This window comes from Eleutherodactylus coqui, chromosome 7 (assembly GCF_035609145.1).
Source record: "Eleutherodactylus coqui strain aEleCoq1 chromosome 7, aEleCoq1.hap1, whole genome shotgun sequence".
NCBI lineage: Eukaryota > Metazoa > Chordata > Amphibia > Anura > Eleutherodactylidae > Eleutherodactylus > Eleutherodactylus coqui.
Window position 1 is genome coordinate 15,829,109 of NC_089843.1, and position 144,179 is coordinate 15,973,287.

The following is a 144,179-nucleotide window of genomic DNA, read 5'->3' on the forward strand; positions in this document are numbered from 1 at the left end:
AAACTGAGATGGAAAAAGACCTGGGAGTACTAAAGGATTGTAGATTTACATGGGGTACATTAAAAGAGGTATAGGGGCGAGGGACGAGAACATTATTCTACCACTATATAAGGCACTTGTCAGGCCTCACATGGAATACTGTGTACAGTTCTGGTCACCGGTGCTCAGGAAAGATGTTACAGTGCTTGACGGGATTCAAAGAAGGGCAACTAAATTAATAAATAGAATGAGATGACTGGAATACCCAGAGAGGCTATTAAAATTGGGATTATTTACCCTGGAAAAAAGACATTTAAGGGGCAGCCAAATAACTATGTATAAATACAAGAAAGGGGACAATATAAGGATCTCTACTTGAGATGAGCGAACGTACTCGTCCGAGCTTGATATTCGTTCGAGTATTAGCGTGTTCGAGATGCTCGTTACTCGAGACGAGTACCACGCGATGTTCGAGTTACTTTCACTTTCATCTCTGAGACGTTAGCGCGCTTTTCTGGCCAATAGAAAGACAGGGAAGGCATTACAACTTCCCCCTGCGACGTTCAAGCCCTATACCACCCCCCTGCAGTGAGTGGCTGGCGAGATCAGGTGTCACCCGAGTATATAAATCGGCCCCTCCCGCGGCTCGCCACAGATGCATACTGACAGATCAGGGACAGTGCTGCTGGTGCCGGAGCTGCTATAGGGAGAGCGTTAGGAGTTATTTTAGGCTTCAAGAACCCCAACGGTCCTTCTTAGGGCCACATCTAACCGTGTGCAGTAGTGTGGAGGCTGCTTTTTGCAGTGTTGCACTTTTTTTTTTTTGTATATCGGCCGTGCAGAGCATTGCGTCCTGCAGTAATTTTACATTGTCCAGGGCCAGTAGTGGTGAGGCAGGGACAGAAGACATATTTAGTGTATATAGGCAGTGGGCCTTTCCAAAAACATTTGGGAAAAAAAATCTATTTGGGCTGCCTGTGACCCTCCTCAGTGTACTGGGTCTCTGCTGGGGGTAGTTGTCCTAATTCATAGACAGCCAGCTAAGTGTTACAGCAGGCTTGCACAAAATTCTTTCCTGCCTCTGTGTTGCCTCTTACATCACCGCTGTATTCCTGTCCACAAGTGTACTGGGTCTCTGCTGGGGGTAGTTGTCCTAATTCATACGCAGCCAGCTAAGTGTTACAGCAGGCTTGCGCAAAATTCTTTCCTGCCTCTGCAGTGCGTTACGTAAGCGAAGTCAGCCTCCAACCACAGGCCAATAATCGGCACATTTAATTACAGCGTTCTGTTTCTGCACTACTGGTAATACACCATGCTGGGGGGTAGGGGTAGGCCTAGAGGACGTGGACACGGGCGAGGACGCGGAGTCCCAAGTCAGGGTGTGGGCACAGGCCGAGCTCCTGATCCAGGTGTATCGCAGCCGACTGCTGTGGGATTAGGAGAGAGGCACGTTTCTGGCGTCCCCACATTCATCTCACAATTAATGGGTCCACGTGGTAGACCTTTATTAGAAAATGAGCAGTGTGAGCAGGTCCTGTCGTGGATGGCAGAAAGTGCATCCAGCAGTCTATCGACCACCCAGAGTTCTGCGCCGTCCACTGCTGCAACTCAGAATCCTCTGGCTGCTGCTCCTCCTTCCTCCCAGCCTCCTCACTCCATTACAATGACACATTCTGAGGAGCAGGCAGACTCCCAGGAACTGTTCTCGGGCCCCTGCCCAGAATGGCCAGCAATGGTCCCTCTCCCACCGGAAGAGTTTGTCGTGACCGATGCCCAACCATTGGAAAGTTCCCGGGGTCCGGGGGATGAGGCTGGGGACTTGCGGCAACTGTCTCAAGAGCTTTCAGTGGGTGAGGAGGACGATGACGATGAGACACAGTTGTCTATAACTCAGGTAGTAGTAATTGGAGTAAGTCCGAGGGAGGAGCGCACAGAGGATTCGGAGGAAGAGCAGCAGGACGATGAGGTGACTGACCCCACCTGGTTTGCTACGCCTACTGAGGACAGGTCTTCAGAGGGGGAGGCAAGTGCAGCAGCAGAGCAGGTTGGAAGAGGCAGTGCGGTGGCCAGGGGTAGAGGCAGGGCCAGACCGAATAATCCACCAACTGTTTCCCAAAGCGCCCCCTCGCGCCATGCCACCCTGCAGAGGCCGAGGTGCTCTAAGGTCTGGCAGTTTTTCACCGAGACGCCTGACGACCGACGAACAGTGGTGTGCAACCTTTGTCGCGCCAAGATCAGTCGGGGAGCCACCACCACCAGCCTCACCACCACCAGCATGCGCAGACATATGATGGCCAAGCACCCCACAAGGTCGGACGAAGGCCGTTCACCGCCTCCGGTTTGCACCGCTGCCTCTCCCCCTGTGCCCCAACCTGCCACTGAGATCCAACCCCCCTCTCAGGACACAGGCACTACCGTCTCCTGGCCTGCACCCACACCCTCACCTCCGCTGTCCTCGGCCCAATCCACCAATGTCTCTCAGCGCACCATCCAGCCGACGCTAGCGCAAGTGTTGGAGTGCAAGTACGCCGCCACGCACCCGCACGCTCAAGCGTTAAACGTGCACATAGCCAAATTTATCAGCCTGGAGATGCTGCCGTATAGGGTTGTGGAAACGGAGGCTTTCAAAGGTATGATGGCGGCGGCGGCCCCGCGCTACTCAGTTCCCAGTCGCCACTACTTTTCCCGATGTGCCGTCCCAGGCCTGCACGACCACGTCTCCTGCAACATTGTACGCGCCCTCACCAACGCGGTTACTGCCAAGGTCCACTTAACAACGGACACGTGGACAAGCACAGGCGGGCAGGGCCACTATATCTCCCTGACGGCACATTGGGTGAATTTAGTGGAGGCTGGGACAGAGTCAGAGCCTGGGACCGCTCACGTCCTACCCACCCCCAGAATTGCGGGCCCCAGCTCGGTGGTGGTATCTGCGGCGGTGTATGCTTCCTCCACTAAACCACCCTCCTCCTCCTCCTACGCAACCTCTGTCTCGCAATCAAGATGTGTCAGCAGCAGCACGTCGCCAGCAGTCGGTGTCGCGCGGCGTGGCAGCACAGCGGTGGGCAAGCGTCAGCAGGCCGTGCTGAAACTACTCAGCTTAGGAGAGAAGAGGCACACGGCGCACGAACTGCTGCAGGGTCTGACAGAGCAGACCGACCGCTGGCTTGCGCCGCTGAGCCTCCAACCAGGCATGGTCGTGTGTGACAACAGCCGTAACCTGGTGGCGGCTCTGCAGCTCGGCAGCCTCACGCACGTGCCATGCCTGGCCCATGTCTTTAATTTGGTGGTTCAGCGCTTTCTGAAAAGCTACCCACGCTTGTCAGACCTGTTCGGAAAGGTGCGCCGGCTCTGCGCACATTTCTGCAAGTCCCACACGGACGCTGCCACCCTGCGCACGCTGCAACATCGGTTTCATCTGCCAGTGCACCGACTGCTGTGCGACGTGCCCACACGGTGGAACTCTACGCTCCACATGTTGGCCAGGCTCTATGAGCAGCGTAGAGCTATAGTGGAATACCAACTCCAACATGGGTGGCGCAGTGGGAGTCAGCCTCCTCAATTCTTTACAGAAGATTGGGCCTGGTTGGCAGACATCTGCCAGGTCCTTGGAAACTTTGAGGAGTCTACCCAGATGGTGAGTGGCGATGCTGCAATCATTAGCGTCACCATTCCTCTGCTATGCCTCTTGAGAAGTTCCCTGCAAAGCATAAAGGCAGACGCTTTGCGCTCGGAAACAGAGGCGGGGGAAGACAGTATGTTGCTGGATAGTCAGAGCACCCTCCTGTCTATATCTCAGCGCGTTGAGGAGGAGGAGGAGGAGCATGAGGAGGAGGGGGAAGAGACAGTTTGGCCCAATGCTGAGCGTACCCATGCTGCTTGCCTGTCATCCTTTCAGCGTGTATGGCCTGAGGAGGAGGAGGAGGATCCTGAAAGTGATCTTCCTAGTGCGGACAGCCATGTGTTGCGTACAGGTACCCTGGCACACATGGCTGACTTCATGTTAGGATGCCTTTCTCGTGACCCTCGCGTTACACGCATTCTGGCCACTACGGATTACTGGGTGTACACACTGCTCGACCCACGGTATAAGGAGAACCTTTCCACTCTCATACCCGAAGAGGAAAGGGGTTTGAGAGTGATGCTATACCACATGACCCTGCCGGACAAGCTGATGGTAAAATTCCCATCCGACAGCGCTAGTGGCCGAAGGCGCAGTTCCGAGGGCCAGGTAGCAGGGAAGGTGCAGAGATCAGGCAGCATGTACAGCACAGGCAGGGGAACACTCTCTAAGGCCTTTGACAGCTTTCTGGCTCCCCAGCAAGACTGTGTCACCGCTCCCCAGTCAAGGCTGAGTCGGCGGGAGCACTGTAAAAGGATGGTGAGGGAGTACGCCTCTGCCCCCTACAACTACTGGGTGTCGAAGCTGGACACGTGGCCTGAACTCGCGCTGTATGCCCTGGAGGTGCTTGCTTGTCCTGCGGCTAGCGTCTTGTCAGAGAGGGTGTTTAGTGCGGCTGGGGGAATCATCACGGATAAGCGTACCCGCCTGTCAACCGACAGTGCCGAAAGGCTTACACTCATCAAGATGAACAAAGCCTGGATTTCCCCAGACTTCTCTTCTCCACCAGCGGACAGCAGCGATACCTAAACAATACGTAGGCTGCACCTGCGGATGGAAGCATTGTTCTCTATCACCATCAAAAACGTGAATCTTTTAGCTTCATCAATCTGTGTATAATATTCATCCTCCTCCTCCTGCTCCTCCTCCTGAAACCTGACGTAATCACGCCGAACGGGCAATTTTTCTTAGGCCCACAAGGCTCAGTCATATAATTTTTGTAAACAATTTTTATACGTTTCAATGCTCATTAAAGCGTTGAAACTTTCACCTGAACCAATTTTTATTTTAACTGGGCTGCCTCCAGGCCTAGTTACAAATTAAGCCACATTAACCAAAGCGATTAATGGGTTTCACCTGCCCTCTTGGTTGGGCATGGGCAATTTTTCTGACGTACATTAGTACTGTTGGTACACCAATTTTTTGGGGCCCTCGCCTACAGTGTAATCCAATTAATTTTTTGCCCATCTGCATTAAAGCTGACATTACATCAGCTGTGCTGGGCACTGCAATGGGATATATTTATGTACCGCCGGTGGGTTCCAGGGAGCCACCCATGCTGTGGGTCCACAGGGAGTTGTAACTGCATGTGTCTACTTCTAAAGAACCCCAGTCTGACTGGGGCATGCAGTGTGGGCCGAAGCCCACCTGCATTAAACATGACATCCGCTGTGATGGGCAATGCAATGGGATTTACTTTTGTACCGCCGGTTGCTTCCTTGCACCCACCCATGCTGTGGGTCCACAGGGAGTTGTACCTGCCTGTGTCTATGAATTAAAAACCCCGGTCAGGTTGGGGCATGCAGTGTGGGCCGAAGCCCGCCTGCATTTAATCTGACGTTAGCTCTGCTGTCCAGGGCACTGCAATGGGATACATTTATGTACAGCCGGTGGGTTCCAGGGAGCCACCCATGCTGTGGGTGCACATGGAATTCCCATTGCAGAGTTGTACCTGCCTGTGACTATTTATAAAAAAAACGCGGTCTGACTGGGGCATGCAGACACCTTGACAGAATGAATAGTGTGTGGCACATAGGTTCCCCATTGCTATGCCCACGTGTGCAGCTCCTGATGGCGGTGGTACAGGATTATATTTCTCATTGCTTCTGTACAGCATTGGGGGCTATCGCCCTACCCCTTTTAAAGAGGGTCACTGCCTAGCTGTGCCAACCCTCTGCAGTGTGTGCCTGCGGTTCCTCCTCATGGCAGACGCACTTATAAATAGACATGAGGGTGGTGTGGCATGAGTGCAGCTCATGTGCGCTGTGGACACTGCGTCGTGCGTGGGGGGGGGGGGGGGGGGTTGGGCAGCATGTAACCCAGGAGAAATGGCAGCGGAGTGTCATGCAGGCAGTGATTGTGCTTTGTTGGAGGTAGTGTGGTGCTTAGCTAAGGTATGCATTGCTAATGAGGGCTTTTCAGAAGTAACAGTTGTTGGGAGGGGGGGGGGCAGTCTTGCCGCTATTGTGGCTTAATAGTGGGACCTGGGAACTTGAGATGCAGCCCAACATGTAGCCCCTCGCCTGCCCTATCCGTTGCTGTGTCGTTCCCATCACTTTGTAGAATTGCCCAGATTTTCACAAATGAAAACCTTAGCGAGCATCGGCGATATACAAAAATGCTCGGGTCGCCATTGACTTCAATGGGGTTCGTTACTCAAAACGAACCCTCGAGCATCGCGATAATTTCGTCCCGAGTAACGAGCACCCGAGCATTTTGGTGCTCGCTCATCTCTAATCTCTACCATGATCTGTTTATACCCAGGACTGTGTCGGTAACAAGAGGGCATCCGCTACGCCTAGAAGAAAGCAGGTTTCAGTACCAACACAGAAGGGGGTTCTTTACTGTAAGAGCAGTGAGACTGTGGAACTCTCTGCCTGAGGACATGGTGATGGCAAAATCTATAGAGGAGTTTAAGAGGGGACTAAATGTCTTTCTAGAGTGCTATGATATTACAGGATATAGACATTAGCTGACCAGCGGGTTGTTGATCCGGGTCTTACAGACAGGTAGGAATTATCAGAGGTTCATCCAGGGATTATTCTGACTGCCATTATGGAGTCGGGAAGGATTTTTTTCCTCAAAAGGGCTAATTGGCTTCTGCCTGCTGGGGTTTTTGCCTTCCTCTGGAACAGGGAGGTTGAAACAGGCTGAACTAGATGGACATAGTATGTTAGGCCAAATAAAGACAATGTTACTATTTTACTATATTGGTAGAAGTTGCAGCCCCCGCATAACAAACTGTAAGTAAGACTGGTCTCAACACAAACACTAGGTGTGCACACTGGTAGGAACACGAACAGTTAGTTGACAGGTCTGTTTTAAAAGAGAAGAGCTGCTCCAAGGACATTAGACTGGCTAATAATTCATGCTACAACTGTAGGACTGAGGTAATATTGCAAGAGGGCAGGGTGTGAGCAGTAGGTAAAATACACTTCTGGGGAATTTCACACGTTGTATTTTTAATAGACCTTATTAATAACAATGGAGTGATAGGGTCTATTTACACAGGACGATTGTCGGGCAAACGATGCCCGACACTCGTCCCCGATTGTCCTTGCTCCCGTGCTGTCACAAGAGAGCTAGTATTGCTGGCTCGCTCACAGAGTGGCCAGCAGGGGGGCGGGAAAGTGTAGGAGATTTCTCCTCTCGCTCTTTGACCCTCTCCATTGACTTAATACAGCAGACGTTCAGTACTGAATAGCTGCTATTTACACTGAACAATGAGCAATGAGCGTATTGCTCATCACGCAGTGTAAATAGCGGCCATTCAGTACAGAACGGCCACTATATTAAGTTAATGAAGAGCGGTGGGGGAGCGAGAGGAGAGAAATCTCCTGCACTGCCCCGCCACCCTGCTGGGTGCTCTGTGAGTAAGCCAGCTCTGCTTGCTCCCAACAGTATGGGAGCAAGGAAACAAAGGGACATGTATCGGGCATCGTTTGCCCGACATTCTTCCTGTTTAAATGGGGCTTTAACACTCAAAGAGGATCTATTTGCCATAACCTGTACTTCTATGAAATGGAACTCATATTTGCAAATTATTATTGACATTGTTCTGAAAGGATATTGCGGTTACTTCATATTGTGCACAAAGTATCATTATTCCTAAATTCCAGTTAGCAGTAACGGCCGCCTAGGAGGGGGGGGGGGGGTGAGGATTAAGTAACTTTATAATTTTAATTAAATTGCATTAGACCCATCCAAAGTACATATAAAACTTACTTCGTGAACCTGAGGTCAAGATCCTTATTGTATCAGTTGAATCTGTCAAGGTTATTTTCTTGGGTTTATCCAGGGGCCGGATTCCCTATCTTGAAGAATTTCTGCCAGGGACTCCATGTCTGCATAAACTGACTTATTCGTTCATTCCTAAATGCAAATACGTTCTCATACACATAATGTTCCAAGAAAAGTTGTGTTATTTCATTGAAGGAAGGGGTCTGTGGTGATCTCCATTTTCTCACTAGGAGTAATTGGATCGGAAGGAGGCTATGAGATACCAACTCTCTATATTTGATGGGAATGTTATCTATCCGTATCAGAAGAATGGCTAATTCTGGCTTTGAGGGGATAACTATTCCAGCTATTTTGCTAAGAGAGAAGAATTCTTGCCATACATGTTGAATGTGAGGGTAGCTCCAGTAAATATTTAAAAAGCAGCCCTGTTTTCCCACAGTCTCGCCAGCACTTGGTCTTCCTGGAGGAGTGATTTTTGTTGAAATTTGTATTATTGGTGTCCAAATTGTTTTGGCATTATTGATCATGGGGCTTTCTGGACTCTCAAGATTAGTATCTACGCTTGACACTAGTAGCAGGTTCCTAAGGAATTTCTTTTATATTGCACACTGTATAATATTTGGCCAACTAATCCCTTCCTGGGGTATACACAAACCCCTCAACTAAGAGATTACATTTGCCTTGTAGTAAGCTTCTAAATTAGGGACCCCCATTCCTCTGTCTTTCCTGGGACTATACATAATGGCTGCGGCTGCTCTAGGTTTTTTTTTTATTTCCCCACACTAATGTCATCAGTTGTTTTTGCAGACTTTTAAGTAGTTTAGTGGGGCATTTAAGTGCAATTGCTCAAAAAAAATGTTAAGAATTTTTGGGAGAACCATCATCTTATAAATAACTATTTTCCCTAAGCAGGAAAATTATGCTTTTGTTGTAGTCTTTAAGATTCCTCTGTATCCCTTCAAGGAATTCATCAAAGAAACTACATTTAAATCCATTTTATTTTTTATTGGGGAGGTAATTGCTGTGCCCAAGTACTGGGTACCCTTCAGGTCCCATCAATAGGGGAATTCTTTGTTGATTTGATGCATGAGCTTTTGGGGGACATTAACCCTTTCCAATCCACTGTCTGATGTCTAAAGACATTCTGATTGAAGGCTGTACAGCTCTGATGTCGGAAGACGTCCTGCAGGGTATTCTTACTGTATATTACTGGCTGCTCTGTTGTTAGGGGCCTCTCCAGCATGTCCGATACCACATTACTGGCTGTAGTCAGTAGATGGCGCCATTGTATAATTGGAGAAAGAGAAAACCCCCTAGGAAACCCTGAATCCAAAATTGGATTGCAAAGGGTTAATGCCTAATATTCTTGACTTTGATGGGTTGATTTTATTATAAGATATTTTCCCAAAAGAGTAGTGGAGTTCAGATACTGCTCTAAGGGACTTTAAGGGGGAAGTTAACAATAAAAACGATATCATCCGCCAAGATGTCACTCCAATTTTTGCATCTAACATTTTCCCAAGGACAGGGCAGTCCACCAGAAACAGGTCGATTCTGGAGAAGGTTTTATGACAAAATGAGTACTCTCTTAAGTTCACATTTAGACATCTGAAAAGTATCAAACAATTTTGCTTTGTGGATCCAGGAGGATAAAGTTGGGACTCTACTTCTGCTAGCATGGCTAGAATCTAGAGTAGCATCTGCTATGAGATTTAAGTCCCCCCACATTATCACATTTCCTTGTTGTACTTTCGTTATTTTCCTCATCACTCTGGCCAGGAAACAAAATTGTCTCAAGTTAGAGTGTATATATTGACCAGAGTTATGAGGAAGCCTTCTATCTTGCAAACTAAGCTCAAGAATCTACCCTCTCCTTCTGTCATCTCCTTTAATAGCGGAAAGTCTACTAAGGCATTTATAATGATTAAAACACCCACTTTCTTCTTAGGAGCATTAGTTGTGAATATCCTAGAGAACTTGGGGTGTGAAATAGTGAGTGCTCTGTCTTGGGTGAAGTGAGTTTCCTGAGTGCAAAGAATGTCCATTTTGGACCAAATAGCTTCTCTCCACAGAGCAGATCTCTTAAAAGGTGAATGAAGCCCCTTAACATTTAGAGACAGCAGGATCAACTCCATTTTATGTTGAAGATTTATCGCTTGTGGGAACAGTAAAAGGATCTTATTTGTGCTTCTGAAGTGATCAGATTTATTTTGGAAGACCAGCATATCAGTATTAAGAATATTTTGCAGACACATCCAAAAATCGTTTATCAGAAAAAGTAGGTAAAAAACTTTCCAGAACAGAGTAATCAACCTCTTTAAAATAGAGTAATTACTAGAGATGAGCGAGCACCAAAATGCTCGGGTGCTTGTTACTCGGGACGAAAATTTCGCGATGCTCGAGGGATTCGTTTCGAATAACGAACCCCATTGAAGTCAATGGGCGACCCGAGCATTTTTGTATATCGCCGATGCTCGCTAAGGTTTCCATTTGTGACAATCTGGGCAATTCAAGAAAGTGATGGGAACGACACAGCAACGGATAGGGCAGGCGAGGGGCTACATGTTGGGCTGCATCTCAAGTTCCCAGGTCCCACTATTAAGCCACAATAGCGGAAAGAGTGGGCCCCCCCTCCCAACAATTTTTACTTCTGAAAAGCCCTCATTAGCAATGCATACCTTAGCTAAGCACCACACTACCTCCAACAAAGCACAATCACTGCCTGCATGACACTCCGCTGCCACTTCTCCTGGGTTACATGCTGCCCAGCCCCCCCCCCCCCCCCCCCCGCACGACCCAGTGTCCACAGCACACACCAAAGTGTCCCTGCGCAGCCTTCAGCTACCCTCATGCCACTCCACCCTCATGTCTATTTATAAGTGCGTCTGCCATGAGGAGGAACCACAGGCACACACTGCAGAGGGTTGGCACGGCTAGGCAGCGACCATCTTTAAAAGGGGCAGGACGATAGCCCACAATGCTGTACAGAAGCAATGAGAAATATAATCCTGTGCCACCGCCATCAGGAGCTGCACACGTGGGCATAGCAATGGGGAACCTATGTGCCACACACTACTCATTCTGTCAAGGTGTCTGCATGCCCCAGTCAGACCGCGGTTTTTTATAAATAGTCACAGGCAGGTACAACTCCGCAATGGGAATTCTGTGTGCACCCACAGCATGGGTGGCTCCCTGGAACCCACCGGCTGTACATAAATGTATCCCATTGCAGTGCCCTGGACAGCAGAGCTAACGTCAGATTAAATGCAGGTGGGCTTCGGCCCACACTGCATGCCCCAACCTGACCGGGGTTTTTAATTCATAGACACAGGCAGGTAGAACTCCCTGTAGACCGACAGCATGGGTGGGTGCCAGGAAGCCACCGGCGGCACATAAATATATCCCATTGCATTGCCCATCACAGCTCAGGTAGTGTCATGTTTAATGCAGGTGGGCTTCGGCCCACACTGCATGCCCCAGTCAGACTGGGGTTCTTTAGAAGTGGACACATGCAGTTACAACTCCGTGTGTACCGACAGCATGGGTGGCTCCCTGGAACCCACCGGCGGTACATAAATATATCCCATTGCAGTGCCCAGCACAGCTGAGGTAACGTCAGCTTTAATGCAGGTGGGCAAAAAATTTATTGGATTACACTGTAGGCGAGGGCCCCAAAAAATTGGTGCACCAACAGTACTAATGTACCTCAGAAAAATTGCCCATGCCCAACCAAGAGGGCAGGTGAAACCCATTAATCGCTTTGGTTAATGTGGCTTAATTTGTAACTAGGCCTGGAGGCAGCCCAGTTAAAATAAAAATTGGTTCAGGTGCAAGTTTCAACGCTTTAATGAGCATTGAAACGTATAAAAATTGTTTACAAAAATTATATGACTGAGCCTTGTGGGCCTAAGAAAAATTGCCCGTTCGGCGTGATTACGTCAGGTTTCAGGAGGAGGAGCAGGAGGATGAATATTATACACAGATTGATGAAGCAAAAATGTCCCCGTTTTTTATGGTGATAGAGAACGATGCTTCCATCCGCGGGTGCAGCCTACGTATTGCTTAGGTATCGCTGCTGTCTGCTGGTGGAGAAGTCTGGGGAAATCCAGGCTTTGTTCATCTTGATGATTGTAAGCCTGTCGGCACTGTCGGTTGACAGGCGGGTACGCTTATCTGTGATGATTCCCCCAGTAAACACCCTCTCTGACAAGACGCTAGCCGCAGGACAAGCAAGCACCTCCAGGGCATACAGCGCGAGTTCAGGCCCCGTGTCCAGCTTCGACACCCAGTAGTTGTAGGGGACAGAGGCGTCACGGAGGACAGTCGTGCGATCGGCTACGTACTCCCTCACCATCCTTTTACAGTGCTCCCGCCGACTCAGCCTAGACTGGGGAGCGGTGATACAGTCTTGCTGGGGAGCCAGAAAGCTGTCAGAGGCCTTAGAGAGTGTTCCCCTGCCTGTGCTGTACATGCTGCCTGATCTCCGCGCCTTCCCTGCTACCTGGCCCTCGGAACTGCGCCTTCTGCCACTAGCGCTGTCGGATGGGAATTTTACCATCAGCTTGTCCACCAGGGTCCTGTGGTATAGCATCACTCTCGAACCCCTTTCCTCTTCAGGTATCAGAGTGGAAAGGTTCTCCTTATACCGTGGGTCGAGCAGTGTGTACACCCAGTAATCCGTAGTGGCCAGAATGCGTGTAACGCGAGGGGCACAAGAAAGGCATCCTAACATGAAGTCAGCCATGTGTGCCAGGGTACCTGTACGCAACACATGGCTGTCCTCACTAGGAAGATCACTTTCAGGATCCTCCTCCTCCTCCGGCCATACACGCTGAAAGGATGACAGGCAAGCAGCATGGGTACCCTCAGCAGTGGGCCAAGCTGTCTCTTCCCCCTCCTCCTCATCCTCCTCATGCTCCTCCTCCTCCTCCTCCTCAACACGCTGAGATATAGACAGGAGGGTGCTCTGACTATCCAGCGACATACTGTCTTCCCCCGGCTCTGTTTTCGAGCGCAAAGCGTCTGCCTTTATGCTTTGCAGGGAACTTCTCAAGAGGCATAGCAGAGAAATGGTGACGCTAATGATTGCAGCATCCCCGCTCACCATCTGGGTAGACTCCTCAAAGTTTCCAAGGACCTGGCAGATGTCTGCCAACCAGGCCCACTCTTCTGTAAAGAATTGAGGAGGCTGACTCCCACTGTGCCGCCCATGTTGGAGTTGGTATTCCCCTATAGCTCTACGCTGCTCATAGAGCCTGGCCAACATGTGGAGCGTAGAGTTCCACCGTGTGGGCACGTCGCACAGCAGTTGGTGCACTGGCAGATTAAACCGATGTTGCAGGGTGCGCAGGGTGGCAGCGTCCGTGTGGGACTTGCGGAAATGTGCGCAGAGCCGGCGCACCTTTCCGAGCAGGTCTGACAAGCGTGGGTAGCTTTTCAGAAAGCGTTGAACCACCAAATTAAAGACGTGGGCCAGGCATGGCACGTGAGTGAGGCTGCCGGCCTGCAGAGCCGCCACCAGGTTACGGCCGTTGTCACACACGACCATGCCCGGTTGGAGGCTCAGCGGCGCAAGCCAGCGGTCGGTCTGCTCTGTCAGACCCTGCAGCAGTTCGTGGGCCGTGTGCCTCTTATCTCCTAAGCTGAGTCGTTTCAGCACGGCCTGCTGACGCTTGCCCACCGCTGTGCTGCCACGCCGCGTGACACCAACTGCTGCCGACGTGCTGCTGCTGACACATCTTGATTGCGAGACAGAGGTTGCGGAGGAGGAGGAGGAGGGTGGTTTAGTGGAGGAAGCATACACCACCGCAGATACCACCACCGAGCTGGGGCCCGCAATTCTGGGGGTGGGTAGGACGTGAGCGGTCCCAGGCTCTGACTCTGTCCCAGCCTCCACTAAATTCACCCAATGTGCCGTCAGGGAGATATAGTGGCCCTGCCCGCCTGTGCTTGTCCACGTGTCCGTTGTTAAGTGGACCTTGGCAGTAACCGCGTTGGCGAGGGCGCGTACAATGTTGCGGGAGACGTGGTTATGCAGGGCTGGGACGGCACATCGGGAAAAGTAGTGGCGACTGGGAACTGAGTAGCGCGGGGCCGCCGCCGCCATCATACCTTTGAAAGCCTCCGTATACACAACCCTATACGGCAGCATCTCCAGGCTGATAAATTTGGCTATGTGCACGTTTAACGCTTGAGCGTGCGGGTGCGTGGGGGCGTACTTGCGCTTTCGCTCCAACACTTGCGCTAGCGACGGCTGGACGGTGCGCTGACAGACATTGGTGGATGGGGCCGAGGACAGCGGAGGTGAGGGTGTGGGTGCAGGCCAGGAGACGGTAGTGCCTGTGTCCTTAGAGGGGGGTTGGATCTCAGTGGCAGGTTGGGGCACAGGGGGAGAGGCAGCGGTGCAAACCGGAGGTGGTGAACGGCCTTCGTCCCACCTTGTGCGCATGCTGGTGGTGGTGAGGCTGGTGGTGGTGGCTCTCCGGCTGATCTTGGCGCGAAACTGGTTGCACACCGCTGTTCGTCGGTCGTCTGCACTCTCAGTGAAAAACTGCCAGACCTTTGAGCACCTCGGCCTCTACAGGGTGGCATGGCGCGAGGGGGCGCTTTGGGAAACAGTTGGTGGATTATTCGGTCTGGCCCTGCCTCTACCCCTGGCCACCGCACTGCCCCTTCCAACCTGCCCTGCTGCTGCCCTTGCCTCCCCCTCTGAAGACCTGTCCTCAGTAGGCGTAGCACACCAGGTGGGGTCAGTCACCTCATCGTCCTGCTGCTCTTCCTCCGAATCTTCTGTGCGCTCCTCCCTCGGACTTACTGCCCTTACTACTACCTCACTGATAGACAACTGTGTCTCATCGTCATCGTCCTCCTCACCCACTGAAAGCTCGTGAGACAGTTGCCGGAAGGCCCCAGCCTCATCCCCCAGACCCCGGGAACTTTCCAAAGGTTGGGCAATGGTCACGACAAACTCCTCCAGTGGGAGAGGATTCGGAACCATTGCTGCCCATTCTGGGCAGGGGCCCGAGAACTGTTCCTGGGAGTCTGCCTGCTCCTCAGAATGTGTCATTGTAATGGAGTGAGGAGGCTGGGAGGAAGGAGGAGCAGCAGCCAGAGGATTCAGAGTTGCAGCAGTGGACGGCGCAGAAGTCTGGGTGTTCGAGAGATTGCTGGATGCACTTTCTGCCATCCACGACAGGACCTGCTCACACTGCTCATTTTCTAATAAAGGTCTACCGCGTGGACCCATTAATTGTGAGATGAATGTGGGGATGCCAGAAACGTGCCTCTCTCCTAATCCCGCAGCAGTCGGCTGCGATACACCTGGATCAGGAGCTCGGCCTGTGCCCACACCCTGACTTGGGCCTCCGCGTCCTCGCCTGCGTCCACGTCCTCTAGGCCTGCCCCTACCCCTCAGCATGGTGTATTACCAGTAGTGCAGAAACAGAACGCTGTAATTAAATGTGCCGCTTATTGGCCTGTGGTTGGAGGCTGACTTCGCTTACGGAACGCACAGCAAAGCCAGGAAAGAATTTTGCGCAAGCCTGCTGTAACACTTAGCTGGCTGCGTATGAATTAGGACAACTACCCCCAGCAGAGACCCAGTACACTGAGGACGGTCACAGGCAGCCCAAATAGATTTTTTTTCCCAAATGTTTTTGGAAAGGCCCACTGCCTATATACACTAAATATGTCTTCTGTCCCTGCCTCACCACTACTGGCCCTGGACAATGTAAAATTACTGCAGGACGCAATGCTCTGCATGGCCGATATACCGAAAAAAAAAAAAAAAGTGCAACACTGCAAAAAGCAGCCTCCACACTACTGCACACGGTTAGATGTGGCCCTAAGAAGGACCGTTGGGGTTCTTGAAGCCTAAAATAACTCCTAACACTCTCCCTATAGCAACTCCAGCAAGACAGCACTTTCCCTGAACTATGTCAGAATGCATCTGTGGCGAGCCGCGGGAGGGGCCGATTTATATACTCGGGTGACACCTGATCTCGCCAGCCACTCACTGCAGGGGGGTGGTATAGGGCTTGAATGTCGCAGGGGGAAGTTGTAATGTCTTCCCTGTCTTTCTATTGGCCAGAAAAGCGCGCTAACGTCTCAGAGATGAAAGTGAAAGTGACTCGAACATCGCGTGGTGCTCGTTTCGAATAACGAGCATCTCGAACACGCTAATACTCGAACGAGCATCAAACTCGGACGAGTACGTTCGCTCATATCTAGTAATTACAACAAAAATTGACTCTTTCAGATTTGGCCCTAACAAAGACCCAATAATGAAAAGTAGAGATGAGCGAGCACAATCATCCGAGCTTGATGCTCGTTCGAGTATTAGGGTACTCGAGATGCTCATTACTCGAGACAAACACCATGCGACATTGGGGTCCATTGCATTTCCTTCCCCGCATGTTTAGCGCCATTTTCAAGCCAATAGACATGCGGGGAAGGCATTACCACTTGCTGCTGTGATGTGCCAGCCCCCACCCCACCCCCCCCAAAAGTGAGTGGCTGGGCCGATCAGGTGACCGCCGAGTACTTAAAATGGTCCCACCCGCGGCTCGCCTCAGACGCATGCTGGCAGAGGTTAGGGAAAGTGCTGCTGCTTATACAGGGATAGTGTTAGCGTAGGATTCTGTCTTCAAGAACCTCAACGGTCCTTCTTAGGGCTACTCTTTATAGTGTGCATTACTGTTGTGGCTGGTTGGGAGCAGTAGTGCGCCAATTTTTTTTTTTTTTAAGTGTCTTGGGCTGTGCAGGACATTTCAGTTGTACTGTTCTGTGTGTGCAGTGCATAAGGCAGAGCGTAGGGACACAGCTACTTATATAGGGAAAGTTAAACAGTCCTCCTGATCCTCTGTACAAGAAACCCAACTGTCCGGCAACTGTCTCAAGAGCTTTTTGTGGATGAGAATGATGAGAAACAGTTGTTTGTCAGTGAGGTAGTAGTAGGGGCAGTAAGTCCGAGGGAGGAGCGCACAGAGGATTCGGAGGTAGAGCAGCTGGACGATGAGGTGACTGACCCCACCTGGTTTGCTAAGCCTACTGAGGACAGGGCTTCAGAGGGGGAGGCAAGTGCAACAGCAGGATGGGTTTGAAGAGGCAGTGGAGTGGCCGGAGGTAGATGCAGGTCCAGAGCGAGGAATCCCCTAACTGTTTCCCAAAGCACCCCCTCGCAGCAAGCCTCCATGCAGAGGGCTAGATGTTCAAAGGTGTGGATGTTTATAAGTGAGAGCGCGGACGACCGCACTACCAGCCTCACCACCACCAGCATGCATAGGCATATGATGGCCAAGCACCCCACAAGGTGGGAAGGAGGCCATTCACTGCCTCCGGGTCACACCACTGCCTTTTCCTCTGTGCCCCAACCTGCCACACAGATCCAATCCCCCTCCCAAAACACAGGCACGAGTGCCTCCCGGCCTGCACCCACACCGTCACCTCCACAGTCCTCCACTCCATCCAGCAATGTTTCTCAGCACAGAGTTCAGCAGTCGCTAACACAAGCGTTGGAGCGAAAGCGCAACTACACTGCCACCCACCCGCATGCACAAGCTTTAAACGTTCACATTACCAAATTAATCAGCCTGAAGATGCTGCCGTACTGGCTTGTGGAAACAGAGGCTTCCAAAAACATGATGGCGGCGGCGGTCTCACGCTACTCGGTCCCCAGTCGCCACTATTTTTCCTGGTGTGCCGTCCCAGCGCTACACCAGCACGTCTCCCGCAACATAAATCGTGCCCTCACCAACGCGGTCACTGGGAAGGTCCACTTAACCACTGACACGTGGACAAGTACTGGCGGGCAGGGCCGCTATATCTGCTTGATGGCACATTGGGTAAACTTGGTGGAGCCTGGGACCACTGACGTCCTACCCACACCCAGAATTACGGGTCCTACCTCGGGGCTGGTATCTGTGACATTTTATTCCACCTCCTCCAAACCCTCCCCCTCCTCCTCATCCTCTGCCACCTCTACCTCTCAACTAAGAAGTGTGAGCACGTCGCCAGCAGTCGGTAGCACGCAGCGCGGCAGCACAGCGGTGGGCAAGCGTCAGCAAGCCATGCTGAAACTAATCAGCTTAGGTGACCAGAGGCACACGGCCCTCGAGCTGCTGCAGGGTCTGACAGAGCAGACCGAGCTCTGGCTTTCACCACAGAGCCTCCAACCGGGCATGGTCATGTGTGACAACGGCTGTAACCTGATGGTGTTTCTGCAGCTTGGCAGCCTCACACACAGGCCATGCCTGGCCCACATCTTTAATTTGGTGGTTCAGGGGTTTCTGAAAAACTACCCCCACTTGCCTGACCTGCTCGGCAAGGTGCGCTGCGTCTGCGCACATTTTCGCAAGTCCACCACGGACGCTACCACCCTGAGGACCGTGGAACGTCAGTTTCAGCTGCCAGAGCACCGACTGCTGTGCGACGTGCCCACATGGTGGAATTCTACGCTGCACATGTTGGCCAGGCTGTATGAGCAGCGTAGAGCAATAGTGGAATACTAGCTGCAACATGGGTGGCGGAGTGGTAGTCAGCCTCTGCAATTTTTTACTGAGTAGTGGGCATGGATAGCCGATATCTGCCAGGTCCTCGGAAACTTTGAGGAGTCTACACAGATGGTGAGCGGCGATGCGGCAATCATTAGCGTTACCATCCCGCTGCTTTGCCTGCTGAGAAGTTTGCTGCAAAGCATAAAGGCCGACGCTTTGCGGTCGGAACAGTAGATGGGGGATGACAGTATGTCACTTGATAGCCAGACCACCCTCATGTCTATATCTCAGCGCGTTTTGGAGGAGGAGGAGGAGGGGGAGGGGGAGGAAGAGTCAGCTGGCCACACTGCATAGGGTACCCATGCTGCTTGCCTCTCATCTGTTCAGCGTGTATGGGCTGTAGAGGAGGAGGAGGACCCTGAAAGTCATCTTCCTAGTGAGGACAGCGATGTGTTGCGTACTGGTACCCTGGCACACATGGCTGATTTCATGTTAGGCTGCCTTTCCCGTGACCCTCACGTTAGACGAATTCTCGCCAATACGGATTGCTGAGTGCACACCCATCTCGACCCACGGTATAAAGAGAACCTTTCCACTCTGGTACGAGAGTGATGCAATACCACAGGGCCCTGGTGGAAAAAGTGATGCTAAAGTTCCCATCTGACAGCGTTAGTGGCAGAAGACGCAGTTCAGAGGGCCAAGTAGTAGGGAAGGAGCAGGGATCAGGCATCATGTCCAGCGCAGGCAGGGGAACACTCTTCAAGGCCTTTGCCAGCTTTATGGCTCACCAGCAAGACTGTGTCACCACTCCCCAGTCAAGGCTGAGTCAGAGGGAGCACTGTAAAAAGATGGTGACGGAGTATGTAGCCGATCATACCACCATCCTCCGTGATACCTCGGCTCCATACAACTATTGGGTTTCAAAGCTGGACACGTGGCACAAACTTGCGCTGTATGCCCTGGAGGTGCTTGCCTGCCCTGCCGCTAGCGTCTTGTCACAGAGGGTGTTTAGTGCAGCTAGGGGAATCATCACAGATAAGCGTACCCGCCTGTCAACTGCCAGTGCCGACATGCTTACACTCATAAAGATGAATAAAGGCTGGATTTCCCCAGACTTCTCTTCTCTACCGGCGGAAAGCAGCGTAACCTAATGATTCTTTCGCTGCAACAGGAGAAAAATGCATCCTCTATCACCACAAAAAAGGGGGATCTAGCTTTGTCAATCACTCTTGGATATTATTACTCCCCCTCCTCCTAAAATAGCATGTCATCACGCTGAACTGTCAATTTTTCTGGCGCCCAAAATGCTCTGCTTAAAAGTTGTTTTTTTTCCTTTATTAGATTTTTTTATTGATTCAAAATTGCAGATTTACACAATATTTAGCAGTACACCACAAACGATATTTGAACAATGCTTTTTCTTGAATATTTTTGTTGTTACAGTTAGTTAACATGTCATATGATTACATTTGCTTCACATTTATTGGGTTAACAACATTTTTCCCAGTCTTATGTTTATGGTATAATCTAACAAAATAGTCGGTTTTCATAGTGGATTGTTCTGACTCTGCACATGCTGTGTTAATTTTGTTGTTATTTTGAAAACAGAAATAGGAAAAACTTCTAACAGTATAACATGGCATCTCTAGGTAACTGACGAGTAACGTGATTTAATCAGTTTTCTCCACAATTCCCACGTCACATCAAATTGTTCAATAGAGTTGCTGCGAAACGCTAACCAGTTTTCGAATGCATATTGATCCGCCATACGGTTTCTGAATTCATTTATCTCTGGGGGGGGTCTAATTTTCTCCAATATTTTGCTATGATGGTCTTTGCCGTCATAAGGGAGTGAGCCAAAAGTGGTCCTATTTGTTTCGGCATTTTTTCTATACCTATCAGCAACAAGACCATTTTTGCTTCTCTAGGTATGTAGGATCTTAATTAGAGATGAGCGAGCACCAAAATGCTTGGGTGCTCGTTACTTGAGTCGAACTTTTCACGATGCTCGAGGGTTCGTTTCGAGTAACGAACCCCATTGAAGTCAATGGGCGACCCGAGCATTTTTGCATATCGCCGATGCTCGCTAAGGTTTTCATTTGTGAAAATCTGCAAAACCCAAGAAAGTGCTGGAATCAACACAGAAATGGATAGGGCAGGCGAGGGCCAACATGCTGGGCTGCATTTCAGGTTCCCAGGTCCCACTATTCAGCCACAATAGCGGCAAGAGTGGGCCCCCCCCCTACCAATTTTTACTTCGGACAAACCCTCATTAGGAAGGCACACCTTAGCTAAGCACCACACTACCTCCAACAAAGCACAAGCACTGCCTGTGGGACACACCCCTGCCTCTTCTCTTGGGTTACATGCTGCGCGGTGCATAAATAAAAACCCATTGCAGTGCCCTGCTCAGCAGAGCTAACGTCAGATACAATACAGGTGTGCTTCGGCCCACAGTGCATGCCCCAATCAGACTTGTAATATGTACCTTAACAGTAACCGCGTTGGTGGGAATGTGGTGGCGACTGCGGATCTAGTAGCGCGGTTTTATTTAGTTGGTTTTCGAAATGTGGCCAGGATTAAGTGGGCCGTGGCGGGAGGATGGTGGGGGGGCTCTCTTGTTGTGTCGGTAAAGGTGAAATTCTTGGACTGCCACCAGACGGACCAATGCAAAGGTATTTGCCAAGAATGTTTTCATTGTTGGAGGAGGAGGGGGATGTTTTTGATGCACTACGTGTCCTCTCCACGTGTCCGTGGTTATATGCACCTTACCAATAACGCGTTGGTGGGAAATGGCCTCCGTTTCCACACCCCAGTGACATAGCATTAGCAGCGGTATAGGCAGATCACAGAATTAGTAACATTTCAGTGGTAGCATTAGGGACAGGCCCCAATAACATATCACTAGCAGCATTATAGGGGGAGCACAGTCCTAGTTCCATTTCAGTAATAGTAGCAGTCAAGACAGGCCCCAGTAACAATTCCGAAGCAGCAGTATAGGGGGAGCACAGTATTAGTTCCATTTCAGTCGTAGTAGCAGTCAAGACAGGCCACAGTTTCATTCCCGTTGCAGCAGTTTAGGGAGATAACAGTCTCTTTCACATTTCAGTAGTTGCAGTATAGACAAAGCCCCAGTTACATTTATGTAGCAAAATAGTAGGCCAACCCCACACACCTTGCTGTAGCATGAGTGCAGGCAAAGCCCATAAAAAATACTAGTATTACACTGTAGGCGAGGGCCCAAAAAAATTGGTGTACCAACAGTACTAATGTACCTCAGAAAAATTGCCCATGCCCAACCAAGAGGGCAGGTGAAACCCATTAATCGCTTTGGTTAATGTGGCTTAATTTGTAACTAGGCCTGGAGGCAGCCCAGTTAAAATAAAAATTGGTTCAGGTGCAAGTTTCAACTCTTTAATGAGAATTGAAATGTAAAAACATTGTTTACAAAAGTAATATGACTGAGCCTTGTGGGCCTAAGAAAAATTGCCCGTTCGGCGTGATTACGTCAGGTTTCAGGAGGAGGAGCAGGAGGAGGAAGATGAATATAATACACAGATTGATGTAGCTAAAAGGTCCCTGATTTTTATGGTGATAGAGAACGATGCTTCCATCTGCGGGTGCAGCCTACGTATTGTTTAGGTACCGCTGCTGTCCGCTGGTGGAGAAGAGAAGTCTGTCCAGTAGTTGTAGGGAGCAGAGGCGTCACAGAGGACGGTCGTGCGATCGGCTACGTACTCCCTCACCATCCTTTTACAGTGCTCCCGCCGACTCAGCCTTGACTGGGGAGCGGTGACACAGTCTTGCTGGGGAGCCAGAAAGCTGGCAAAGGCCTTGGAGAGTGTTCCCCTTCCTGCGCTGTACATGCTGCCTGATCTACGCGTCTCCCCTGCTACCTGGCCCTCGGAACTGCGCCTTCTGCCACTAGCGCTGTCGGATGGGAATTTTACCATCAGTTTGTCCGCCAGGGTCCTGTGGTATAGCATCACTCTCGAACCCCTTTCCTCTTCGGGTATGAGAGTGGAAAGGTTCTCCTTATACCGTGAGTCGAGCAGTGTGTACACCCAGTAATCCGTAGTGGCCAGAATGCGTGTAACACGAGGTTCACGAGAAAGGCATCCTAACATGAAGTCCGCCATGTGTGCCAGGGTACCTGTATGCAACACATGGCTGTCCTCACTAGGAAGATCACTTTCAGGATCCTCCTCCTCCTCCTCCTCCTCAGGCCATACACGCTGAAAGGATGACAGGCAAGCAGCATGGGTACCCTCAGCAGTGGGCCAAGCTCTCTCTTCCCCCTCCTCCTCATGCTCCTCCCCCTCCTCCAAAACACGCTGAGATATAGACAGGAGGGTGCTCTGACTATCCAGCGACATACTGTCTTCCCCCGCCTCCATTTCCGAGCGCAAAGCGTCTGCTTTTATGCTTTGCAGGGAACTTTTCAAGAGGCATAGCAGAGGAATTGTGACGCTAATGATTGCAGCATCGCCGCTCACCATCTGGGTAGACTCCTCAAAGTTTCCAAGGACCTGGCAGATGTCTGCCAACCAGGCCCACTCTTCTGTAAAGAATTGAGGAGGCTGACTCCCACTACGCCGCCCATGCTGGAGTTGGTATTCCACTATAGCTCTACGCTGCTCATAGAGCCTGGCCAACATGTGGAGCGTAGAGTTCCACCGTGTGGGCACGTCGCACAGCAGTCGGTGCACTGGCAGCTTAAACCGATGTTGCAGGGTCCGCAGGGTGGCAGCGTCCGTGTTGGACTTGCGGAAATGTGCGCTGAGCCGGCGCACCTTTCCGAGCAGGTCTGACAAGCGTGGGTAGCTTTTCAGAAACCACTGAACCACCAAATTGAAGACGTGGGCTAGGCATGGCACGTGCGTGAGGCTGCCGAGCTGCAGAGCCGCCACCAGGTTACGGCCGTTGTCACACACGACCATGCCCGGTTGGAGGCTCAGCGGCGAAAGCCAGCGGTCGGTCTGCTCTATCAGACCCTGCAGCAGTTCGTGGGCCGTGTGCCTCTTCTCTCCTAAGCTGAGTAGTTTTAGCACGGCCTGCTGGCGCTTGCCCACCGCTGTGCTGCCACCCCGCGCGACACCGACTTGTGGCGACCTGCTGCTGCTGACACATCTTGATTGCGAGACAGAGGTTGCGTAGGAGGAGGAGGAGGAGGGTGGTATAGTGGAGGAAGCATACACCGCCGCAGATACCACCACCGAGCTGGGGCCCGCAATTCTGGGGGTGGATAGGACGTGAGCGGTCCCAGGCTCTGACTCGGTCCCAGCCTCCACTAAATTCACCCAATGTGCTGTCAGGGAGATATAGTGGCCCTGCCTGCTTGTGCTTGTCCACGTGTCCGTTGTTAAGTGGACCTTGGCAGTAACCGCGTTGGTGAGGGCGCGTACAATGTTGCGGGAGACATGGTCGTGCAGGGCTGGGACGGTACATGGGGAAAAGTAGTGGCGACTGGGAACCGAGTAGCGCGGGGCCGCCGCCGCCATCATGTTTTTGAAAGCCTTTGTTTCCACAAGCCTATACGGCAGCATCTCCAGGCTGATCAATTTGGCTATGTGCACGTTTAACGCTTGAGCATGCGGGTGCGTGGCGGAGTACTTGCGCTCAAACAGTTGCGCTAGCGACGGCTGGACGCTGCGCTCAGAGACATTGCTGGATGGGGCCGAGCACAGCGGAGGTGAGCGTGTGGGTGCAGGCCGGGAGACGGTCGTGCCTGTGTCCTGAGAGGGGGGTCGGATCTCAGTGGCAGGTTGGGGCACAGGGGGAGAGGCAGTGGTGCAAACCGTAGGCGGTAAACGGCCTTCGTCCCACCTTGTGGGGTGCTTGACCATCATATGCCACCGCATGCCCGTGGTGGTGAGGCTGGTGGTGGTGGCTCCCCGGCTGATCTTGGCGCGACAAACCTTGCACACCACAGTTCGTCGGTCGTCTGCACTCTCAGTGAAAAACTGCCACACCTTTGAGCACCTCGGCCTCTGCAGGGTGGCATGGCGCGAGGGGGCGCTTTGGGAAACAGTTGGTGGATTATTCGGTCTGGCCCTGCCTCTACCCCTGGCCACCGCACTGCCTCTTCCAACCTGCCCTGCTGCTGCACTTGCCTCCCCCTCTGAAGACCTGTCCTCAGTAGGCTTAGCAAACCAGGTGGGGTCAGTCACCTCATCGTCCTGCTGCTCTTCCTCCGAATCCTCTGTGCGCTCCTCCCTCGGACTTACTGCCCTTACTACTACCTCACTGATAGACAACTGTGTCTCATCGTCATCGTCCTCCTCACCCACTGAAAGCTCTTGAGACAGTTGCCGAAAGGCCCCAGCCTCATCCCCCAGACCCCGGGAACTTTCCAAAGGTTGGGCATCGGTCACGATAAACTCCTTTGGTGGGAGAGGAACCATTGCTGCCCAATCTGGGCAGGGGCCCGAGAACAGTTCCTGGGAGTCTGCCTGCTCCTCAGAATGTGTCATTTTCATGGAGTGAGGAGGCTGGGAGGAAGGAGGAGCAGCAGCCAGAGGATTCAGAGTTGCAGCTGTGGACGGCGTAGAAGACTGGGTGGTCGATAGATTGCTGGATGCACTTTCTGCCATCCACGACAGGACCTGCTCACACTGCTCATTTTCTAATAAAGGTCTACCGCGTGGACCAATTAATTGTGAGATGAATCTGGGGACCCCTGAAACTTGCCTCTCTCCTAATCCCGCAGCAGTCGGCTGCGATACACCTGGACCAGGAGCTCAGCCTGTGCCCACACCCTGACTTGGGCCTCCGCGTCCTCGCCCCCGTCCACGTCCTCTAAGCCTACCCCTACCCCTCAGCATGGTGTATTACGAGATTAGCAGAAACAGAATGCTGTAATTAAATGTGCCGCTTATTGGCCTGTGATTGGAGGCTGACTTCGCGTACGTAACGCACTGCAGAGGCAGGAAACAATTATGCGCAAGGCTGGGTATTAATTCAACAACTACTACACCCAGCAGAGACGCAATAAACGGAAGGCAGTGACAGGCGGGCCAAAACTTGTATATTTTTAAACTTTGTGGGAACAACCACACTACCTGTGATACACACTATATTTCGATTTCCCTGTTGGAGGCTGACTTCGCGTACGCAACGCACTGCAGAGGCAGGCAACAATTATGCGCAAGGCTGGGTATTAATTCAACAACTAGTACACCCAGCAGAGACGCTGTAAACGGAAGGCACTGACAGGCAGGCCAAATTTTGTATATTTTTTTAACTTGGTGGGAACAACCACACTGCCTGTGATATGCACTGTATTTCGATTGCCCGGTTGGAGGCTGACTTCGCGTACGTAACACACTGCAGAGGCAGGCAACAATTATGCGCAAGGCTGGTTATTAATTCAACAACTACTACCCCCAGCGGAGATGCAGTAAACTGAAGGCAGTGACAGGCAGGCCTAATATTGTATTTTTTTGAACTTTTTGGGAAAACGCCCACTGCCTATGATATACACTGTATTTCGATTTCCCTGTTGGAGGCTGACTTCGCGTACGTAACGCACAGCAGAGACAGGAAACAATTATGCGCAAGGCTGGGTATTAATTCACCAACTACTACCTCCAGCAGAGACGCTGTTAACTGAAGGCAGTGACAGGCAGGCCAAATCTTGTATATTTTTTTCTAAACTTTGTGGGAACAACCATACTGCCTGTGATATACACTGTATTTCGATTTCCCTGTTGGAGGCTGACTTCGCGTACGTAACGCACTGCAGGGGCAGGAAACAATTATACGCAAGGCTGGGTATTAATTCAACAACTACTACCCCCAGCAGAGACGCAGTAAACTGAAGGCAGGGACAGGCAGGCCTAATATTGTATTTTTTTGAACTTTCCCTGAGCTCTTTCCCTGCCTCACCAGTACTGCCCCTATACTGAGTAAAATGACTGCAGACTAAGTACGCTATGGTCTGCACGCCCGATATACAAAAAAAAAAAAAAATTGTGCAACACTGCTAAAAGCAGCCTTAACAGTACTGCACACGGTCAGATGTGGCCCTAAGAAGGACCGTTGGGGTTCTTGAAGACTAAAATAACACCTAACACTCTCCCTATAGCAGCTACAGCAAGACAGCACTGTCCCTGATCTATGTCAGCATGCATCTGTGCCGAGCCGCGGGCGGGGCAGATTTTAGTACTCAGGTGACACCTGATCTCCCCAGCCACTCACTGCAGGGGGGTGGTATAGGGCTGGAACATCACAGGAGGAAGTTGTAATGCCTCCATGTCTTTCTATTGGCCAGAAAAGCGCGCACATTTCTCAGAGATGAAAGTGAAAGTAACTCGAACAACGTGTGGTGCTCGTCTCGAGTAACGAGCATCTTGAACACCCTAATACTCGAACGATTATCAAGCTCGGACGAGTATGCTCGCTCATCCCTAATCTTAATGTATCTTGTAAAAGTTTTAAAACATTCTCCCAATACATTTTTATTTTAGGGCATGACCAAAAAATGTGTCCGCAGTCCCTCCAACACAGACCATCTCCTTTGTTTGATCTGTTAAATATTTGAGCGGGGGTGTAGTACCATCTTAAATTTAGTTTTGTTTGGTTCTCTAATATGCCCAGGCCTTTGGTAGATTTTGATGCTATGTTAAATGCTCTAGACCATGAGATTTCCGTTATTTCTTCTTGTAGTTCCTTTTCCCAGCTTAACATGTATGATTTTTTTGTCAGAGTTGTATTATTGGTCAGGGTATCATAGAAGGATCTAGTTTCAGATTTGTTTCCGGGAGATGGGGGGGTCTATCTTATATATTAGTACCAAAGGGAGCTCTATTCTGTGTATGGGTATGTCTTTTAGTAGAGAGCTAATTCTTAAATATTTAAATTTTTCATTTGGTGGTAAGTTGTAATTTAGTTGTAGTTCATCAAATTCACCCATTTCACCCCTTTATTTTTCCATATTCTAAGATCTAGGTCCGGTAGGATCAGGTTTAGTGTTTCAATAGGCAATGAGGGTTTTTTCTTTACCCCTGATAAACCCACTTTCTTTGGAGTATTCACTCCATGAGTCCACTGAAGCACGTAATGTGGGGGACATGTCTGGTAAATGCGGTGTTATAATTTTTGGATACAATAGACTCTCAATAGATATTGCATATAGCAATGCTTGTCCAGAGATGTCTTTCAGGCAATTTTTTTCCATGGTAGGCCAACCCAGGGCATTCTCATTCGGTATTAATTGCTTGGTTTGGTTTAATATTATGGCTTTATGATATGCCCTTAGGTTGGGTACATTAGCTGCTCCAGTCTTGCGATGCAACGCAAGAATCGACAGTGCCAGTCGTGGTTTTTTTCCTCCCCATATTTAGGAGTTCATTTGTTTTTGTAGTTTAAGGGTGGAGTTAGAGATTGATTGTGGTAGAACTCTGAAGCAGTAGAGAATTATTGGCAATATTTTCATTTTGAGGACATTATTCTTCCAAACCATGTTAAATTTAATCTGGATAGGTGGTCTATCTCTTTTTGTGTTGTGTTTAGTAGTTTCACGTAATTTTCGCTTTCCATGTTTTTTATTAACGGAGTTAAAGCTATTCCCAGATATGGAACACTTTTTACTCTCCATTCGAATGGGAATTCTAATCGGATTGCGTCTTCCAAACTTTTTGAGATATTTACACCAAGAATAAGCGATTTGTCTACATTTAATTTGTACTTGCTGAAGTGCTCCAGTATCGCACAGGCAGACCTCACTCCAATGGATGTGCCAACGTAAGAATTACGTCGTCTGCAAATAACCCTATTTTATACTGCCTGTGGTTCACTGGAACACCACTCACATCAGGAACAGTATGAATAAGCTCCGCCAGTGGTTCTATAGCCAAGACATATAATATCGGCGACAGTGGACACCCTTGTCTTGTACCATTCGTAATTGTTAGTGAATCAGATAATCTTCCGTCCACCAGCACTCTGGCAGTAGGTGAAGAGTACAAGGCTCGCACAGCACGGATTAACCTTTCCCCAAATCCGAATTTTTCTAATGTTTTTTAAAAAATAGCCCCAGTGGACCCTATCAAATGCTTTTTCAGCATCTAAAGTTAGCATAATTGTTGGTATCCGGGATTTTTCTACAAAATGTAGTAAGTTTAAAATTATTCGCGTGCTGTCCGAGGCTTGCCTCCCCCTCACAAAACCCATTTGGTCCGAGTGTATTATATTTGGAAGATATTTTAGAATTCTTTGGGCAGCTGAGAGCTGCCCCTGATTGGTCCCTGCGCTGAGCCAATCAGAGGCAGCACTCACTCACCCATTCATGAATGCATGAATGGGTGTGAGTGAGAGCTGCCTCTGATTGGTCAGGCTGTGACCAATCAGAGACAGCTCATTCAGCAGGTGGGGATTTTAAATCCCCGGCTGCTGAATACTACTCTGAGCCGGCCGCGGCTGAACTCCGTCTGCCGGGACCGGGTGAGTGTATATATATTTTTTTTGTTTTTACACATTTCTGGATGAATTTCAGGGAACGGCTTATATTTTTAAGCCCTTCCTGAAAATTCATCCCGCGATCGCCGGCAGCCCATTGCTTTCAATGGAGCCGGCTGTATTGCCGGCTCCATTGAATTCAATGGTCAGTGCTTGTTTAATCGAGACGAGTACCGCGTGGTGCTCGTCTCGAGTAACGAGCATCTCGAGCACCCTAATACTCGAACGAGCATCAAGCTCAGATGAGTATGCTCACTCATCTCTAATCTTGATCCTAATTTTATGAGAATGCCTCATGTACGCTTCGTGTGCGTTCCATAAAATTACCGGGTCTATCTGAGGGGTATCATTGAATTTGACATAGCCTCCTGAATCTCTTCTTTGTATTGTGGAAGACTCATTAATAGAGATGAGCGAGCGTACTCGGCCACACCCCTTTTTCGCCCGAGTACCGCGATTTACGAGTACTTCCGTACTCGGGTGAAAAGATTCGGGGGGCGCCGTGGGTGAGTGGGGGGTTGCAGCGGGGAGTGGGGGGGAGAGGGAGAGAAAGGGGGCTCCCCCTGTTCCCTGCTGCTACCCCCCGTGCCACCACGCCTCCTACCGCCCCCCGGCGCCCCCCAAATCTTTTCACCCGAGTACTGAAGTACTCGAAAATCGCGGTGCTCGATCGAGTAATTACTCGAAACGAGTACGTTCGCTCATCTCTACTCATTAAGTATGTATTGTTTCTCCATGTTTTATTGTGTCCACTAGGGCTTCCTATATTTAGTGATGTGGTTATTGGGGCATGATCTGACCACTTGGCCGTACCGATTTCTGCCTTTGAGACTGAAGTCAGGAGCGATTTTTCCATTAAGCATAAGTCTATGCGCGAGAATGTCCTATGCCTTGGGGAATAGTACGAATACTCCTTCGAAGAGGCGTTGATGCATCTGAAGACATCATATAATGCATTTTTATGCAACCATTCCCCCAGGGTGGCATTCCTTTTAATTGTGTGGTTGGTAGTATCCATGTTTTTATCAGGGACTAAGTTGAAATCACCACATATTAATATTGGTCCCTGTGCTACTCGAATAATTTTTTTCATCAATTTATTTAGGAAGTTTATTTGTCATGTGTTAGGCACATATGCGTTGACTACAGTAATTTTTTGGTTTTTTAGGGACTCCATTAAAATTATGAATCGACCCCTGGGGTCACAAATTTGTTGGTCTATTGTAAACGATGTGTTCTCTTTAAATGCAATCATTACACCTGCATGTTTCTTCTTTGCGCATGCAAATGTAATTTGTGGATACCTTTTGTGAGACATTTTAATACAGTCTGATTCTATCAGGTGTGTCTCTTGCATACATACTATGTCCGCATTCTGGAGTAGTGCTTCTTTCCATGCTGATCTTCGTTTGAAGGGCGAATTCAGTCTGTTGGCATTGATTGACAGGAGTTTCACAGCCATGTCGATGGTTCTTGTGGGTGTTGCCCTAGGTATGGGAGAACTTGATACGAGACGATGCCTGTAAAAACAAAACAAGAAAACCGAACAAAGTCCTCTCTTCTTGGTACTTTGCTGAGCAGCCATAAGTTGCGCTCAAGAAATGGTGTGTGGAGGACAAGAATAAAGAACATTTTAAACAAACTTGAGCAAGGCTGAGCTTGCATATCCAATGGGGGTGAAATGTCCAGCTACAGTGGGCAGGCACTACTTTAGTAGCTGTTAGTAATTCACAAAGGATCTCTTTTTTCTTTTGGTCTTCATTTTAGGGAGCAGGAATCTTGTTTTTCGGTTTGTTGGCGTTTTTTTGTGCTGGATTTTGACTGCGGTTGTGATGTTGCTTGACTTGCTATTCCCCAATTTTTTAGGGTTGCAGCAGCGGCTTCGGGGTTTAAGAAGATGTGATGTTTGCCGTCTTTAGTGGCTATAATTTTTGTTGGGATACCCCATTTATAGGGTATGTTTGCTTTTCTCAAAGCCATAGTTGTTTCTGCATAGCTTCTTCGTGCCTCTAAGGTAGCCTGAGATAAGTCAGTGAAGAGGCGTAGGTCAGAGTATGGGTTTGGAAATGGTTGTATTTTTCTTGTGGCTTGCATAAGAGCTTCTTTTGTTCGGAAATAATAGATGCGAGCTATAGTATCTCTAGGATTGTCTTCCTTGAGGAATTTTGGACGCGGCAGTCTGTGTGCTTAGTCTATTTTTAGCTCTTGGTCTGGAATGTCAGGAAGGAGGATCTGCATGAAGCGTATAATGTAGTTTGATAGTTCAGCATTTGGTATTTTTTCTGGTATTCCTCTTATCTTAATATTATTGCGCCTATTTCTATCCTCCAGATCAGTCAGTTTAAGCTGTAGTTTGGTGACTTTTTCCTCAAGCTCATAGTGTGCATCAATTAATGAATTATGCGAAGTGACTATTTCTTCCATTTTCTTTTAATTTTTTACGATTTTATTGTTTGTCTAGCACTGAAGAGTTAACTTTGGAAGTTAACAGCTTGTATGGTTTCTCTGAGAGCCATTACTGCCTCTTTAATATACAGTTCAGTTACTGGTCTGTTTGTGGCTACAAGACTGTTTAGTCCTCCCTCCGATGCATTGTCATTTGTGTGGTTTATGTCTTCCTCCCCCTCTCTGTCTGCAGACATCTTTTGTTTTTGTTTTTCAGGGCTACTGGTAGGTGACCTGCCCTCTGAATGTAGTGTGGCCGGTGCCATTTTAGATGAGTAGTGCTTGGGGTTAATTTTTCCCTTCTGCACTGACCTTGTACTTTCTGTTGATGTCTGGTCCTGCTGTGTGTCAGCGCTGGGTCTGCCTGCATTCCTCAGCGTTCTCTCCTTTATCTCTCGGTCTGCAGCGGTCCCGCTGTCATCCCTGCGCTCCGTCTCTGGGGGATTAGCTGTCAGAGTTTCTCCGGCGGCCATTTCTGATGGAGTCCCGCGCGCTGTGAAAAAGGACTCCAGTCTGTACGGAACAGACTTGGACGTTCTTCTCCTGGATGTCATTGGATTCCTGGAGTTCTCCTGCAGGATTTAATGGTTGTGGGATCCTCGGTGAGTGCTGTGGGTTGCTGTAGGTGCCTTTGCCGAGCGGAGCTCAGGGAATCACAGCCTTCTCGGAGCCTCTCCAAGCCACGCCCCCTCCTGTTTAAAAGTTTTTTACAAGTTTTCAAAGTTTTAAAAGTATTGATACTTTAACAGAAACCAATTTTTTTCACAGGGCTGCCTCAAGGCTCTGTTACAAATTAAGCAACAGCGAGCTGTATCTTTAAAAAAAAGTTTATGGGTTTCACCTGCCCTCGCGGTTGAGCAATTTTTCTGGGGTGCACTTGTACTCTTGGTACTTGTACACAATTTTTCTGGCCCTTGCCTATAATATTATCTAACTAATTTTTCCGGCCTTCGCCTACACTCTTGGTAACCAAATTTTTTCAGGTTGTCGCCTATACTCTTGGTACACCAATGTAACAGGGGTCTGCCTATACTTTTGCTATAGAAATGTTTCTGGGGTCCGCCTATACTCTTGCTATAGAAATGTTACTGGGGCCCGCCTATACTTTTGCTACAGAAATGTTACAGGGGTCCGCCCATGCAGTTTTTTATTGAATGGTTTGCCTATACTTTTGCTACAGAAATGTTACTGGGGTCCGCCTATAATCTTGCTATAGAGATGTTACTGGGGTCTACCTATACTTTTTCTACTGAATGGTTTGAGGGGTCGGCCTATACTCTTACTACAGAAATGTTACTGTGGTCTACTTATGCTGTGGGTGCACAAAGACTTCCCATTGCGGTGTTTTATTTATCTGGCACAAATATACAAACTGACTTGGGCAGAAATGTGGGCCAGGACCGAGATCCTTGGTGGGGTGTAACTCTGCCATGTTTGGGCACTTTGATTTCTTCCTGTGTAATACCATCTTTGTGTACCGACAGCATAGGTGAGCCCAAGGAACTCAAAAACTTCCCATTGCGGTGTTGAGCTATCTGACACCTACACAGAATGAATTGTGTGGGGACACATGGATTTCCCATTGCTATGTAACTCATGGCACCCTGGGTCACACAAGGTGGAGGCTGGGACCGAGCCTGACCCTGGGCTGGCTCATGTGCTTCCCACACAGAGTATTGCTGCATTGTGGAGATGTGTAGAAGTGCTTGCACCTGAGTCCCCTTTATGCCCATGTTTGCGGCTCCTGACAATTTTGTGACGGAGGTGGCACTGGATTTGAATGATGATCGTACGTCAATTTATCATCCATTCTCAACACCATTGTGGGCTATCGCCCACACTTTCAAAGAGGGTCGCTGCCTGGCCCTGCCAACCCTCTGCAGTGTGTGCCTCCGCTTTCTCCTCATCCAGTACGCACTTATAAACAGACATGAGGGTGGTGTGGCTATGAAGCGAGCGTGTGTCATGAGGGCAGCTGAACGCTGCGAAAGGAAACTTTTGTGTGCGCTGTAGCCGCAGGGTCGTGCGGGGGGGTTGGACAGCAATGCCAGCATGTAACCCCGGAGAAGAGGCAGCGTTGTCACCCGCAGGCAGTGATTGTCAATGGTTGCAGGTAGTGTGGTGCTTAGCTAAGATGTGCCAGAGCATGTGCCTTGCTAATGAGGGTTTGTCCAAAGTAAATTGTTAGGGGAGTGACGCCAGACTCTTGCCCCCATTTTGGCTTAATAGTGGGACCTGGGAGCCTGAGATGCAGCCATGGATGCTGCCCCTGCCCTTCCCTGTCCATTTCTGTGGTGTTTCCATGACTTTCTGATGTTTTCTGGTGTTTGACAAGTCATGACCTATGCGGAGCATCGGTCCCATACAAAAATGCTCGAGTCGCCCATTGACTTTAATGGGGTTCGTTAATCGAAACGAGCTCTTGAGCATTACGAAAAATTTGACTCGAGCAAAGAGCACCCGAACATTTTGGTGCTCGCTCATCTCTAATAAAAAGTCATGCCCAGGGGTGTACAAATTTCAGCCTGCTGTGGATGAATTAGCATCGTTTTGCACGAGCAATACAGGGGAAAAACTGTTTTTTTCTGAAAGGCTGTCGGTTTCTTGTTTGGTTTGTTAGACTGCTAGTGGGCCCAATCTTTGGTTATGCAGGTTATATCTTCCTTAGGTAGGGGGAGGTTCCATTTCTCCAGTAAGGATTTATTTTCATCAAAGGAAGTCATGACACTGACATTACCTTCCCTGTTAATGAAGATCTTGATTGGAAAGCTATGTCTCTATAGAATTTTATGCTCTCTCAGAATAGCTGTGATTGTGGGAAGTTTGTGAATGCAGCCATAGTGGATTGTGAGAAATCGGAGATAAGTTTAAGGTTATCAAAAGGAGGAGGGAGATCTTTACGATTCCCGGGGATTTTCATCGATTCCTCCTTAATATGGTAGCAATGTAATCTGGTAATAACATCTCTAGGGGCGCTTTCTGGAACATTTCGGGGTTTTAGAAGCCTGTGAATTTGACCAGAATAGCTTCCTCTGGTTTAGCGTTTGGGAGTAGAACTTCCATGAGGTCTTGAGCATATTTGTTAAGGTCTTCTGGCCTCACTGACTCTGCTATGCCCCTGAACTTGATGTTATTACGTTGGTTACAGTCCTCTAGGTCCGCCATTTTATGTTTCAAGGCTTCAAAATCTTTCTCCAATTTGTAATGAGCATCAATCAGCTCGTTGTGAGAGCTTGTTATTTCACAGGTTTTGCTTTGAAGATGGTCAACTCTATCTCCCAGATCTGATGTAGCAGAGCTGACTTTGGTAACATAGTAGTATAGTATGTTAGGCTGAATGAATGTCCATCTAGTGCTTCATCCAGGGCATGTTTGAGAGTGGTGTTGTAGTGAGCGGCAGCCAGGTTTGGGCAGGAGAGGTGAGAGATAGGGGACAGAGAGGACTGTAGGGATTCAGCAAAGTCCTGCGTGTGAATGGCCTTAAGGTTCCTGTAGGTACGGTAGGTAGATGGGTCTGGAGAGATGTTAGGGAGCATGACAGAGAAAGAAAGGAGGTTATGATCCGAGAGCGGGAGAGGGGAGTTAGTGAAGTTGGAACCAGAGCAGAGATGGAGGAAGACCAGATCAAGAGTGTTTCCATCCCTGTGAGTGGGAAAAAGACCAAGGGAGGAGGTAAGCGAAAGAAGCTGAGAGGCAGATGGAGAGATAAGGTCATTAGTGGGGATGTTAAAATCACCTAAGATGAGGGTTGGAATTTCGCAAGATAGGAAGTGGGGAAGCCAGGCAGCAAAGTGGTCCAAAAACAGGCGAGGAGCACCTGGGGGGCGGTAGATAACTGCTACTCGCATGGACAGCGGACGGAAAAGCCGTTGTCAGGACAGTGTCCGGGATATGGGGGTCCCTGATATATCCCGCAACCCCTGTCCCTGCCTACTTGCCCCCCTGGGCTAACCCCCAGGGCGACAACTGGGCGGCGGTCCCTACCCTCACTAGGGAAGCGGGACACGGGAAGACAAACAGACACTGAAGACAAACAACGGTAGAACGGTCAGACAATCCGGGTCGGCAACAGGAGGGTACGCAGTACAGGGGGGTCAGGCAAAAACGTAGTCAAGGTCCAAAAGCAGAGGTCAAGAAAGCCGGGGTCACAAACAGGAGTCAAAAGAATACGCGGGTGCAGCTGGAAGACCAAACTAACACTGGCAAGGCCTGAGAGGAAAACACACCTATTTAAATGCTGTCAGCGCTCCCGCCCCAGAAGCTGATTGGGGCGGGGAGCCTGACAGCAGCAGGGCTAATCAGGGCGGTGCTGGGGGCACGCCCCCAGTCTCACTGCACAGACAGTTACCAGGGAAGCCAGCCTGGTAGTCAAGCGACTAGAAGCACCAGCTGCCTCCCTAGCAACCCGGCGGCGACCAGTCTTACAGCGGCCCGGGGAGATCACAAGAACCGGGGTACCTCTGCGCCGTGCTCCTGTACCCCGGGTGGCCGGACCGGTGGTGCGGGCACGGCGGCCCCGAGAGTTGCCGGTTCTGACAGTACCCCCCCTTCTACGGGGGGACACCGGACCCCCATGGCCAGGTGCGGGCTTAAGCGGGAAAGCCCTGTGGAATGCCTGGACTAGGCGTGGCGCATGAACGTCCCTGGCAGGGACCCACGTCCTATCCTCAGGGCCAAATCCTCTCCAGTGGACCAGGTACTGCAGCACACCTCTAACCCGTCGGGCATCCACCAGCCTTTCCACTTCATACTCCAGTTCCCCCTGTACCAGAGAAGGAGGAGGCGGGTTCTGGGTGGGTAGAACTGGAGTCACATACTTCTTAAGTAAGCTTTTGTGAAACACCTTGTGGACCTTCCAGGGGTCAGGAAGTGCCAACTTATATGACACCGGGTTGATGACCTGAGAAACAGTAAATGGGCCAATGAACCGAGGAGCAAGTTTCAGGGAGGGAACCTTGAGTCTCAGATTCTTGGAGGACAACAGAACTTGCTCCCCGACTACAAAAGGTGCAGAGATGGTACATCTTTTATTTGCGTATTTACGCAGTTTCTCTTGGGAACCCTGAAGGTTCTTACGAACCTGGGCCCAAACTGTGCACAGTTCCTCAGAGGATATGTCGGCGGCCGGATTGTTCGAGACCACAGGAGTGGAAAGCGAGAACCGGGGATGAAACCCATAGTTACAAAAAAAAGGTGACAATTGGGTCGACGAGTTAACATGGTTGTTGATAGCAAATTCGGCGAGAGGTAAGTAGTTGGCCCACTGATACTGGTTATCAGAGACAAACAGTCGCAGATACTGGATAAGTTCTTGGTTCATTCGTTCCGTTTGTCCGTTACTCTCGGGATGGAAAGCGGAGGAGAAGGACAAATTTACGTTTAGATTTTTACAGAAGGCTCGCCAGAAGCGAGCGACGAACTGAACCCCTCTATCTGACACAATGTCCTCGGGGATCCCATGTAACCGAACAATCTCCTTGATGAACATTTCAGACAGAAGTTTGGCGTTAGGCAACTTGCAAAGCGGAACAAAATGTGACATTTTAGAGAAACGGTCTACTATTACCCAGATGACCGTATTCCCCAGCGAGGATGGCAGATCAGTAATAAAATCCATGGACAAATGGGACCATGGCCTGGACGGAATGGGCAAGGGAAGAAGAGGACCCTCAGGACGTCTCCTGAGATTCTTCCCCCTTGCGCAAACCGGGCACGCGGACACAAATACCCGTACCTCCTTGGCCATGTGCGGCCACCAATAGAGTCTGGATACTAACTCCAGCGTACCCCTGATGCCGGGGTGTCCAGCTAGGACAGAAGCGTGTGTCTCCTCTAACACTTTCAATCTCAGTGACGATGGGACAAATAATTTGCCTTCCGGAAGGGCTTCAGGAGCAGATTGTTGAGCGGCGTGAATGAGAGGTGAAAGGTCGGAGGAGACAGCAGCGAGGACCACCCCAGGGGAGAGAATGCTCTCAGGCTCCGGCTCGGCAGGTTCCGGAGAACCAAAGCTCCTAGACAGGGCATCAGCCTTGACATTCTTAGAACCGGGTCTATAGGTAACCACAAAATTGAACCGAGAGAAGAACAAGGCCCAGCGGGCTTGCCGAGCATTTAACCTCTTAGCGGAATCTAGATAGGTGAGGTTTTTATGGTCTGTGAGTACCGTGATCTGGTGATGGGCTCCTTCCAAAAAATGCCTCCACTCTTCGAAAGCCCACTTAATCGCCAGCAATTCCCGGTTGCCTATATCATAGTTCCGTTCGGTGGAAGAAAACTTCCTAGAAAAATAGGCACACGGTCTAAGGTTGGTGAGAGTGGAGGGACCTTGGGACAGTACCGCTCCCACACCAAACTCAGAGGCATCTACTTCCACCAAAAAAGGGCTGGACAGATCTGGTTGTACTAGGACAGGTGCAGAAGAGAACGCCGCCTTTAGGGTATCGAAGGCCCTCAGAGCCTCAGAAGACCAGGTCCTCACATCTGCCCCCTTTCTGGTGAGGTCCGTTAGAGGTTTAGCCACCACGGAGAAGTCTTTGATGAATTTGCGATAGTAGTTGGCGAAGCCGAGGAAGCGTTGAAGGGCTTTCAACGACCCTGGCTGGGCCCACTCCGTGATGGCTTTCACCTTTTCAGGATCCATCTGGAAGTCGCATGGCGTGATGATATACCCCAAAAATGATATCTTTTGTACCCCGAACACACATTTCTCGAGTTTAGCAAACAGCTTGTTATGTCTGAGTCGAGCCAGTACAGTCTGAACGTGAGTATGGTGACTTGGCAAGTCGGAGGAAAAAATCAAAATGTCGTCTAGATATACAACCACGAACACCCCCATGATATCCTGAAACACTGAGTTCATGTACCCCTGAAAAATGGCGGGGGCGTTACACAATCCAAAAGGCATAACTAGGTATTCAAAATGCCCGAGGGGCGTATTAAAGGCGGTTTTCCACTCATCCCCCTCCCGAATGCGGATGAGGTTGTATGCTCCCCTGAGATCAAGTTTAGAAAACCATCGGGCACCAGCGACCTGGTTGAGGAGGTCAGGAATGAGTGGAAGGGCATACTGGTTTCGTACTGTGATTTTGTTTAGCTCTCTATAGTCAATACAGGGCCGGAGGCCCCCATCCTTCTTCTCAACGAAGAAAAACCCGGCACCCACCGGGGATTCTGAGGGCCGGATGTGCCCCTTGGCCAGGCTGTCCTGGATATAGTCCCTCATGGATTCTCTCTCAGGAACCGTAACGTTATAAATGCGGCCCTTAGGAAGTTTGGCCCCAGGAATCAAGTCTATTTTACAGTCCCATTCCCTATGAGGGGGCAGAGCTTCAGATAATTGTTTGGAGAACACGTCAGAAAACTCGGAGAGGTAATCTGGTAGGGGGGTCCCCTCGCAGGTGGAGATTCCCACCTTCACCGCACAAAGGTGGTTGGCACAGCGGGGACCCCACTTTACCAGTTCCAACGTGTCCCAATTTACTACCGGGTTGTGCTCCCGGAGCCAGGGGAGGCCTAGGACGACGTCCACAGACAAATCTCTCATCACAAGAAAGGTGCAGGTTTCCACGTGTAAGGCTCCTATCGTAAACCTTACTTCAGGGGTAACCAGATGAACCACCCCTGCTTGCAATGGGGTGGAGTCCACTCCTGAAACCAGAATCGGGGTCTCTAAACGTAAAAAAACCCGGACAGTTGAGCAACGAAATTAAAGTTAACGAAATTCGCCGCAGCCCCAGAATCAACAAAGGCTTGCCCTGTACGGTGGAAAGCATGAAATTCTAGGGTGCAAGGCAATAACATTTTGGATAACACAGGGAGTACCTTAGCTCCTAGACAGTCCTCCCGACAACTGCCTAGGAGCGGGAGTTTTTCCTGCCGTGGCTTCTTAGTGCAGGTGGCAATGCGGTGACCCGGCTCCCCACAGTAGAAGCAAAGATTCTTCTTCAGGCGATATTCCCGTCGCTGCTTGGGGTTCATGGCTCCCAGTTCCATGGGCTCGGTGGTGGGAAGTGAGAGAGTCAGGTCAGTAGAAGAAGTGGGCGTGGGGAGTGGAGTGGCCCGAGCGGCGTGTCGGCCCCTCAAACGTCGGTCGGCCCGAATAGCAAGCGTCATGGCTTGCTCCAGGGTTCTAGGCTCTGGGTGGGCCACAAGTAGGTCCTTGAGACCCTCAGACAGACCGGTCAAAAATAAGTCTTTTAGGGCGGCATCGTTCCACCCGGATTCCGTACAATGTTGACGGAATTGGGAACAGTAGTCCTCCGCCATTTTACAACCCTGGCGCAGGGCCAGAAGTTTGGAGACTGCGTAGCCCGCCCGGTCGGGTTCGTCATAAATTTGACCCAGGGCGGAAAAAAAAGCGTCAAGGGATAGTCGGGCTGGAGAGCCTGCTGGTAGCGAGAAGGCCCAATTTTGGGGGTCCCCCCTCAGGCGGGTAATTACAATTCCCACTTTCTGATATTCAGTACCAGAGGAGTGGGGTCGGAGATCAAAGTAGAGCTTGCAGCTCTCTCTAAATGCAAAGAACTGACCTCTCTCTCCAGAGAAGCAGTCCGGCAGCGTGGCTCGGGGTTCTGACATAGTCCCGGGAGCGGAAGGGGGCTGCATGGGACCTGCAGCCGCCACTTGTTCCTGTAGCTGCATGCGGGCGGTTAGGTCCTGGACCAGGTTAGTTAACGCAGCCACGGCCTCCATCGAGGGATTCAAAGTAGCCGGGCGGATGCACGAGTCTGACCTACCTTCGGCCAGTGTTACTGTCAGGACAGTGTCCGGGATATGGGGGTCCCTGATATATCCCGCAACCCCTGTCCCTGCCTACTTGCCCCCCTGGGCTAACCCCCAGGGCGACAACTGGGCGGCGGTCCCTACCCTCACTAGGGAAGCGGGACACGGGAAGACAAACAGACACTGAAGACAAACAACGGTAGAACGGTCAGACAATCCGGGTCGGCAACAGGAGGGTACGCAGTACAGGGGGGTCAGGCAAAAACGTAGTCAAGGTCCAAAAGCAGAGGTCAAGAAAGCCGGGGTCACAAACAGGAGTCAAAAGAATACGCGGGTGCAGCTGGAAGACCAAACTAACACTGGCAAGGCCTGAGAGGAAAACACACCTATTTAAATGCTGTCAGCGCTCCCGCCCCAGAAGCTGATTGGGGCGGGGAGCCTGACAGCAGCAGGGCTAATCAGGGCGGTGCTGGGGGCACGCCCCCAGTCTCACTGCACAGACAGTTACCAGGGAAGCCAGCCTGGTAGTCAAGCGACTAGAAGCACCAGCTGCCTCCCTAGCAACCCGGCGGCGACCAGTCTTACAGCGGCCCGGGGAGATCACAAGAACCGGGGTACCTCTGCGCCGTGCTCCTGTACCCCGGGTGGCCGGACCGGTGGTGCGGGCACGGCGGCCCCGAGAGTTGCCGGTTCTGACAGCCGTAGCATATGTACCTCAAATGATGGAAAAGTGAGTGAGGGTACAGGGGGTATGACCTGGAAGGTACACTTCTGGGAGAGAAGAGCACCTACTCCTCCGCCACGCCTGTCATCTGGTCTCAGGGTATGGGAGAACTGCAGGCCATTGTAAGACAGTGTAGCAGGGGAGGCCGTGTCAGACTGCTGTGTCCACGTTTCTGTGAGAGCGCGCAGATTTAAAGATTTAGCAGTAAAAAAGTTGTGAATGGTGGGGAGTTTATTACATGCTGACTGGCAGTTCTAGAGTGCACATTTAAATGAGTCAGGAAAGGGTATGCATGGGCTAGCAGTTGGGCTTGGGGATTTTATTAGTGAGTCAGGTAGGGGGTGATAGCTAATAGCAGTGGAGGGTGGGCCAGGATTGGGAGAGATATCCCCAGCAACTAGTAGCAGCAGGATAGAGAGGGTTAGCAGATGATTAGGAGATTTATGAGGATGCCTGTTATGTTTGTTAGTGGCATTGGGGGTTTGAGACTAAGCAAGAAGGTAAAGAGTGCATGCGAGCCGTGCATAGGTGAGGACAGGAGAGAGGGACTAATGTGAATAGTGTGCCCCAGAGGTTGGCACTTGAAAGAAGTTTTGAAACTGAGAGCAAGGATGAGAACAGAGGTGACAGCATTAGCGAAAGCTTTGAAGTGTAAAGTATTTAGTCAAAGTTTGTGGCCTACCTGTCTCCTACCCTGTCGAACTGCCATGGTCAAACTGCATCATACTTCATCCAGCCATACTTAATACAGCATTATATTCGCGTGGCAGCCACACGCATGGCATGCATGCTTACACTGATATTATAGTGAAAGTTTAAGGTACGACTAGGAAACAGCTGGGAGTGGCTAATCAGGTTCCAATTGACTAGCCAGCTGACTTTAGTATTGCAAACCTAATGACCAAAGGGGGGGGGGGAGTGAAATTTATTGCTCTCCTTAGATAAGAAAGATGCCATTTGGGGGAGGTGGATGGCAGAAATGACTAAAAGTAAAGTTTCATTTACCTATACCGATGCAAACAGATAAAATACAAAATACACAATTCACAGCAAGCAAGAAGCACAGATGATTTAAGCAGAGGGAGAGAGCAGGGGGAGTTCAGCTTGGAGTGAGATGATGCAGAAGTGAACATATCTGTTGAGAGAGAGAGAAGGTAGATGGATGTTATTAACTGCCATGGTCAAACTGCATCATACTTTATCCAGCCATATTTAATACAGCATTATATTCGCGTGGCAGCCACACGTGTGGCATGCACGCCCAAATCTGGCTGCCACTCACTACAACACCACTCTCAAACAGGCCCTGGATGAAGCAGAGCCCCTCAGGACCCAAGCCATCCGATGTAGAACACGGCAACCCTGGCTCACGCCTCAAACACGCTTCATCCGGCGGTGCTCTAGAAGTGCTGAACGCCTGTGGAGCAAGTCTCAAGCGTCCGCAGACTTCCTCCACTCCAAATTTATGCTCAGAACCTACAACCTCGCCCTCCACCATGCCAAACAAGTCTACTTTACCTCTCTAGTCTCCTCACTATTGCACAACCCTAAACGGCTCTTTGATACTTTTCACACCCTTCTCAGCCCTAAACCGCAGCCCCCTGTGACAGATCTCAGTGCTGTAGAGTTGGCTGCTTCAAAAAGAAAATTGATGACATCCATCAGGAAATAACTTCGCAATCCCAGACTAGCCCTGACCCTAGTCTTGTTCACTCCTGCTCCCTGCCTGTACTCAGATCAACGACAGAGGAAGAAGTCTACAAATTGCTCTTCTCTGCTCGCCCCACCACACGCGCTAGCGACCCCCTCCCCTCACACCTCCTCCGATCCCTCTCCCCGGTGGTCATCTCCCATCTTGCCACTATATTCAACCTCTCTCTGACCTCTGGCATCTTTCCCTCTTCTTTCAAACACGCCATTATATCCCCACTGCTAAAGAAGCCGACTCTGGACGTGACTGATGCTGCCAACTACCCACCCATCTCAAAACTCCCCTTCATCTCCTACTAGAACGCCTGGTTTACTCCCGCCTTGTAAGCTACCTATCAGAGCACTCTCTCCTAGACCCCCTACAGTCTGGCTTCCGATCTCAACACTCAACAGCAACTGCCCTTACAAGGGTATCCAATGACCTACTGACAGCCAAATCCAGGGGTGATTACTCCCTACTGATTCTCCCCGACCTTTCCGCAGCATTTGACACTGTTGACCACAAACTCCTCCTCAGTATGCTCCGCTCCATCGGCCTGAAGGACATTGCTCTCTCCTGGTTCTCCTCCTACCTATCTGACCGCTCTTTCAGCATCTCCTTTGCTGGCTCTACCTCCCCTCCTCTTCCCCTTGCTGTTGGGGTCCCCCAGGGCTCGGTCCTCGGCCCCTCCTTTTCTCTATCTACACAGCCCCAATTGGACAAACCATTAGGAGATTTGGCCTCCAATACCACCTGTATGCTGACGACACCCAGCTATACACCTCTACCCGTGACATCTTTCCTCCAAAACATCACCGACTGTCTGTCTGCTATCTCTAACACTATGTCCTCTCTCTACCTAAAACTAAACCTCTCTAAAACTGACCTACTGGTATTTCCACCCTCCACTAACCGACCTCATCCTGACATCTCCATCTCAGTGTGTGGTGCCACCATAACTCCTAGACAACATGCCCGGTGCCTTGGGGTCATATTCGACTCTGATCTATCATTTACCCCCTACATTCAATCTCTCGCCCGAACATGTCAGCTGCACCTCAAGAACATCGCAAGGATCTGCTCTTCCACTCTCGGCTCGATTATTGCAACTTGTTGCTGATCGGCCTCCCCTGCACCAGACTCTACCCTCTCCAATTCATCCTGAATGCGGCAGCCAGGCTCATCTTCCTGTCCAGCTGCTACTCGGACGCCTCTGCCCTGTGCCGGTCACTGCACTGGCTGCCTGTTATATACAGAATTCAATTTAAACTCGCTACCTTCATCCACAAAGCCCTCCACAGCGCAGCACCCCCCTACATTGCCTCCTTCATCTCAATCCATCACCAGCCCAAGCTCTCCGCTCTGCTAACGAAACCAGACTGAGCACCCCTTTAATTCGAACTTCTCATTCCCGCCTCCAAGATTTCTCCAGAGCAGCACCGGTCCTCTGGAACGCTTTACCAAAGGATACCCGAGCAATCCAGGACTCGCAGAACTTCAGGCGTGCTCTAAAAACATACCTCTTCAGGGTGGCATACCGCATTCCCTAAACAAACCCCTCTGTACGCTGCCTGATAACATGTTCCCTGACCTATTGACTGCAATCGCTGCTAGCCATCATAAACCGCTCCTGCAGTCATACTGATTTTGCCGTTACACGGCCAAATACCTGACCATTGTGTATGTGTATAGAATCCCTCACTGTCCACCTCTCCATACCATGCACATCCCCAGCCCTTTACCTTCTGTATCACCCCATTACTTGTAGTATGTAAGCTCGTTGGAGCAGGACCCTCACCCCTATTGTTTTCATCAACTGATTACTATGTAACTGTGGTTCTGTAATTTTTGTACTTGTTGTCTTACTGTATTCCCCCTGTCGATGTAAGCGCTGCAGAATATGTTGGCGCTATACAAATAAAGTTTATTATTGTTATTATTATCTAGTTCAGCCTGTTACGGCCTCCTTGTTGATCCAGAGGAAGGCAAAAACCCGGGGGAAAAATTCCTTCCCGACTCCATAATAGCATTCAGATTAATCCCTGGATGAACCTCTGATAATTCCTACCTGTCTGTAAGACCCGGATCAACAACCCGCTGGTCACCTTATGTCCATATCCTGTAATATCATAGCACTCTAGAAAGACACGTAGTCCACTATAGATTTTGCCAACACCACGTCCTCAGGCAGAGAGTTCCAAAGTCTCACTGCTCTTACAGTAAAGAACCTCCTTCTGTGTTGGTGATGAAACCTGCTTTCTTCAAGGCGTAGCGGATGCCTTCTTGTTACCAACACAGTCCTGGGTATAAACAGATCATAGGAGAGATCCTTGTATTATCCCCTCTCTTGTATTTATAAATAGTTATTTGATCGCCCCTTAACTTTTTTCCAGGGTAAATAATCCGAATTTTGATAGTCTCTTCAGGTATTCCAGTCCCATCATTCCATGTATTAGTTTAGTTACCCTTCTTTGAAACCCCTCAAGCACTGCAGCACCTTTCTGAGCACTGGTGCCCAGAACTGTACACAGTATTCCATGTGAGGCCTGACAAGTGCCTTATATAGTGGAAGAATAATGTTCTTATCATTTGCCCCTATACCTCTTTTAATGCACCCCAAGGCTTTATTTGCTCTTACAGCAGCTGACTGGCATTGAATGCTCCAGTTAAATCTGCAGTCCACTAGTTCCCCTAGGTCTTTTCCCATATCACTTTTCCCTAGCAGTACCCCATTTAGTGTATATTGGTCATATCCGTTCCCCCTTTCCATATGCAAAACCTTACATTTGTCAACATTGAATTTCATTTGCCATTTTTCTGTCCAAGCCCCCAACTTATCTTGGTCCTTCTGTAGCCGTACATTGTCCTCCGTTATAATAATTGTCTTGTATAATTTTGTATCATCTGCAAATATTGATATTTTACTGTGCAGCCCCTCTATCAGGTCGTTGATAAATATATTGAACAGAATGGGGCCTAATACTGAACTCTGTGGCACCCAGCTAGCGACGGGGGCCCAATTAGAGTACGATCCATTTATTAATACCCTCGGCTTTCTATTTCTGAGCCAGTTCTTTACCCAGATACACATGTTTTCCCCCAGACTGAGCTTTTCATTTATTTATCAACCTATTATGCGGCACGGTGTCAAATGCTTTACAGAAATCCAGATATACGATATCAATAGACTCTCCCAGGTCCATCCTAGAGCTTACTTTATTGTAGAAGCTGATTAGATTGGTCTGACATGATCGATCCCTCATGAACCCATGCTGGTGAGGAGTTATGCAGTTGTTCTCCTTGGGGTATTGTAGGATGGCATCTTTTAGAAAACCCTCAAAATTTTTTCCAGTTATTGAAGTGAAACCGGCTTATATTTACGAGGCTCTCTTTTGGACCCATTTTTGTATATTGGAACTACATTGGCAATACACTAATCCAGTGGTACAACCACGGTCTTGATAGTATCCATAAATATTAGAAATAGCGGCCTAGCTATCACATCCCTTAATTCCCTTAGAACCCTTGGGTGTATTCCATCTGGGCCCGGCAATTTATCGATTTTAATCCTCTTTAACCAGATCTGCACTTCCTCCTGTGTTAGCTACGTAATATTTAGTAGGGGGTTCATTTTATTAATCTGCATCTCATGTGACATTTGCTTTTCGTTTGTGTATACATTTGAAAAGAAACTGTTTAATAGGTTTGCCTTACCCCCATGGTCTTCTATGAGCTCTCCTGTATTATTTGTTAAAGGGACAGCGCTCTCAGTGAAAATCCTTCTACTGTTATGATTTTAGCTGTTATGATTTACACTGTTCTCCAAGTGTCCTTTAACCTGCACCCCATTATTCGGTCCGGTTTGTTACTTAATACCAAGTCCAGAGTGGCCCTACCTTTAGTTATCTTAAATTGTTCTCAAGAACTTATCACCCCATGAGATTTGCGGTAATGGCATGCTCCTCATCTGCCAACTTTGCAAACTTGTTGGGTTTTGCCAGTTCAGGACTAGCCTCCCTGGTTCTCTTTTCCCCTTTACCCTTTCTAACTGTCACCCAGCTAGCTGCCCGCTCCCACTGCTCTTCCATACTACGGTCCGCCCTTCCTCTACCCCAATGAGTGCTTACTCAGTGAGCAAACTCCTTTCCATGATGCCAATGGATCTCTGTGTTGCCAGTTGCCCATTTAGATCCAGGATTTGTGCTTCTACTCCAAATGTGCAACAAGCATGCATCTTGCACAACAGTATATACCATCAATCGGCTGATCAAGGACCGCATACATTGCGCAAGTAGCACACTGTAGCATGGAGCTCATCCTAATGGGGATCTACAAAATTATTTACAGAAGTAGAAAAGATTTATTAGATCACACTTCAAAACCGCCTCCGCCTGTGTCCAACCGCTCACCCTTTTTTTTTTTTTAATAACGCTCACACACCTACTGTTTACTTTCACTCAATCACCCAATCCTGCTTCACTTACACCTTACACACAGATACTTACACTTACACCTTTACGCTCTAATACCACTCACTTAGTCACAGACACACACTTAGACCCACAGACACACACACACACACACTAAGACACACACTTAGATACACAGAGAATACTTATCCGCTCCTCTCAGCAGCCCCGATGATGTCACCTGCCAGCTAAGTGTCAGGACTTCTCCCGGCGGTGTTTAGCTCTGTCTGGTTCCTTTTCAATGAACCTCTCAGTGCCAGCACCATATCTCTTATAAAAAAAAAACTCAGAGGCAGCCTGGCTGGAACCCTCTATGTTAAATATAGGGTGTAAAGTTTCTCCATCTTCTAGACCAGAATGACTAGTGTTGTTATGCTTGGGCAGCTCTCTCTTGGGCTTCCTCTTTTCCGAGCTTTCTCTTGAGATTGCTGTTCCTTCCTCCTCACACATCACTAGCTATGGTGGAGAGGATGGTGACAAGCTGCTGCAGCCTCCCCTTCTCTGTGTTGTGATGGGTCATACTGTCTTTCCTTTGTTCCTGCATCTCCAGTGATGGCTGCCCGCTGGGTGAGAACTGAGGGGTGACTACAAACAAACATAGTCTGGACATGTGAACCAATGCCAAAAATGCCTGCCACAGAAAAGTGTGCCACACTATAGAGGAATTACAACCCCTACTGGCAAAGCAGTGGATCGCCCTGTATCACCACATTAAGTCACACTGGCTGACATCCTGCGCCCCCCCCCCCCCCCCAGCATCTATAGCAACTGCATGCAAAAAATACTGATTATTACGGGTGTTACATTTGCATTTTGGCCAAAACACATAAGCTGACGGGCCGTGCAAGGCCACCACACATCCGTCAGAACCTACGCTATCGCACTATTAACTAAATAAAAATCACAGAGGTGATGCAGTATATGAAGATGTGTCATTGTCACGTCTTGACAGGCATTTATTCATGGCAGCCCTGGGCATCTCCAGAACGCCCACAGATGCCATGGCAGCTGAACGAAACCTGTGATTTCAATGCGGAGGTGCTGTGCGGAACCCTTGAATAATGATTGAGGGTCAATAACTGTGATTAGCATCAGCTCTGATCATGGCTGTTACCGTTGGGTGTCTGCTGTCACAAACAGTTGGCCCCTGCAATCCGACTCCATATAAACCCTGCACACTGAGCACATAACTGTACATCTTGGGATGTTAAGGGGTCATAAAAGCTATGTAGCTGCAGCATCGCATAGGGAAACCCCAGATACTTGACAAATGTGGAGAGCTGGGAAGGTTAAGTGTTGGCTTGTCATGGCAGACTCTTTTCCCAGAAGGATAACACATAGCCAAGGCCAGAGCTGGATTGCAGGCCACCGTTGACACTCCTAGGATAGGGAATGCTAATAAAGAGGATGATGGGGGTAGTAGTTACCACGGGTGTCGCGACCGTTCCTACACACTGGTATGTTACACGGCAGAGAATAACCACAGACACTTATTTTCTACCTCGGGTCCCTAGGAATGGTTAGGGCCCAGGACGAACTTTTCTTGGAATAACTTTGGCAAAACAATTACTATACAGCAACTCAGGTACAATTTTTCACAGTGCAGGTAAGAAAGAAGATCAGAGGTCAGGGAGGATACACAGGAGGAAACCAGTTCTACAGTCTGCGTTATCTGTCAGGTACCACTCCTGGATGGGGAGCACTCTGCAGGAGGAAAGGGGGTGGAGTCACTCCACAGACACTCTGGTAGTGTTATTTACTTTTGAAATTTGCACTCCGCACTAAATATGCATGGGTTTGACTTAGGAGAATACTTCTACATGGTGATCCTGGCTTTGGACGGCCATGTAGGAAAACTTGTGGGCTTGAATTTAGCACCTCTACACTGGGTCTTGTCAGGAAAAGTGATTACTTACAAAGGATCTTTCTTAGGCTTGGGGGTCACTCCACTCTCATTCAGATCTCAGTCACTATGGGATATCTCTCCTTCTCTTCCATCTTCACCACAAGGAAGCTGTAGGTGCTTTCATGTGGCTCTGTGTTTGGTGATACTAAGGTAGCAGACAAGATGGAAGACTAAACTCCTTTTCTGCTCTCAATCACTCCTATTTATAACTTCACTCATACCACATGACATGACAGACTAATACATTTACATGCAGGCAATGTTTTTATTAAAGTTAACATTTCAAGTGCCACAGCTATGCAACACACACACTGGAAATGATAGGAAAGCTTTGCAAAGTGCATCCATATAGGACAAACATGTACATCATTTATGGAGGGGACCATGATGATGTACTGGGCTACTACATAGACAGTTGCTTAACTTTGCTTTAGAAAAGTAAATTAATAATAAAAAGAGAGTTCAGTGCAGAAATAGTCCTAGCCTTTAACCCAGTCCTGACGTGTGGGGTGCTGCCCAGATGTTATGGCAGCCTGAGACCTTCTGAAGGCAGAAAGCACTTAGCAGAGGGGGCGTTGCCATCTTGGATTCTGAGCTATAGCGCACACCTCCACACCTTTGTGTTCAGCAGCCACAAATGGTGGCACAGCTCTGACAGCCCTACTAACGCACCATAGCCACTCTCCAAGGTAGGAAGCACGGTGCTGAAGAGGTGGAAGGGGAGAAACACCATCACAGTGCATATAGCTATGCTAAGGAATAGCTATGCATGCATCATGTATATTCACTGCATAGTTACAGGAACTCACTGATGGTAATAGGCAATTTTAGTTTATAATACGGACCAAAATAGGACATGATGGGGTTTTTAAAGACGTAAAATTAATTTGTGAAAAACGCCTGCTTGAATACCCGAGTAAAAATGAATGGGGTTTAAGCTGACCATATTGTGCATAATGCGGAACACAAATATATCCGTGTTAATGAGTCTGTATAAATAGTCATTTAAAGGCTTCCATAATGCTTATGAGGTCCTTATTGAAATTGAGTTTGACACCCATGGTCTAAAGATTCAATAGATTTTTTATCCAGAATGAACCACTATGATGAGCTAGCACATTTTACAGCTATCTAGTCTAGGCTTGTACTGTCTAATTATCAGACAGTATTACTAAATCTGCCTCTTTGTATCTCTAATACTGATGTGTTCTTTATCTGCAGCTCATTTATGGAGTCACCGACCCCATCCTGTATAATAGAGCCCTATACCCAACCACATATCAGTTTGGTCTTGATGACTTCAATCGATATCTAGTTATTGCTACATTTCTGCACAGCATGGGATGGAACTGGGTTGGACTCATTATAGCAAGTAAGGGATGTGATGAAATGAGAGTAAAACAGATCTTGGAGGACTATAAGATCTGCATTGAGTATATCATCAATCTGGGCGATAAAGAGAAAGCAAAGAGGGAAATATCTAAGATCGATAAATCGACTGCTGAAGTTGTGGTGATCTGCGGATCTTACTCAGCAGGTTATGCTGATATTATCGGAGAATCTAAAGCGCTTATTGACAACAAGACTGTGATCCTCGATGAATCCTGGATTGATATAATATACAGAAGACAATCCGACATGATGACTTTTATTAACTGCAGTTTAGTTTTTATGGTGCTGATAAGAACAATAGTGAACGTTGAAAAATCTATTAATAATGTGAACCCAACAACCCGTCCAAATGACCGGCTGCTGGAAGAAATCTTATTCGAGAAATTAAAATGTCTAACTAAAGATAAAAGAAGAAATGACATTTACCAGCAGCTCTATAATCGCCATGGAGTGAACTGCACCGAGATGCATTATATTCCACAAACCAAGTTCAAGATAGGAGATAGAAGTTTATACTATACATATGTATCCGTGTATCTTGTGGCGCAGGCCATACACATGATGATAGAAACTGGTAATGAGTCAAGTACACACCAAATACAGCAACGGGTAAGTTTAAACCCCTTAAGGACGTAAATAGTGATGAGCGAGCACCCAAATGCTCGGTTCCGCGTAATTCGAGTCAAGCTTTTCGAAAATTCGAGAGCTCTACTCGAGTAATGAACCGCATTGACCACAATGGGAGACTCGAGCATTTTTGTATGTGAGACGCCGGGAGACGCACTTTTTTTTCTTTTCCTTTTTCCTCTCTCTCTCTTTGACAAAAAAATTGCCAATGACGCGTGGGGCGGGGGTCGAACACAGCTTGATGCTCGTTCAAGTATGTTCGCTCAACTCGAGACGTTAACCTTTTTTTATTTTTGTTTTCGGTTTCTCCTTCCCACTTTCAAAAAATCATAATTCTTTTCTTTACCCATCACTATAACTGTCTTTTCTTGTGGGATAAGCTGTATTTTTCTTTGATACTATTTAATGTACCATATAACGTACTGAAAAACCTTTACGAGTTTCTAATATAAAGAAAAGAGGTGGCAGCATAACTGGTGCTTCAAAATATTATAAAACTAAAACTTTTATTGTTTCATCACTTAAAAAGAGGCAACGTTTCGACCAATTATGGTCTTTTACAAGCCTACAAATCAACATAAACAAGTTTCTAATTGAAGTGAAATGGGAAAAAAAAAAGTTCGGCCATCTTTGCTGGCTCTTGTTTCTATGGTGCACAAACTACGGCAAAAATGGCAAGATAACTATTATTTATGTCAGTACTATTAGGATGATACAAAACTTAAATAGGCTCGTTGTTCTACTTAAAAATAAAATCTCTTGAAAAACATAAAATTATTCTGTGCCGCCACCTTCTGACCGCCATCATTTTTTAATGATTCATTTTTAACCGCGCAGTTATTGTGGCACATCCTGTAGTTTCATGGATATCGTGTACCATGTTGGAGTACATACAACTTTTTGATTGCTTTTTATTTAACTTTATCTTGGAGACGGGATGACCAAAAAGTGTAATTCTGGCATTGTATTTTTTTTTTCTGGACAACTTTTACCACGCAGGATAAATAATGCATTACTTGGTAAATCAGACTTTTATGCATGTGGCAATACCAAATTTTAATTTTGTTTGTTTTGTTTTAATTTTGTTATAAATATGGGGAAAGATTTTCTTTTAAACTTTTATTACTAGAGATGAGCGAACCTGCTCGTTTCGAGTAATTACTCGATCGAGCACCGCGATTTTCGAGTACTTCCGTACTCGGGTGAAAAGATTCGGGGGGCGCCGGGGGGTGGGGGGAGGCGTGGTGGAGCGGGGGTAGCAGCGGGGAACAGGGGGGAGCCCTCTCTCTCCCCCTCTCCCCCCCACTCCCCGCTGAAACCCCCCACTCACCCACGGCGCCCCCCGAATCTTTTCGCCCGAGTACGGAAGTACTCGAAAATCGCAGCGCTAGGGCGAAAAAGGGGCGTGGCCGAGTACGCTCGCTCATCTCTATTTATTACCTATTTTATTTTTTCATGAATTTTTTAAAATTCACATCTTTTTACATTTTTTCGGCTCTATAGGGGACTGGAACTGGTGGTCACTTGATTGCTTACGCAGTATAAGGTAAAAGTATAGTATTTTGTTACACTGCAACTGTACATCCTGTGTTGTGAAAGAGTTAACCCATTAGGCCTCCCTCACACAGATGTTTTTTTCAGCGCAACAATAAACACTGTCAGAGGCTCCCATTGTTTGTAGTGGAGCCTCTCATACAGCCCCAGACAGCCACTCATTCATGATCCCTATGATAAAGCATTGAGGGGTTCTGCATTGCAATGCCTTATTGCTTGTAATAGCAATCATAGGCAACGGCAAGCCAGGACGGCAGTTTCTGGTATCTAGTTGCCATGGCAACCTGTCAGCCCTATGCAATTACATAGATTGTGGCATGTAGGTGGTTAATAGCTGCGGTTGCTGTCCTCACATCCCCTGCTGTTGCAGCAGGAGGCTGGCTACCGCTAACAGCCGACTCCCGCTGCCAGATGGCGCATACTCAGCTAATGTCACGCATCATCCACAGGACATCCTGTTGCATTAAGTACCATGCTGTCATAACGTAACTTAATGTCCTATGGCGCTAATGGGTTACAAATTAGCGGAATTTTTACAAAACATTTACATGCCATAGAAGCATGTTAGAAATTTTTGATTAATAGGGGTCACAGTGCTGAGACCCCAACCAATCATTAAAGCAAGAGGGCAGAAGCATTCAATCGAGTTCTGTTATTATAGCTGACAGGTATGGACCCACTGTGCCAACTTACCAGCTAGGCCGTGATCTTTGACCAGTGAGGATAGCAGATGATCCCGGTGGATGAAGATGTTGGAACGTGACACTGTGAGTCTCTCTGATCAACAGGCAGGAGAGGCACAAGGAGTACCAAGTACAGGTAGAGACTGATGTCCTCAGATGGGCTATGGGAGATGGGGTATTGTCCTAAACTGAAATAGGCTTCGGAGAAAAGCCCTGCTTAGGGCAATCGTTCTGAGAAGAATGGCCCTACAATCTTTACCTGAGACCTGCCTATCTCTGAAAGGGCGCAGGAAAGAGGATCTGAAAACTAAAAGCACACACAGAGAACAATAAAGATAAACAGAAGAGACCACAGAGATGAATACAATACAAGACAGGACGGCACTAGGGAACAGGAACACGGGAGAAGTACAAAACATAGAGCAGAAAAGCACTTGGAAATGGGAACCTGACTGGATAGCTGTAGCAAGATACACCAGCACTAAGGCAATGAAGATAAGATCCCAGCTCAGTTTAATAGGAAGCTGATGGCTGATGTTTAGCAGGTGAACTGGAACATTAACCCCTGCACTGCTGGAAGGAAAAGTACTGCAGTTCAGGTTACCATAAAAACCAGACGACAACTCCGTCTGTTGGAAATAACCGGAGGCAGGCAAGTCTGGGGCACAGGCCTAATAACTGTGAGGACTTGGCATTGATTGGCTCTCTTCTGCAGAAGAAGACAAGCTTTAGACTTTCTAGGATTCTTTCTTCAGCTGAGATCGGGTATAGTTCTACGTGAATTCACCCTATTTTATTATTAAAATTAAATGTTAGTAGTAATGTATCTATATATCTCGTAAAATCACCCTCTTTGGGTAAAGTAACAGATGGCACGTCCACTTAACATATCTTATCAACCCCCCAACCTCATTGTAGTAGTGACAGGCGGACTCATCCCTTTAATAAAGATCATAAACCCAACCCCATCCCTGGAGTAGTGATAGCCTCACCCCATGACATGTCATGATTCTGCTAAAACAGAAGTTATTCATTTCCCATGCAGACCCGTAACCATTCTCTCTACCTCTCCCAATTCCTCGTATAGTAGCCATTGTGGTATAATGATAAAGTGTCACCCAACTGTCCATCAGTTACCACCCAGGATACTGGGAAAGCTAAACTCCTCAATATTTTTAATGTCCCCTTGCTTCTTCTGAGAAGTCTCTGATGTCTATGAATTTGATCTCAGGAAGTCTTTGATCACGATGGCAATAAAATTGGCCATGGACAGGGGTATATTAATTAACCCCTGCCAGGGAGGTTTGACACCTCGGGCATTTCCCATAGGCATCCTGGCTTCAAGATTCAAATCATAAGAAAATCTTTTAATAAGGTTTACTGTTTGTGCAAAGGCCCTAGCCCGATATCATCTATATATTTGTCAATGTCTGTTTGTTGGAGCATTACACACAAACTCTACAACCAATTACTATGAAATTTTGCACTTAGTATAATTTTGACCAAGAGAAGGTTATAGGCTAAAAAAATATGTTAAATGTTGTCTTGGAAACCTTATTTACATTTTTTGCCTTTGCTTGAATTTAGATGCAGCCACGAACCAAATTTGCTTTCGCCAATGGATTCTATGTACTTGATTTAGTATTACTGGTTATTTCCAACAAGTAATTGCCACTAGAAGAGTCAGACTGAGGGTTGAAAATTTGTGTTTCAGGACTGCTTTTAGCGCCAGTCTAATCCTGGAGGAGGCCACCAATGATTTACCAATTGTATCCTTTCTAATTCTGCCTTGGATGTCCGTGTGGATAACCATTTGCAAAAATGATATGTCCCCAGACAGGAATGCATGGAGCAAATTTATGAACACCGTCCCTAATTTATTAAAACCTTCTAATAGTAAATCAACACAGCAATAAAAGACAGTTTTTGGTGCCCATAGCAACCAATCACAGAACAGCTTTCATTTTGTCTCAGCACTGAGGATTGAAAACTGTTGCCCACAGCAACCAATCACAGCACAAGTTTCATTTTATCTCAGCACTTTGAGGATTAAAAGCTGTTGCCTATAGCATCCAATCACAGCACAGCTTTCATTTTACCTCAGCAGTATAACATATAGCAACCAATGATGGTGCAGCTTTCATTTTACCTCAACAGAATAACAAATGAAAGCTGAGCTATGATGGGCTACTATTGGCAATAAAAAATGCTAAATTTTACTCAAATTGGACCAGAACTGGAGATTTGTATACGAAACAAGCAAAAACTTTTTGAGTTTTAGATGTCACGTTTTGTATTGCACGCGTTCTGTATCGGGCACCCGGGCTAGTAAATTATATTTTCGAAATTGGTCGGCCAGCCGATTAAAACACATCTACACACATTGAGGCAGAGGCCCCAGAACACCCCCAAATGGCGTATACACGTACCTTGTTATAATTTAAGTGTCATGCTTGATATAGCTAATAGATAAAATCATAACCAGAAATATTCCGGCATATATTCCCGATCAGAGGATCTCTTGCGGAAATATGGCCAAAATGGGGAATAATGGTTTTTCAGAGGTTGTACACATATAACCCATCCTTATCAAAATAACCTCAGAGGGGCAGAGGGGAAGTATGTTCTGTCGTATCCTTTATAACTCGGAGCTGAGTGAATCCATATTGTCAGACTTCAGAGATATGCTATGGCGTAAGGCCTTCCAGTTTGCTTCAGTGACTTTGCACAAACCAGAACCTTGGGCCAAGTATCCTAAATCTGCTACCTTTCTTTATTTTCTCTTTGTTTTATTTTAAAATAGTGTCTGTTCTGTACACCTGTAGACCTTACTTCCATTGTAACATATTTTTCTGTATATTTCTGTATACCTATAAATACTTAGCACTGCTAATGTTTTTTAGAATAAATCTGCAATTATTAGTCAAGCATTGTCCATTGTAAAACAAACCTTAATTCCGAAAATTGTGTTCATAATTCCTAGTCTGGGTTCCAGCTTACCTTTCAAGTCTGGTGATGGCAGCGAGTGTGTGTGGATAATGCAGAGAGCTGAAAGTGTTATACCAGTTCAGGGGTGATTTGAGCTTCCGTTCTGCATGCGTACAGGAGCCAGGAAAAGCAGGGTAAAAAACACCTGTACTCTAATGACTCCGCACTTGCAATTCCTCCAGAGTAATTGATCCAGGTTCTGCCAAGACAATTAGTAGTGGTGAGTGTGCTCATATTAGTCGATCCATGACAAATCGGTGACAGAGGTGGGATCAGCATGGAGTCCCCCCTCTCTCGCCTTGACAGCTGCAGTAAAAGAACTCAGGCCTATAAAACAATTTTTTTTTTCTTTCACAAGAATATTTATTGGTGATTCTAGTAGTATTCCACCTCCCAAAATCTAAATATGTTGTAGAAATTTTTCATGAGTTTTTTTGTGACATGTATTTGAAGTTATATAAAATTAGTACTTCTGTAAGTCAACATTATGTAAAATACAGTTTATCTACAAAATTGATGATTGATGGAAATATTATGCTTCTGGGATGTCTCTGTTCATGGTCCAGCAATAGTCAGCGAGTATACTAGGGCTCCAGTGAAATTCACAAAGCTCACTGCTGCAAAGTTTGAAGGCCAAATTGAATAATAACAAGCATACATCAGTTAGAATTTATAGGCAAACATCATATAGCATTCATCTATTTATAGTATAGTTTGAGTTTACAAAGTTACCCACATAGAGTGAAGCAGGGGTAGAGGTCTGTTTTAGGCAAAAAACTGCCCTGTATTACTCTTGGAAATGAAGTAGGAAAACTATAAATTTTGCATTAAGTTTTGGTGACTCCAGAAGCTGCATTCAAGTCCATTTTTAATCCTTCCAGGATTTCTCTAGTAACTGGATTCCTCACAACAGTAGAGCGTATATTACCCTCGGCCATTGCCTGCATTAATATGTCTTAGCCAAAAAGCTAAATTTTTTTGACTATACTGTTGCTTTGTGTTGTATTACGCACCAAGTCCAGTATGTTAGATCCATGAATTACAGCACTCTTGTAAATAAACTCACTTTTATCACTCCACGTTGTAATATTTCTGTTCTCCAACAGTCTATTTAGTGGAAGCTCAGCAATCTTTTGAGACGCTGCTTGACATTAAATCATTGCTTGCATTATGCAAAGTAGACTTCATGACTGTTGCAGTTGCTTTCACCAGCTGTATTAAAAGGCCCCAATTAGGCCTCCTTCCCACGAACGGATTTACGCCGCGTAAATTCGCGGCAAAAATCCGCTGCATTGCACCCTGCTATTAGGTTCTATTGAACCTAATAGCACAATGCTCACGATGCGTAATTCCACCGCGGAATTACGCACCGCGATTTCTCCCGTTCTCACCCGCAGCATGCTCTATTTTCTGCGGGTGAGGACGGGCTGTACGCGCTGACGGCTTCCATTGCAGTCAATGGAAGCCGTCCGTTCACGCTATCTCCCGCTGTAACCAGCGGGAGATAGCGTGAAAAAACGCTTTCCCGCCCACCGCCGCGCGTCATATGACGCCATATGACGCGGCCGGCCGCGTCACGTGACACGGCCAGTGACGCGGCGGCGGCGGGCGGTGACGCGGCGGCGATGGGCGGGGAAGCGTTTTCACGCTATCTCCCGCAGGTAAGTATAGGGGCTCTGGGGGGCGCCGTGACGGGCTTCACTGCATAATATTACGCGGCGGAGCCCGTCACGCTCGTGGGAAGGAGGCCTTATACTGTAATCTCTCAGACATCTTGTCAGAACTATCCACTGATATTAATATAGTCAGCGTGATGATAAATTCACTTTTTAGAGGAAATTTTTTTATAAATAAACACCGCTGATAAAGCTGCTGGAAACAATCCCGTTCTTAAGCAGCATTCCTCAAATGTATTCACTGTTAAATCTAGTAACACCCATAAGAGTCTTGTGTGACATCCTCAAAACTATTACATTTGTCTAGCAAGCATAACAATTTGCAGTTCATCACTGGGTAATTAAATAGGACCGTGTACTTGGTTTGTAAATTTATCTCTTAAAGAGGCACCTGGTGTGATTGGAGTTCATGGGTGAGGAGGTTGGGTTAATAAAAAAAGAGATGTTGGGTGAGTGGTCTACCTCGTAACCCCTGGACAGCATTAGGAACAGTATTATCACTACCTTCAGTGTTAGTGGGGCTCAAGAGCTTGCCTTTTGTAGCACAATCTGGCTGAAGGAATTTCTACAGCAAGAAAAAAGGAGAGAGGATCCTGCAATGAGGTTCATAGGATGCCTCAGGAAGGTATGCTGTGTTATTTACTGCACCCTCTGTGCTAGGTCCTGTCCAAACACCAGAACCCCAGTTGTCAGAACTGCTGGTAACCTGCCATCTCCCATCCTTCTGCCAAAGGAGTCCAGCAGACAGACCTTTGCCCTAAATATGGTGGAGGCATGGGGTGGAGGAGGGACAGGTTAAGTTTGGTCTGCAGGGGTTTATCAAGAAGTCTGTTGCAGAATTTATACAAACTTTGCAGGTTTCCACAGGGTGTTCGCCTGGTTTCTGTGAGGGTATGCTGCTGGATTTGCACTTGCCCACAACCATGCTGGAAGGCACCATTAGGTGCATGAGACTTGCAGCACAAAGAGTGGAGGCTGTGCAGTTGGTGGCGTTACAATGAGAAATTTCAGCCTTGTAACCAGAAATAGGTTGGGCAACTAAGGCCACAGATGTTGTGTATTCAATCGCAGAAGCAGCCTTGTTCCTTTTAATGGGGAGCCATGGTTGGGGCCCTGGGGCCAAGTGCCATAGCTCAGTGACCCACAAGAGCCTGTTGGCTTTTCAATGAAGAACAAAGCCAGGTTTTCACAAATTGTAAATTCCACCATGAGTGTTCCTTTTGTGATAACAACCATGCAGCAGTGCATTGCTTCCACAGTGGAAGCCTCATAGAACCCTGTAAGTGTTCATGCGATGCAGCCGAGGTTGGAAAGGTATCTGAGGAAGTGGCAAAGAACGCTTCTTGCTGATGGATTTAGTTGCGGTTTTGTGATCCTCATTGAATCTTCAGCACTTCTCATGTTATCAGAGGTCATTTCATATGTGTTACCAAAAGTATGCAGCATGATTTGTGCATTTGTCAGGTATTTATGGAGGAGTTTAACCCTTTCCAATCCACTGTCTGACCTCTGAAGACATTATGATTTAAGGCTGTACAGCTCCGATGTTGGAAGACATCCGTCGGGATTCTCTTACTGTATATTGCCAGCCTCTCTGCTATCGGAGCCTATCCAATGTGTCACCTCATGCAGTACTGGCTATTCTAATGTGAATTTTGAATTATTCATGGATATGTCCAGTGATATTCATTTTGGTGCGATATTGTGAACTGTTGGTTTGTTGGCATTTGGCTGGGTGTCTGGGGCACTTTGGGTTCACTAAAACTTTATGCTGCTGGAACCATTTCCTATTGTCCTGGCTATTGATTATGGGAACCCTATATAGAAAATAAATGCATACGTCTTTGATCAGATAATTCATCAGTGGTCTGTGCTGTCAGCAATCTAGCTTCATCTTCTTTACCTGTCTTTACTTTATTGCATCACTTAGTTTTGCAATGTCTTCTGCATAACATCCTGTTTCAAGATAAATATGTCTCTAGAGAGAAGAATGTGGTAGCTGATGCTTTGTCTTGTTTGTGAATGTTCATGTTCTGTGAGTTGCACCAACTGGTGAGGAAATGTGGCCAGTATTACCTAGATCAATTATGGGACCTGGTCATAAACCGTTTGTCTGTTTATTTCCTAGTACTTGGAGAAGCCATTATTCAGCTAGGATGGAATTATTGCACGTGGAGGGATCCAGTTTTCCAAGTGTTGATCCTCAGTATTCTTCGGTCACATTGGATTATATAGTGAATTTATATGGCTTGGGGGCATTGGCTTTTATGATAGCTAAACTTTTGACTGGGGTAGCGTTTATGCTTTAGCTCGGTGGTTTCTCAGATGTCACCAAGTCATTTTCCATGCAACAGTTGTTAAAAGGTTTGATACGGGAGCCCTGTACAGTGAATTTACAGCGTCCTGTAACATTTTCTTTGCTAAAATGTTTATTATTTAATTCATGTAGCTTCGGATGCTTACAAGACTTCATTATTCAGAGAAGCTTTTGTAATGACATTTTTTTTTGGAGCTTTATGGGTTTATGAATTGGTTGCTTTCAGTTAATTGGGGTTTGGCAATATCGGATGTTTTAATTTTGGATCCAGTATTAAACAATTTCATTCATAAATCAAAGTTGATCAGTTGGCTAGAGGTTCATGCTTATCTATCTCAATCTACGTTTTGTCCTGTTAGAGGGGTTTGGCAATTTTTGGCTGTTAGAGCTTTATCCCCACAATGTTTGGTTCACCAGGATGGCTTACCTTTGACACACCTCTAGTTTATTTCAGTTTTTCGGGCCTTACTATGAAAGTTGAGATTGTCAGCAGTGAAACTTGGTTCATATTTATTTAGAATTGGGACTGCCACAGAGGCAGATGCTTTGGGCCTCAGTTTGCAGAGTGTTAAGGCTTTGGGTAGATTGTTTCTGGTCATATGTTCATCCAGATTTGATTCTGACCTAAGCATTTTTTTTGTGGGTTTTGTTTCTTTCCTCAGGTCCAGGACTTCTAAAAATATGGATCACGGGGCACTATTTTATATACTGGGCTTTTTGCAGGGCATGAGCATATCGTATAGGCCCTATCTTTGGATTGTGGTGGGCACAATTAATGCCAGAGAGCATGACAGCAAATAGACAGCTTATACCCTCATTTGTATCATGGCCTCACTTGGCCGGGAATGATTTGGGGGAATGTAAAATTGACACATATACGAAGCCAGATTAAATTGTATTTAAGTCCCATTAAGGCCATGTTTCTGCAGTGCCTCATTATGTGGTCCGAAATTGTTGCTAGGAGAGCATAGATGGGGGGGGGGGAGGCAAGGGATTTAGCAGCCATATTTCTAGCTGTATCCTTGCAGAAAGGTGTTACTATAAACTGTGATTTAAAGTCACCAATCAATGTTATATCCAAAAAAAATTATAGAGTTTTTGTCAGATACTGGTAAATTGTGAATTAATATTATTGTTCAGAAATGAGATGACAATAGGTACGTTATCCACACTTCCATCCCACACAACCAAATTTTATCTATGAAACGGCCATACCAGTGTAAAAGGCGGAAATGTTCATTGTCATAGGTGAAGATGTCTCTCTACTCCCACCAAGAGACAAATAGGTTAGCAAGGGATCATGAGAATTTGGCTCCCATAGCCGCTCTGCATGTTTGTAGATAGTATTGTTGGTCAAACATAAAATAAATATGCTCCAATAAATATTGCACTATTTAAAGATATATTCTTTCAATTCACATGTGTAATTACTATAGGTGTAAAGATGAAAAGCCAAAGCTCTTAAGGCAATAGTATGTAGTATCCTAGAATATAGAGCTTTTATATCACGTTAACCATGAAAACAAATCTTTCCACTCAAAATCATGAAACCTTTCTAATACCTATTTACAGTCCCTACTATAACCTGCTGTTCTCTGTACCAATGGTTGCAATAGGATATCCAGCTATTCACATATGTTCTCATTGAGAGACCCCAAAGCAGCGATAATAGGTTGCGATGGCTGTTGACAAAGGCTATTGTAGCCGAAACACGTTCAGCGCAGACCTGTGAGCTGTATGCTATTTATTCAATAAACAACCTAATTTTTTATAACAGTAGCAGCTCCTTTCCACTTCTACTTTTTTGATAAGAGACTTATGCATTTTAGGTAAGGCATGGAAAATGAGTGTAATTGGCGAGTCTAAGTAAAGATGTGGGACTTGTTTGTCATTTAAAAATACCGAGATTAAGACCTTAGTCTAAAAATCTCTCATGGGGTTAACGGCTAGTTTCCTATACGTGTTCACATCTTCTAAGATTTCTAATGCAAGAACCCTATATAGATCTGACTAATACAACAATAGCACCCCCTTGTCAGCCTTCTTGATGATAATATCGTTATTATTTTTCAAATCAATAAGTGCTAATCTTTAATGGTAGTACAAGCTGTGCTACATTTATTGCATTATGGAAGCATCATATAGTTTAATTAGATCCCGCTCAACAGCTGTCTGAAAGTTGTCAACCTATACTCTTGTATGAGTGGGATAATAAGAAGCATTGATGTGGGAAAATTGATAGTCTGAATACTGCCCAATTTTCACTGGTGACTCTCACATTCCAGTTGTAACAGCTTCAATAAAGAAACCTGTATCTGGAACATCAGACTGCATAGCAGCAAAGTGTATAGCAAAGCTGCTGGGGACTGGGGGGGGGGGGGGGAGAGAAAAGGGAGAATGAGAAGGTTTGATAGATTGGTTAGGCAAAGTGAGTAAAAGGAGGAGCATGGTACTTGTGTTCCAGGCAGAGGAAGGAAGAGGATAGAGGATGGCAGCATGAAGAAGAAAAGAAAAAAAACATGGAAAACCTGTTGTTGCAGATCCGAGAAGCGTTCACCAGCGAGTGTCCCCAGTGGCTGGAAAAGGTCCTGGAGGCGATGCAATGCCCGGCAATTGCAGCAGAATAAAGACAGCAGGGGTCAACCTCCAGATGTCAGTGGAGAGGTCCAGGATAGGCCGCGGAGATGCCGGAATCCACTAGCACTGCTGAGTCCCAGCCCGGCGGTGAAGAGAGGAGGGAGAAGAGTCAGTCCTGGAGCAGCTTCAGACATGGTTGACGGAAGAGGAGAGTCAGCAAGAGGGTTGACAGGAGCAGAGGCATCGGGTGTGTGGCGGACGACGGGCAGTGTGGTCCACGGTGCACAGACAGCAGGAGGCAGAGCAGTGGTGGCAAGCAGTAAGTATGGCCAGCGGAATGGGGCAAGGATATTGTGTTGTTACAGGGTAATGGCAGCTGGCTCGAGAGGTTTTGCAGCGGGACAGGGGGATGTAGATATAGGCAGTATTAGAGGAAGGGATTCTTGGCACAGGGATATTGGATCTTCTTTGTCTGTCTCAAAAGAGGATGATAGGTGCCATCAAGGGGAAGAACAGCAAAGCAGGAGGGCACAGAGGGAGGCAGCCTATGGCAGTGGCCATTACAGGCGTCAGGGATGGTCTTTCTGCATATGGTGCCAGCAGTCGCCATCGGCATTTTCGTCTGCATCGTCAAAGGACAGTAGGGATGGTCATCATAGGGCCAGGAAGGAAGCAGGACCTTCGGCCCATGGGGCTGCAGAGAAAATGAGGTGTTGGGGTGCATCCCACATCCAGAACTTGAAATGCACTCGGCACATAGTCGTCAGTAAGGTCACCAGTCTTTGTTAATTAGGTGGATTCTTCCTTTGGCAGAGCCAGAGGTCGGAAAGAATAGGGGGGGTCAACATGCAATGATGTTTGGGAAAGTGTGATGTCGGTTGCTGATGATCGTGATGGGGATTTTATAGTAATGCTGAAAGCGCTGGTAAATTGTTTTGAAAATGAAAAAGGGCTTCCAGTGTCCTATAGTTATCCGAGGGGCACACACCCGCCCGATGGTAAAGGTTCTTCTCATGCATCCAATGGCTCACCAAGGGTTGCGAGCTCGCGGAATGAGAGTTGGTTTTTGATGGTTTAAAATATGCTGATTCAAAGTTTTGTGGTATTGCCCCCTTAGTGTTGGGCTGATGGAGGAGACAACTAAAATAGTGTGTACATGGACATTTGGTTTTCATTGTAGGCCGGTCACATCACGGTTGACAAAGGATGTTTTTACAAATCGGGGAGCAAATAAAAATCCGTGGGTAGTCAAAACATTTGGGAATTGGTTGCAGGCCTCTTTGGTTTCAGCTCATGTTGCGTGACAACAGCAACCGCAAAGAGGTCTGGATTTTATTGTATACCTCAATACCATTTATAGTGCATACAAAATACATGGCAGATTGGCCTGGTGCATTATGAAGAGGATTTCAGGTGATGGGCGTTCGGGGTTAGGTTAATGATCTGTGCAACAAAAGTGAGAGATGTTTGGATCCAATTGATTTTGGCTTATAGACCGCAAAATGCTTTTTCTTCCATAACCCAATGGCTCTTGTTGGTCATTCAACAAGGAACATTATCGATTTTATGCCACGTGTAAATTTAGCCACACGTGCTCGGTGTGTGGTGGAACACATGCAACAGTACTCTGCTTCCACAAATAGCGTGCATATGCTGCAGCTGCGATACCCGGTACATCAACAAACTCCAGTGAGAAGCAGCTACCTGGAACCATGGTTCAACAGGTACCACAGGAAGCAGGAATCAATCCTACTTAGGCAGGACTTTGCAGAAAGTTTAGTTATACCACATGTTCCAAAGACGACGTTGTTGTTAAACGTTAATTTGAAGACCGCTTTAGATAATGTTGATTTGGTAAAAGAAAAGTTGTTGAAAGAGGCTGAGGTAGGTCATATGGTGGACCCTTTTCATGAGCTGTCATACAGAAATTTGCAAGTTTCCCCTATAGGCCTGGTACCAAAGAAGGAATCGAGTAAATTTTGTTTGATAAACCATTTATCTTTTCCAGTGAGTGTCTCTATGAACAATGGTATATCAAAGGGGCAAGCAGTAGTCTCCTATACCTCTTTTGATCGCAAAGTTTTACTGGTTTGTCAGGCGGGTGTGGGGCCCCGATTGGTGAAGGCAGACATTGAATTGCCTTTCTGTTTATTGCTGGTGCACCCTAACTGTTTACATCCGTTGGGATGCAGGTTGGAAGGACAGTTTTTAATAGATGGAGCATTCCAATTGGCAAATCTATCTTGTATTACTATCTTGAGCTTTTCAGATCATTTTTGGAATGGATGCTTATGTACAAGACGGGCATCACGTCGGTCATACAGTATCTGGATGATTTTTTGTTTGTTCGGCTGAAGGATTCCCCAGTTTGTGAGTTTGTCATCTTTTCGGGCTTTGATGCAAAAAGTCGGGGTACCGTTGTCGGAAGATAAAATGGTCGGCCTGTTCCCATGCCTGGAATTTTTGGGTATCAAGATTATTTCTGAAAACATGTTTATTCAGTTAGCAGTCAAAAAAGTTGCAAATGATTGAGACTGTCAGCAGTTCCCGCAAAGTGCCGCTGCACTAGATGCAGGTGTTACTGAGTTTCTTAAATTTTGCATGCAGGATTATCCCCATGGGCTGGGCTTTTTCTAGGCATTTATTGTTAGCAACAAAAGTTACAAGAGAGCCGCATCATTGAGAGTCGGGAAGATTTACATGTGTGGAAAGTTTTTCTCCAGACTTTCAATAGGAATTTTGTTTGTTTTTTGATGCAGTAGGAGCCATTTGTTTAGGAGTTATTTTTGGTGACCATTGGTGCAGGGCTCCTTGGCCAATGTCATGGGTGGAAAGGCATTGGGTCAAAAGCATTGCGTTATTGGAGATTTTTCCAATAGTGGTGGCATTGGAGGTATGTGTTAGGTCCGGCGGCTCTCGGGGTCCTCGTGCCCGCAACACTGGTCCTAGTTCCCAAGCTGCGGGGGTGCGGCGCAGATGAGCTCCAGAGAGAAAAGAGCAAGAATGCAGCCCATTTACTGGGCAGAGAAAAGAGCAAGAATGCAGTCCCAAAACATTTTTTGAGCTGCGGCCATTCAGTGAGCCAGCTAAGGTATAGAATTATCGACTCAGTGCTCCCAAGCATAAGCGAAGGACACATGGAGAAAAGGCTAAGATTGTTGGAAGCTAGGTGGATCTTTTCATTAGACAACTTGCAACCAAAGGGATTGAGCATTGATTACAATTCAATACCTTTTTTCTCTAATTAGGCAATGTTTGTTGACAGAATTTTTGGAATGATTGCTCTTGATTTTCATGTTTTGCGTTGCATGTTTGTATTAATATATTTATGGTTTGTTTTCTCCTCAGATCTCCAGATATAGGGTGTGAGGTGGCTGTACATGGCTTCTTGCAAAATGATATGCGGCCTTGGGGCTTCACAGCTCTCGAACTTTATGCTCATGCTGGAACTTATGTCTCTAATTGATGCAGATAGTGTGTCCTTTTTTTCTATGGCCCTATGAGTCACCTTATGGACATTTTTGTGGATTACAATATGTATGCAAATTATCACATTCAACGTCTTTTAAGCAGTATTTTTGTCTGGGTGTTCTGTTGGTATATTGGCCCCATATGTTGGCTATTAGGGACAGGTCATTTCAGTATATCTTTTTTCTCTCCTCCTTCGTGTAGGGAAGTCGTTAAACCTCTTGTGCAGTAATGGAGGGGTTGGTTTTATAAAAATATGCATGAACAACACATTGGGATTTTTTTTATTAGACATATATTTATTGTTAAAATATATATATATATATATATATATATATATATTTGTTTAGAGTGATACAATATGCATGGGGTCAGTTGGTTTTTGCATACATATTGTCGCTGCGCACATCATGCAGTCAATTGAGAATCTGGAGTATGTGCATGTTTTGGTTCTACTCCTTGGAAGGCCATCGTATGTGCAAGTGCAGATATCAAAATAAAGTCATGATATATTCTGGTCATTTAGGGTGTGTGCCCCATATCACAGTATATGTATGAAATTATGGGCGTTAGTTCAAATTAAGCTCCAATGGCTGATTAGGGCTGTTGGGTACAGCCTTCATGCGCCTGCGCAGTTAAACAGATTTATTTATGACACTCCATATTCTATAACAGCGAGTGCCTGATTTCATGATCTTTGGATCGTGCACATGCGCTGATACACACATTGGAAGCCAGCAGTCCTTCATGTGACAGATGGTAAACTTCTGCCTGGCACTATTTGATTACAATTGGCTGCATGACGCCTCTACATCTGGGGTAAGGAGAATTGTATGTTTTGTAATGAGCCCGCCACAGCCGGCAGGGGCTTTAACTTGTTTTAATTAGTCTGTGTAGGTCTTTGGTGCATATTCCTAGCAGCTTATGTATTTATTAGTGTGGGGTGTCAGTGTTGCTATTGACTAGATAAAGGCAGCGTGATGCAGTTGAAACGTTGCCAGCTTAAATTTACTCAATAAAGGATGGAGAAATTCCTATTGTGAGTATTATAGCATCAGTACCGCGGATGCGGCCCATACATATGCAGGACTTTGTATGTATGTCCTAGATTAAGTGGGTGGTCGGGTACCCTTTCCTTTGGTAGCAACAAAGAGAATGGCCAATATTATCATAATGGCAATTTCTGCCTCCAATTGAGCCTTAATGCATGAAGTAAAATTTTTCTCTCTCTTTAAAATAATAACTACCATATAATCCTCTACTGATCAACACACAATATTCACAGTATAGCATACAAATTCACTTAATTACTACTATATCTCTCATCTGACACTTTTTGTTCCCTAAACTGACAACCCCTTCCTCCGTAATTTATTTGGAGGAAAGTAAAAAAGCATTAACTGTTTCTAGTACAAGAACTGCACAATGGATTTCACTGTCCACTTTTAGTATCCCCTTAATATAATAATAATCTTTATTTGTATAGCACCAATTTATTCTGCAGCGCTTTAAAGCATGGAAAAAATACAAACAATACAACAATTACATGTGAAATACAATCAGTTTGAAACAAATGGGGTGGGGATATTAAGGGAGGTACAGGGGGGAGCAAGGCATGGGGAACACAGGCAATAGTGGATTTAATGTGGAAATCAATTATTAGAAAGCAAACTGGGTGGGGCGGTAAGGAGCTGCAGGAGTAGAGGTCATTTGCAATAAGCAGGGTGGAAGGTGTGGGGAGCCATAGGGAGGGGTGGGGGACTAGGGGTATGCCTCCCTGAAGAGGTGCATTTTTAAGGGGCATCTGAAATTTTGTGCAACGGGAATTCTCCGGATGCCTTGCAGTGGAGCGCTCCAGAGAATGGGTGCTGCTCTGGTGAAGTCCTACAGGCAAGCATGTGAGGTTCGTATTAGAGGGGTGTTTAGTCTGAGTGTGTTAGCGGATCAGAGTGTCCCGGCTGGGTAGTGTACAAACAGGAGGGAGGAGAAGAGTTAGAGAGGTTCTGGGGAGGTATTGGGACATCCTGCTGAATAATGAAGATGTGAAGAATTGGATCCCCGCAACTCCAGCTATCACATTCCACCCAGGAAGAAACATCAAGGATAGACTGGTCAAGAGCCACATCTCTCCCTGGCAGTCTGATCTCATGTGGCTTGGGAAAGTAATATTTAAGGGCACCTTTCCCTGTTCTGATTATTCGGCTTCTGAGTTTATTACAAAAAGCTGGTCCTTCACAAGCGCAGTAACAAAAACTGTCTTTCAGAATAGAGAGTTTATTAATTGCGAAACAGCCAATGTCATCTATATGGCCACATGCACCTGCCCGATGAACAATGTGGGCAAAACATCACAAAACCTGAGGAGAAGAATTCATTCACACATCGAGAACATCAGAAGGAGGGATAATATCTCATTGGCTAATCACTAGAGATGAGCGAACGTACTCGTCCGAGCTTGATACTCGTTCGAGTATTAGCGTGTTCGAGATGCTCGTTACTCGTAACGAGTACCACGCGATGTTCGAGTTACTTTCACTTTCATCTCTGAGACGTTAGCGCGCTTTTCTGGCCAATAGAAAGACAGGGAAGGCTTTACAACTTCCCCCTGCGACGTTCAGGCCCTATACCACCCCCTGCAGTGAGTGGCTGGCGAGATCAGGTGTCACTCGAGTATATAAATCGGCCCCTCCCGCGGCTCGCCACAGATGCATTCTGACATAGAGGAGGGAAAGGGCTGTTGGTGCCGGAGCTGCTATAGGGAGAGTGTTAGGAGTATTTTAGGCTTCAAGAACCCCAAGGGTCCTTCTTAGGGCCACATCTAACCGTGTGCAGTACTGTGGAGGCTGCTTTTTGCAGTGTTGCACTTTTTTTTTTTTTGGTATATCGGCCGTGCAGAGCATTGCGCCCTGCAGTAATACTCCAGGGCCAGAAGTGGTGGTTAGGCAGGGACAGAAGACATATTGATTGAATATAGGCAGTGGGCCTTTGCAAAATCATTTGGGGAAAAAAATCTATTTGGGCTGCCTATGACTGTCCTCAGTGTTCTGGGTCTCTGCTGCGTGTAGTAGTTCTACAAATTCATACGCAGCCAGCTAAGTGTTACAGCAGGCTTGCGCAAAATTATTTCCTGGCTCTGTCTGGGCTGTTAAATCACCGCTGTATTGCAGTCCACAGTGCAACACTCTGCAGTTATTTGACATACTCCAGGGCCAGTAGCGGTGAGGCAGGGACAGTAGACATATTGATTGAATATAAGCAGTGGGCCTTTGCAAAAACATTTGGGGAAAAAAATCTATTTGGGCTGCCTGTGACTGTCCTCAGTGTTCTGGGTCTCTGCTGAGTGTAGTAGTCCTCCAAATTCATACGCAGCCAGCTAAGTGTTACAGCAGGCTTGCGCAAAATAATTTCCTGGCGTTCCGTAAGCAGTCAGCCTCCAACCACAGGCCAATAAGCGGCACATTTAATTACAGCGTTCTGTTTCTGCACTACTGGTAATACACCATGCTGAGGGGTAGGGGTAGGCCTATAGGACGTGGACGCGGGCGAGGACGCGGAGGCCCAAGTCAGGGTGTGGGCACAGGCCGAGCCAGTGCGGTGGCCAGGGGTAGAGGCAGGGCCAGACCGAATAATCCACCAACTGTTTCCCAAAGCACTCCCTCGCGCCATGCCACCCTGCAGAGGTCAAGGTACTCAATGGTGTGGCAGTTTTTCACAGAGACGCCTGACGACCGACGAACAGTGGTGTGCAACCTTTGTCGCGCCAAGATCAGCTGGGGAGCCACCACCACCAGCATGCGCAGGCATATGATGGCCAAGCACCCCACAAGGTGGGACGAAGGCCGTTCACCGCCTCCGGTTTGCACCACTGCCTCTCCCCCTGTGCCCCAACCTGCCACTGAGATCCAACCCCCCTCTCAGGACACAGGCACGACCGTCTCCCGGCCTGCACCCACACGCTCACCTCCGCTGTCCTCGGCCCCATCCAGCAATGTCTCTCAGCGCAGCATCTAGACGTCGCTAGCGCCACTGTTTGAGCGCGAGCGCAAGTACGCCGCCACGCACCCGCACGCTCAAGCGTTAAACGTGTACATAGCCAAGTTGATCAGCCTGGAGATGCTGCCGTATAGGCTTGTGGAAACGAAGGCTTTCAAAAGTATGATGGCGGCGGCGACCCCGCGCTACTCGGTTCCCAGTCGCCACTACTTTTCCCGATGTGCCGTCCCAGCCCTGCACGATCACGTCTCTCTCAACATTGTACGCGCCCCCACCAAAGCGGTTACTGCCAAGGTCCATTTAACAACAGACACGTGGACAAGCACAGGCGGGCAGGGCCACTATATCTCCCTGACGGCACATTGGGTGAATTTAGTGAAGGCTGGGACAGAGTCAGAGCCTGGGACCGCTCACGTCCTACCCACCCCCCGAATTGCGTGCCCCAGCTCGGTGGTGCTATCTGCGGCGGTGTATGCTTCCTCCACTAAACCACCCTCCTCCTCCTCCTACGCAACCTTGTCTCGCAATCAAGATGTGTCAGCAGCAGCACGTCGCCAGCAGTCGGTGTCGCGCGGCATGGCAGCACAGCGGTGGGCAAGCGTCAGCAGGCCGTGCTGAAACTACTCAGCTTAGGAGAGAAGAGGCACACAGCCCACGAACAGCTGCAGGGTCTGACAGAGCAGACCGACTGCTGGCTTGCGCCGCTGAGCCTCCAACCGGGCATGGTCGTGTGTGACAACGGCCGTAACCTGATGGCGGCTCTGCAGCTCGGCAGCCTCACGCACATGCCATGCCTGGCCCATGTCTTCAATTTGGTGGTTCAGCGCTTTCTGAAAAGCTACCCACACTTGTCATACCTGCTTGGAAAGGTGCGCCGGGTCAGCGCACATTTCCGCAACTCCAAGACGGACGCTGCCACCCTGCGGACCTTGCAACATCGGTTTCATCTGCCAGTGCACCGATTGCTGTGCGACGTGCCCACACAGTGGAACTCTACGCTCCACATGTTGGCCAGACTCTATGAGCAGCGTAGAGCTATTGCGGAATACCAACTCCCACATGGGCGGCGTAGTGGGAATCAGCCTCCTCAATTATTTACAGAAGAGTGGGCCTGGTTGGCAGCCATCTGCCGGGTCCTTGGAAACTTTGAGGAGTCTACCCAGATGCTGAGCGGGGATGCTGCAATCATTAGCGTCACCATTACTCTGCTATGCCTCTTGAGAAGTTCCCTGCAAAGCATAAAGGCAGACGCTTTGCACTCGGAAACGGAGGCGGGGGAAGACAGTATGTCGCTGGATAGTCAGAGCACCCTCATGTCTATATCTCAGCACGTTGAGGAGGAGGAGGAGGGGGAGGAGCATGAGGAGGAGGGGAAAGAGACAGCTTGGCCCAATGCTGAGGGTACCCATGCTGCTTGCCTGTCATCCTTTCAGCGTGTATGGCCTGAGGAGGAGGAGGATCCTGAAAGTGTTCTTCCTAGTGCGGACAGCCATGTGTTGCGTACAGGTACCCTGGCACACATGGCTGACTTCATGTTAGGATGCCTTTCTCGTGACCCTCGCGTTACACGCATTCTGGCCACTACAGATTACTGGGTGTACACACTGCTCGACCCACGGTATAAGAAGAACCTTTCCACTCTCATACCCGAAGAGGAAAGGGGTTCGAGAGTGATGCTATACCACAGGACCCTGGCGGACAAACTGATGGTAAAATTCCCATCCGACAGCGCTAGTGGCCGAAGGCGCAGTTCCGAGGGCCAGGTAGCAGGGCAGGCGCAGAGATCAGGCAGCATGTACAGCACAGGCAGGGGAACACTCTCTAAGGCCTTTGACAGCTTTCTGGCTCCCCAGCAAGACTGTGCCACCACTCCCCAGTCAAGGCTGAGTCGGCGGGAGCACTGTAAAAGGATGGTGAGGGAGTACGTAGCCGATCGCACGACCGTCCTCCGTGACGCCTCTGCCCCCTACAACTACTTGGTGTCGAAGCTGGACACGTGGCCTGAACGCGCGCTGTATGCCCTGGAGGTGCTTGCTTGTCCTGCGGCTAGCGTCTTGTCAGAGAGGGTGTTTAGTGCGGCTTGGGGAATCATCACGGATAAGCGTACCCGCCTGTCAACCGACAGTGCCGACAGGCTTACACTCATCAAGATGAACAAAGCCTGGATTTCCCCAGACTTCTCTTCTCCACCAGCGGACAGCAGCGATACCTAAACAACCAGCGGATGGAAGCATTGTTCTCTATCACTGTCAAAAACGTGGACCTTTTAGCTTCATCAATCTGTGTATAATATTCCTCCTCCTCCTGCTCCTCCTCCTGAAACCTGACGTAATCACGCCGAACGGGCAATTTTTCTTAAGCCCACAAGGCTCAGTCATATAATTTTTGTAAACAATTTTTATACATTTCAATGCTCAATAAAGTGTTGAAACTTTCACCTGAACCAATTTTTATTTTAACTGGGCTGCATCCATTAAGCCACATTAACCAAAGCGATTAATGGGTTTCATCTGCCCTCTTGGTTGGGCATGGGCAATTTTTCTGACGTACATTAGTATTGTTGGTACACCAATTTTTTGGGGCCCTCGCCTACAGTGTAATCCAATTAATTTTTTGCCCACCTGCATTAAAGCTGACGTTACATCAGCTGTGCTGGGCACTGCAATGGGATATATTTATGTACCGCCGGTGGGTTCCAGGGAGCCACCCATGCTGTGGGTCCACAGGGAGTTGTAACTGCATGTGTCTACTTCTAATGAACCCCAGTCTGACTGGGGCATGCAGTGTGGGCCGAAGCCCACCTGCATTTAACATGACATTACCTCAGTTGTGATGGGCAATGCAATGGGATATATTTATGTATCACCAGTGGCTTCCTGGCACCCACCCATGCTGTGGGTCCACAGGGAGTTGTAACTGCATGTGTCCACTTCTAAAGAACCCCAGTCTGACTGGGGCATGCAGTGTGGGCCGAAGCCCACCTGCATTTAATCGGACGTTACCTCAGCTGTGATGGGCACTGCAATGGGATACATTTATGTACAGCCGGTGGGTTCCAGGGAGCCACCCATGCTGTGGGTGCACACGGAATTCCCATTGCGGAGTTGTACCTGCCTGTGACTATTTATAAAAAACCACGGTCTGATTGGGGCATGCAGACACCTTGACAGAATGAATAGTGTGTGGCACATAGGTTCCCCATTGCTATGCCCACGTGTGCAGCTCCTGATGGCGGTGGCACAGGATTATATTTCTCATTGCTTCTGTACAGCATTGTGGGCTATCGCCCCGCCCCTTTTAAAGAGGGTCGCTGCCTAGCCGTGCCAACCCTCTGCAGTGTGTGCCTGCGGTTCCTCCTCATGGCAGACGCTCTTATAAATAGACATGAGGGTGGTGTGGCATGAGTGCAGCTGAAGGCTGCGCAGGGACACTTTGGTGTGCGCTGTGGACACTGGGACGTGCGGGGGGGTTGGGCAGCATGTAACCCAGGAGAAGTGGCAGCGGAGTGTCATGCAGGCAGTGATTGTGCTTTGTTGGAGGTAGTGTGGTGCTTAGCTAAGGTATGCATTGCTAATGACTGCTTTTCAGAAGTAAAAGTTGTTGGGAGGGGGGGGCACTCTTGCCGCTATTGTGGCTTAATAGTGGGACCTGTGAACTTGAGATGCAGCCCAACATGTAGCCCCTCGCCTGCCCTATCCGTTGCTGTGTCGTTCCCATCACTTTCTTGAATTGCCCAGATTTTCACAAATGAAAATCTTAGCAAGCATCGGCGATATACAAAAATGCTCGGGTCGCCCATTAACATCAATGGGGTTCGTTACTCGAAATGAACCCTCGAGCATCGCGATAATTTCGTCCCGAGTAACGAGCACCCGAGCATTTTGGTGCTCGCTCATCACTAGTCTTTACGCCTTCCAACCGACCTCCCCTCAACCTCTCCATTGCAGTGTCTGGCATCACCATAACCCCCATATAGCACATCCGCTGCCTTGGTGTCACACTGGACTGTAACCTCTCCTTTACTCCCCACATCCAATCTCTTGCTTGAACATACCACCTACACCTTAGAAATATTGCTAAAATCCATCCATTCCTCACCATGGACACGTTAAAGACACTTCTTGCCCTAATCCACTCCTGACTTGACTACTGCAACTTCCTCTTCATTGGCCTTCACCACACTAGACTCGCTCCTCTCCAATCCATACTAAACGCAGCACGTAGGCTAATTTTTCTATCCAGTCATTTCTCAGATGCCTCTGCATTATGCCAGTCACTGCATTGACTGCCCATCCACTGCAGAACTAAATTTACACTCCACACCCTCACTCACAAAGCTCTCCATGGTGCAGCACCACCATACATCGCCTCCCTCCTGTCTGTATACCACCTAGCCCGCTCACTCTGATCCGCTAAGACACTTAGACTAAACACCCCTCTAATACGAACCTCACATGCTTGCCTACAGGACTTCACCAGAGCAGCACCCATCCTCTGGAATGCTCTACCCTAAGGCATCCAGGACAATCCCCGAAGCACGAAATTTCAGACGCGCCTTAAAAACGTACCTCTTTAGGGAGGCATACCAAATCTCCTGACCTAGTCCACCTGCCTTTCCCTATGGCTCCCCACACTTTGCACCCTGCTTATTGCATATGACCTCTACCCCTGCACATTCTTACCACCTCTTCCCTGTTTCTTCTTAATAATTAATTTCCATATGTAACTCTCGTACAGCCTGTGTTCCCCCATGCCTGATTTCCCCCCCATCCTTATATCTCCTGTATCACCCTTACCCCATTTGTTTTAAACTGATTGTTTATCACATGTAATTGTTGTATTGTCTGCGTTCTTATGTGCTTTAAAATGCTGCAGAATAAGTTGGGGCTATACAAAGATTATTATTATTACTACATTCATACATACATTCTATTTTATATAGAGAGATTTTAAATAGAACCTAGTTTATCTGATAAGAAATGCATACCTCAGTAATTTGAGCTTAAAGTTGCCATGTGCCGTATGTAAATGAGGCAGAGTAGTCTGGTGGTGTGACATATGTAAACGAGGCAAAGTTGTCTGGTGGTGGGCCATATGTAAATGAGGCAGAGTAGTCTGGTTGTGTGCCATATGTAAATGAGGCAGAGTAGTCTGGTGGTGTGCTGTATGTAAATGAGTCAGAGTGGTCTGGTTGTGTGCCAGCCCTGATAGCTGCCTATTCGTCCCCCAAGTCTGCTTGTCTTGCCTTCTCAGACACATGTAGCTCTGCCAAGTCTTGCACAAGTGCCATGCGGTTGTCAGCTGCACATACGTAGATGAACTGTCCCTTATGTGGGCAGATTTAAGTTGCTCATTGTGGGAGATGGCTGAGAGGTTCACCATCTTGTCTGTATTTTCTGTATTTTTATCAGCCGTGAAGATGCTATATTGTGTCTTTCAACTAAACCTTTGGGGGAAGGGAACATCGCCCCCCCCCCCCACCTCCACAAGAATTGAAGGAGCAGTGCTTTGTGTCCAAAAGCAGGTCAAACCGGTTTTTAACCAGTTGAAAACTTATCCAGGAATGTCCTTGTGTAAAGGGACAGGAAATGGTTGGCTGGAGAGAAACACAGGAAGCATTTCCTTCGGACAACACGTCAAGAATGAATAGAGCATGCTCAAGGGAAGCTCCTCCCGGGTGAATGATCTCACAGCTACCACACAAATACCTCCCTATGAGAATGGCCTATCAGCACACAACCTGAATTACCTAACTTCCTGTCTTTTATTGGCTTATATAAACTTCTACTCGGCTAAATAAAGAAAAAAACTAGGGGACTCCCTGCGGGCATTAAGGAATCCCCTGCCACAGCTATTACAGCTGTGGCAGAGGAGTGTGATGCTATTCCATTGCTTTCAATTGGGCTGGTGCTGCTTCCACCCCATTGAAAGCGATAGGATGAAGGCAACCCCCTTCAGGAGGATTTTCAGGGGGGAAGGGGCTTGAAATATAAGCCCTACCCTGAAAAAATCCCTTGCTGCAGAAAAAAGAATAATAATACATCACCTTTGAAGTGCTGTAATTTCTGGCTTGTCTTCTTCAAGGTCCCTGTCAGTCTTCTTCAGCATCTCTTCTGCCCAAGGATTGAAAAATAACTGCCTCCTGAAAGCGCTGCATCTGTTTGACTGAGCACTGTGACCAATCAGAGCCAGTGCTCAGCCATTCAATGAATGTGACACTGTCCTATCTTTTGCAGGTGCAATTTTTTTGCGCATGTAAAAATCGTACATGTGACCCCTTTCATTGGAAAGCATTAGTTCAAATAGAGTTTATCTTTTATCGCACCTATACATGCGCTAAAAAAGACAGTCATCTGACTGCGGCCTAAGCCAAATCCAGCAGTGATGTTGTGGGTTCATTCTTAGTCCAGAGGTCTGTCTGTGATAATAACTATAGTCAATCCTATAGTAAATGGTGTTGTACAAAATTTCACATTGTAGTGGCCCATCTGGCACTACAGGACAATAGCAGCACACTTGTCCTGTCTCACCTGTCTGTATGCCTTCCCCGGATACAGAAGGTGCCGTCTGTGGAAGAGACCCTGTGTCTCCCCTTCTGCTAGAGCTCATCACTGACATCAGCTAGCCTCTCATTGGCTGAAATTCAGGTTTAATCTCACTGCTGCAAAGTCCCAAAGGCAGAAAACATACAAGTCCCTGTGCAAGTGGGCAGGTAGAGATAAAGGGATAAAAGGAAGTGATGCAGAGCAGTTAGCATACTCAGCCAGGAGAGATTAAGGAGGAGGTTGCAGTTCCCGTAGTCGGCGAGGAGGAGTATTTAGTAAGTTATTCCTAGCCAAGGTAGAGTGCGATGAACAACCTGCTCCCTTGCTATTCTACAGCAGAGTTCCAGAAGACCCTTTCCGAGGCACATCTTTATGAAACAGCAAGTTACAGCTACCCGGTGAAATCAAAGCCAGGATTAGCATATAGTCACTAGTCTCTCCGCTTCACAAATAGACCTTCAGTTAAAGCAAACTTACATTTGTTCATCTAATTTCACTTGTGGGGAAATTTGTATAGTAAATCAGTCTTCGGTTAAATAATAGAGAGAGCATTGGAAACCAGCAAATCATCAAATGTATCTTATTGTATCTTGCCTGTCTTATATTGCGTCCCTGTTCACCAGCGATAAAGACCTCCACAGAAAGTTGTAAAGTTAACCTGTTGTTTGCCAATACCAAAGTTAGTAAAACTGCTCACTCTCAGTTTATTAAGCTATACTGGACTGGTCTCCGTTATTTCTGCGTCATCATCATCCAGAGTGTCCAAATACAGTGTGGTGTCACAGTGACAAGTAAAGGCCTCCGGCCATACCAACTGTAAGCGCATTCGGGTGTTACAACATCTTTATCCCTTTTTTGCAGTTTAACAAATACATGAAATACGTCAATTACATAAATCCCTATGGAGAGGAGATTACCTTTAATGACAAAGGTCAAGTGCACTGTCAGTTGTGCGTAGTAAACTGGATTCTCCACAAAACCAAGATCAGCGATAAGTTTCTCTTCACAAGCAAACCCATAACCATCATGGAGAAAACATCAGAAGGGAATCAGCAGATAAGATTCAAATATTCTATCACATGGAAAAAAGGCCAAGTAAGTGAAACCGGCCATCACAGCTCATACTAATCTTCTCTGTAAGGGCCCTTTTACATAGGCCGATATATCATCAGATTTTTGCATCCATTGGGAATCTAGATGATTATCATTCAGTGTAAATTCAGTAAATTCATGCCTCGCCTGATTTGACGATGAACAAGAAGCAGATGAATTGTCATTAGAGATGAGCAAGCACCAAAATGCTTGGGTGCTCGTTACTCCAGTCGAACTTTCAGTGATGCTCGAGAGTTCGTTTCGAGTAACGAACCCCATTGAAGTCAATGGGCGACTCGAGAATTTTTGTATATCGCCGATGCTCGCTAAGGTTTTCATTTGTGAAAACCTGGGAAATTCAAGAAAGTGATGGGAACGACACAGAAACAGATAGGGCAGGCGAGGGGCTACATCGAATTGACTCTATTTGTACTATATGTATTTTCCTCATCACCTCCCCCAAATAGTTTTCTCCCTGTCCCATCTTAGTGTTGCTGGACAGTTTGTTTTTGTAAGAGGGCAATAAAGCGCCCCCCCCCCCCATCTTGTTCATTAGCCATCTAAAGGTGGGGTCAGCTGGTTGACTAGTGAAATGTAACAAGCCACTCCCAGCTGAAGTCCTATAGCCAGAACTTTAAAGTCAGTTCTACCCTCCATGCCTCCCCTGAGGCAGCCTCACCTGATGTGTCCAGCAACAAGTGTTTGCTGTTGAATGATGCAGTTATACAGCGCAGTTCGACAGTGCAGGAGACAGGTAACATGCACAAGTGCCCAAAGCTTGGAGGGAAATACTCTCCTCTTAGCACTGATCTCCTTCACTATCCTCTTTTCAAGCCTTCACACTTTCTTCCAACGCCCAGCCCCAACACACTCCATCCACATCAGCCCTTCCCTCCTCTCCTCACCTATGTATGGCTCCCATGCACTGTTCAACTTCCTAAGACGCCTTCAACCCCCTAATACTGCAAAGAAACACCTCAGACACCCACACAAATCCCCTAGCCATGTGCTCACCCTTGCTACTCTGCTACTCCTAGCTGCAGGGGACATCTCCCCCAACCCAGGCCCACCCCATACTGTTCTCTACCAAAATGCCCCCCCCTGCCCCATTCAAATGCGCCCTATTGAACTCCCAATCTGCGTGTAACAAACTCCCAACTATCCATGACCTTTTCACCAGTAAACACTTGAACTTGCTCACCCTCACGGAAACCTGGATACAGCAGTCCGATTCTACCTCCCCCGCTGCATTGTCCTATGATGGCCTGCAGTTCTCCCACACCCCCAGATCAGATGACAGACGCGGTGGAGGAGTAGGCATCATCCTCTCCCCAAACTGTACCTTCCAGGTCATTCCCTCAGCTCCCTCGCTTACCTTTCACTCCTTCGAAGTCCACACCCTGCGACTCTTCCGCCCACTGCCTCTGCGTGTTGCAGTTATTTACCGCCCCCTAGGTCCTACCCGCCTGTTTCTAGACCACTTTGCTGCCTGGCTCCCCCACTTCCTATCCTGTGAAATCCCAACCCTCATCCTTGGTGATTTCAACATTCCTACTAACGACTCTAGCTCCTCATCTGCCTCCCGGCTCTTAACACTTACCTCCTCCCTTGGCCTATCGCTAATCTCTGACTCCCCCACTCATAGAGATGGTAACACTCTCGATTTAGTTTTCCTCCGTCTCTGCTCTGCTTCTCACTTTACTAACTCCCCACTTCCACTCTCGGATCACAACCTTCTCTCTTTCTCCATCAGGCACCCTAGCATCTCTCCTGACCCTCCTATCTATCGCACCTCTAGGAACCTCCAGTCTGTCCGCACTAAACAGTTTGCCGAAGCTATTCAGTCCTCCCTATCGCCCATCTCTCGCCTCCCCTGCCCTAACCTGGCAGCCGAATACTACCACACCACCCTCAGCCGTGCCCTGGATGAAGTGGCACCGCTCGTGACGCGAGCTGTCAAACGTAGACCACGGCAACCCTGGCTCACGTCCCAAACACGCTTCATCCGTCGGTGCTCTAGGTGCGCCGAGCGGCTGTGGAGAAAGTCAAAGCTGCCAGCAGACTTCCTCCACTTCAAATTCATGCTTAAAATGTATAACCTAGCCCTTCACCATGCCAAACAAGTTTATTTCACCTCCCTTGTCTCCTCACTATCCCACAACCCCAAACAACTCTTTGAGACCTTTCACTCCCTCCTCAGCCCCAAGGAACAGGCCCCTGCGACAGACCTGACTGCTGGAGAACTAGCTGCCTATTTCAAATAAAAAAATCGACCACATTCGAAAAGAAATCTCTGAAAGCTGCATGGTTAGCCCTGATCCCAGCTTCATCAGCATTGCACCCAGCACCTACTCACTATCTACGCTAGAACCAACGACAGAGGAAGAAGTCTCCAGGCTCCTTTCCACTGCCCGCCCTACCACCTGCGCCAGCGACCCTCTCCCCTCTCACCTCCTCCGCTCCCTTTCCCCAGCTCTCATTACTCACCTTACCACAATCTGCAACCTCTCCCTAACCTCTGGCACTTTTCCCTCCTCATTCAAACACTCCATTATATCCCCTCTGCTTAAAAAACCAACCCTGGACCCGACTAATGCTGCTAACTACCGACCCGTCTCAAACCTCCCCTTTATCTCCAAATTACTGGAATGCCTGGTCTACTCCCGGCTTACTCGCTTTCTCTCTGACAACTCACTCTTCGACCCCCTCCAGTCTGGTTTCCGCTCTCTACACTCGACCGAAACTGCCCTTACAAAAGTAACAAATGACCTGATGACTGCAAAGTCGAGAGGTGATTACTCTCTACTAATCCTCCTTGACCTGTCTGCTGCATTTGACACTGTCGACTATAATCTCCTTCTCACTATGCTCCACTCTATTGGTCTAAAGAATACTGCTCTCTCCTGGTTCTCCTACCTCTCTGACCGCTCTTTCAGTGTTTCCTTTGCTGGTTCGATCTCTGCTCCACTTCCTCTCGCTGTCGGGGTACCCCAGGGCTCGGTCCTTGGTCCCCTTCTTTTCTCTATCTATACTGCCCCAATTGGACAAACCATCCACAGATTCGGCCTCCAATACCATCTCTATGCTGACGACACCCAACTATACACCTCCTCTCGTGAGATCTCTGGACCATTCCTCCAAAATATCACCGACTGTCTGTCCGCTGTCTCTAACACTATGTCCTCCCTTTTTCTCAAACTAAACCTCTCTAAAACTGACCTCCTTGTCTTTCCACCTTCTAACCAACCTCCCCTCAACATCTCCATTCCAGTGTCTGGCACCATCATAACCCCCCCGACGGCATGCCCGATGCCTTGGGGTCACACTGGACTCTGACCTCTCCTTTGCCCCCCATATCCAATCTCTGGCCCAAACATGCCACATGCACCTCAGAAATATTGCTAAAATACGTCCGTTCCTAACCACGGACACGCTAAAGACGCTCGTGGTTGCGCTCATCCACTCCCGGCTTGACTACTGCAACTCGCTACTCATTGGCCTCCCCCGCACTAGACTCGCTCCGCTCCAATCCATACTAAATGCAGCAGCTAGACTCATTTTTCTATCCAGTCGTTATTCAGAAGCCTCTGCATTATGCCAGTCGCTGCATTGGCTGCCCATCCACTGCAGAACTAAATTTAAACTCCTCTACCTCACTCACAAAGCTCTGCATGGCGCTGCGCCACCATACATCGCCTCCCTACTGTCAGTACACCACCCAGCCCGCTCACTCCGATCGGCTAACACACTCAGACTAAACACCCCTGCAATACGAACCTCTCATGCTCGCCTACAGGACTTCACTAGAGCAGCACCCATCCTCTGGAATGCTCTACCCCAAGGCATCCGGACAATTCCCGATGCACGAAATTTCAGACGTGCCTTAAAAACGCACCTCTTCAGGGAAGCATACCAAATCTCCTGACCTAGTCCCTCGCCCCTCCCTATGGTGCTCCACCCTGTTTGCCTTCTGATAAATGATCTGTACATAATATTTCCTATTGCCTGTGTTCCCCACCCCCTGCACCTCCTGTACCACCCTCAACCCATTTGTGTCTAACCCAATGTACCTTATATTGTAATTGTTGTATTGTTTTGCATTTATCCATGCCTGAAAGCGCTGCGGAATAAGTTGGCGCTATACAAATAAAGATTATTATTATTATTATTATTATTACATGTTGGGCTGCATCTCAAGTTCCCAGGTCCCACTATTAAGCCACAATAGTGGCAAGAGTGAGACCCCCCCCCCCCCCCCCGCACTGTCAGCATAAAGATCGCTCTCCTCTGCCACAGCTGTAACAGCTGTGGCAGAGAAGAACGATGTTAGCCTATTGAATTCAATGGAGCCGGCAATACAGCCAGCTCCATTGAAAGCAATGGGCTGCCGGCGAGCGCGGGATGAATTGTCGGGAAGGGCTTAAATATATAAGCCCTTCCCTGCAATTCATCCAGAAATGTGTAAAAATAAAAAAAAAAAATATACTCACCTGGTCCCGGCAGACGGAGTTCAGCGCGGCCGGCGGCAGTCCTCCTGAACTGCTCTGAACAGCTGTGAGTAGTATTCAGCAGCCGGGGATTTAAAATCCCCGCCTGCTGAATCAGCTGCCTCTGATTGGTCACAGCCTGACGAATCAGAGGCAGATCTCACTCACACACCCATTCATGAATTTATGAATGGGTGAGTGACTGCTGCCTCTCATTGGCTCAGCAGGACCAATCAGATTGGTCCCTGCGCTGAGCCAATGAGAGGCAGCAGTCACTCATCCCGCGTTCGCCGGCAGCCCATTGCTTTCAATGGAGCCGGCTGTATTGCCGGCTCCATTGAATTCAATGGTCAGTGCTCGTTTAATCGATACGAGTACCGCGTGGTGCTCGTCTCGAGTAACGAGCATCTCGAGCACCCTAATACTCGAACGAGCATCAAGCTCGGACGAGTAAGCTCGCTCATCTCTAATTGTCATTTGTCAATTTCTGCAAGCAGAAAACAGAACAACAAATGTGCGGTTAGTTATCTATGGACGACTGGCTGATTATTGTGGATGAAGGCAGGCGGGCTCTCCACCTCCATTCACCGAGCAAGAAGCGTTCCTGTGCAGGAGCGGGGGGGTCTTGTTGTGCCCCTACACCGGACACGTCATCCTGTATAAGAGGGCCCTAAGCAGTCGCTGATCCTTCTTCTGGAACTGCTTGTACTTTTCTTTTTGTAATTTGACGTTTTTTTTAACTTAGTCTCTATTAAATTTTTGCCTCAGAATACTAATAAGGGCTCCTACCCACTAGCGTTTTTGTTAATGCTGCAACATCGCTGCTTTTTTTTCAATGAGACATTCGAATGTTAAAATCGCACCGCACAGAAATTGCAAAAGCACAAACTTGCGATTTTTGTGTTATGCGGTTCCAGAATGCAGCGATATTGCAGCATTAAAAAAAAAAAAAACACTAGTTGGTAAAAGCCCTAAATCTGTATCACATACATTTTTTAAAGTGACAGTAAGTGTGTTGATAAATTTAACCCCTCAGTGCCCAGCCTCTTTTCTGACTTAACGAAAAAGCACTTTTCAACATTCCATTGCTAGAGCCATGACTGGTTGACATAGCCATAAGACAGCAATTTTTAATTTTTTTTAATTTTTTTTGGGGGGGGAGGGTGTGAGAGTTGTAAATTTTAATAACTGCTCTCTGCGGTACATATAATGTGTTGTAGAACTTTTATTACATTTTTTTTTGGGGGGGGGGGGGGGGTAGAGATGTAAAAAACAGCCAGAAGTTACAAAAATCTTTTGCGGTTTTGTTCTTACATTGTTCACCATTCTGTAAAAAAGAACATGATGACTTTCTTATCTGGATCAGCACGATTACTGTGATACCAGGTGTTTGCAGATACCTTTATGTTTTACTATGTTATCACAATAAAATCATGTTTTTAAGAGGACTCTGACAGCATTCAGTCATTGGCTGGAGGGCAAGGGGGTGGGATTAGCCTGCAGCTCATGAATACTCAGGACTACTTCAACCAGTCCTCTGTGTATGCGCTGCTTTCGTAAAAGGCAGGTTTCTCCCAAACTCCTGCAGAGATCCGCACAGCAGACACATCACTGTAATAAGTGTTCATCTCACTACTTTATGCTGCCCTCAGATAGGGGTGTAAACAGATGGTGACAGAGTCTCTTTAAAGAAAAACAATTTTGCGGTTTTGTTCTTACATTGTTCACCATTCTGTAAAAAAGAACATGATGACTTTCTTATCTGGATCAGCACGATTACTGTGATACCAGGTGTATACAGATACCTTTATATTTTACTATGTTATCACAATAAAATCATGTTTTTAAGAGGACTCTGACAGCATTCAGTCATTGGCTGGAGGGCGAGGGGGTGCGATTAGGGGTGTAAACAGATGGTGACAGAGTCTCTTTAAAGAAAAACAATTGAATCTGCATTGCTGCATTTTGAGACCCATAATATTTTTATCTTCCTGGCAGCGGAACTGTGAGAGGACTCGTATTTTGAGAAAGAGTTGTAGTTTTTATTGGTACCAGTTTGAGGGACATGTGACTGCTAAAATGCTTCTTATTAAATTTTTTTGGAAAGTGAACAAAAAAAATAAAACAATTCTGACATTACTTTTTAAAATTATTTTTACGGTGTTCACCATGCGCAACAAATAACAAAATATCTTTGTTGCTTGGATCGTTATAAACATGGTAATACCTATTATATGTTGCTTTTTTGTGGTGACCCAGAGGGTCCACTCGAGACAAGAGACTCATTTGGAGTAGCTGGGAGGGTAAGATCAGCACTTGTCATGGTGGCATTTACCAGACTCCTTCCAGGAGGGATAACACATGACGTCGGCACAAGCACCACTAGGCCTCTCCCAGGACACCCCTTAATAGGGATGACCAATAAACAAATAAATATATAACAGGTTGTCAAGGGTGACACCACTTTTCCCTTACCACTGTAATAGGCCTTTGGCATAAGAAAGAAAAGATTCCACAACTATGTAACTTTAAGTACCTTAGGTCCCTGGGAATGGTCAGGGCCTGGCAAACTTTACTTGCAGAAAACTTGGTACAAAGCACAAATGTAAAAGATGGCCATGCAGGCAAAACTGTAGATTGGAGGTCAGGGAGGAAGCACAGCATGACATCGGTCCTGCAGTCCAAGTTATCTGTCAGAAACTGCTCATGGCAGAGGAACTCTCCAGAGAAGGACAAGGGGTAGGGTCCCTCCACAGACACTCAAGTAAGGCAGTACCTCTACATGGTGATCCTGTCCTTTTCTTATTCACACTTACTCTCAAACTCTCTTTCTTTCTCTCTTAGATGGTTCCAGGCATATCATCCTCAGGAAACTGCTCTTCTTCTTCCATCTTTACCACATGAGGTTTGAAGGTACCCTCATAAGGCTGGCACTCTCAGGAACCCAGAAGAATAGGCTTTAATCACACCTAAATCACTCACATTTTTAATCTCACTCATACCACGGGACAGGGCAATGATTGATACAGACATCTGCCAGTCTTACGCAGACATTAACCTCTTACTTGCTGCAGCTGAGCAGTACACATAACAAAGACAAGGCAGTTTACAAAGTGCATACACTCTAAAGACATGATATGTATGGCACTTATGGAAGGGACCAGGGATAGATATTTTGGGCCACTACAGCTCCCCCCTACTTATAATAAGCCGCCCCCGACGCTTCTAATACAGAGTGTATCATCTGGAGAAGGGATATCTCAGTGTTCTACTCCAATTCACCCTCAGGGCTTCTACCCACTAGCATTTTTTTTAACGCTGTGATATTTAATGGGACTTCTAATGTTAAATTCATTGCACAGAAAATTGCAAATTTGTGCTTTTGTGATTTTTGTGAAATGCAATTTTAACATAAGAATGTCCCATTGAAAAAAATGCAGCGATATCGCAGCATTAAAAAAAGCTTCTGGGTAGAAGCCCTAAGGCCTCTGCATAGTCGAAGAAACCCATAAACACAGCTTCTACCCCCTAGTTACTTTACTATAAGATTAACCCATTTCTGGTGTTCTGAGACCACCTAACAAATGTCACTTTCTGAAGCGTGTATGAAACTGGTTTGGCCTAACCAGGAGAAATTCTACTAAGCTGAACAGAATTCAGGATGCACCAATATGGCTATGGAGCACATGCATAACTATTCTCTCCACAGACAAAAGGAATGAGGCAAGTGGAATCAACATTACTTCCTTGTGTAAAAGAGTGAATACAAAACTGTAACTACACTTCAAAATAGAGAAGGATGACTGGCAGGAAAAATAAAGAGATGAGTGGAAAAATCATCACTCTCTCCAAAAAAATAATAGTGTATGGTACAGACAGTAGCTTAAGTCAATAAGGTGAAAGGAATGCCCCGCCTACTGAGACAGACTAGGACAGAGGACTAATACTAGAAAAAGACAAGGAAAAACAAAAACCTCTAGCCATACACATACATCATGCACACCAGTCACACAGACCCACTCAAACAGGAGCGTTTTTTCTTTTGTAAATTAACACCCCCTTACTATAGGCACATTTATAAACTACTTCCTCCGGCACGACACTTCAACTATAACATTGCAAGAAAAAACAACATTTCCAATATGAAAAATATTATAAGCAGGCTATGAAAAAGGGACATAACTTGTGAGTCTGCACAAGCTCTATTGAGATAGCCGCGCCTGTTCTGCACTGGGCATGCTCTGGAAAAACACTATGATTGGTGGAGCCACCGATATGGGATTGGTCAAACTATAGCACCATTCACCGTCTGTCAAGATTTTCTCACATCGTTATTTGCTGCTGCCTTGTCTCTGGTCTAGATTGGCTACTCAAAAGATTGTTCCGCCTCTTTCCTATTTAAGAGTTATCAGTTCAGCGCTCGGCCCACTACAGCCTTGGTTGTTGTTCCCCCTGAGGACTCCGCAAGGTGAAACATGTCAGGGAGGCTATAGAGTAGGTTTTAATAGGGTTTTGGTGGTAATGATTAACTAATCTTTACATAGGCTTTTGGAAGTTGGCCATCCAGGCCTATGTTTTGGTGTGTACATGCACAGTTACACACATGATACTAACTGATGACTAGTGGTAGAGAATGAGGGATCAAAATTTAATGTGACGGAGCTTTATTCCTGCCAAAGTTATTTCCAATTTTCTCTTTGCTACAGATAGATATGGCTGTGAGATTTACACACGAGGAGAGGGCAGAGATTGTGTTGATCCCTGGGAAGCACAGTACCCCAATCCTGGATGCCTGTCCAAGCATTTCTGCTGAGGTGTTTCAGGAATAAACTACATGGCACTTAAAGGGGTTCTGACATGAAAAAAAAAAATTGTACTCACCTTGCCTGGCCTGGCCCGATCGCCAGGCATGTCCCCTCCAGCCGGCATCATCTTCTGTGCCTTTAAAGCAGAGCAGGAGCGGTCAAAAAGACCGCTTCCTGCTCTGGTCCGTCCGTCAGGCACTTCCGAGGTCAACGAACGGACCGCTCACAGCAAGCACGTCACAAGCAGTGCTTGCTGTGGGCGGCCCGTCCGTCCGGCTGAACTCCGGAGTGCTGCGCATGCGCAGTGGAGACGCAGCCCGTCCTGACTCCTGTCAGAGGGCACCTCTCTACTGCGCATGCGCGCGATCCCGGAGCGGCGCGGCTGCTGGAGGAAGAAGACTGCCTGCCGGGAGCTGACCCCCCGATGTCAACAACAACAGGAGAACAGGTAAGTGTTATCTTTTTATGCTTTAGCAGCCATTAACCCATGGGTTCCCTGGGTCCATTAGGCAGACCAGGGAACAATGGCTGCTAAAGCATAAAAAAATTATTCATGTCAGAACCCCTTTAAATATAGATTTGGGTTCCTCATAAAATTCTCTATCGGATACATATATCACATGCACTACTTTCAATTGGAAAATATTGACTTGGTTCCAAGACGGCTGCTTTCAAAATGGCAACTATGTTTGGCATCGCCTCTCTCAGATTTGTCCCCTACCAGCTTCCCCCCAGCTACTGTTTTCCTTTAATTCTGGTGTCTCCACACCTTTGGACCACTCTGTATTTCAGTTCATATTTATTCTCTTCAAGAAGCCGCTGTCTCGCTGTAATGATCGATGTTCTCCGGGATACAGAAAACGTCCTAATGGAGGATATCATGTCTGCTGCTATGACTGTGTCCCATGTTCTGAGGGTGAAATGTCCAATATAACAGGTAAGAATATTGCATACCATGGATATACTAACCTGCAGACAGGAACAGAGGCTGAAAATTATCTGATATAGGTAAAATAAAATCCCCCACAAGTAGAGGTGGGATTTCACAGTACGGTGTGATGGAAATGGACAGTTGTGTTAATGCTCATGCAAAGTGCTACTCTACGCCTGGTCATATCAGATGAAGATTTCAGTTCTCACTGTCTGCCAGTCAGGTAAAAACATGACAGAACTGTGCGCCTTTTAGTACATTTGGTGAAAATCATTCCATCTGCTTCCTTTTTTGATACTTTAGGCAAAATTTATTAAAACAAATGTTTCTCACATCAGTCTTAGTAAACGGGAAGGTGGAGTAAAAGATGCGCCAAACTTTTTAAGAGGCGGGTTGAACTACAGAAATTCTGTCTGGGGTGAGTGAGATACAAATGTCCCAGAAGAGCTGAACTTCAGTACAGCAATTATAATAGTAAGTCTCTTGGCTTCATCGTGTCTATCCAATGGGGAGAAGATTTCTCTGCCAGGATTATCCTTTCATTACCTTGTACAGTGCCGTAAATGTACAGCAGACGGCACAACAAGAGGTTAACATAAAGGGAATGTACAGAGGAAACACTTGGCATCAAACTAATGGCTCTTATAGACACAAGGAGAACCTCACGAGTCTCATCTGCTCAAGTGAATGAGCTGGTGATGTCCGCGCATGAGACGCCTGTTCAGATTGCAAGATTCACTTATTGTTCAGTGTTTCACATTCATGGAATCGGTAGATCAGGCAGCATAGCCAAGTCTTTGGAAAATCACTGCATCCAAAATTATTCCTTTATTGCTTCCAAATACAGAAAAAATTCTACGCTTCAACCCCTCAGAGGTCCTTGACAAAGACCCTTGAGGAGTTGAAACGTTGCATTTTTCTGTATTTTGGAAGCAATAGAGGGGAATAATTTTGATTTTTCAAAGACTTGGCTATGCTGCTTGATCTACCTATTCCATGAAGTATTCCTTGGATCCTAGGAGTCGGGTCCTCTTTGATCTTTGCATGCCCTGTATGCCTTGTACCATTGGTGCTTTACTTGTGGAGTGCTGCTGCTTCATTTATAATTTGCCAGTGTTTGACATTCATCAGTGAACGATCAGTATATAAATTGCCCGACAAGGGCACGAGCCGGCGCTGATTTTTATGTCGGCTAAAACTGAACAACGAACCTCATGATTCTGGTTCGCCGTTCAGTCGTTGGCTCGATTATCATTCAGTTTTGCTTGTTTGAATGATTTTGTGAATGATAATCATTCAGCCTAAATGCACAATTAGTGTGGGCACCATTCTCCACAATGGCTTTAATTGCATTTAACATTTATAACATAATACTTTGTCTGAGAGAGCTCGATAAATTATAGGACTATTAACCCTTTAGTGACGACGCCTGTTTGCACCTTTATTACCAACTTGTTTTTTGTTTTTTTTTTCATCAGTGCATTCTTACAGCCATACGTTTTTAATTTTTCCATTAGCACACCCATATGAGGGATTGTTTTTGAGTGAAAAGTTGTGTTTTTAATTACATCATTTTGATGTACATATAATGTATAAGTTTTGATAATTTTTTAAGGGGGATTGGGGAAATAAAAATCACAATTCCTCCATTTTGTTTTTTGGATTTCATTTTCACGACGTTCAGTGTGCAAAATAAGTAACATAATAAAAGTATTCATTAGATCAACACATTTCTGACGATACGTTGCTTATGCAGGTTTTTTTATGTTTGATATTTTTGTGCGCAAAAAAACACATTTTTTAAAAATAAATATTTCCTTTTGGGTCGCAGCATTCCAAGAGCCAGAACATTTTTACTTTGCCATAAATGGAGCTCAATGAGGGCTTCTTTTCTGCAGGATGAGCTCTAGTCTTCATTTACCCCATTTTTGGAAAACACCTAACATTCTGATTGCTTTTATTCCACTTTTTTCCCAGAAGCAAGATTTACAAAAATTGCATTTGCTATTTTTTTTAACTGTATTCACCATTCAGTATAAATGGAATGTTCAATTACTGCTGCAGCTCGGTATAATTGAGTCAATATCAAATTTGTATAAATTGTTTGCAAGCTTTTCACATGGTTTTAAAAAATGTTGGTTTTTTTTCCCTGCATTCAAAGACCCCTAACATTTTTCCTATTTTGTCAGCAATGCATACAAGGGATATTTTTGCAGGATGTGTTGTAATTTATAATTTTACTGTCTTTGAGCCATAAAACATTGTCATCGCTTTTCATTCTGATTTTTGTAAAGTGAGATAGACAACATTTTGCCGTGTTGTTTTTGATAAGCACCATGCTGGTTAAAAAATGCACAAACTTTTTTCTCTTGGTTTCGATTGTGGCAATACCGGATTTGTAATTTTAATTTTTTTTTATTCACATGGTAAAGGGGAAAAGGTAGGGCTTTGACATTTTTTTCTTTTCTTATTTTTATAACTTTTTATTTTTTTCCCACTAGGAGAGATGAATATCAAGATATTTTATCATTCTTATAATACACTGCTATACTTTAGTTTAACAGTGTGTTACAATAGAGCTGGTAGGCCACCGTAATTGGCAGGCTCTCAGGCCATATTCAAGCCTTCTAGTGCCATAGCACCCGCTGCATGTAAAAGGTTAAACAGCGGGGATCGGTGGTTTCACCTATCTGCTCCATTTGAGCAAGTGCCAAGCTGTTATCCAATAGCCAAGCACCACTCCCCATGGAACTGGAGACCCGTGCCAGACTTCTGATGTAGTACCATAAAAAAGCAATTGCAACAGAATAAAGCCCTTTAATGGACATTATAAAAAGGCATACGGTCAGTCGTTAAGGGGTTAATGCAGCCACCATTATGGGGACCCAACTACATTTGGGTTGCTACAGCTTATTCAAAGCGCAATAAGGTTGGGTTCACATCTGACTAAGATACACTGCTCTACATTGAAATTCCAACACCAAGAAGGACAAGTTGTTAAGTTATGCAAATTAAGCAAGTTGGAGGTGTTGCCAAGATATGCAAATGCTCAATCTGCGGCATGTGGGAGGCGCTTCAATAGTATCAAATCCAGATTGAAAGCAAGTTTTTTCTGCCATGTAAGTCTTGAAATATCGGATAAAGTATTGCAGTATAACTGTGCGATGCCTCCTGTCTGTCAACATGCCAGTTATCACCACTTGTTAAAACTGAGATGAACAGAATACTTGAACTGAGAGACCTTGGTTTATCACTTCAGCAGATTTCTATATATTTTTTTAAAAAAAACCCTCTCTCATAAATCGTATTTCTTGCTGATTTTCAGTGCATAGGCAGATAGAAGAGATATTTTTCATTACATACAGGCCAGTTAGATTCTTTTAGTGTATAGGCAGATAGGAGAGAGGTTTATCTCAGACTGTATGTGAAAATGTCACCCCACAGAATGTGCCACCTCACACACGCTGCTCATAACACACAGCTCAGATAGATTCCTCTCAGTGTATAGGCCGATAGGAGAGAGATTTATGTCAGACTGTATGTGATAATGTCACCCCACAGAATGTCCACCTCTTACATGCTGCTCATAACACACAGATCAGATAGATTCCTCTCAGTGTATAGGCAGATAGGAGAGAGATTTATCTCAGACTGTATGTGAAAATGTCACTACACAGAATGTCCACCTCTCACACGCTGCTCATAACACACAGATCAGATAGATTCCTCTCAGTGTATAGGCAGATAGGACAGAGATTTATTTCAGACTTTATGTGAAAATGCCACTACACAGAATGTGCCACCTCACAAACTCCTCATTTTTACCCTGAAAGGTAACGCCCCTTTTTATTCAAATTTCCTACCCAGACTGAAGGTTGCAACACCTTGTTATACTTAAAGGCACACTCCATGCCAGCAGTCCATGTCCACTTCCTTTTGTACTTTACAGCCTTTCAGCCTTATTCCTGTCAGTATATACTCATATTTCTAAATGCGTTTTGTATTGCTGAGAAGATAACTGTCTCATATACTGGGGGTACAGATATGTTACATAACATAGGAAGGGTCATGCCAAATTTCAAGTTTGTGCAGTACAACTGTGTGTTATTAGTTACATTACATAATCAAGTTGCAACCCTTTAAATTTCCAATAATTAGTACGCAAAGAATGGGCATGGCAAATTTCACATTTGTGCGGTAAAAATTTGTGTAATTATTTGTTGCATCGGGAAGTGAGAGAATTAGATTACGTACATAAAATTTGGATGCTAATTCTTTTGTGCTCGGAAATGAATAATCGAGTTGGGACTAGAAATGAGTGCGCGTACTCGCTAAGGCAAACTACTCGAGCGAGTACCAGCCCGCTCGTCTCTAAAAATTCGGGTGCCGGCGGGGGAGAGCGGTGAGATGCGGAAGTGAGCAGGGGAGAGTGGGGGGGAAAGAGTGAGAGCGAGATCTCCCCCCGTTCCTCCGCGCTCATCCCCGCCACTCCCCGCCGGCACCCGATTCTTTAGAGACGAGCGGGCAGGTACTCACACGAGGCACTACTCGCTCGAGTAGTTTGCCTTAGTGAGTACGCTCGCTCATCTCTAATTGTGACCCATTAACTTTTCCTATTTATGACATATCAATGCTCGTGCCAAATTTCAAGTTTCTATGACATCAGGAAGTGAGAGAATTAGATTATGTACTTAAAGTTTGGATGATAATTCTTTTGCACTTAAAATTGAATAATCAAGTTGGGACCCGTTAACTTTTCCTATTTTGGACATAATCCATGCTCATGCCAAATTTCATGGTTCTACGACATCGGGAAGTTGGAGAATTAGTGGTGAGTCAGTCAGTGAGTCAGTCAGTGAGCGAGTCAGTGAGGGCTCTTGTCTATATATATAGATATGAATACCGCATGCTAAATCTACTATTTTATATATGCTACTATAGATAGTGAGATCTGTCATAAATGTCCTGAAGAAGAGTGGCCTGATGAGAAGAAAGTGAAATGTGTCCCCAAATTATATGAGTTTCTATCTTATGAGAAGGACATTTTGGTTGATGTTTTTTCAGCACTTGCTTTATCTCTTTGTGCTGTCACATTATTTATATCAGGACTCTTCATTTATTACTGGGGCACTCCAATTGTGAAGGCCAATAACCGAACTGTGAGCTTCATCCTCCTGGTCTCCATCTTCCTAGGCTTTCTCTGTGTCTTCTTCTTCCTTGGACATCCAGTTCACATAACCTGCTTACTGAGGCAAACATTATTTGGGATCTTATTCTCTATTGGCGTTTCTTCTGTTTTGGCCAAGACTATCACAGTCTGCATCGCCTTCAAAGCCACCAAACCAGGCAGCTGCTTGGTGAAGTTCGTCTCATTCAAAGTATCTAAATATGTTGTCTTGGTGTGTTCTTCTGTACAAGTTCTTATTTGTGTTATTTGGTTGTTCGTTTCACCTCCATATGTAGAGTTTGATCATCACACTTATCCTGGGAAGATCATCATTCAGTGTAATGAAGGCTCAGATATCTGTTTCTACTCCATGTTGGGTTATATGGGGCTCCTGGCATCCATGAGCTTTGTTCTGGCTTTCATGGTGAGGACATTACCGGACAGTTTTAATGAGGCCAAGTACATCACCTTCAGTATGCTGCTGTTCTGCAGTGTTTGGATCGCCATGATCCCGGCCTATCTGAGCACCAGGGGGAAATACATGGTGGTTGTGGAGATATTTGCCATATTGACCTCCTGTGCTGGAGTTCTTGGCTGTATATTTTTTCCAAAAGTGTATATTCTGCTTCTAAAAACAGATCTCAACTCAAAAAATATAGTAATGCAGAAAATTAAGTTATAACTTATAAATATCACATTACAAGAATATGGCTTATGAGCATTAGTTATGCTTTGATCGAGTTACATGATAATCACAGGATTTCCAATATTCTGATATGACTTTTTTCCTTCTAAAGTATTTAAAGTGATGTAACGTTGTAGTAACTCCAGATTTAACAGTGTCCAACACATGAGCAACAATATATGAGAATTAATTTTGATTCTTTGTATTTTTTCTTGATTACTATATTAATATAATTATGTTAATAAAATACTGCTAAGTACACATGTCGTTACTGGCCCTGTGAACACAGAAGCACTTTCAAGCAACCCTCCTGCACCAACCAGAATGGTCACGTAGCTTCTCCGACTCCACAGTTTATTAATTGAGATGAGATGACTACAACAGCACGATTCTGGCACAATGTGTTTTTTTTCTGACCACATTCACCATCTAGGATAAATAATGCAATATATTAATATATCGGGCTTGTACTGAACAAATATGATTTGTAACCAGAAAGTGACAGAACTCGGCGCTGATCCCAAAACACACACATTGCCGAAAAGCACTTTAAAACTTAACAGCATTTCATATCAATCAAGAAATAAAAAGAGCGACACATTTGAACCCCTGATTGGGGACTTCTTCAGGCTTGAGGAAGATCCCAATCCAGGCTAGAAACATGTAGCCCTTTTGGACGCAGAGCCAAGTTCTGTCATTTTCTGGTTTCCATTCTTGACCCATTTTTGGAGCTCTGAGGACGGCTCTCATGGTGCATCAGGACAAGAGCTTGCAGTTTTCAAAGTGAAAAATATGCATCATCACCCCGATCGGTTGTTTAGTGCAGTTGTGCTCATGTTTAGGACAACTTTTCCAGATGAGAGGGACAACCATATTTTTCCCATTATTGGTTGTTTTACGTTACTACACTAGTATGTTTTATGTTAAAAACAGGAAAAGAGTTTTTTTTAAAAACTTTTAATTAGAGATGAGCGAGCACCAAAATGCTCGGGTGCTCGTTACTCGGGACGAAATTATCGCGATGCTCGAGGGTTCGTTTCGAGTAACGAACCCCATTGAAGTCAATGGGCGACCCGAGCATTTTTGTATTTCGCCGATGCTCGCTAAGGTTTTCATGTGTGAAGATCTGGGCAATTCAAGAAAGTAATGGGAACGACACAGCAACGGATAGGGCAGGCGAGGGGCTACATGTTGGGCTGCATCTCAAGTTCACAGGTCCCACTATTAAGCCACAATAGCGGCAAGAGTGCCCCCCCCCTCCCAAAAACTTTTACTTCTGAAAAGCCCTCATTAGCAATGCATACCTTAGCTAAGCACCACACTACCTCCAACAAAGCACAATCACTGCCTGCATGACACTCCACTGCCACTTCTCCTGGCTTAAATGCTGCCCAACCGCCCCCCCTCCCCCCCACAGCGCACACCAAAGTGTCCCTGCGCAGCCTTCAGCTGCCCTCATGCCACGCCACACTCATGTCTATTTAGAAGTGCGTCTGCCATGAGGAGGAACCACATGCACACACTGCAGAGGGTTGGCACGGCTAGGCAGCGACCCTCTTTAAAAGGGGTGGGGCGATAGCCCACAATGCTGTACAGAAGCAATGAGAAATATAATCCTGTGCCACCGCCATCAGGAGCTGCACACGTGGGCATAGCAATGGGGAACCTATGTGCCACACACTATTCATTCTGTCAAGGTGTCTGCATGCCCCAGTCAGACCGCGGTTTTTAATTCATAGACACAGGCAGGTACAACTCCCTATTGTGAAGTCCCTGTGGACCGACAGCATGGGTGGCTCCCTGGAACCCACCGGCGGTACATAAAAATATCCCATTGCAGTGCCCATCACAGCTGAGGTAATGTCATGTTTAATGCAGGTGGGTTTCGGCCCACACTGCATGCCCCAGTCAGACTGGGGTTCTTTACAAGTGGAAACAGATGCATTTATAATTCCCTGTGGACCCACAGCATGGGTGGGTGCCAGGAAGCCACCGACGGTACATAGAAATATCCCATTGCATTGCCCAACACAGCTGAGGTAGTAATGTCGTGCTTAATACAGGTGGGCTCGGCCCACACTGCATGCCCCAGTCAGACTGGGGTTCTTTACAAGTGGACAGATGTAGGTTAAACTCCGTGTGCACCTACAGCATGGGTGGCTCCCTGGAACCCACCGGCGATACACAAAAATATCCCATTGCATTGCCCAACACAGCTGAGGTAGTAATGTCGTGCTTAATGCAGGTGGGCTTCGGCCCACACTGCATGCCCCAGTCTGACTGGGGTTCTTTACAAGTGGAAACAGATGCATTTATAATTCCCTGTGGACCCACAGCATGGGTGGGTGCCAGGAAGCCACCGGCGGTACATAGAAATATCCCATTGCATTGCCCAACACAGCTGAGGTAGTAATGTCGTGCTTAATACAGGTGGGCTTCGGCCCACACTGCATGCCCCAGTCAGACTGGGGTTCTTTACAAGTGGACAGATGTAGGTTAAACTCCGTGTGCACCTACAGCATGGGTGGCTCCCTGGAACCCACCGGCGATACACAAAAATATCCCATTGCATTGCCTAACACAGCGGATGTAACATCAGCTGTAATGCAGGTGGGCTAAAAATTCATTTGATTACACTGTAGGCGAGGGCCCACAAAAATTGCTGTATCAACAGTACTAATGTACATCAAAAAATTTGGCCATGGCCAACCAAGAGGGCAGGTGAAACCCATTAATCGCTTTGGTTAATGTGGCTTAAGTGGTAACTAGGCCTGGAGGCAGCCCAGTTTAACGAAAAATTGGTTCAAGTTAAAGTTTCAACGCTTTTAAGAGCATTGAAACATATAAAAATTGTTTAGAAAAATTATATGAGTGAGCCTTGTGGCCCTAAGAAAAATTGCCCGTTCAGCGTGATTACGTGAGGTTTCAGGAGGAGGAGCAGAAGGAGGAGGAGGAGGAATATTAGACACAGATTGATGAAGCAGAAATGTCCCCGTTTTGGATGGTGAGAGAGAACGTAGCTTCCATCCGCGGGTGCAGCCTACGTATTGCTTACGTATCGCTGCTGTCCGCTGGTGGAGAAGAGAAGTCTGGGGAAATCCAGGCTTTGTTCATCTTGATGAGTGTAAGCCTGTCGGCACTGTCGGTTGACAGGTGGGTACGCTTATCCGTGATGATTCCCCCAGCCACACTAAACACACTCTCTGACAAGACGCTAGCCGCAGGACAAGCAAGCACCTCCAGGGCATACAGCGCGAGTTCAGGCCACGTGTCCAGCTTCGACTCCCAGTAGTTGTAGGGGGCAGAGGCGTCACGGAGGACGGTCGTGCGATCGGCTACGTACTCCCTCACCATCCTTTTACAGTGCTCCCGCCGACTCAGCCTTGACTGGGGAGCGGTGACACAGTCTTGCTGGGGAGCCATAAAGCAGGCAAAGGCCTTGGAGAATGTTCCCCTGCCTGTGATGTACATGCTGCCTGATCTCTGCGCCTCCCCTTCTACCTGGCCCTCGGAACTGCGCCTTCGGCCACTAGCGCTGTCGGATGGGAATTTTACCATCAGTTTGTCCGCCAGGGTCCTGTGATATAGCATCACTCTCGAACCCCTTTCCTCTTCGGGTATGAGAGTGGAAAGGTTCCCCTTATACCGTGGGTTGAGCAGTGTGTACACCCAGTAATCCGTAGTGGCCAGAATGCGTGTAACGCGAGGGTCACGAGAAAGGCATCCTAACATGAAGTCAGCCATGTGTGCCAGGGTACCTGTACGCAACACATGGCTGTCCTCACTAGGAAGATCACTTTCAGGATCCTCCTCCTCCTCCTCCTCCTCCTCAGGCCATACACGCTGAAAGGATGACAGGCAAGCAGCATGGGTACCCTCAGCAGTGGGCCAAGCTGTCTCTTCCCCCTCCTCCTCATGCTCCTCCTCCTCCTCCTCAACGCGCTGAGATATAGACAGGAGGGTGCTCTGACTATTCAGCGACATACTGTCTACCCCCGACTCCGTTTCCGAGCGCAAAGCGTCTGCCTTTATGCTTTGCAGGGAACTTCTCAAGAGGCATAGCAGAGGAATGGTGACGCTAATGATTGCAGCATCGCCGCTCACCATCTGGGTAGACTCCTCAAAGTTTCCAAGGACCTGGCAGATGTCTGCCAACCAGGCCCACTCTTCTGTAAAGAATTGAGGAGGCTGACTCCCACTGCGCCGCCCATGTTGGAGTTGGTATTCCACTATAGCTCTACGCTGCTCATAGAGCCTGGCCAACATGTGGAGCGTAGAGTTCCACCGTGTGGGCACGTCGCTCAGCAGTCGGTGCACCGGCAGATGAAACCAATGTTGCAGGGTGCGCAGGGTGGCAGCGTCCGAGTGGGACTTGCGGAAATGTGCGCAGAGCCGGCGCACCTTTCCGAGCAGGTCTGACAAGTGTGGGTAGCTTTTCAGAAAGCGCAGAACCACCAAATTAAAGACGTGGGCCAGGCATGGCACGTGCGTGAGGCTGCCGAGCTGCAGAGCCGCCACCAGGTCACAGCCGTTGTCACACATGACCGTGCCCGGTTGGAGGCTCAGCAGCGCAAGCCAGTGGTCGGTCTGCTCTGTCAGACCCTGCAGCAGTTCGTGGGCCGTGTTCCTCTTCTCTCCTAAGCTGAGTAGTTTCAGCACGGCCTGCTGACGCTTGCCCACCGCTGTGCTGCCACGACGCGCGACACCGACTGCTGGCGACGTGCTACTGCTGGCACATCTTGATTGCGAGACAGAGGTTGCGTAGGAGGAGGAGGAGGAGGGTGGTTTAGTGGAGGAAGCATACACTGCCGCAGATACCACCACCGAGCTGGGGCCCGCAATTCTGGGGGTGGGTAGGATGTGAGCGGTCCCAGGCTCCGACTCAGTCCCAGCCTACACCAAGTTCACCCAATGTGCCGTCCGGGAGATATAGTGGCCCTGCCCGCCAGTACTTGTCCACGTGTCCGTCGTTAAATGTACCTTCCCAGTAACCACGTTGGTGAGGGCACGATTTATGTTGCGGAAGACGTGCTTCTGTAGGACCGGGACAGCACACCGGGAAAAATAATGGCGACTGGGGACCGAGTAGCGCGCCATCATGTTTTTGAAAACCCCTTGTGGGGTGCTTGGCCATCATATGTCTGCGCATGCTGGTGGTGGTGAGGCTGGTGGTGGTGGCTCCCCGGCTGATCTTGGCGCGACAAAGGTTGCACACCACTGTTCGTCAGTCGTCTGCACTCTCAGTGAAAAACTGCCAGACCTTTGAGCACCTCGGCCTCTGCAGGGTGGCATGGCGCGAGGGGGTGCTTTCGGAAACAGTTGGTGGATTATTCGGTCTGGCCCTGCCTCTACCCCTGGCCACCGCACTGCCTCTTCCAACATGCCCTGCTGCTGCACTTGCCTCCCCCTCTGAAGACCTGTCCTCAGTAGGCGTACAAACCAGGTGGGGTCAGTCACCTCATCGTCCTGCTGCTCTTCCTCCGAATGCTCTGTGCGCTCCTCCCTCGGACTTATTCCAATTACTACTACCTGAGTGATAGACAACTGTGTCTCATCGTCGTCGTCCTCCTCACCCACTGAAAGCTCTTGAGACAGTTGCCGGAAGTACCCAGCCCCATCCCCCGGACCCCGGGAACTTTCCAAAGGTTGGGCATCGGTCACGACAAACTCCTCCAGTGGGAGAGGATTCGGAACCATTGCTGCCCATTCTGGGCAGGGGCCCGAGAACAGTTCCTGGGAGTCTGCCTGCTCCTCAGAATGTGTCATTTTCATGGAGTGAGGAGGCTGGGAGGAAAGAGGAGCAGCAGCCAGAGGATTCAGAGTTGCAGCAGTGGACGGCGCAGAATTCTGGGTGGTCGATAGATTGCTGGATGCACTTTCTGCCATCCACGACAGGACCTGCTCACACTGCTCATTTTCTAATAAAGGTCTACCGCGTGGACCCATTAATTGTGAGATGAATGTGGGGACGCCAGAAATGTGCCTCTCTCCTAATCCCGCAGCAGTCGGCTGCGATACACCTGGATCAGGAGCTCGGCCTGTGCCCACACCCTGACTTGGGCCTCCACGTCCTCGCCCGCGTCCACGTCCTCTAGGCCTACCCCTACCCCTCAGCATGCTGTATTACCAGTAGTGCAGAAACAGAACGCTGTAATTAAATGTGCCGCTTATTGGCCTGTGGTTGGAGGCTGACTTCCCTTACGGAACGCACAGCAGATCCAGGAAACAATTTTGCGCCAGCCTGCTGTAACGCTTAGCTGCATATTAATTAGGACTACTACCCCCAGCAGATAGATACTGTAGGCAGCTTATAATATTATGTATACTGTTTCCCTCTGGCGGGATGACGGCGATCATGTAACAGAGACAGCAGATCCAGGAAACAATTTTGCGCCAGCCTGCTGTAACGCTTAGCTGCGTATTAATTAGGACTACTACCCCCAGCAGATAGATACTATAGGCAGCGTATAATATTATGTATACTGTTTCCCTCTGGCGGGATGACGGCGCTGATGTAACAGAGACAGCAGATCCAGGAAACAATTTTGCGCCAGCCTGCTGTAACGCTTAGCTGCGTATTAATTAGGACTACTACCCCCAGCAGACACACAGTAAACTGAAGACGGTCACAGGCAGCCCAAATATAGTATTTTTCCCCAATTATTTGGAAAAAGCCCACTGCCTATATAGCCTGAATATCTCTTTCCCTGCCTCACCAGTACTGGCCCTATACTCTGTACAATGACTGCAGACTGAGGACGCAATGCTCTGCACGGCCGATATACAAAAAAAAAAAGTGCAACACTGCAAAAAGCAGCCTCAACAGTACTGCACATGGTCAGATGTGGCCCTAAGAAGGACCGTTGGGGTTCTTGAAGCCTAAAATAACTCCTAAAGCTCTTCCTATAGCAGATCCTGCATCAGCAGCACTTTCCCTGATCTCTGTCAGAAGGCATCTGTGGCAAGCCGCGGGAGGGGCCGATTTATATATTCGGGTGACACCTGATCTCGCCAGCCACTCACTGCAGGGGGGTGGTATAGGGCTTGAACGTCGCAGGGGGAAGTTGTAATGCCTTCCCTGTCTTTCTATTGGCCATAAATGCGCGCTAACGTCTCAGAGATTAAAGTGAAAGTAACTCGAACATCGCGTGGTGCTCGCCTCTAGTAACGAGCATCTCGAACACGCTAATACTCGAACGAGTATCAAGCTCGGACGAGTACGTTTGCTCATCTCTATTCACTATCCATTTTTCTGTGGGACCTTCTTCCAAAGAAGAACTTCCTCTTAGGAGATGGATAATTTGTCCAAGGGTCATTTTAACCCCTTAGTGACCAAGCCTGTTTGCACCTTAATGACCAGGTCAAATTTTGCAAATCTGACATGTGTCACTTTAACATGAAAAACACCAGAAAGGTTTTGCATATCCAAGCGATTCTGACATTGTTTTTTCACCATATGTTGTACTTCATTTAGGCAGAAAACTTAGACCGATAGAATTTGTGATTATTTATTAAAAGCGCCAAAATTGGGGAAATTTTGAAAAAATCATAATTTTTTCACATTTCTAACTGCAATATCTTAAATATGTGCAAACATAACATAGACATTTTTGCTAAGATTTATATTTACACCCGTTTACTTTATTTTGGGCGCACATTGGAAAAACTTTCGTTTTTTGTTAACCATTTAGGAGACGTACAAATTTAACATTACTTTTTAGCATTTTGAGGAACACTTTGTTTTCCTACACCAAGCCAAGATTGGAAAGGCTCATGAGTGTCAGAATAATAGATACCCCCACAAATGACCCCATTTTAAAAACTACACCCCTTAGTGTATTCACTGAGGGGTGTCATGAGTATTTTGACCACACAGTTTTTTTTCAGGAATTAATTCAATTTAGAGGAGAAAAAGTAAAATTTCATATTTTTGCAAATCTATCATTTTAAAGACATATTTTTTTCCTATAGTTTACATGAAAATGAGGATTTACACCCCAAAATGGATACCCCTGTTTCTCCCGTGTTCAGAAATATACCCATTGTGGCCCTAATGTTATATCTGAGTCCACAACGGGGACCAAAATGAAAGGAGTAGTAAGTGTCTTTCAAAACAGAAATTTTGCTTGAAGTCCTTTTAGACCCCATAGCACACATGTAGAGTTCTTGAGCGCCCAAAACCATAGAAAACCCCCACAAATTACCCCATTTTGAAAACTAGACCCCATAAGGAATTTATCTAGTGGTGTACTGCATATTTTGACCCCACAGTTTTTGAATGAATTCAAGCCAATCAGAAGGAAAAAATTGTGATTTTTGTTTTTTTGGCAATTCTGTCATTTTAAAAATGGCTTTTTTTGTACAGCACACATATGAATGAAGACTTGCACACAAAAATGGATACCCCTGTTTGTCTCGTGTTCAGAGACATACCCATTGTGGCCCTAATCTTATATCTGGGTGCACAACAGGGCCCAAAATGAAAGGAGTAGTCAGCGGCTTTCAGAACATAGATTTTGCTTGAAGTGCTTTTAGCCCCCATTGCCCACTTGTAGAGTTCTTGAGCGCCCAAAACCATATAAAACCACCACAAGTGACCCCATTTTGAAAACTAGACTTCTTAACGAATTTATCTAGGGGTGTACTGTGTATTTTGACCACACAGTTTTTGATCAAATTCAAGCAAAGCAAAAGGAATAAATTAGGATTTTTGGTTTTTTTTGGCAATTCTGTCATTTTAAAAACAGCTTTTTTTGTACAGCACACATATGAAGGAAGACTTGCATCCCAAAATGGATACCCCTATTTGTGCTGTTTTCAGAAATATACCCATTGTGGCCCTAATCTTATGGCCGCATGCGCAACGGGGCCCAAAATGAAAGGAGTAGTCGGTGGCTTTCAGAACATAGATTTTGCTTGAAGTCCTTTTAGGCCCCATTGCCCACTTGTAGAGTTCTTGAGCGCCCCAAACCATAGAGAACCCCCACAAATTACCCCATTTTGAAAACTAGACCCCTTAACGAATTTATCTAGGGGTGTACTGTGTATTTTAACCCTACAATTTTTGAATAGATCTAAGCGAAGCAGTAAGAAAAAATTACGATTTTCATTTTTTGGGCTATTGCGTCAATTTAAAATCAGGTTTTTTTTGTACAGCTCACATATAAATGAAGACTTTCACCCCAAAATGGATACCCCTGTTTGTCCGTGTTCAGAAACATACCCATTGTGGCCCTAATAGACTTACAGGACACATGGCTAGGCCTACAATGAAAGGAATACCTGTTGGATTTCAGGGTACAACTGAATAAATTCCAGGCCCAATTGCCCACTTATAGAGCCATTGAGCGGCCAAAACTATAAAGAACCCCCTCAAATGCCCTAATTTTGAAAACTAGACCCCTTAAAAAATTCATCTAGATGTGTACTGCGTATTTTGACCTCACAGTATTTGAATGAATCTAAGCAAAGCAGAAGAAAAAGTTACGATTTTCAATTTTTTTGGCAATTTTTTAAATTTAAAAACAGTTTTTTTGTACAGTGTACATAGGAATGAAGATGTTCACCACAAAATGGATACCCCCGTTTGTCCCGAGTTCAGAAACATACCCATTGTGGCCCTAATTTACTTACAGGACCCATGGCAAGGACTATAAAGGAGGGAACAACCGTTGGATTTCAGGGCACAACTGAATAAATCCCAGGCCCCATTGCTTATTTGTACAGAATAAAAATTGACTCCCTAAAAATCCCCCCCACCCCCCGCTCTACACACACTCCGCGCCCTTTTTGGCGTTCGCAAATCTTAGATGAAAGTAATAATGTGAACTGTGTGGTATTTCTGAAGACAGGGGTAATTACGGAGGCTGGTTGGAATGGGCCCATGGGGCAATAAAACCGTATCCCCCCCTCCTCTCATGCTTTTTGGGGGTATTTCGTGACCTTAGTAGCAGGGACGGGGTGTGAAAAGTGGCGTTCCGTGAGTCTCCGTAAGCTTGATGAGGTGCGGCGGTCTCGCACAGAGGGCGCTCAACAAGCTGCTCCTGGAACTGCATGAGGGCGAACGTTCCCGGGGCTTCTTGTAAAATACGTATTACAGGTAGCGGTCTGAATAACGCCGGGCTCACGCAGCCGTAGGCCGAATCTGCTTGCGGAGGCCTGCATCGGATCCCATCTGTGAGCCCGGCTGTGACCCTGCGTTCGGCCGCGTAATGTACTGCGCATAACTGCGTACTTACACGGGCGGTCATGCGCAGTACACCTTTTTTTTTTTTGTATTTCCCGCACCGTCGCTTAGCGATGACGTGGGTACCCGCAGCCCGTATACAACGTAGTTGCGTATGGGTAGCGGGTATATCCACGACCACGGAGCACAATGGGCTCTATGTTGCGGATAGCCGCGGTAAAATAGAACCTGCTGCGTTCTCTTTTCAGCGAGTGGATTACACAATTCCAACCCGCTAATGTGAGCGGAATTGTGTAATCCAATGCGATTGATCTGCGTATTACCGCGGATCAGACGAATGCGGAATCCGTAATTCCTATCCAGTCATGTGAGACCGACCTAAGGTAGATAGCTACCTTTTTATCACGTGACCAGGGATCGCTCAACGAGGCCACCCGTTACTGCTCTAGGCTCTCGGCGACCGTTGGTCGCCTGGGAGCAAGGAGATTTTAAATTTCCTGGGTTCCCCGACTCCTGCGCATGTGTCCTGTATTTTGCCGGCGGTCACATATGCAGAATCCGGGTAGGTTCACGGATGAGGATCGCGTCGGGGTGCAAATACGGAGGCCTCCAGTAAAACGTTTCATCTCCTCTCACCGATCGCATCGGTGAGGGGAGATGAAACTTCAATTTTTTTTAAAACTTTTTTACGTGATCGCCATTATCCATTGTATAACGGCGAACCCATGATCAGGAACCGCTCACCGCGGCCCCCCGTGAAATCTCCAGGCTCTTGGCTACGTTTTGTAGCCAGGAGCAGGGAGAATTTCAATTATCCTGGCAATCCAGAGCTTTTGCGCATGCGTCCGCCATTTTGGCGATAGGCGTGTGTGCAGAAGCTGGGGTAAGGTCCGCGGATAAATCTGGGGGCCTTATGTACATACTTTCATCCTCCCTTACGGATATGATCCGTGAGGGAAGATGAAACGTACGCTTTTTAAACTTTTTTAAAACTTTTTTTAACTTATTTTTTTTACTTTTTTACACTTTTTTTTAAACTTTACATGATCACTGTCATCTATAGGATGACAGTGATCATGTCCCCAGAGACATCCCTCTGCTCTTGGCTACACATGGCAGCCAGGAGCAAAGGGATTTTGAATTTCCCGGGGCTCGAGCCCCTCTGTGCACGCGCCCAATGTCAATCATCGAGCGCGCATGCGCAGACAGGCACTTCGGGTCTCGGGACATCGGGACATCGCAGAGGACCCGAGGTGAGTATTTTCACCTCCCCTCATGGATCGGATCCATGAGGGGAGGTAAAACTAGGACTTTTTAAAAACTTTTTAAACTTTTTCGCGATCGCCGCTATCCATTGGATAGCGGCGATCGCGGGCCCGGGGACCGCTCACCGTGGTCCCCGGTAAAACCTCCTGGTTCCCGGCTACCTTCAGGAGCCGGGAGCCAGGAGATTTTGAATTTGCCAGGGGCTCCCGGGCTTCTGCACGTGCGCGTGATGTCATCGTCTGGCACGCATGCGCAGAAGAGCGGCGGCGGGTCCGGGAGGACCAGATCTCCGGGGGACACCGCCGACAAGCCAGGTAAGAATTTTCAGCTGCCCTGGTGGATCCGATCCATCAGAGCAGCTGAAACTTTAACTTTTTGGACACTTTTATTTACTTTTTTGCGATCGGCGCTATATCCATTGGATAGCGCCAATCGCAATGCCGGGGAGAAGTCCCCGCAGCCCGGGAAGACAGCTCCATGCTGTCAGCTACCTGCGGACACCGACAGCATGGAGCTGTCACGTCCAGAGCCCGAGGGGCTTTATTCTCTGCAGGACACATGTTTTTACGTCCTCAGAGAATAAAGCCCACTTCGGGAGGACGTAAAAACACTATGGGCTGGTCATTAAGGGGTTAAATGGCATGTAAAGAGAAACAACACCAGGCCCTTATTAATTAAAAAATCAATATTTGCTATATAACATGCTTTTTGGGGTCCAAATTTTTAGTTAAAGATAAGCTGAGCTCCGGAGATTAGCTCTCACCACAACAACACTTAGCCTGGATTCACACAGGGCGGATTAGCAGCGGTTTTGCCGCGGTTTGCCGTTGCATATCCGCATTGCGGCCATTCCGTCGCGGTTGCAGTGCAATGCAGTGCCAATGTGTTTGGCAAAAATCTCGTTCTCACAGGGCGTAAAATTTACCGCAGAGCCGCAGTGCGCATAAGCAACTGCGTCGCGGTTTTGAAAGATGCAGCATGTCCATTCTTTCGACTTTTCCGCAGCGGGTTTTTTTTTCCATAGGGCCCCATGGACGCAGCAAAAACCGCAATGAAAACCGCTATTGCTTATTTTGTCGCGGTTTTCAAAGCGGTTCCGCAGCTGCTTGTCCGCATGAGAAAGGAGGGGCAATAACAGGAAGTGGTTCTGCGGCCAGTTTAGACGCTTGGCGCCATTTCAGCCTGGACTGCATGGAGAGAGGAAGCAGGGAGCAGGAGCTCCGCCGGCAGCACCCCACCGAGCGGCACCAGACCCTCCCCAGCGGCACCAGTACACCCATTGGCAACAGCACTATCACCACCACCGGTAGGCACTTCACTGACGCCCAGGGAAAAATATTGGCCAACAGGCGGGAAACTCCCAACCCCGTCAGTGGCGGGAAAAGCACCGCCAGCAGCGGCGGCACCACCACTAGCCCCAGCGGGCCCACCACTACCCCCAGCGGGCCCACCACTACCCCCAGTGGGTCCACCACTACCCCCAGCTGGCCCACCACAGCCTCACTACAACCCCCATTGCAACCACGCCCAGTGGCGGGAAAAGCAGCGGCGGCACCACTAGCCCCAGCGGCGGCAGCACTAGCCCCAGCGGCGGCACCACTAGCCCCAGATGTGGCAGAACTAGCCCCAGCGGGCCAACCACTAGCCCCAGCGGGCCCACCACTACCCCCAGCGGGTCCACCACAGCCTCACTACAACCCCCATTGCGACCACGCCCAGTGGCGGGAAAAGCAGCGGCGGCACCACTAGCCCCAGCGGAGGCACCACTACAACCCCCAACGGGGCAAGCAGCCTGTCCACCACAGCAGCACTACAACCCCCAACGGGGCGAGCAGCCTGTCCACCACAGCAGCACTACAACCCCCAACGGGGCGAGCAGCCTGTCTACCACAGCAGCACTACTACCCCCAACGGGGCGAGCAGCCTGTCCACCACAGCAGCACTACAACCGCCAACGGGGCGAGCAGCCTGTCCACCACAGCAGCACTACAACCCCCAACAGGGCGAGCAGCCTGTCCACCACAGCAGCACTACTACCCCCAACGGGGCGAGCAGCCTGTCCACCACAGCAGCACTACTACCCCCAACGGGGCGAGCAGCCTGTCCACCACAGCAGCACTACTACCCCCAATGGGGCGAGCAGCCTGTCCACCACAGCAGCACTACAACCCCCAACGGGGCAAGCAGCCTGTCCACCACAGCAGCACTACAACCGCCAACGGGGCGAGAAGCCTGCCCACCACAGCAGCACTACAACCCCCAACGGGGCGAGCAGCCTGTCCACCACAGCAGCACTACAACCGCCAACGGGGCGAGCAGACTGTCCACCACAGCAGCACTACAACCCCCAACAGGGCGAGCAGCCTGTCCACCACAGCAGCACTACTACCCCCAACGGGGCGAGCAGCCTGTCCACCACAGCAGCACTACTACCCCCAACGGGGCGAGCAGCCTGTCCACCACAGTAGCACTACTACCCCCAACGGGGCGAGCAGCCTGTCCACCACAGCAGCACTACAACCCCCAACGGGGCGAGCAGCCTGTCCACCACAGCAGCACTACAACCCCCAACGGGGCGAGCAGCATGGCATTTTTTTGCACAGCCGAGGACACGCGTTTAGTCCAATTTTTGCATAGCCGACCCACATTTTTTCTTACCACTTTTCCTTTTACATTGTTGTTCTCACTTTGGCCTGTCACTTTTGTGCAGATGTGATCGTAAGCGATATTTTTGGCGACTTGCAATTGTGCGCTAGTGGGCCAAGATGTGTATATGATGAATATTAACTTTTTCTTATTGCTCACAGGACTACCTACATTTTCTGCAGTCGCCCAGTGCATTCCGTTTGCAACGTCAAGCCACTTTCCGGAAAATGGCCTGGTATCAACGAATGTGGATCAACGTCGACAGGATGATAACCTTGGTGAGTGTAGTCTCCGCTGACACAACCATATCCACCCCCCTCGGAATGCAATTCAACTGGTTCCCCCCCCCCCCCCCCCCCTGCAGGTTGAAAGTAGGCCGGAGATTTGGGACCCAGCCGAGCCGGGCTACAGTGACCGCGACATAAAGGCGGACGCCTAGAATGCGGTCTGCACTGGGATGTATCCCGATTGGGACTCCGCTACTGCTGCCACCCAAAGTGAAATCCGTAAGTTAACAGTATTGGTTGTAACGCTTTGGTGTTTCTTTCTTCGATGTATTTTGAACTGTACTGCATCTAACCACACTGTTTATTGCAGCATTTGGTGGATTCCATACTTTTACATTCTGCTTTTAACCATGTTTTATTATATTGCAGTTAAAGACATCAAGAATCGCTGGAGGTCAGTTCGGGACCGCTACAAGAAACACGAGAAAGAGTGTGAAAAAAGCGGCATGTCCCCGTCTAAGAAAAAGTGTCCAAACCAGGAAATACTGCATTTCCTCAGAACAAGTCGAGCATTGCGTCCGTAAGTGCTGTATTTTAGGCGAGCTTTTATAGCTCAGCTTCACTGTTGTTGCATTTTGATGTTCTATGTCTCTAACGGTACTCTTGTTTCGTCCACAGATCTAGCGGGAACCTCACGGCCGACCCTCCAACGGTCGAAACCGCTACAGCCGACACAGAAGGGCAGGAACAGGAGTCACGGGATGATGATATCAGAGAAGGTACCCCAACCTTGAAAGACAGCCAGCGGAGCATGCCCGATTTGTCCCGCACTTCTGTAACACCGGAAGTGGTGGAACAAAACGTGTCGCGTAGCAGCAGTGCTGGCCCTAGCAGCAGAGCATGCAGTAGCCGGGAGGTGAGTTCCGAGCGGACGAGCCGCAGCTTTGCAGCTCGTCCGCATCGGAAGAACAAGGCAGATGCCGCAAACGAGGCGCTGACATTATTGTGGTGGGTTGACACGGAGGATTAGTGGGATACAATGGGTGCCACCATTGCGTCACGCATTCGTGAACTGAGGTCGGAGCGTCAGTGGGCTATTGCGCCCGTTATTTACTATGCTTTAGAGCTTTTTGCTTCTGAAAGGCCCATTGCTGATAGCTGTACCCTTATTTCGGCAATGAAAAATACAGCCTTTGCAGTACCACAATCGAACCGCATGTTGCCTCCACCCCAATCTTTCCCTGACCAACCAGGCAGGGTTCCTAGGACAACAGGATACCCCATGCACCATGTTTCTCAAGACACTGGCTACGGCGACACGGTCTCTGGCGGGTCCCCTTCCCCTTCCCAGCCATCGTTTCTCTCAATGATGAGCAGCCCTGTGCATCAGACCTCGCAACACACAACCTCGGTACTGTACACGCCGCCAAGCGGATCTCAATCCAGTACAGGAGAAGGCTCTTTTATCAATTATACGACACTGCAGTGATAACAGCTGTTGCATGGTGATAACTGCAATGTCTTATACGCAAGCATTGTAAAGTGCTGGATCCGTTGTGATGCTGCCTTTTGTAGCGGTGCATGCAGTTGCCTGCTGTCCCAGAAATCCTAACGGATGCTCATGTGAAAGATTGGGGTGCAATTTCTTCCATCGCTCACTGCCGGCTACTATCTGCTCTGCTGCTAAATAGGCAAGGCACACACATTCCTTCCCGTGAGTGGCATGACCGTGAAATTATTCGCAGGTTGTGCGACTGTACGTGAAGGATTGTGTATGTGCGTCTAGAGTGATTTTGTCCGCTGCCTCGCTGTCCTCCAAGGTTGGGGTATTTCAGTTCTCGGGGTCATTGCCTTTGTTTGTTGTTTTCTTTTTTTTTATTTTCATGTGTATTTTCATGTTTGCTCCAGTTTAATGCATGTTACCGGAGTTCGAACATGAAATAAACTCCAAGAAATGCTGATGAGAACAGGGGCAGTCTGTCTGTCGGCCTGTTCCCATCCGCATTTCCCATTGCGGTATATCCATCAAGTGTGGCGAAAGCCAAATTGGTATTGGATCGCCCGGCGACAGAGAAAAACGTTACACCATTTACCAAAAAAAAAGTCACCACGTGCAAAATGACTGCAACTGTGTGGCGAGCAATGAAACAGCAAACCCTGAATTCCGCTATCCAACATTGATGTAAAATAATGTCAGTATTTTAGTGGATAAAAAACGGTCACATACGTCGCTTCCATGTGCTCCTGGGGCGTGGCTAATGTAACGCTCGGTAGTGCTGTGGCGTGAAGCTTGTGAATGTGGTTCCATTGCTTGGGTGAAATGTATTGTGCTACTCATGTTGTTGTAATCGTTAACTGCTGAAATGCTTCAAAAAGGTTACGTTTAAAAACCAATACACCTGCCATGTTCATTAGGCAATTTATTAAAAACCAACATAGCCTAACAATTGTTTCAACTTAACATAAAGTTCAGGTATTTTGTTCGACGACAAAAAAGGATGAGTGATATTTTTCATTAAATATAGTAAAATTTATTTGTCCAAACTTTTTTCTAACAATTTTGTAAACTTTCATGACCGATCAGAAACTGCATGGACCGCCTTTGGTTGGTCTTGAATAAATGCACTTTATGCCAATAATGTCTTCTGCATCCTTCTGGGGCTGGGCGCCGGGGGAGGGTCACACTCCAGTTTTAGGGCTGCACACCACCGACAAAGGAGAACTGCCATGGCACGGTGCCTTCGTGACTAAGGAAATAGTCAGTGAAGAGTTCTCGAACCTGCACTGCGGTAGCAGGCGTGCGACCTGCACCCCAGTTGATGACCGTGTCAAAGGCAGGAGCGAGTTCTTCGACATCTACCTCGGGGCGATAGTCCCGGAGGTAGTTGTGAAGAACACAACATGCCTTGACAAGGTCATCAACTGTGGTAGGGTCTACCATAAGGGTAGTCCCTAGAACTCTCCACTGACTAACCATGATCCCGAAGGCACACTCAACCACGCGACGTGCCCGGCTCAGCCGATAATTAAAAATCCTTTTCTGGGCATTCAGTCCTCTTCGTGGGTATGGGCGCAACAGGTTTGGCAACAACGGGAAAGCCTCATCCGATACCATCACAAAGGGGACTGGATGTGTGGTTCCCGGGAAAGGTTGTGGGGCTGGGAGCGAAACGCCATCTCGAAGAATTTGCATCCCAATCTGTGAAGTTCACAGCACCCGAGAATCTCCAGTGCTGCCATAGGCGCCGACGTCGATGCAAACAAATTTGCTATGTGCATCAGCCACGGCCATCAGGACAATAGAAAATTTTTTTTTGTAATTATAAAATTTGGAGCCTGAGTGGGCTGGCTGAAGCACACGCACATGTTTGCCGTCGACGGCGCCTATGCAGTTAGGAAATTTGGCAACCTCTTGAAAGCCTGCTGCAACATGTTGCCAAGTATCCTCGGTAGGTGAAGGCATCACGATGGGCTGCAACTTCTGCCAGATAGCGCTGCATGTGCACCTCACAATTTCGGTGATGGTAGATTTACCAACACGAAATTGGAGATGCAGGGATGCATAGCTCTCTCCTGTGGCCAAGAAGCTGAAAAGAAGCAGAGAAGAGAAACAAAAGTTAGTACACAATGAAGACTTGCATTATGTCAACACTTCAAACAATAAAGTATTCCGATATTGATCTCAACACAAAATTTATATGAGAACACAGTATAATTCATGTGAAGGAAATAATATGAGCATTGCAGAGGTAGCCATGGGGGAGGTTACATTGTCACTTTACACGCCACACTTGGTTCACAATTCCATTCTCCCCATCTACAACATAGGGGAGAGAGAAAGTTAAAGTGCAAAGATGTTCCTGCCACACTCAGGTACATAACTAGGGTACGTTGACTGCCGATGCGCAACAATGGTTGGCCAACTTGGCTGCTATGGTAAGTTCAACAATCTCACTTCTGCCAATTTGTTTCGGAAGTCAACCACCCACAAGATGATGATGCCTGTGTTATGTGGCAGAAGACAGAATACCAAATACAACGAACTGTTCCACCGCCCTCTCCCAAAACTACTAGAGGAGAACCCGAAAACGTACAGCTGTACATTTTCAGCAACGTCGCCTGCGAATTAAAAAATGGAGTTTGTCTTCCGCTGGATGATGCCCTTTGTGACGTCACAAAATTAACCTATTTCCAGCTGTTGAAGAACGTGTGTCTTGGCAGCTAGCAGCGCTGTCTCACTCCACGCAGCAAGGGCGTAAGGTGGTTTGAACTACAACACACGGCCGCTGGGCCAATGGTGGATATTAACCCTTTCCAATCCATTCTCAGGCCTGCCCCGACATCATAATTTGCCTTCACAGCTGCGATGTGGTGGCAGGCCCAACAGTGCAGTGCAGCAGTGCATCTGCACCCGATCATCAGACACATCGGGTGCAGATGCATTCCTGCACTCATCCTCATCGAGGACCCCCGTAGAGAATGCAGAAAGGGTTTTCAACCATTTCTGCCTTCTCCTTTACACATTACATACCGCTCAATTAGCGCTATGTAAAGCATAGAGATTCCGGCAGCCCGGCGATCATGTGTCCGCCGCGATTACCCGACCCACGGCGGTCACATCAAAGCCGAGCCGGGAGCCAGCACTGTGGGAGGACATGCTTACCTGACTTGCTTCTTGCACATTCTCCTTCTGTCTCCCAGCCATCATGTGATGGCCAGGTGCCACCTGACCACTGCGATCACATCATCGCCGAGCCAGGAGGCAGAAGGAGAATGCGGAAGACGCCGGACAGGTAAGCAGTTCCCTCCCTGCACCGTCCTGAACTCTGTCAGTTCAGGAGGATGCAGGGACAAAGGAATTATTTTCACCCATTCTCCCCAGCACCAATTTATTTGGAACTGGGGAGAATGGGTGAGAAAAAAAAAAAATATTGGAAAGGGTTAACCATTGAAATGCCACTAGCAATTCTGACAGCGGCATTTACATAGCACAAATGGTGTCGAGGGGTCACGCACGGGCAACCAAACACCCACCCGACCAGTGAGTTCGGGGATGCCGTGCACGTGTCATTATGGCGGTGTTGCTAATGAAAGGGGTGTTCGATAGCCAAGCTGTCCAAAAGCAGTGTGACGTAATGCGATTGCATTACGTCCTACTGCCGGAGCAATCACAGCATCGCATGAAAAATTAAAATGTATTGCACAAAACGTGTAAGAAAAAAAAGAAATATACAGTTGCAAATTACATTACGGATAAAACAACTGGGACAGGATAAGAAAGGTTACTTACCGAAGGGTGATGAGCAGCCTTTCTTCTGCAGTGATCGCCTTCCTCATCCGCGTATCTTGGTACGTAAGATCCCGGCGCACCAGCTCCAGAAGGCGGTCAAAGGCCTCCATAGGCAGCCTGCAGAAGGCTACGAACTTCTCCGGATGGCTGCAGAGAGAGAGAGAAAGGGAGAGCGGGATAAACTAAATACAAATTCTTTGCACAATCTCAAACCTATTCACATCACATGATACACTTCACTTACTTTTTTAAATCTTGGTACAGGCTTGCGAAATGCCCCTTCGTCCCCCTCTCGGTGAGTAGGGGATGCACCCAGTAGCGCCTCCGGCGCCGGGAAGCACGATCAGTCTGTAAAAGAATATTAGCAGGAATTAAAGAACATGGCAGCAATCGCACTCTAGTCCACAATGCATCTAAAGAAACAACAAGGAAACAAAGCACACACTGTCGAAACACTGCTCACCTTTTCTGATTCTTCTCCTTCCATGTACAGCATTAGGGCGATGAGTGTGCGGCGGTTGGCGCGCCTCAGCCGAATTCTTGTGGTAGGCTCCATAGCTCAAGAGAAAATGGCCACAAATTCTTAGCCTCTTCCTACCCTGTGCAGAAATGGGCGTGGACGATGACCTCACAGGAAAGGGTTTTCTTTAGCATCTGCACCTACTAAAATACGCAGTCAAATCTGCAACTAAAACCGTGCCTCTCCAAAAAAAAAACGCTGCGAAGGACCTGCGGATTTAACTGCGGTTGAACCGCAGAATAATACGCGATGAAAACCGCGACTACATTTGGGTATTGCATGCAGATTTGCCGCAGATGCGGCAGGGTTGCGGCAAAACCGCGACGGTAAAACCGCGACGTTTACGAGGCAAATCCGCCCTGTGTGACCCTAGCCTAAGCGTGATCAACGCAATCTGTTTATTGATTGAGAGACAACAGGTTTTATAGAGGCACATGCTTTGAGTACAATGATTCAAATCCATTATAATTCATTTATTACCATTGGTCACTGAGACAAACAATATGAATATGCAAGATAAGAAATTTAACATCCAAATTGCTGAAGAAAAAGTAGCACAAACGCAGTAAAATCCTACATGATTAACTTCTCCAAACACAAAAATACTTAATTATAACTAGAGATGAGCGAGCGTACTTGTCCGAGCTTGATGCTCATTCGAGTATTAGGGTACTCCAGATGTTCGTTACTTGAGGCGAGCACCACGCGATGTTCAAGTCAATTCCATTTCCTTCCCTGAAAGTTTTACGCCATTTTCTGGCCAATAGAATCGCAGGGAAGGCATTACAACTTCCTCCTGTGACGTTCCAGCCCTATCCCACCCCCCTGCAGTGAGTGGCTGGCGAGATCAAGTGACCCCCGAGTATATTAAAGTGGGGCCGCCCGCGGCTCGCCACAGTCACACACTGGGAGAGATCAGGGACAGTGCTGGTGCTGCTATAGGGAAAGTGTTAGTGCAGGATCCTGTGTACAAGAACCCCAACGGTCCTTCTTAGGGCCACATCTGACCATGTGCATTACTGTTGTGGCTGCTGGTAGCAGTTTTGCAATTTTTTTTTTTTTTGTATATCGGGTGTGCAGCCCCATTACAGCTATAGCGTTCTCAGGCTGCAGTCTGTACTACATAGTATAGGGACAGTGTTGCTGAGATGGTAGAGTGGTAGTGTAGGATCCTGTGTACAAGAACCCCAACGGTCCTTCTTAGGGCTACCTGTGACCGTGTGCATTTTACAGGTTGTCTGATGGGAGTTGTAGTCCATCACTATTGCACAGCTAGGCCAGTTTGCAGCCTTCCATATAATTTTTTTCTGGCTGCAGTTAGCGTTACATAACCGCTGTCAGACTCCAACTATACGCCAATAATTACAAAATTTTTTACACCACTCTGTCTGCCGTCAAATTCATGCACAGCGTACGGCGACAGCCCCTGATAGAGGGAAAGTCATATGCATGCTACATAGCCGGTATTCTTTTTCAAAAAAAGTTTTAAATAAAAGCTCCTTCTTATGGCTACCTGTGACAGTGTGCATTTTACAGGTTGTTTGATGGGAGTTGTAGTCCATCACTATTGCACTTTGGCCTGTTTGCGGCCTTCCTGACTATTTTTTTCTGCCTGGAGTTTGCCTTACTAGACTGCTCTCAGCGACAAAGTCTACGCACATAATTCCAAGATTATTTACACCGGGCTGTGTCTGCAGTGAATTAGATACGCACAGCATACGGCCACAGTGACTGATGGAGGGAAAGTGATATACACAGTATATAGTCTGTATTCTTTGACCAAAAAAAACAAAAAGCCCCTTCTTAGGGCTACCGCTGACTGTTTAAATTTTACTGGCTGTCTGGTGGGAGTTTTAGTCCATCACTATTGCACTTTTGCACTATTGCACTATCCTGACTATTTTTTTCTGCCTGGAGTTAGCCTTACTATACTTCTCTCAGCGACAAAGTCTACGCACATAATTCCAAGATTATTTACACCGGCCTGTGTCTGCAGTGAATTTGACGCTCAGCGTACGGCCAACACAGGTAATTATAGAGGGAAAGTCTTTTTAAAAAACAAAAAAAACAAAAGCTCCTTCGTTTGGCTACCTCTGACCGTCTGCATTTTACTGGGTGTCTGCTGGGAGTTATGGTGCATCACTATTGCATTGCTAGGCCTGTTTGCGGCATTCCTTCCATTTTTTCTGCCTGGAGTTAGCGTTACGATTCGCTCTCTGCGTGAAAGTGTACGCATATAATTGCATAATTATTTACAGCGGTCTGTGTCTGCTCTATTCGTAATCAACCATGCTGAGGGGTAGGGGTAGTGCTCGAGGATGTGGATGCGGGCGAGGATGCAGAGTTCCAAGTGAGGGTATGGGCACAGGCCGAGTTTCTGGTCCAGGTGTATCCCAGCCGGCTGCTGCGGGATTAGGAGAGAGGCAAGTTTCTTGGGTCCCCAGCTTCATATCACAATTTATGGGTCCACGTGGTAGACCTTTATTGCAAACAGAGCAGTGTAAGCAGGTCCTGTCGTGGATGGCAGAAAATGCATCCAGCAATGTATCGGGCACCCAGTCTTCTACGCAGTCCACTGCTGAAACTCTGAATCCTCTGGCTGCTGCTCCTCCTTCCTCACAGCCTATACTGCTGCTACAAAAAAGGTACTGGGGTCTGCATATGCTTCTGCTACATAAATGTTACAGGGGTCTGTGTATACTGCTGCTAAAGAAATGTTCCTGGGGTCTGCCTATACTTTCACTACAGAAATGGTACTGGGGTCTGCCTATACTGCAGCTACTAAAATGTTACAGGGGTCTGCCTATACTGCTGCTACAGAAATGTTCCTGGGGTCTGTTTATACCTTTGCTACAGGAATGTTACAGCGGTCTGTCTATACTATGGGTGCACTAAGTCTTCCCATCGCGGTGTATTACCTATGTGGCACAAATAATACAGTGACTGACTAGGCCAGAATTGCTGGCCAGTTAAAGTTGCTTGGCGGGGCAAAACTCTTCCATGGTTGGGCACTCCGATTTCTTCCTTTGTAATACCATTATTGTGTACTTACAGCATAGGCTAGGCAAAGGAACGCAAAGACTGCCCCTTCTAGTGTTGAGCTATCTATGTTGCGACACATGGATTTCCCATTGCTATGTAACTTAGGGCACCTTGGGTCACAAAGGTGGAGGTTTGGAACCGAGCCTGACCCTGGGCCCGCTAATGTGCTTCCCACACAGACTATAGCGGGTCCTGGTCATGGTGTCTTGGGCTTGTAATGCCACCTCCTCCTCCTGCTTGGGGTCAGGGGATCAGCACTGGGCATCATGTATTTTCTCCCGTGCTACCACAGTTATCTGAGACACTGGTTTGGGCCAAAGAAGAGGAGCATTACTGCATTGATGAGACCTTCACAGCTGTACTAGCATCGGAGTCTGCTCTATGCCCACGATTGCTGGGGGTGTCTGCAGAGGCCTATGTACTCGGCACAGTGAAAGTCTGGCATGTTTGGGCACTATCATTTCTTCATGTTTATTACTGTCTTTGGGTTCCTTTGACTCGCCTACGCTGGGTGCACACAGACTTCCCATAGCGGTGATTTACCTGTCCAGCACAAAGTCACTGACTGACTTGGGTAGGGTGCATAGTGCAGATGGCTTTCCCCTTGCGGTGTGGATAGAGCTATATGACACCTAGACAGAATGAATACTGTGTGGACACATGGACTTCCCATTGCTATGTCAGTCGCGGCACCTTGGGTCTCACAAGGTGTTTGCTTGGACCGAGCCTAGCCAAGGGCCCGCTCACATCCTTCCCACACAGGCTACAGCGGGCCCTGGTCATGGTTTCTTGGCCTTGTAAGGCCACCTCCTCCTCCTGCTTGGGATCAGGGGATCAGCAATGCGCATCATGAATTTTCTCTCGTGTTACCACAGTTATCTGAGAAACTCGTTTGGGCCAAAGGAGAGGAGCATAACTGCATTAATGAGACGTTCACTGCTGTACTAGCATCAGAGTCCGCTCTATGCCCGCGATTGCTAAGGGTTTGGGCAGAGGCCTATGGCCTCGGCGCACTTTAAGTCTGCCATGTTTGGGCAGTCTGATTCCTTCATATTTAATGCTTTCCTTGGGTTCCTTCGACTCGCCTATACTTCAGCTGCAGAAATGTTACAGGGGTCTGCCTATACTTCAGCTGCAGAAATGTTACCGGGGGCTGCCTATACTTCAGCTGCAGAAATGTTACAGGGGTCTGTCTATACTGCTGCTACACAAATGTTACAGGGGTCTGCCTATACTGCTGCTACACAAATGTTACTGGGGTCTGTCTATACTGTTACTACAGAAATGCTACTGGGGTCTGTCTATACTGTTACTACTGAAATGTTACTGGGGTCTGTCTATACTGTTACTACTGAAATGTTACTGGGATCTCCCTAGACTTCTGCAACATAACTGGGGTCAGCTTATACCTTTGCTACAGGAATATTACAGGGGTCTGTGCATACTATGGGTTTTTCATCGCAGTGTTCTACCTATCTGGCCCCCCAAAAAACACTGACTGACTAGGGCATGGAGTGTGGGCCAAAGCCAACATGTAATTTCTCTCACGTTACCACAGCTATCTGGTGCACTGCAATGGGATTTCTTTATGTACCTTCTCTGGGTTCCTGGGACCCGCCCATGCTGTGGGTGCACACAGACTTCCCATAGCGGAGTTGTACCTGCCTGGCACTTAAAAAAAAAAAACAGACTGAGTAGGGCATGGAGTGTGGGCCGACGCCAACATGCATTTTCTCTCACGTTACCACAGCTATCCGGGGGACTGCATTGGGACAAAAAAGAGGAGCGATACAGCGCTAATGAGACGTTCACAGCAACGCTAGCATCGGAGTCCACTCTATGCCCGCGAATGCAGAGGGTTTGTGCAGAGGGACATTTCCTGGGCGCAGTGAAAGTCTGCCATGTTTGTGCACTCTGATTTCTTTATGTGTACTGTCTTAAAGTTCCTTGGGCCCACCCATGCTGTGGGTGCACACAGACTTCCCATAGAGGTGTTTTACCTGTCTGTCCTCAAAAGACTGACAGACTCGGGTAGGGTGCAGAGTGCAGATGGTTTACCCCATGCGTTGTCGATGAGGTATCCGACACCCAAACAGAATAAGTAGTGTGTGGACACATAGATTCTCCATTGCTATGTCACTCGCAGCACGTTGGGCCACACAAGGTGTTTGCTGGGAACCAGCCTGGCCAAGGGCCCGCTCAGATCCTTTCAGCACAGGCTACAGCGGGTCCTGGTCATGGTTCCTTGGCATTGTGAGGCCACCTCCTCCTCCTGCTTGGGGTCAGGGGGTCAGCATTGTGCATCATGTATTTTCTCTCGTATTACCACAGTTATCTGAGAAACTCGTTTGGGCTACAGGAGAGGAGCATAACTGCATAAATGAGACCTTAACGGGTGTACTAGCATCGAAGTCTGCTTCCTGCCTACGATTGCTGAAGCTGTTGGCCGAGGCCTATGTCTCGGGGGAACTGCAACGGCGCCAGGTTGGGCCTGTGGAACTTTTTCCTAGCTAATCCAGTCTTTGGAGCGGTGAAAGAAAACGTAATGGATTTACTGAGACCTTCACAGGGTTACTAGCATCAAAGTCCGCTTCCTGCCTTTGATTGCTGAAGCTGTTGGCCAAGGCCTATGTCCCGGGGGAACTGCAACGGCAACAGCGCCAGGTTGGGCCTGTGGAACTTTTTCCTGGCTTATGCAGTCTTTGGAGCAGTGAAAGAAAACATAACGAATTTACTGAGACCTTCACAGGTGTACTAGCATCAAAGTCCGCTTCCTGCCTACAATTGCTGAAGCTGTTGGCCAAGGCCTATGTCCCGGGGGAACTGCAATGGTGGCAGGTTGGGCCTGTGGAACTTTTTCCTGGCTAATCCAGTCTTTGGAGCGGTGAAAGAAAATTGATTGAGCTATGCGACACCTAGACAGAACGAATACTATGTGGGCACATAGATTCCCCATAGCTATGTAACTCATGCCCACGTTTGCAGCTCCTGACGGAGGTTGGCACTTTATTGGAATGAAGATCGAACATCAATTTCTCATTGAATCTCAACTGCATTGTGGGCTATCACCCCGCCCCTTTTAAAGAGGATCGCTACCTGGTCCTGCCAACCCTCTGCAGTGTGTGCCTCTGGTTCCTCCTCATCGCAGACGCACTTATAAATAGACATGAAGGTGGCGTGGCTATGAAGTGAGCGTGTGGCATGAGGGCAGCTGAAGGCTGCACAGGGACACTTTTGTGTGCGCTGCGGACGCAGGGTCGTGCCCGGGGGGGGGGGGGGGTGGGCAGCATTTAACCCAGGAGAAGAGGCAGCGTTGTGTCCCGCAGGCAGTGATTGTGCTTGGTTGGAGGTAGTGTGGTGCTTAGCTAAGGTATGCATTGCTGGGGGCGTGGCTTGACCGCTGCAGGAGATGGAGTCCTAATCCCGGAGCTCCGTCTCACCGGCACCCGCGGGGACCTGTCACAGCAAGCAGAAGCAGCCAAAATGGGAAAGACCGGCAAGGAGAAGGGAGGGGAAGCGCAGAGCACCCCCAGAGCCGCCCGGGGACAAGCTGACATGCAGCGTTACCTCAAGGAGCGGGGCGCCCGCTCACCTCGTCCCCTGTCTAAGATGGCGCCGGCTACAGACTCCGCAGCAGCACACAGTAAGGAGGGGGAGGAGGGGGCCTCATCGGATGGAGAGGAGGGAGAGAGCGTGTCCAGGAGCTTTATGAGGGAATTATTCTCTCAGGCTCTGCATCCCCTGAAGGCAGACTTATTAGAAATTAAGGAAGATTTGAAAAACATGGGCCGCAGGGTGGAGGAGCTGGAGTCCACGGCGGCAGCCATTACGGTGCACGCTACTGACATGGAAAAAGCTATCAGAGAGCACCACAACCAGATCAATAAGTCCTTAATACTCCAGGAGGATATTGAGAATAGAAATAGACGGAATAATGTCCGTATAAAAGGGCTCCCGGAGTCGTGGGCAGCTGAAAGCTTAAACAAAGTGGCCAAAACCATCTTTAGTCAGCTCCTGGGTGAGGACAGAGCAGCAGCTATCTGTATTGAACGCATTCACAGAGCGCTCAGACCGTTGCCCCCTGCATCTGACCCCCCGAGGGACGTGGTGTGCAAAATCCTCTCCTTTACGGACACCAGTAACGTATTTAAAGCCGCAAGAGTCTCTAAGGACTTAAAGTTGGGGGACGCGGCTATACAAATTTATCAGGATCTGGCCCCGTCCACCTTGGCCAAACGTCGCTTGCTGCGACCGTTATTGGAGGCGCTAAAAAGCAAAGGGATAAAGTACGCATGGCTATTCCCCTTTGGTCTTGGAATAAATCACCAGGGCCGCAAAATAAACATCCGTACCCCTGAGGAGCTTCAGCAGTGTTGGCAGCTACTGAATATCGATCCCGTGGAAGTACCGAGCTGGATGCCGCTACCGGAGCTTCCAAGGTTCTCTGTGATGCCGACGCCAGAGGCTTGGCTGCCAGTTACAAGCCATAAGTCCCCTAGGGGCAAGAAAAAGAAATCAAGGGAAGACCTGGATAAGTTGGACACCTGAGCTCCCTAGGGGAAGGATATGTTCCCTACGTTTTGTTATTGCGAGTCTGTTGCTCGCCTATATCCGGCGTTCTGAGCCTTACGAGGCATCCACCTCAGGAAGAGTTTAACATGGAAGCTCGTTGAAAGACTATCCGTTTTCCCTCGGAGGTGTGGTTGCCGGGTCCGGACGGTAAGACGACGACGTTATCAGAGTCCGGAAGCTGAGTCCCATGTTAGAGACTGAGGGTGACCCCCACCCAACTTTACTTGTTCGCACGTTTATAGATCTAGTAGTGTAACAGCTTAGCGAATAAGATGAGGATGATAATAATAGTGGTGTCTACTATGGCGAGAATTGCATATTATTATCCGTCTGTACTAGATCTATTGTATTAACTGTTTCCCCAACGAGACAGGTTCCCCGACCGTGCCTGTCAGGTCAAGCCAACTACCTATAGCCGTAGAACAGGTCTTGCTACAGCAACACCTAATTGGCTCGCCCCCAAGAGAGGGCTCTGATTTATATCAGACCCTCTGGCTGAATTTTCCAGCCTAGTTAATTGCAACTTTATTTGATATTACAAGTAATTTTCTAAGCTTTATTGTTTGTACCGCTCTTTTTATTCTTTGTGTATCACATCCCCCTCATACCTTCGGCTTCCCCCTCCCCTTCCTCCTTCCCCCCTCCTATCCCCAAAGGAAGATACCTGTGCATAACTAATTGTTTTTTTTTCATTGTTCACCTTAAGTAATCTTTAATGGACGACCTGCGATTCACTTCGTTCAATGTCCGGGGTCTCAACGCGCCGGCGAAGCGACATAACATCGCCCAGCTCCTCAGGAGATACGGTTCGAAAATAGTACTTCTTCAGGAGACGCATTTCAAGGGGGACAGGTGTTTCGCGCTGCAAGGTAAGACATTCCCCCAGCACTTCCACAGTTCACACACCACATCAGCCTCCAGGGGGGTGTCAACTTTATTCCACAAATCCGTCAACTTTGTGTGCGACTCACAGTATACAGACGGTGATGGTAGAGTCCTGTATCTAAAGGGCTCCATCAATGGTCTGCGAGTCACGGTGGCCAACCTATACGCACCGAATACTGACCAGGTAACGTGGCTGGTAGCACAGTTGGAAGTCCTAAAAAATTTTGCAACAGGTCAGATAATCCTTGGAGGAGATCTGAACCTCACCATGAATCCTCTCTTGGACTCCTCCACCTGTCGTTCCCATATCTCTCAGCGTAAATTGAAGAAACTGATTAAAAAACTACAAGAGCTGGAATTGATAGACGCCTGGCGCCTATTATACCCAATAGATAAGGATTATTCCTTCTTCTCACAGGTGCACGGCACCTTTCAAAGACTGGACTACCTGATGATTTCCTCTAGTCTCCTCACATCGCTGAAGGGGGCAAAAATAGATACGGCCACCATCTCAGATCACGCACCAATACATATAACTTTGCAGCCTGCACACCAGCGTCCTGGGGAGTGGAGATGGAGGCTGAACGCCTCCTTATTAGATAATAGGGAAGATACATCTGCCCTTTCCGCCCTAATTGAGGAGTACTTCCAGATCAACTCCCAAGGAGAAGTGAGTGCCCCTATGGTGTGGGAGGCCCATAAGGCTTATGTCAGAGGGTTGCTAATAGCGCTAGGCTCCAGGGTCAAGAAGAAAGCCCAGAAAGAAATTGATGATAAGCTTATACAGATCGCCAAACTAGAGCAAAAAGCTAAACTCTCCCAAACACAGTCGGTTTTAAGCCAACTAATGGAATTGAGGAAAGACCTCAGGTTATGCCTCAATGCTAAATTCAATAAAAAGCATCTTTACTGGAGGCACACTGTGTACATCCAAGGCAATAAGGGGAGTAAGCTCACCTCGGCACTAATTAAAAAGGCTCGGGCTAAAAATACAATTTCATCTATAAAAGATAGGACGGGGAAAATAGTCACCTCCACTGCAGGGATCGCCAAAGAGTTTCAACTCTTTTATGCAGATTTATACAATCTCCAACCTCATCACCCCACCGACGACCCATCCAAATCAAAAAATATAATTGATACCTTCTTGCAGCGGTTACCCCTGCCAAAACTAACGGATGAGGAAGCCCTCTCCCTGTTATCACCCGTTACACAGGAGGAGATTAAAAATTTAATAGCTGCATCCCCCCCCAATAAAAGTCCTGGCCCCGACGGGCTGTCCTTGCCTTATTATAAAACTTTCCAACTGACACTAATTCCCAGATTGACCTCCTTATTCAATGCTCTTCTGGCGGGAGCTTCTCTTCCTAGACAGGCACAAGAGGCAGTGATAACTTTAATTCATAAAGAAAATAAAGACCCGGCCCTCTGCAGCAGCTACAGGCCCATATCCCTAATCAACCTGGACGTCAAGCTATGGGCGAAACTATTAGCGGAGAGACTGTCCAAATTTATCCCCAAGTTAATTGATGCAGAACAGGTGGGGTTCGTGAGAGGACGGGAGGGCAGGGATAACTGCCGAAGGCTTCTGCATGCGGTAAATTACGCCCAACTCCACAATATCCCTCTGGCCCTCATAGGAACGGACGCCGAAAAGGCGTTTGACCGGGTTGACTGGGGGTACATGAGGTCTACGCTGCTGCACTACAATATCCCGCCAGAGTTTGTCTTAGCTATTTTCTCCCTCTATGCCTGTCCCTACGCCAGATTGAAGGTTAACGACTCCTTATCTCCGGCATTTGACATCAAAAATGGAACAAGGCAGGGCTGCCCCCTGTCCCCCTCTCTCTTTATCTTGGCCCTGGAGCCTCTGCTGCTACAAGTAAGACAGGACCCCAACATAACGGGCTTGGCCATTGGAAGCATGCTACTCTCTGTGGCGGCTTTTGCAGATGATGTCGTTTTCCTAGTTACAAAACCAGAAACGGGCCTTCCTAGACTTGTGGATCTTCTGAAGGAGTTTGGTAAACTCTCAAACTTTAAGATCAACTTTGAGAAATCCACAGCCCTCAACATCTCTATTCCCTACTCAAGGTACGTGGTGTGCAAGGATGCCTCCCCCTTCACATGGTCTGAGACATCTTTAGACTATCTGGGTATCAAGATTCCCAAGAAGCTCAAAAACCTATATAGGGCCAATTTTGTTCCTCTCCTAGACCGGGTCAAAATGCTACTAACAAACTATGATATACCGTTCATATCCTGGTTTGGTAGGAGGAACATATTGAAATCTTATATTTTGCCAACAATCCTGTATAGGATTAGGATGATACCTATCTACCTCCCACCTAGTTTTTTTAGAACACTACGTTCGATCTTTACGAACTATGTATGGAGACAGAAGAGGCCGAGGCTGGCTTATAGCCTAATGATTAGAAGAAGACGTGAGGGTGGCATGGACCTCCCGAATGTCCAAGATTATTACAGGGCCGCGCAGCTAGGCTATTGGATGGACTTAGTATATCCTAAAAGGGATGGCCTTCTACCTAAATTAGCCACAGCCAATAGCACCAGGGGATCCCAAGCGGATTTATGGTACCCGAAAAGGAGCAGTTACAGATCCGGAGAATTTAATCTCCTCTTGAGAGGCCCATGCGAGGTATGGGATGACTTAAGAGCAATCTTAGCACCTACCCCCTCCCCGGTTTCTCCTCTGAACCTCATTTATAGGCTGATGGATCTATCATTAGACCCAGTCTCCTCCGCGGTCTGGACGAAATTCAAAGAACTCACAATAGGAGAACTACAGAACCTAGCACATTTACCGGCGGGGGAAATATTAATCTCGCTGCTCCCGGAGTGGAATCCTTCCTTTCTCCTTAGAGCTACAGTCGAAACTGTCCTGAAAGAATTTATTAGGATACATAGATCGACCAGACCGCGGACCCTATTTGAGCGCTCTCTAAGGGAATCCGGCTCAAAAACTAGAAAAATCTCCAACATTCGTCGACAATTTATAGCACCACATCCCACAGCTAAACCAGCGTTCCTAGTATCCTGGGAAAAAGAACTGGGCATATCATTGTCACATGAAGATGTGGACAACATCCTCTACACCTCATATGGGCTCTCTCCATGCGCTCTGGCTCAGGAATCGCATTATAAATTATTGATAAGATGGTACAGGACTCCCCAGTGGTTGCGTGCGTATGGGTTGGCAGACCACGATAGATGCTGGAGGTGTAATGACAAAACAGGTTCATATTTGCATATTTGGTGGACGTGCGGGAAGTTGACACCTTTCTGGAGGGGGGTAGTGGAGGTGCTGGGAAAGATTAAACAGAATTTCCGCCTCACTCCGGAAATAATGTTTTTATGGAAGACGTCCTCCGCGTTCCATCCGCGTAGGGACAAGTTAATAGCACATCTAGTTGACGCAGCAAAGGCGCTGATCCCATTGCAGTGGCGGTGCGAGAAACCTCCCTCCCTTTCTCAATGGAAGGAAAAAGTCGACATGATCTATAATCTGGAGGAGCTGGCGAGTTGGCAAAACAATTCGTATGACAAATTTTTGGAAATCTGGTTTCCGTGGCGCGATTTGAGACTCATGGACGTATTGGCAGTAGTGAACTGAACCAACAAGGTATCACTTTCCGTACTCCCCTATCCCTCTCCCCGCCCTTGTCTCCCCTTCGACTACCCCACCACCCCTTCCTTACTTTAATGCTATCCTGCTCTGGTCGAGATGTGAAGAGGGCCTCCCGCCTCCATTTGATGTCATCCTTGCCTAGAATAGAAAAGGGGATGTGCTAATTGGCGGTTCCCTAACTGGGTCGATTGATTGGATGGCAGGGGTAGGAGAGCGAGACGCCCTGCACTCTATATCATTTATTTGTACTTTACTCAACAGTATCAGAGTTTACTCGTATATGTTCCCCCCTTTGTTATATGTTTACAAAATGTGAATAAAAATTGATTTGAAAAAAAAAAAAAAAAAGGTATGCATTGCTAATGAGGGCTTTTCAGAAGTAAAAGTTGTTGGGGAGGGGCCCACTCTTGCCGCTATTGTGGCTTAATAGTGGGACCTGGGAACCTGAGATGCAGCCCAGCATGTTTCCCCCTGCCTGCCCTATCCGTTTCTGTGTCGTTTCCATCACTTTCTTGGGTTTTCCAGATTTTCACAAATGAAAACCTTAGCGGAGCATGGGTCATATACAAAAATGCTCGGGTCGGCCATTGACTTCAATGGGGTTCGTTACTCGAAACGAACTCTCGAGCATCGCGAAAAGTTCGACTCGAGCAATGAGCACCCGACCATTTTGGTGCTTGCTCATCTCTAATACAGACATAACACACTTGTTTACACAAAAGAAATTCAGGCAGACATAAGCACAAAATGACCCTTTAGCTTGGCAGAGGCTAGTTGTGTTACATGGTTAATTTTGTTTGTGGGGGTTACCCCCAAAAACCACCACCGTACAACTGTTAGGAAGATAATAGTGTATTCCCTCTGCATTTTAAGGGCTTTAGCTACCACAATGGTGAGAAATTGAGGATGCCGGCATTGGCCTTAACATCATAACAATACCCTTGGACCCTGCTGGACCTTCGAATTAGATAAAAGCAACTTAACATTTGGTGTGTAGACTCACATTTTATACATGTGCACTGTGGAGGCAAAGCAAGTGAAGCATTGTTTTACTACATTGGCCACCTTCTTTTCCTGTTGCCAAAGTGTTTGAAAGTTCAAATGCTGACCCACATGCATTTCAGGGAGTGGCAGTTGGCCAATTTAGTACAAGCTCACAACCCACGTCAAGGGTCCTCATTGTTTTTTGAATCTTTAACTAAAAAACATGTGCCAATACGTAGCTAACTAAGAAATAAAAAGGGCATAGCCAGCTTAAAAAAAAAGAAAAAAAAAACATACCATCTGGAGAGACTAGTTCATCTGCCTCCTTGCACATGGTTATTCTCCCACAGAAACACTCCCAGAGTCATCAGAAAGTAGTCCGTGAAGATGTCCCTGACTTTGAGAGCAGAATCTGCTGTTCTACCATACAGCACCAGGTCAAATCACCTGATACATTTCGGAAACTGTGCAGCATCCAGAAATCACTCAGTGATGCCCATTCAATCTTGACGAGAGGGCAGAGCTATTACTGAAGGCATCAGACACTGTTAAATGACATTGCAGGTGTAAAAAAACTAAATGATACTCGTCTCCCTTTAGCTGCCGGGGCTCAGCTGCATCTTCTCCGCGCTGTCCCCTGCTCTGTAGTCCTGATCTATCAGCACACGGGGATTTAAAATTCCCGCCTGCTGAAAGAACTGATTGAGCTTGGCTGATTGTGATTGGCTGAGCACCTCAGCCAATCACAATCAGCTCTTTCAGCAGGCAGGGATTTTAAATCCCCGCGTGCTGAAACATCAGCGGTGCTACAGAACTGGTGAGGTGAGTATCTTTTTTTTGTTTGTTTTAATTTTCTACTTATATTTAATGCCCTTCTCTGAAAAACCATCAGCTGCCGGGGCTCAGCCATGTCTTAGCCCTGCTATCCCCGACTATGTAGCGCCGCTGAATTTTCAGCAGGTGGGAATTTTAAATCCCCGCCTGCTGAAAGAGCTGATTGTGATTGGCTGAGGCGCTCAGCCAATCACAATCAGCTCTTTCAGAAGGTGGGAATTTTAAATCCCCGCGTGCTAAAACATCAGCGACGCTACAGAGCCGGGGACAGCATGGGTAAGATGCTGCTGAGCCAGCTCGAGTAACGAGTACACATAAGTTTACTTCCTTTTCCTTGCTATAGTAGACCATGAAATGTCTTTTATTTTTGCAAAGTCTGTAAAGAGTTAAATCCTGAGCACAATTCTGTAAAAAGAACATATGTAAATGTACTCAAAAATATAGACTTTGATATTATATTTATTAAGACCATCACCATAGTGCAGCTGCCGCTGAGTCTAAATCAGTCCCAGGATCTGCATATAAGCAGCTGCAGACTGACGGCAATGCCTCTCCTCTGCTGATTTCTGCTGAGCTGTTGGGCCATGTACTGAATGAGAAGACCTGGTCTGTGCCATGAGCTGCTCTCCTGTTCTCAGTGCCTTTTGTCTGTCTATGTTCCTACTACTTGTAACGTCTCATAGAAGCCATAATCCTAAATGCAAGCTGTCAGGATACAAGCCGGTTATTGAATATGAATATTACCAGGAAGGAGACATCATTATAGCCGGGCTGAATGCTGCTCATAACACTGCTTGTAGAACTGATATTTATAATATGTATGGCTCTTTAAACTTGTACTGTATAGGGTGAGTACCTCTTTCTTCTTCATGGACTCTAGTTGCTACACTGACATATTGGTGTTTATTTAGTAATACTGCCTAAAAATTAGACAGTGCAAACTTAGCCTAGAAAGTCTTAAAATGATGCATCTGTCTAATATTAAGACTCTAGTCTAAGTTTAGAACACTTATTAATGAACTTAGTTTCTGCTAAAAATTACAGAACATTTTTGTCGCAATTTGCAGCAATTTGCTGCATATTTCCACAATTTAGACCATGACCCTTTTCCAGAGAAGTCGAAAAAACTGTACAAAAGTGTATAAACAAACTAGAAAATTTGCTGCAAGCTTGTAAGACAGTTTTCTAGGGTAATTAGCTCCAGGACACTGTTGTATTTTGGATAATAAATAAGCCCCTATGTGTTTCATGTTTATTAGTGAATAAAAGGTGTAAATGACCCGAGGATCAGAAGCGGTGTCGGCTCCTGCCAGATACCACACAGTATAATCTGACCGCTACCGATCTACAAAAGGTAAGCCGATATACAATACAGTGACATAATAACTAACAGATGAGAGCCTCCATGGGGAAGGAGAAACAACAATGTGCATGAAGTACAGAGGAAACCTGAGACAGTAATCACAGTGCCATGGGGGCTTCAATGAGGGATTTATGGCAGAAGCCTGCAGACATGAAGGTGCAGTAAATACATCAAGCTGGAGAAGTACAAATATCAGCTGAAGGATTATAGATTTTACCGCATTAATGACCGGACACTTCTTGTTTGTCCAGGCTCATTTTTTCATCTCCAGGTTCCAAGAGCTAAAAGGTTTGTATTTTTGTATATGAGGGCTCGTTTGCTTTCCTTTTTTAGCGGGATGATCTGTATTTTTAATTGGTGTCATTTAGGGCTCAGTCAGATGAGCGTGTTTTACATGCTGCTAAGCAACGTGTAAAGCACGCTACTGACATGCAGGGAATTCTGTGCATTACCAGGGCTGCCCCTAGCTACGTGGAGCAATTTGTGATGCGGGCTGAGTGCTGCCATGGCTCCCATAGGAGCCTATGGTCAGCACCATGGACAGCTGCACACCACGGAGCTGACATCTTTTTTGGATGTGAAACCTTGTGCAGCAGCGTCAACCCCATTGAAAACATACAGTGAAGATCGCGATCCTGTGGCACAGGAGTGCAATGTTCTCCCACTGCTTTCACTGGGGCTGGCACTTCTATAAAAGATACATATACCCACTTCTCCAGTGCTGTCGGGGCTCTGCACGTCGAGTCGCTTTGGTTCCCGGCACTGCTCTGAAGTTCTTTCAGCAGGTGGGAATTTAAAATCTCCTCCTCCTGAAAGGTTTGTGTCTGATTGGCTAAGCGCTTAACCATTGACAGGCAGTGCTCAGATATTCATTGAATGACAGCTGAGTGTTGCCTAAGATTTGTCACAGCGCTCAGCCATTTATTGAATTCAATCAGACACAGACTTTTCAGGAGGCGGGTATTTTAAATTCCCACCTGCCGAAAGAACTTCAGAGCACAGCCAGGGACCAAAGCGGCTAGATGCGCTGAGCTCCGACAATGCCATAGAGGTGAGTATATATATATTTTTATACCAGCTAGGGTTTGATTTTCAGCAAGAGCTTATATGTCAAGTCCTTCCCTGAAAATCACTGCAGGGGACACCTGTAGCCCATTGCTTTCAATGGGACGCCAGCTCCATTAATAGCAATGGGAGAACATTGCGGACCTCTGCCACAGCTGTAACAGCTGTGGCAGAGGATTGTGATGTCCTCCATGTGTTTCCAATGGGGCTGGCATTGTTGCTGCGGCCCAGTCAAAGCAAAAGGCATGTAGCTATGCTCACGGACTTTCTTTACATGCGTGGAAGGATTTTTTTGCGCGCATAAGTGTGCATATTAAACAAAATGCTTCTTTGACCGTAACTTTAGCCCACTCTCAGACATGCATTTTTTAAAGAATTTAGTGTGGGGTTTGAAACGCCCACTAAAAATGCTGTAATACACCTCCCTCGATTTCAATGGAGGCTCTTAGACAAGCGTTTTGAATGCTGTCTGCACCATTTTACTGCGTTTTAGCAATTTCAAACACACCTCCTCACCACTGCAATGATGGGCCGCCTTAAAATCGCTGTTGAAAGACGTTGTTAGAAAGAGCAGCAATTAAACTAACGGCTGTGAGAGCAGACTTATTAATAACCTGTAATATGGGAACAGTTGTGTCTGCAGCCGTTCTATAGACACAGAGCGCCCTCTACTGTTATACTGCTAGGTGTAGATGGATTTCTCAGCCCTCCCTTCACCTAGATGCACAGCAGAAGAGGGTTCTGTGAGAAAAATGTACAGAATAGACTGATAAAACCTAATGCAAAAATGCTTAGAATTGCCTATTCTGGACATTAAAAAAAAGTTTAGGTACTCTTTAGGCCCTACGGACGTGCATTTGCCAGCTATAAACCATAGCATTGCTACGGAAAGCGCCAACCCCTGTCCACGAGCGGAGATTGTGATTCTTGGCTCGCGGTGGGCAAATCTCAGCGGCCAGCCTATCTATCAGAGGTGGAGATTCGGCAGCGGCTCCTGCTCCTGGGCGGCAGCTCCCACGGCAGAGATCTGCCATGGTACTTCGCAACGCCCATTGACAGCCGTCCTAAAAGGAAGTTTGTCACCTAAATTTGGCCTAGTAACCCAGTATACTGTTATGTTCGTTACCTTTATCTTTTGTCACAGTGTCTCTTATGTGAAGGTGTTGGCCAATATGTTTCACCCGTGCCATATGCTAATGAGCCCCAGGCTGTCTGATGGGCAGTCCACCTCTGCTCGCCTTTCTTGCTAAGTGACACCCCCAGCTCTTCCGGCTGAAGGACGTCCATTTCTCCCATCCTGAAGTGTAGGTCATATAATTTACTGACACGGAAATAACCGAACTTCTATAATACACTTCTTATCAGCATAATGGAGACGTTCTCTCCCAGCAGTCACAGCTGTCCCTACCAATGCTTTAGTCAAAGTAAGTGGAAAACGTTAATATTTGTGTATACGATTAAGACATTTCGGGTATTTTTTTTTTGTAATGGCTTTTAACCAATTAGTGATGAAGCCTGTTAGTATCTTAATTACAAACCAATTTTTCAGTTTTTTCCATCGTCTCATTCCAGGAACAATAACTTCTTAATTTTTTTCGTCAACATCCCCATATAAGGGCTTGGTTTTTGTGGGATAAGCTGTTTTTTTATCACAATATTTTTGGGTAAATATACTGTACTGTCTACATTTATTAATTTTTTTAGGGGGATTGGGGAAAAAATGTTGTCAACATTTGGTTTTGTGTTGCAATTTTCCAAGAGCCATAGCATTTTTTTCCCACCAATTCAGCTCTATAGAGGCTTACTTTTTGTGGGAGGAACTCTAGTCATCATTTATTTTATTTTTGGGAACATTTAACATTTTGATTGCTTTTTATTCCATTTTTGTTCTGGAGACAAGATTAACAAAATCTGCAGTTCTGGCATTTTTTAATTTAAAAATTTTTAACAGCATTCACTGTGTAGTACAAATATTATTTTAAAATAATTCTTCAGGCCAATATGAATATGCCAATATTACATTTAGGCCTCAGTCAGACGGGCGATTGTTTGCGCGATTTGCGCATGCGCATGCGTCCGGCGATTTTTTAAAACCATTGCTTTGCAATGGTATCGGACACATGAGCGCTTTTTATGCGCTCGTCCGATAAATTATAGAACAGAAATCGCAGATCGCACCTATCTGCGATCTGCGATTCCTGTTCTCTTCTCTATATGCGCTCAATGGGGCCGGCGGCAGCAGCGCCGACCCCATTGAGAACATATAGAAGACAAATCATTCTTCTCTGCCACAGCTGTAACAGTTGTGGCAGAGAAGAACGATGTTTGCCCATTGAAAGCAATGGGCTGTCGGACAGCGCTGGATGAATTGTCGGGAAGGGCTTAAATATATAAGCCCTTCCCTGCAATTCATCCAGAAATGTGTTAAAATAAAAAATATATATATATACTCACCTTGTCCCGGCAGCCGGAGTTCAGCGCGGCCGGCCTGCAGTGGGTGTGAAGGGGGTGTGACTCAAAGCTGCCCCTGATTGGCTCAGCGCTGAGCCAATCAGAGGCAGGTCTCACTCATACCCATTCATGAATTTATTCATCGATTCATTAAATAACAGCTGAGCGCTGCCTGTCATTGGTCACAGCGCTCATCCAATCACAGGCAGCTCTCGGCCATTCATTTAATTCAGCTTAAAGCCCTTCTCTGAAAATCACTGCAGGAGTGCCAGCATCCTATTGCTTTCAATGGGGCCACATGCAGCGATCCTCTGTGAAAGCTGCGGCAGGGGATTCTTTACACCCCGCGGGGAATATTGACACGCACCACGGACTAATGGTGCACGCATGTCCTTGATTTTGCAGGTACATGCGTTTGCATGCCTGTAAAACATGGACATGTGAATACACCACAGGGAACCGAAGGTTCTAATAGACGCATGGTTATGTGCACTCATGCACATGCTTGTGTGACTGCATCCTTAGGGTGGCTTTATACGAGTTTGTGCATACATAGGTGTGTACATGTGTGTGCACCCATGCGCAAAAACATGAGTGTATGCAGGTATGCATTACTTTCAAAGATGCCACAGCTGCTACCGGCAGCTCTATTGAAGACAATGGTCTGCTGGCACCCTGTAATTGTTTTTCAGGGAAGAGCTTTAAATATAAGCTCTTCCCTGAAAAACAACAATTTATGTAAAAACAAAAACAAAAATATACTTACTTACATGTCCGCCGCTGCCGTGTTCCCTGCGCAGGCGAAGAACACATCTCCCGCTTGCGGCAGATGTCTTCTTCATCTCCACGGTAGAAAATAATTATATTTAAAACCCTTTCATGAAAAATAATTACAGAATGCCGGCAGCTTGGTAGGGAATTCTTTTATCCCCACAGAGATGAAGAATTCCTTTGCAGCATCTGTCACAGATGAGGCAGGTGCAGCAGGGAATTATTTTGCCCCACGGGGATTAGGAACACATCTGCCACATTTATTTTTTAAATCAGTATATTTATAATAAAATAAAGTGCATTCCCCATTTTGTTTTGGACAATTTGATATATAATTTGCACAGTCTTGGATTACAGGGCGGCTATGGTGATGGTGCATGTTGATGTCGGAGGTGGGTCACTTTCTTTTTATCATATATATTTTTATTTTATTCTTTAATTTTTTTAAATTATTTTTGTAACTATTTTTAAACTCTGTGTTTTCAATGACGTCATATAAGATTTTTGGGGGAAATTCAAACTGTCATTAATTATTAATTTCACACTTTTTCACTGCAATTGGAGCATCCATAGGAGCTGCATCCATAGGAGCCCCAGTTACAAGACAAAACTACTCCCTATAGCATCAATAGTCACTGGCAGAGCTAATAAAGGTTGGCTGAGACTGTGCAGCTATGTTGTGCCAGGGGGCTCCCGGCATACATGTATTCGCTGGGTCAAAAAGCAGAAGCTATACTTATGCTGTCTCCATTCACTACATAATGCTCATTGTGTGCTCTGTAGGGTGCAAAAGACAAGGCAAAAGCAGTATAAGGGCAGGCCAATATACGGTGTCCCTCTCTGCAGGGGGAGGAGGCTGGGAGAGCTGGGAACACTGCACTGGGCTCCCGCCCCCTCTCTTCCCTTCGGCACTATTTGCAATGGGAGGGGGCGGAGCCAACTACTGGGACTCAGCCCCACCTTCTCTCATTGCAAATACTGCCGAAGGGCGGAGAGGAGGCGTGAATACCTGGCCAATGTATGTTCGTCTGAATAAGCCCTAAAACTGACTGACTTCTCCTCCGGGTCCTTAGCTGTCAGTTACACCCCCTGGTCCTGCTAGATTCTGCTTGTTATGTTAAACTGCAGTAAACCTCAGATTAACATGTCCCTGCATGCCTCTCTCAGTTTCAGGTCCAGGAAAATATAATGAAACATGCACAGACACAAACAGTGATTGTTCTATAAATAGGATGCTGCCACCTAGTGGGTCCTGCTGGATATTTTTACATTCAGCCAGGATTAACTCCCAATGTATTTACAATGCTTGGCTCTTAACGGGTTAAATTTTGGAAAAAAAATGAAACACTTAGAAACTAAATCCAAAAAAGCCCCAAAAGAACCTGAAGCAAAATCAAAATGGTGGTGGATTATGTCCAAGACATGATGGTGTTTTCACATCTGCTGTATATAGTGGACATGGTTTATATAGTGTATAGTGGAAATGGTGAATGTGCTCATCTGCTCCTCCCTTTCATATCTATTTACCTCTAAAAGTAAAAATATGCAAGTGAAAGTCATTGAATGTCACCTCATCCAATACTGTAGTTACTCTGTTAGATTTATCTCATCCTGACTCTTATCCTGAAAATTTCCTAGGGTTCAAGTTGAAAAATATAGAGGCGTCTTGTCCTTCATCTTTGCTGTTGATGAGATTAATAAGGATCCCGACCTTCTACCCAATATTACTTTAGGGTATCATATAGTGGATACTTGTGGAGATCCACTGCAAACCGCACATGCTGTCTTCAGAATCCTGTCTGGAAGACACAAGGAGGTTCCTAATTACTCCTGTATGGATCGTGGTGAAGTGGCCGCTCTTGTGGTGGATTCTAACTATCACACCAGCCACACGATGCTTCCCATACTCAGCCTGTATAGGTACATACAGGTAAGTGACATCTACATACAGAACTACCTAGTAGAGATGAAGCATCACAATGACACCTAGCACTGCACATTCTGCTTTATATTTGTGTTCTGGCACATTCAGGGCCCTGACGATAAAAGACATAAGTGACAGCTTAATTTCTATTTGTGGAAAGAGATAATTTATAGATTGAAAATGTAAGGGACCCCCTAAAGGGTTAAATGGTTACTATAGAGATGAAGTGTAAAATGCACCAAAATCACTGCAAGTGCCAAAATATTTTTGCTAAATATTTGGCCAAAAAGGGATAATTCTTGCTGTCCAGCAAGAGCACAGTGGCTGAAAGCAAGCTTAGAGGAGCTGATGCCTGACTGTCTGAGGAGGGATGACAAGAGGCTGCTGGCTAACAAGACACTGGTGCAGGAGTGCATCATTCTAGGGAGCAGGAGGCCAGAGTGCAGTGCTCCTCAAGCCCTCAAAACATTTAGTGATCACTGGGAATGGTAAAAGCTGCAGCCCTCGCATGACAAACTGTTAGTGAGGCTGGTCTCAATACAAACACAAGGTGTGCACACTGGTAGGAACATAAACAGTTAGTTAACAGGCTTGTTGTAAAAGAGAAGAACTGCTCCATGGAAATTAGACTGGCTAACAATTCTTACTACCACTGTTCAACTGAGATAACATTACAAGAGAATCGGGCGTGAACAGAAGGTAAAAGACATGTCTGGGAATTTCACATGTTGTATTTTTAATAGACCTTATTAATAACAATGGAGTGTTCAACCCCAGAGAAGATCTATTTTCCATAATCTGTACTTCTATGAAACGGGACTGATATTTGCAGAATATTATTGACATTGTTCTTAATGGATATTGCTGTTACTTCACATTGTGAACAAAGCATTATTATTCCTAAATTCCAGTTAGTTAGGGATTCTAAAAGTAAATCCTTAAATGGCAATACTCCATTGTTCACTTTTCTTCCTTTGTTCTTAAATAAATATTGTATATTCCTATTACTCCTGCTGCATTGTATCCTGAATCCTGTGCCGCAATCCATCCACCCTCAATTAAAAATTAACCCAAAAATTATCAAACATTATGCTGCCTTTACATTTCATCACTTGAAGGGCTTATTTACATGGCCATACGCTTTTTTATGTGTGCCCGCCGATGCTATAAAAATGTGTGAACTGGCACATAAATTGAATGTTTGTGCGCCTGTTAAGGTGGCAGGAGCCCGGTGCATATATGCTGAGCCCACAATGCTGTCGGGCTGTTCTGCCTCTTCCCTCCCCTTCATCGGCTTTCTGCAAGGGGAGGGGTGGTATGGGGCAGAGCTAGTGGGAGTGGGGGCAGCTAGCAATAGGTGCGGGCAGGCCTGGACAGAGCTTTGTTCTGCCCCCACCACACCCACTCCCATTACAAACAGCCTCAGAGGAGGAGAGGGTAGAAGAGAAGGTGGTGGAAGTTTAGCTGCTAAACTTCCTCCCACCTCCCTTCTCCAGCCACCTTCATGGGCTCCAATATGAGCCTATGCAGCCATTGCTGGTGTAAAAGAGCTTGGCCGAAATGCACCATCTTGGCCGACCAGATGCTTTTACGCCGAGGAAATATGCCCATGTGCACTGATGCATTGTAAACCAATGCATTAGAGGGAAAGCGTATATCGACCGGGTCTAAAAACCTGGCCCATATACGCCCGTGTGAATCCAGGTTAAGACTGTTGGAGCTGCCCACTCACTGTGATTGTTCAGACAGCAGTAAAATAGCAGGAATATTTTAACCCCTTCAGGATGCAACACTTTTTTTTTTACTATTTAGATTTTCCCCCTGACTTTCTTATTTCTCTATTGACGTAGCTCTCTGAGGACGTGTTTTTGTAAGATAAGTTGTATTTTGCAATGCTACTATTTAATGCATCATATAAAGTACTGAAAAACCTTTAAACATTTCGAGTCATCTGTAGGTGTGTCTTGTTTTCACAGCATGCATATTATGGCAAAAATGACATTGTAACTTTACTCTTTGGGTCAGTATTAGAGATGATCGAGCACACTCGTCCGAGCTTGATGCTCGTTCGAGTATTAGGCTACTCGAGATGCTCGCTACTCAAGTCGAGCAACACCGGTACACTTTCATTTCCCTTCCCCGTATGTTTAGCACCATTTTGTAGCCAATAAACATGTGGGAAAGGCATTACCACTTCCTGCTATGACGTGTCAGCCCGCTGCACGTCTACAGCAGTGAGTTGCTGGCGGGATCAGGTGACCGCCGAGTACTTATACTGGGTCCGCCCATGACGCGCCTCAGACGCATGCTGGCAGAGGTTAGGGAAAGAGCTGCTGATGCTGAGATAGGGAAAGTGCTGGTGTAGGGTACAGTTAGGCAGGGATCCCGTATTCAAGAACCCAACAGTCCTTCTTAGGGCTACTCCTTATTGTGTGCATTACTACTGTGGCTGGCTGGGAGCAGTAGTGCACCAATTTTTATATTCAAGCATCTAGGCCTGTACAGAGCATTTCTCCTATACCATTCTCTGTGTGCAGTGCATTAGGCAGAGTTCTTAGCGCTAAACAGTATGCCAATATTCCCTGGGCCCCTGCAGAGCATTTCAGCTATACCATTCTATGTGTGCAGCGCATTAGGCAGAGTTCTCATTGCTAAACAGTACAGTAAGTTTTCCTGGGGCACTGCAGAGCATTTCACCTATACCATTCACTGCGTGCGATGAAGTAGCCGTTGTTATCTTTACTATCCACTGGGTTAATAGTTAATTCTCTGCCCCTGTGCAGAGCATCTCACAATATGCCTTCCTTGTGTGCTGTGAAGTAGCCGCAGTTATCAGCACTATCCACTGGGTTAATAGTTAATTCTCTGCCCCTGTGCAGAGCATATCACAATACACGTTCCTTGTGTGCGGTGAAGTAGCTGCAGCTATCTGCACTATCCACTGGGTTAATAGTTCCCAGCCTCTCTTATATACAAGTCTCTGTGAGTGGAAAATGACCCCTAGGTATCAGTGCAAGACAGCGGGCTAATTTTTTGCATAGAGCCTACGGTATCTACAAGTCTCTGTGTGCAGTGAATTAGCCCCAGTTCTCTGCGCTATACAATGGGGTAATTTATTTGGGCCCTGCTCTATCCTTTATCCGACATGATGAGAAGTAGGGGTAAGGGTCGAGGATGTGGATGTGGACGCAGACGTGGCGTGGGCATCCAAGTATGGATGTGGGCACAGGCCGAGGTCCTGGGCAGGGTGAATCGCAGCCAGATGCAGAGGGATTAGGAGAGCACCACATCTCTCCGCTCCCCAGCTTCATATCACAATTTTCAGGTCCGCATGGCAAACCTTTATTACAAGCAGAGCAGGTCCTGTCGTGGATCGCAGAAAACGTGGCCAGCGATGTATCGAAACCCCAGTCTTCCACGCAGTGCACTACTAGCGGGCTAGGGATGGCACCTCTGAATCCTCTGGCTGCTCCTTCTTCCTCCCAGCCTCATTACTCCAGGAAAATGACAGATTCTGAGCAGAAACTCCCAGAAACTGTTCTCAGGTCCCTGCCCTGAGTGGGAAAAAATGGTTCCTCACCCACCTGAGGAGTTTGTCATGACCGATGCCCAACATTTGGAAATTTCCCAGAGTCCGGCTGATGAGGCTGGGGACTTCCGCAACTGTCTCAAGAGCTTTTTGTGGATGAGGATGATGAGACACAGTTGTCTGTCAGTAAGGTAGTAGTAAGGGCAGTAAGTCCAAGGGAGGAGTGCACAGAGGGTTCAGAGAAAGAACTGCTGGACAATGAGGTGACTAACCCCACCTGGCTTGCTAAGCCTACTGAAGACAAGGCTTCACAGGTTGGAAGAGGTAGTTGGGTGGCCAGGGGAAGAGGCAGACCCAGAGCCAATAATCCACAAACTGTTTTCCACAGCACCCCCTAGTGGCAAGCCTCCGTGCAGAGGGCTAGGTGTTCCAAGGTGTGGATGTTTTTTAGTGAGAGCGCGGACGATTGATGAACAGTGGTGTGCAATCTGTGTCACACCAAGATCAGCCGGGGAGCCACCACTACCAGCCTTACGACCACCAGCATGTGCAGGCACATCATGGCCAAGCACCCCACGAGGTGGGACGAAGGCCATTCACCGCCTCTGGGTCACACCACTGCCTCTTCCCCTGTGCCCCAACCTGCCACATGGATCCAATCCCCCTCCCAGGAAGCAGGCACAAGCGCCTCCCAGCCTGCACCTACACTCTCACCTCCACAGTCCTCCATGGACTCTAGCAATGTCTCTCAGCGCAGCGTTCAGTTGTCGGTAACACAATCATTGGAGTGAAAGCGGAAATACGCCGCCACCCACCCGCATGCACGAGCTTTAAACATGCACATTGCCAAATTAATCAGCCTGGAGATACTGCCGTACAGGCTTGCGGAAACGGAGGCTTTCAAAAACATGATGGCAGTGGCGGTCTCGCGCTACTTGGCCCCCAGTCTCCACTATTTTTCCCGGTGTGCCGTCCCGGCCCTACACCAGCATGTCTCCCGCAACATTAACCGTGCCCTCACGAATGTGGTTACTGGGAAGGTCCACTTAACGACGGACACGTGGACAAGTACTGGCGGGCAGGGACACTATATCATCCTGACAGCACATTTGGTGACCTTGGTGGAGGCTGGGACCGAGTCAGAGCCTTGGACCGCACACGTCCTACCCACACCCAGAATTGCGGGTTCTTCCTCGGTTCGAGTATCTGTGGCGGTCTATGCCACCTCCTCTAAACCCTCCCCCCTCCTCCTACGCAACTTCTACCTCTCAATTAAGAAATGTGAGCAGCACGTCACCAGCAGTCGGTGTGGCGCGGCAGCACAGTGGTGGGCAAGGGTCAGCAGGCCGCGCTGAAATTAATCAGCCACTATATCTTCCTGACAGCACATTGGGTGAACTTGGTGGAGGCTGGGACCAAGTCAGAGAATTGGGACCGCTCACATCCTACCCAAACCGAGGATAGCGGGTCCTACCTCGGTGCTGGTTTCTGTGGCATATTATGCCACCTCCTCCACCCCCCCACCTCCTCCTCTGCCACCTCTCAATTAAGATGTGTGAGCACGTTGCCAGCAGTCGGTAGCATGCGGTGTGGCAGCCCAACGGTGGGGACATGTCAGCAAGTTATGCTGAAACTAATCAGCTTAGGTGACAAGAGGCACACTGCCCCCGAGCTGTTACAGGGTCTGACAGAGCAGACCGACCTCCGGCTTTCGCCGCAGACCCTCCAACTAGGCATGGTCCTGTGTGACAATGGCCGTAACCTGGTGGTGGCTCTGCAGCATGGCTCCCTCACACATGCCATGCCTGGCCCACTTCTTCAATCTGGTGGTTCGGCGGTTTCTGAAAAACTATCCCCACGTGTCTGGTGTGCCGCGTGTACATACCTTTTTTTTTTTTTTGCAAGTCCACCATGGATGCTGCCACCCTCAGGACACTGCAACATCGCTTCCAGCTGCCAGAGCACCAACTGCTGTGCGACGTGCCCACACGCCGGAATTCTACGCTGCACATGTTGGCCAGGCTTTACGAGCAGCGTAGAGCAATTGTGGATTACCAGCTGCAACATGAGCGGTGGAGTGGTAGTCAGCCTCTGCAGTTCTTCACAGAGGAGTGGGCATGGATGGCAGAAATCTGTCAGGTCTTCGGAAACTTTGAGGAGTCTACCCAAATAGTGAGTGGCGATGCGGCCATAATTAGCATTACCATCCCGCTGCTTTGCCTGCTGAGAAGTTCACTACTAATCATAAAGGTTGACACTTTGTGGTTGGAACAGGAGATGGGGGATGACAGTATGTCACTTGATAGCCAGACCACCCTCACGTCTGTATCTCAGGTGGAGGGGGAGGAGAAGGAGGAGGGGGATGGGGAAGACTGATTCAGAGGGAGCACTGTAAAAAGATCGTGAGGAAGTACCACCGTTCTCCGTGATCCCTCTGCTCCATACAACTATTGGGTGTCAAAGCTGGACACGTGGCACGAACTTGCGCTGTACGCCCTGGAGGTGCCTTGCCGCTAGCATCTTGTTGGAGCCGGTGTTTAGTATAGCTGGGAGATCATCACAGATAAGCGTACCCACCTGTCAACTGACAGCGCCAACATGCTTACACTCATAAAGATGAACAAATGCTGGATTTCCCCAGACTTCTCTTCTCCACAGGTGGAAAGCAGTGGATCATAAAGATTCTTTTTGCAGCAACAGGAGAAATATGCACCCTCTATCACCCCCAAAAAAGGGGAGAAGTAGCTTGGTCAATCGCTCTCGGATATTATTCCTCCTCCTCCTCCTCCTCCTAAAACAGCATGTTATCATGCTGATCTGCCAATTTTTCTGTGGGACAAAAGGCTCTGTTAAAACCAATTTTTTCGGATGGCTGTCTCCAGGCTCTGTTACAAATTAAGCAATAACGAGCTGTATCTTTAAAAAATGTTTATGGGTTTCACCTGCCCTCGGGATTAAGCAATTTTTCAGGGGTACACTTGTACTCTTAGTACACCAATTTTTCAGGCCCTCACCTGTTAGCAAATTAATTTTTCCCGGCTTCACCTATACTCTTGATAAACAAATTTTTTCACGTGTTCGCCTATACTCTTGCTACAGAAATGTTTCTGGGGCCTGCCTATACTCTTGCTACTGAAAGGATTGAGGGGTTCGCCTATACACTTGCTACAGAAATGTTTCAAGGGGTTTCCTATACTGTGGGTGCACAAATGTTTTCCAGTGCGGTGTTCAGCTATCTGTCACAAATACACTGAATGACTTGGGCAGAAGTGTGGGCCGTGGTCCAGGGCGGTGTTAAATTGCCATGTTTGGGCACTGTCATTTCTTCATGTGTAATACTGTCTTTGGGTTTCATGGGCTCGCCTATGTTGTGGGTGCACAAAGGTTTCCCAGCGTGGTGTTTAGCTGTCTGGCATAAATACACTGAATGACTTGGGTAGGCTGCAGACAGCTTTCCCATTGTGATGTTCAGCTATCTGACACATACAAAAAATGAATTGTGTGGGTACACATGGGTTTCCTATAGCTATGTAACTCACGGCACTTTGGGTCACACAAGGTGGAGACTAGGACCGAGCCTGACCCTGAGCCTGCTCACGTGCTTGCCACATAGAGCATTGCGGTACTACCTCGGTCACGATTTCTCGGGCTTATTATGCCTCCTCCCCCTCCTTGGGGTCTGGGAAACAGCGTTGGTCGCCATGTATTATCTCTCATTTTACCACAGTTATCCAAGATACTGGATTAGAGCATTTACAGTAAGCATAACTGATTGAATGAGACTTTACAGGGTCACTGTATACCTGTGGTGGCTACCTGCTTTAAACCAATCTTTGGTATTAGTATGTACTGCTGCATTGTGGAGATGTGTAGAAGTACTGGCATCTGAGTACCCTTTATGCCCACGTTTGCGGCTGCTGACAATTTTGTGACGGAGGTGGCATGGGGTTGGAATTATGATCGTATGTCAATTTATCAGCAATTCTCATTAGCATTGTGGGCTATTGCCCATAATTTCAAAGAGGGTCGCTGCCTGTCCCTGCCAACCCTCTGCAGTGTGTGTCTCTGGTTTCTCCTCATCCAGCATGTACTTATAAATAGACATGAGGGTGGTGTGGCTATGAAGCGAGCGTGTGGCATGAGGGCAGCTGAACGCTGCGCAGGGACACTTTTGTGTGCGCTATGGACACAGGCTCGTGCAGGGGGTTGAACAGCAATGCCAGCATGTAACCCAGGAGAAGGGGCAGTGGTGTCACCCCCAAGCAGTGATTGTCCTTGCTTGCACTTAGTGTGGTGCTTAGCTAAGATGTGCCAGCGTGTGTGCCGTGCTGCTTATGGTCTGTCCGAAGTAAATTGTTAGGGTGGTGACAGCCAGGCTCTTGCACCCAATTTGGCTTAATAGTGGAACCTGGGAGCCTCAGATGCAGCCATGAATGCTGCCCCGGCTGTTGCCTAACCATTTCTGTGGTGTTTCCATGACTTTCCGATGTTTTCAGAGCATTTGTCACTTTGAAAAATGCTCAAGTCTCCCATTGACTTCAATAGGGTTCGTTACTCGAAACGAGCTCTTGAGCATTATGAAAATTTTGTCTCGAATAATGAGCACCCAGGCATTTTGATGCTCACTCATCTCTAGTCAGTATGATTATGATGACATGGGCTTTTTTTGTTCCTACACTACATTTAAAAAAATAAAATTGATTTGGAAAAAAATTACATTTTTATCTGCTGTCATCTAGCAGCCACAATTTTTTTTCCCATCAACATAGTTGTGATTGGTTCATTTTTTGTCAGACGTCCTGCATTTTCTGTTGGTTCCATTTTGGAGTTCCTTTTTTTTACTTCTGATCACTTTTTTTTACGTTTTTTAGGCTCCCATAGGGGTTGTGAACTTGCAATTGTTTGATTGCTCATATAGTATGATGTAATACCACAGTATTGCATTATACCACATTTTGATATGCAGTATATAAATTAAAATCACTGAGGTGAGAGTAAAAACACCAACATTTTTCACTGAAAAAAGAGGAGCCAATAATGCCCCACCTGATAGACTGCAGTCCGGGCTCAATCACCATAAACCCTTGTAGAATGCACAGTGCCAGATTGCAGTATGGAGGAGCTACTTATTCTGTGCAGACTAATCTGCAGTCAACCAATTTACCCTGCCCACATTGGTCGAGGGGTGATTGCAAACACACATAGTCTGGACAGGTGAACCATTGCCAAAGATGCCAGG

General features: G+C 47.4%; 1 protein-coding gene across 1 annotated transcript; it reads left to right on the forward strand.

Annotated features, from left to right (window-relative positions):
* The first annotated feature begins 48,630 nt into the window (after positions 1-48,630).
* On the forward strand, positions 48,631-108,273 carry LOC136573413 (vomeronasal type-2 receptor 116-like). Its single transcript, XM_066574705.1, has 7 exons — positions 48,631-48,690; positions 49,971-50,750; positions 77,431-77,664; positions 87,746-87,890; positions 92,991-93,709; positions 107,996-108,112; positions 108,199-108,273. The coding sequence occupies exons 1-7, from the start codon at positions 48,631-48,633 to the stop codon at positions 108,271-108,273; spliced, it is 2,130 nt and encodes a 709-aa protein (XP_066430802.1).
* The last annotated feature ends 35,906 nt before the right edge of the window (positions 108,274-144,179 follow it).

Excerpts from the sequence above, each read along its gene's own strand:
- LOC136573413 (XM_066574705.1), top strand. The coding sequence starts at position 48,631 with ATGCATGGGTTTGACTTAGGAGAATACTTCTACATGGTGATCCTGGCT. Across the intron at positions 87,891-92,990 it reads TGAAATGTCCAATATAACAG|GACTCTTCATTTATTACTGG; the intron begins GTAAGAATATTG and ends TATTTATATCAG. Across the intron at positions 108,113-108,198 it reads TCGACAGGATGATAACCTTG|GTTGAAAGTAGGCCGGAGAT; the intron begins GTGAGTGTAGTC and ends CCCCCCCTGCAG.